This window comes from Medicago truncatula, chromosome 1 (genome assembly GCF_003473485.1).
Source record: "Medicago truncatula cultivar Jemalong A17 chromosome 1, MtrunA17r5.0-ANR, whole genome shotgun sequence".
Lineage (NCBI taxonomy): Eukaryota > Viridiplantae > Streptophyta > Magnoliopsida > Fabales > Fabaceae > Medicago > Medicago truncatula.
This window is the reverse complement of record NC_053042.1, coordinates 17,635,247-17,779,425: the sequence shown is the minus strand read 5'-3', so window position 1 is coordinate 17,779,425 and position 144,179 is coordinate 17,635,247. Positions and strand designations below refer to the sequence as shown.

At 33.0% G+C, this 144,179-nt stretch overlaps 12 protein-coding genes, 4 long non-coding RNA genes and 3 other non-coding genes across 26 annotated transcripts; 11 read left to right on the top strand and 8 right to left on the bottom strand.

Moving 5' to 3' along the window:
• Window positions 1-6,932: 6,932 nt before the first annotated feature.
• LOC25483037 (uncharacterized) lies at window positions 6,933-7,511 on the bottom strand. The gene is made up of 2 exons (XR_003010469.2): window positions 7,373-7,511; window positions 6,933-7,270 (listed from the first exon to the last, which is right to left on the bottom strand). It is a non-coding gene; the product is annotated as an uncharacterized lncRNA (long non-coding RNA).
• A 17,474-nt stretch (window positions 7,512-24,985) lies between these two features.
• Window positions 24,986-25,636, top strand: LOC25483035 (uncharacterized). The gene is made up of 2 exons (XR_003010471.2): window positions 24,986-25,219; window positions 25,322-25,636. It is a non-coding gene; the product is annotated as an uncharacterized lncRNA (long non-coding RNA).
• A 2,258-nt stretch (window positions 25,637-27,894) lies between these two features.
• Window positions 27,895-29,026, bottom strand: LOC112418536 (glutamic acid-rich protein-like). The gene is made up of 4 exons (XM_024774923.1): window positions 28,892-29,026; window positions 28,410-28,671; window positions 28,135-28,277; window positions 27,895-28,041 (listed from the first exon to the last, which is right to left on the bottom strand). The coding sequence occupies exons 1-4, from the start codon at window positions 29,024-29,026 to the stop codon at window positions 27,895-27,897; spliced, it is 687 nt and encodes a 228-aa protein (XP_024630691.1).
• Window positions 29,027-39,726: 10,700 nt separating this feature from the next.
• LOC25483033 (probable DNA double-strand break repair Rad50 ATPase) lies at window positions 39,727-41,738 on the top strand. Its single transcript, XM_013611677.3, has 2 exons — window positions 39,727-40,355; window positions 41,173-41,738. Exons 1-2 carry the CDS (start codon window positions 39,899-39,901, stop codon window positions 41,415-41,417), a joined length of 702 nt encoding a protein of 233 aa, XP_013467131.1. The 5' UTR covers window positions 39,727-39,898; the 3' UTR covers window positions 41,418-41,738.
• Window positions 41,739-61,268: 19,530 nt separating this feature from the next.
• On the top strand, window positions 61,269-62,308 carry LOC11421984 (late embryogenesis abundant protein 7). The gene is made up of 4 exons (XM_039833529.1): window positions 61,269-61,324; window positions 61,419-61,511; window positions 61,644-61,685; window positions 61,965-62,308. Exons 1-4 carry the CDS (start codon window positions 61,271-61,273, stop codon window positions 62,094-62,096), a joined length of 321 nt encoding a protein of 106 aa, XP_039689463.1. The 5' UTR covers window positions 61,269-61,270; the 3' UTR covers window positions 62,097-62,308.
• Window positions 62,309-67,290: 4,982 nt separating this feature from the next.
• LOC11420677 (putative disease resistance protein At3g14460) lies at window positions 67,291-70,899 on the bottom strand. The gene has a single exon (XM_003590160.2). The coding sequence runs from the start codon at window positions 70,897-70,899 to the stop codon at window positions 67,291-67,293; it is 3,609 nt and encodes a 1,202-aa protein (XP_003590208.1).
• A 1,683-nt stretch (window positions 70,900-72,582) lies between these two features.
• On the top strand, window positions 72,583-73,866 carry LOC11438263 (late embryogenesis abundant protein 1). Its single transcript, XM_039833506.1, has 3 exons — window positions 72,583-72,725; window positions 72,827-73,225; window positions 73,523-73,866. Exons 1-3 carry the CDS (start codon window positions 72,672-72,674, stop codon window positions 73,652-73,654), a joined length of 585 nt encoding a protein of 194 aa, XP_039689440.1. The 5' UTR covers window positions 72,583-72,671; the 3' UTR covers window positions 73,655-73,866.
• A 3,485-nt stretch (window positions 73,867-77,351) lies between these two features.
• Window positions 77,352-78,073, bottom strand: LOC112418707 (uncharacterized). The gene is made up of 3 exons (XR_003008733.2): window positions 77,766-78,073; window positions 77,610-77,677; window positions 77,352-77,497 (listed from the first exon to the last, which is right to left on the bottom strand). It is a non-coding gene; the product is annotated as an uncharacterized lncRNA (long non-coding RNA).
• A 411-nt stretch (window positions 78,074-78,484) lies between these two features.
• LOC11421212 (uncharacterized) lies at window positions 78,485-93,444 on the top strand. Of its 2 annotated transcripts, XM_003590158.4 has the most exons (18): window positions 78,487-79,026; window positions 79,669-79,727; window positions 80,069-80,150; window positions 80,371-80,438; window positions 80,848-80,917; window positions 81,888-81,969; window positions 82,184-82,248; window positions 82,686-83,696; window positions 83,842-83,904; window positions 83,993-84,039; window positions 85,351-85,396; window positions 85,496-85,575; window positions 86,275-86,388; window positions 88,409-88,490; window positions 89,784-89,909; window positions 91,333-91,413; window positions 91,888-92,013; window positions 92,781-93,444. In XM_003590158.4, exons 1-18 carry the CDS (start codon window positions 78,733-78,735, stop codon window positions 92,844-92,846), a joined length of 2,562 nt encoding a protein of 853 aa, XP_003590206.3. In that variant the 5' UTR covers window positions 78,487-78,732; the 3' UTR covers window positions 92,847-93,444. The 2 variants fall into 2 exon arrangements, with proteins under 2 accessions (XP_024631004.2, XP_003590206.3); XM_024775236.2 differs by lacking the exon at window positions 92,781-93,444 and having other exon boundaries at window positions 78,485-79,026; window positions 91,888-92,283.
• Window positions 90,155-90,226, top strand: TRNAC-GCA (transfer RNA cysteine (anticodon GCA)). The gene has a single exon. It is a non-coding gene; the product is annotated as a tRNA-Cys (tRNA).
• On the bottom strand, window positions 90,941-91,012 carry TRNAC-GCA (transfer RNA cysteine (anticodon GCA)). Its single transcript has one exon. It is a non-coding gene; the product is annotated as a tRNA-Cys (tRNA).
• A 5,924-nt stretch (window positions 93,445-99,368) lies between the features above and the next one.
• TRNAC-GCA (transfer RNA cysteine (anticodon GCA)) lies at window positions 99,369-99,440 on the bottom strand. The gene has a single exon. It is a non-coding gene; the product is annotated as a tRNA-Cys (tRNA).
• A 1,832-nt stretch (window positions 99,441-101,272) lies between these two features.
• LOC11421211 (thioredoxin-like protein YLS8) lies at window positions 101,273-103,806 on the top strand. The gene is made up of 3 exons (XM_003590156.4): window positions 101,273-101,416; window positions 102,223-102,375; window positions 103,255-103,806. Exons 2-3 carry the CDS (start codon window positions 102,256-102,258, stop codon window positions 103,561-103,563), a joined length of 429 nt encoding a protein of 142 aa, XP_003590204.1. The 5' UTR covers window positions 101,273-101,416; window positions 102,223-102,255; the 3' UTR covers window positions 103,564-103,806.
• Window positions 103,807-107,495: 3,689 nt separating this feature from the next.
• On the bottom strand, window positions 107,496-107,940 carry LOC11434473 (small acidic protein 1). Its single transcript, XM_024775226.2, has one exon. It carries the CDS (start codon window positions 107,874-107,876, stop codon window positions 107,634-107,636), a length of 243 nt encoding a protein of 80 aa, XP_024630994.1. The 5' UTR covers window positions 107,877-107,940; the 3' UTR covers window positions 107,496-107,633.
• A 1,848-nt stretch (window positions 107,941-109,788) lies between these two features.
• Window positions 109,789-117,550, top strand: LOC11434014 (pentatricopeptide repeat-containing protein At2g32630). Of its 2 annotated transcripts, XM_039834705.1 has the most exons (3): window positions 109,789-112,133; window positions 113,248-113,403; window positions 115,822-117,550. In XM_039834705.1, exon 1 carries the CDS (start codon window positions 110,026-110,028, stop codon window positions 111,898-111,900), a length of 1,875 nt encoding a protein of 624 aa, XP_039690639.1. In that variant the 5' UTR covers window positions 109,789-110,025; the 3' UTR covers window positions 111,901-112,133; window positions 113,248-113,403; window positions 115,822-117,550. The 2 variants fall into 2 exon arrangements, with proteins under 2 accessions (XP_039690639.1, XP_003590202.3); XM_003590154.4 differs by lacking the exon at window positions 115,822-117,550 and having other exon boundaries at window positions 113,248-115,625.
• Window positions 117,551-117,686: 136 nt separating this feature from the next.
• Window positions 117,687-121,871, top strand: LOC11420676 (cation/H(+) antiporter 15). Its single transcript, XM_024775217.2, has 2 exons — window positions 117,687-120,198; window positions 120,464-121,871. Exons 1-2 carry the CDS (start codon window positions 119,197-119,199, stop codon window positions 121,709-121,711), a joined length of 2,250 nt encoding a protein of 749 aa, XP_024630985.2. The 5' UTR covers window positions 117,687-119,196; the 3' UTR covers window positions 121,712-121,871.
• Window positions 121,872-123,133: 1,262 nt separating this feature from the next.
• On the top strand, window positions 123,134-124,488 carry LOC11434013 (embryonic abundant protein VF30.1). The gene is made up of 3 exons (XM_003590152.3): window positions 123,134-123,235; window positions 123,341-123,449; window positions 123,539-124,488. Exons 1-3 carry the CDS (start codon window positions 123,197-123,199, stop codon window positions 124,198-124,200), a joined length of 810 nt encoding a protein of 269 aa, XP_003590200.1. The 5' UTR covers window positions 123,134-123,196; the 3' UTR covers window positions 124,201-124,488.
• Window positions 124,489-126,548: 2,060 nt separating this feature from the next.
• LOC11430397 (pentatricopeptide repeat-containing protein At1g12300, mitochondrial) lies at window positions 126,549-132,155 on the bottom strand. Of its 6 annotated transcripts, none has more exons than XM_039834685.1 (6): window positions 130,403-132,155; window positions 130,066-130,162; window positions 128,925-129,095; window positions 127,747-128,868; window positions 127,452-127,521; window positions 126,549-127,062 (listed from the first exon to the last, which is right to left on the bottom strand). In XM_039834685.1, the coding sequence occupies exon 1, from the start codon at window positions 132,019-132,021 to the stop codon at window positions 130,411-130,413; it is 1,611 nt and encodes a 536-aa protein (XP_039690619.1). In that variant the 5' UTR covers window positions 132,022-132,155; the 3' UTR covers window positions 126,549-127,062; window positions 127,452-127,521; window positions 127,747-128,868; window positions 128,925-129,095; window positions 130,066-130,162; window positions 130,403-130,410. The 6 variants fall into 6 exon arrangements, with proteins under 6 accessions (XP_039690619.1, XP_039690623.1, XP_039690628.1 ...); XM_039834689.1 differs by having other exon boundaries at window positions 127,788-128,868; XM_039834694.1 differs by having other exon boundaries at window positions 127,788-127,860; window positions 128,942-129,095.
• A 2,372-nt stretch (window positions 132,156-134,527) lies between these two features.
• LOC112420471 (uncharacterized) lies at window positions 134,528-136,216 on the top strand. Its single transcript, XR_005645848.1, has 3 exons — window positions 134,528-134,760; window positions 135,627-135,815; window positions 135,920-136,216. It is a non-coding gene; the product is annotated as an uncharacterized lncRNA (long non-coding RNA).
• The last annotated feature ends 7,963 nt before the right edge of the window (window positions 136,217-144,179 follow it).

Genomic DNA, 144,179 nt, shown 5'->3' with positions numbered 1-144,179 from the left:
GGTTGAGCATCAGAAGCCTGCAGGGTTGTTGACACCGTTGGATGTACCGGAGTGGAAGTGGGACAGTATCTCTATGGATTTTGTAACGAGTTTACCGAACACTCCGAGAGGGCATGACGCTATTTGGGTAGTTGTCGATCGGTTGACGAAGTCGGCACATTTCATTCCTATTAATATTAGTTATCCGGTAGCGCAGTTAGCAGAGATTTACATTCACAGTGTGGTGAAGCTTCATGGTGTTCCGTCTAGCATTGTGTCGGATAGAGATCCGAGGTTCACTTCTAGGTTCTGGAAAAGTTTACAGGACGCCTTGGGTTCGAAATTGAAGTTGAGTTCGGCTTATCATCCTCAGACAGATGGTCAGTCGGAGAGGACAATTCAATCATTGGAAGATTTGTTGAGAGTGTGTGTGCTTGAGCAAGGTGGAGCTTGGGACAGTCACTTGCCTTTGATTGAGTTTACTTATAACAACAGCTATCACTCGAGTATTGGTATGGCACCGTTCGAAGCCTTGTATGGTCGGAGGTGTAGGACTCCTTTATGCTGGTTTGAGTCGGGTGAGAGTGTTGTGTTGGGACCGGATTTGGTACATGAGACTACTGAGAAAGTCAGGTTGATAAGAGAAAAGATGAAAGCTTCGCAGAGTCGACAGAAGAGTTACCATGACAAGCGAAGGAAGGATCTTGAGTTTCAGGAGGGTGATCATGTTTTTCTGAGGGTCACTCCTTTAACGGGTGTTGGTCGGGCTTTGAAGTCGAGGAAGTTGACTCCTAAGTTTATTGGTCCGTATCAGATTTCAGAGAGAGTTGGTACTGTGGCATATAGAGTTGGTTTGCCACCACATCTTTCGAACTTGCACGATGTGTTTCATGTTTCTCAGCTTCGGAAGTATGTTGCGGATCCTTCTCATGTGATTCCGAGGGATGATGATGTACAGGTTAGAGACAACCTGACAGTTGAGACTATGCCATTGAGGATTGATGACAGAAAGGTGAAGTCTTTGAGAGGTAAAGAGATTCCTCTTGTGAGAGTTGTTTGGGGTGGAGCGGCTGGTGAAAGTTTGACTTGGGAGCTGGAGAGTAGGATGCGGGAGTCGTATCCGGAGTTGTTTGCTTGAGGTAAGATTTCGAGGACGAAATTCTGTAATTTGGGGAGAGTTGTAACGCCCTAGTTATTTATTTAATTAATTTTATACTATGTGGAGTATATATATATATTTATATATGTTGGTTGGTGATTTATGTGGAGTATATGCATATATTTGTGTATATGTGATTTTTGGATGTTTTATGTGGTGTATTATTTTAGTATATGGTTTATTTAATAATAATTAAAATAAGTATGAAATATTAGTTATTTTGGAGTTAGGGGGTTATTTAATATTTATTAAAATTAATGGGGAGTTAATGGAAATATTAGGGAGTTAAGTTAGAGGGAAGTTGGGAAATAGATGTCAGAAGCAGTTTACGTGAAACCAAGCCAAGGGAGAGAAAACCAGGAACAAGAGAGGAGAACCAAGAGTTGATCATTGCTGTGCATTTCTTCTTCAATTTCTAAGGTAAGGGTGAGGTTTACTTCAATAGTATAGATTTTAAAGTCTGATTTGAGTTTAACAGGTTTTGAAGTGAAATTGAGGAATTGGGTTTTAATTGAATTTATGGTTTTTGGAGTAGATATTGCTGTTCTGAAGTTAGAATTTGGTTTTGGTTGCATAGAAACATTCATTTCTCATCTGTAAACTGATTTGGGGAGTGATTGGGAGGAAAATGGGATTTTTGGGAAAAACCAGTTTTCTGCCCGTACAGAAGTTCATCGCTCGCCTCGCGAGTAGCTGCGCTCGCCATGGCGAGTGAGCAACTTCATAGCTCGCCTCGCGAGCAGTCCAACTCGCCATGGCGAGTAAGCCCAGATAAAAGTTGATTTTTGAAAAGTTGTTATAAGATGTTTTGGGGATGGTTTAAGGTACCTAGATGATTTTAAAGATGAATGGTGGAAGTTTTAGGTTAAAAAGATGAATAGGGAACTTAGAATTGGAGTTTGAGTGAGGAAATGTCACTTTTTCCCGAGAGTACCTGATTTTCACTCGCCTCGAGTTCGCCTTGAACTCGCCATGGCGAGCTAGTGTTTTTGTGAACTCGCCATGGCGAGCAGATGTGCTCGCGAGGCGAGCTACTCAGTTCCTGAATGTTGATTTTCGTGCATGAACGGTAGTACCTTAATGTTGTTGTGTTGAGCATAGTTTCATGTAATTATGCATTATTGTGGTTGATTTGATTGCTGAATTGATGATTACTGATGATGAATGAAATGTATGCAAAGTAGTGAATCATTCATGTTGTTTAAGTGGAGTCACATGGAGTTGCATTGCATGGTCAGTTGTATGTAGATATACACAAGTAGGTCCATTGCATATGCATAAAACAGCGGTGAGGGCTTCGGTCCTGGAGTACTAGTTGCTCAACAGCGGTGAGGGCTTCGGTCCTGATGAATGCTTTAACCATTCAAAAGCGGTGAGGGCTCCGGTCCTGATTGGTACAACATTCATAATTGCATTTCATTAAGAAGTCTAAGATGGTGTCTTAGCAGTGGTCATGTCATTTGCATGAGTCTTGGTTGTTGTTCGGTTTTATCTGATGTTGATGTTGATGTTGAATATACATTTATTCATATATATTCATTGTGATCTTGATGTGTTGTTGATGTTATTGGTAATATGTACATTGTATACATACTTGCTAAATGGATTATTATGGTGATGTTGTTGTGGCTTGTGAATTAAATATTGATATTTACAAGATTAATATGTTTGAAGTAATAGGGTGTTAGATTCATTTGATGATTTTAATATCTATATTTATTGTTGTGAATCTCACCCCTTCTGCTTGAAAACGTTGCCCTTCCTATGGGTAACTTGCAAGTGATCCTGAGTAGTTGGTGGTGGCTCATTGTCGTGTCTAGGGCTCTGATACGTGGGATGGGAACATTTATATTATTTTATTGTTGTTTTCCTCCTATGTATCAATTTTTGGAACTTGTTGATGTGGCCCTTTCATTGGCTAACTTATTGTTGTTTAGGCTTAATGCCAAGATGTTGTTGGAGAATAAAACATTGTTGTTGTTATTGAAATGCAAACTTTCCGCTGCATAATTATTGAAGTTATGAATGATGTTGAATTAAATAGTTTTATTTTCTATTTAAGAATTTTGAATTTGCAATGTAGCATGCCCGTTTGTGGAATTACTCTGATGTTTATATGTTATTTTATTGCTTTGGGTAACGGGGTGTTACACTTCCTCCCTTCTCTTGGCTTTTTCTCCCTTTTTCCAAAAACTGATCGTACGTTCTGTTTTTCTAACTAGGTTTTCCCTATTTATATCTCTTCCATCTATCTTATCTTATTTCTCTTTCTCCCCCAAAACTCTCTAAAATTTCAAAACAACCCCTAAACTCAATATTTATTTTATTTTCAAATCTTATTTTATTAAACAATAAAATAAGTCACCACACCTCATAATTCACATAAAATCACATCAACTCATCTTAATCATATAAATCATCCAAATCATCTTAAATCATCATAAATCGCATATATCATATAAATATAATATAAACTCATCTAAATAAATTCTAGACTCGATTAAATAATTAAATAAATCGAAGCGGGCGTTACATACCAGCCCTACGCCTGGGAGCCTGAAATACACACTCCACATCCGCCTGTTGCCGATGCTCTCTCCTAATGGATGCGTGCATAACTAAGTTATCACCTCTTCTGTAACATGCATATTAGGGTAACACATAATCAACATAAAAGGCACAAAATAGAAAAAAAAAATAAGACCAGTAAAAATCGGATTTTACATTCCGAACTTCAACAATCTAGTTCGAAAATGTAATCCGACAACTTCAGTGCACAAGAAAGAAATTGGCCAAATTAACTTGCATGCATAAGGAATTCGAACTAACCTTCAATTCGGGGGAGAGAGAGAGAGAGAGAGAGATGGTTAAAAGTGAAACTATAAAATGGGAGGGGTGAACTTCCTTATATATACCGAAGAAGTTCAGATTACGTAATCCGGAATGTATTTCGTATTTTTCCGAATTATATAATCCGAATGGCATATTGATCATTTTTGCAGAGCGCGTGAGTATGGCATAGGGTGAGAAAAATAATACTCAAATTTTAATTTCTTTACTTTTGTTTTCTTTTATTCTCCAAAACCACATATAACAACCCATCCATCATCCTAATTTCTACACCCATACACCAATCCCAAAATTAATAAACATGATCAGATCTTCAAGCTACATCAAGAGATAAAGACAAAATCTAGATTTATATCAAGGATGTGAAGCAATCCAATCAATAAGGCATCCTTCTTCAAACAATCTTTTGAGCTTTTATTACTCATTCACTTTATTTACCTTTTCATGCTAAAACATTGAGGATAATGTCCAATTCAAATATGGAGTGGGGTACCTAATCTTGTTCTTCTTTAATCTATGTTTTCTTTTGTTTTTCTTACTTTGACTATTACAGTCAAGTTACTCATTTGCTTGAACATTTTGTTATAATATACTTGTAATTTTAATTCTTGTGTATGTGTGAATAGATGGTAAGTAAATTTTTATCTGATGAACCAACTCCATGCTTGAGAAGTTAGCCCTACAAATGTGAGATTTCGAGTCATTATATGTCCTTGAACAAAACCAAAAAAAAAAAAAATCAAAATATCTCCCTTTCTCCATGTTTCGAGTGAAATCTCTCATTGATTGATGTTCCTCTAGAATTTTACTTGTAACCTTTTTGAAGCTATTTTCTTGTGAAGCATGTATAATGAAAATGAAGCACTTTAAAGAGTGCTTTTTTTATTCATGTTTGCTTCCACAAGAGAAATAGTAGAAAAGTAGGTTTATTGTCAACCCTATAGCAGGACTTATTCGCTGATAAACAATTTAGTGAGACTCAATTACATTTTTCTAAAATGAGTGATTTTGTGAGGTGAGTGCCCATTTCTGTTGAGAATTTGTGACTTAGAGAGCCTAAGACTCTAACTTGAAACTTAAGTTGGTGGTCCCTTGATTTTTGACTTTGCCCTATGCTTACACATGCATTTGAATTTTGTTCTTATTAATTTTTATGTTTGCTTGTTCCTAATATTTCATACCGAAACAATTGCTTGAGGACAAACAATGTTTCATGCATGGGGCGTTTGATGACATTTTTTTATACGTATTTTATGCATAGAATTTCTATGGTACACTTACAATTTTGAGTGTACCAGTACTCTTGTTTCACAAAATATATAAATTAACGATCACTTTAATGAAATAAAAAGGTATTTGTCAATATTTATATTTTAGAAAACATCATTTCATAAGAAAAACAATCATTTCATTGTTTATAAGGATCATATTAAAAAATTTACATTTTCTCATAAAAAATAATCAATATTCATTGTTATGAGTAATAAAAATTCTTAAAAATTAAATTTTATTTCGTCGAAACTTTTGGTAAATAAAATTTAATTATCTTAGTTGTCAATGATAGAAAATAATTATTTTTCTTCAAAAAAACAACTCATTTATTATTAATTTTACGACTTGGTGTACCGATACACCCAAATTTATTGGATGTACCATAGAATTTGTCTTTAAGTAATTATTAGTTTTTATTATACTTTTAGAATTACTTTACTACTTTTTATCTATTTTCCAATAAATAGATATGGTCAAGAGATTTTGAAGAATTGATGAAGAAATAGTGGTAGACATGAATTTGATGAACTCTTTATGGCCAATGAATCAAATAATGGTAATGGAGTGCTTTTTCAATACATTGGATGTGGAAATTCATCGTAAAACTATTTAAATTCGCAACACTTGGCAGAAACTGTCACCATAACTCATGGAATTTGTAAAATCAAAAGGAGGCTAAAGTCATACTCCCTCTGTCGTTATATCTAAACACTTTTTTATTAGAGGTAAATGATACTTACATACAGAGACAGAGGGAGTAGTTGGTTACGTCCACCTGTGGCCAATCACTACGGTCATAGTCTACCATCAACACTAAAATTATATGTTTTACTTTGTCTATTTGAATGGTTTTGTAGAATTAGGTGTAGTTAAGTCTTGTGGCTAATGAATTTCACAAATTTAGAGTCTCTCTATCTTTGAATTGGTTAGTAATACTAGTATTTCTCATCATCACTTCATTGTAAAATCTTAGCATGATCTTGTATCTTGTTCTTTGCATTCAATAAGGTTTTAGTTTATTTACTTTTGTTTTTCTTTTATTTTTGCTCTAGGCCCATCACTATGATGAAACTAGGAGAAATTTTTGATACTCGCAAATCCCTATGCGAATGATCTTTTAATCACACGAGAAAATCGTGCACTTGCAGGCTTAATTATCACCTTACATCGAACGTTACATGCCCCTTATTGCTATTTTTTATATTAATTAATGTGACAAAAATGTTCATTTTACTACTGTTCCTTGGGTGATTTGAACTAAAAACATTGAGGTTACATAATTAAACTCTTACCACTAAGCTAGTACCTAATTTCTCTTTGTATTTTCATTTATTTGTTAAAAATTACAAATAAGTTTGTCTCACCAACACATACACAATTGTTTTGCAAGATTATTATAATTGTTTAAGTGAGTTATAATTTTTTTTTATGTATTTTAAAGGAGAGCAAAACATTGGAGGTTATTCAAAAAATAAAATGGAAGAGAAATGAAAATTGAAGTGCGATAAAAATCATAAGTGGAACAATTTATGACATAAATAAAAATTTATAGGAATATAGGTAACATAGAATATTTTTCAATCCCTCAAAAAAAAAAAAGAATATTTTTCAACTTAAATATTCAAGATATTATGAAGGCCTTGAATTGAAGGTCGCGGAGATTTATCCGAAATAAAGAGAGAAGAAAAAAATCTAAACATTATTCATTACATCCCTATTTCATAACTTTACAATCATATTATTTAGTACAAAATCACAATTATTTTTATGCTCCATGAAATTATAAAAGGAAGAAAATATAAATTATTGGGTTCCTACACAATTAATAAATAAAAACTTATGGAAATTTCTAGCAGAATCTTACGGGTACATTAACTCAAATACATTCACAATTACCTACCATTGTTTCCTCGATCATAACTGGCACAATCTTATTGCACCAATGTTTTTTAGGAGGCAAGCATATTTCCTGATCTTTACAATCAGAATTGTTTTGACATATAGAAAATGCTGTGATAAAAAAAAAATAGAATACAAGGATGTAACTAAAATGAGAAAAAATATTATGTAGGAAGGAACTAATAAATTTGAGTAAGATAGAAAATGGATTACCATTGGCGTTCATTGCAACAATAAATAGTGAAAGAAAGATAATCATAAGATAAATAAATTTGACAATTTCAGACATATTTTTTCCTCTTTAAATGTAAGAGATAGAATATATTTTTATCAATTTACAATATATAAAAATTATTTTTTACCTTACGTACATTAAATATTTTTCATATCTTATGAAGATGGTAACAACCTTCCTAAAATTAAAATCATTATTAAATGTCTCTTAAGTAAATCAATGTGTTGTTATTGTCCCTTTAGCCTACATAGTAAAGTGGTTATATAAAAATTTATAATTAAATTTCTCTTAAGTACATCAACACTATAAAAATACACTCTATTATAAAAATGCACTCTAACGTGTGTCTTAAAGATACTCTTTAAAGACTTTAAATAAATAAATTTGATTATATCAAGAAAAAAATACTATTACATTAATAAAAGTATTAAAATATGGTGTTAGAAAACTTTTTAGTTGTCAAAATAATTTTTGCCCAATTTAAGGCAGACCATAATGGGCTTTTTTGGGTTTACCTAGTTAGACAAAAAGTCGTATTAAAATTTGAAAATTGCTTTACTGACATTCATAACTTCACAATGACATATGAAAATTACATAAAAGCCTTCAGCGGTAGTTAACTGCCGTTGCGTTCTGTTATATGAACATAACAAACATAAAAGTTTCCAAAACTCCATTGTTGCGTTTTTGGATTTATCAGGTGCGTTTTTTAGCAAATATCAGCCATTCCGAGTCAATTTCAAGCAAAAAATCAAGTAAGTGTTTTGAATCCTATTACATTGATTTTTTGTTATTGAATTGTTAGATAATTTGTTTTGATTTCAAATAAGATTGACATATTGTTGTAAAATTGTTAGGAAATTATGGAATAATTTTTAGGATTAGTTTAGGTTTTGACGAATTATTGTAAAATTGTTACGACATGATGTAGGTTTTGATCGCCAATTTGTTTATATAGATATGTCTCAGAATGAGGAAGATGCTTGAATGTAGTGGCTTGTAATGCCTAGTTATTTTTTTGCTTTTTTTTTTTTTTTATGTTTTTTATATGTCGCGCGCATTTTGCTACATTTTCCTGGTGCTTTGAATAAAAATCGTGTTTTGACTAATTTCGATTAAAGTCGCGTTTTGAATAATTTCGATTAAAGTCGTTTTTTGAATAATTTCGATTAAAGTCGTGTTTAACTAATTAAATCTAACGTGAATTCGAATAATTAAAATTGCGTAATGAATAAATAAATTCGAAAAGTGAATAAATAAGATAATTATTGGATCATGCAAAACAACATGTATTATGCATAATCTACTATATATGTTATCACATTACATTACATTTGAAAATGTACCTTCCAACTACAATAATTGTCTAACCCCTGAATGAGGTAAATTCAAACTTGCTAAACAGCAGGACTCCAACATTCGTCTGACATTTCTATTTTTCCATTCGAAAGATTAAATTCTTGTTAGACTTCGTTTAAATAATGATATTCAAGTGTCAAAAGAATGAGGTGCATTCTTTGACACTTCAATACCTTCATTTAAACCAGCCTAACAAGAATTTAATCTTGTGAAAGGAACAATTGAAATGTCGGGCGAATGTTTGAGTCCTGCCGTTTAACAAGTTTGAATTACCTCATTCAAAGGAAGACAATTGTTGTAGTTGGAAGGTGCATTTCCATACCTAATGACGATCTTCTGGCGAAATTAAACTTTCGATGATATCTTCAGTTGATCTCATCAACGTTACACGTATATCGATCCACTGGAATATGGTGTGCTCCCAAAACATGTTCTTCACATTTTCGTCGTTCGCTAATTCCACCTAAGTGGATTATATTCTCCCCTCGTCGAGCGTTGGACGTTTATACCGAACATATTTCACCCTCTTTGCGTCTCTGGGGTTGACTCCTTGGTTGTATTCATTCAGTTGATCCTTGAGACCTCTTAACGTTACACCAAGGCACCGAACCTTCAGCCTCTGAGGTTCTCCGCCGTTGAAGTGTGCATGAACGTCGATCCACCCAGCCATTGTTTCAAATCTACACAATAAGAAATTAAAAATAATCAATGAAAAATTCATTCAAACATTTCATCAAACATTTGTAGTGGAAATTTTACATAAACCCTAAAAATCCTAAATAAACCCTAAAAAATTTATAAAATTCGAAAAAATATAAATTTAAGCAAATATAACTCCATTATAACAAGTATTCATAATATTTTTTTAATAGCATTTCAGATCTACAACATAACTATATTAAAAATAAATAAGTCAAACCCTAAAATTTTATAAATTTAAGCAATATAACTCCATTATAACAAGTATTCATAATATTTGTTGATAGCATTTCAGATCTACAACATAACTCTATTAAAAAAAATAAATCAAAAACTAAAAAATAAACTACAACGAAAATTATAAACATATAAACATATATACTAACTAAAAATTATGACAATAGCCTAAGTGATTACTTACTTGTGATTTAGTGGGAAATTTTTTGGATGATTTGGTAGAGTTTTTTTTAGAGAGAGAGTGAAAGAAAATTGAAATTTTGAGAGAGAGTGAGTGATGAAAGAGTGGCTGGATTCTGGCTACTGACTTGAATATGTTACGAACACAACGGTAGTTAACTACCGCTGAGGAAACCGACAGTTAACTTCTTCCGATTTGTAGAACGGTAGTTAACTATCACTGGAGATTTTAGGTAATTTTCATGTGTCAATATGACATTCTTGAAGTCAAGAGAAATATATATATATATATATATATATATATATATATATTTTTTTTTTTGTACAGAAACAAAATTAATTGGTATCATTACTCAAATGTTGTTCAATACATGGAGGATATAACTCAAAAATACGGTGACTAGCTCAAGAACATGCCGCCCTAGCTAAGGTATGAGCGACCATATTCGCTTGTCTCCTAATAAACTTCACCTTGAAGTTGGAATGTAAAGCTAAACTAGCAACAATACAAGAAACAATAGGCTGGAACTCCGAGTTACCACGACGAAGGGATGATAAGGCAATGACTAATGTGTTGGAACAAAATGTGTTTTACAATAAACCTTAATAGTTTTGATGATAACAAAGTATTAAAAATTGTCAATTGGATACGCTAATATTTGTTCAAAGTATACAGGACTGTAGACAAAATTTGATATCATAAATTGGTCCTGAAAGAACAAATAAAGAGCAAGAATATCAACAAAAAAGAGAAGCCTAAAGCATCTGAAGAAAACTGTGTCTGAAGTTATGAAGTGCTCCTGAAGACAAAGTGTCTTTGAAGTGATGACGTCATTAGAAGCAAAGTTCATCAGAAGCAAGTTCATCAGAAGCAAGTCTATCAGAAGCTGCATATCACCAGAAGCTACAGTTCATCAAAAGATGCAACCTGAAGTTTCAAATAGTTGTTTATTGGATTCAACCTCTTCTAAGAAAGCGAAAGACTAAAGGAAAGGTGGAAACAGTTCATTTGAAAGGCATTGGATGCTTGTCCTTCAAAGAGAGTTGACAAAGTACGAAGTGTACAACCACTACCTCCACTACTCTGTTTTTGTCTACGCTACAAGACAAGAAAAATAGCTCTGCCTGCAGAAATGTTCCTTCATGATAGGAATGGATTTGAACGTGATCCTTCATAGGACAACAACCAAATCAGGCAAAAGATCATTGGTGATTGATCAAGGTTTCACAACGACTCTATTGACGTGCTTAAAGATCTCAACGACTCTTTCACATCTCTATATAAAGGAGTGAAGACTTGAAGATCAAGAGACACGAGACAACAAGTAAAAAGCGCCCAAACTCTGCAAAATTTGTTTCACATAAATGCACTTAGAATTTCTGTGTTCATTTGATATATCTTAGAAATTCTTAAGTCTATAGAGTCTTTCATTTGCATTGTATTGTGAACACCACTGATTGTATATCAAGTGTTCAAACTCAAACAATTTTCTGTGTAATTCTATTTGAATAGAAGTCTCTTGCTTTAGTGCTTGAGCATAGGAAGTCTCTTGCTTTAGTGCTTGAGCAAGGAAGTCTCTTGCCTGCGTGCTTGAGCAATTTGAAGTCTCATACTAGGTGTAGTATTGAGCAGTTGTAATCAGTTGTGATTAAACTTAGTGAAACTCTCCTTGGAAGTGCAATGGGGACTCGACTACTTCCGGTTTGTGGAAGGAACCAGTATAATTGCATGTGTCTCTCTTTCTTCTCTCTTACTCTGTTTTACTCCGCTGCATATCCAATTTTAAACTGCACCTCAGAAGCAAGTCAATTGCCTCTGAAGTGTAATCACATCAGAAGTGTTTTCAAACAGCTTCTGAAGTGATCTCAGAAGAAGTTTTTATCTTGAGAAAAAGAAAACACAATTCAACCCCCCCTTCTTGTGTTTTTCTCACCTTCATAATGTAGCCGAATCAGACTCGAAAATGACCTTATCCCAACCTTGTTGTTCAGCAAACCGAATAGCTTCTAAAAGAGCCATTGCCTCCCCTTCAAGAACCGTCATATGTGAGTGTTGCCATCCCGTTTGCGTCTTCACGAATTGTCTACCGAATCGCAGACACAACAGCCAAAAGAAATGACAGACATGGACCGGTGCACTGCTGCACCAACATTACATTTCAACCATTGATTGTCCGATTTTTCCCAAACTGTATTGCGCTGCTGATCACTACTGTTTGCTGCCTGCACACGACGACTAAGCCTATGTTGTTGAGCATTATTCCAGTTCTGTCAGGCAACTAGTGCAGACCTCCCAATTATCATCGAAGATTGACGAGTGTCATTCCAAATAACGTCATTACGCGCAACCCATATATGCCACAAAAGAAGAGCTACTCTCCCGACCACATTCCCATCTTCATGCTGACACACATCAAAAACAAAACCTGCCAACGTGTGTGCAGCCTCAACGCGCTGCAGCAGAACCGTTGACAGACGTGCCCCGTACCAGCATTCACGCACCACATCACAGCCAACAAACGCGTGTCAGTCGTCTTCTGCACTCGTCACACACCAAGGATAGAAACCTTCACAGTTAACATGCCGATACTACAAATTTACACGTGTAGGAACGCATCTCCGACAAATACGCCATAACAAATTACGAGCCTTATGAGGTGCATTCACCTTCCAAAGTCGATTCCACTACCCGTCCACATGGAACCGTTGTGTCCTCAAGATTTCTGTCATAACCAATCTATATCCCGACTTCACAAAATATCTGCCATCTTGTTCTGCTGTCCAAAGAATCCTATCGCTTATGACTGAATCGAACAAAGGTGTCTCAAGGATAGCAGTAGTCGTATCAGCTGCAAAGAGAGAGGCAATCTTTACAGAATCCCAAGTATGTACTCCCACATTCACTAAATCATTAACATACATTTGATACACAACCTCACCTTGTGGAGATGGGACCCAATTGCCGTAGTCCCCTCGAATCCAAGGGATTTGCATCACTCGTATTTGAGTCCTACTGCCAACAGCCCATCTACAACCATGTAAAAACACTTGACGCGCATTCCAAATACTCCTCCAAGGGAAGCTCAGATTATAACCAATTTTAGCATCTAACAATGAAGTTCTAGGAAAATACTTTGCTTTGTAAATACGTGCTACCAATGAGTTCGGATTAGACAAGAAACGCCATCCCTGTTTGGAAAACATTACTAAGTTAAAAGCTTTGAAATTCCTGAAGCCCATCCCACCAAACTCCTTCGGGCATGCCACTCTTTCCCACGACATCCACTTGATTCCTCGACTATTACCGCCGCCACCCCACCAAAATGCATTAATCATTTTCTCAATGTCATATATGATTGAATTGGGTAAAACATAAATGTAGAAGAGAAATATTCTTAAAATTTAAGTTTATTTAATTTTGTTTTCTTATATTCTCCAAAACCACACATAACAATCCATCCTAATTTCTACACCCATACACACCAATCCCATAACTAATAACCATGATCGGATCTTCAAGGTACATTAAGAGATAAAGAGAAATTCTAGATTTATATCAAGGATGTGAAGCAATCCAATCAATAAGGCATCCTTCTTCAAACAATCTTTTGAGCTTTCATTACTCATTCGCTTTATTTTCTTTCTGTGCCTTTGTCTCTGTCTCTTTCCTAACCAATAATTCTCTCTCATCAAAATAATTTATTTTAATTATTCAATCATCACTCTCTTTCATCTAAAATACACTAAAGTCAACAAAGTCATCCAACACAAAGTGACTGAAAGTGCCAATTAAGGATAATGTCGAATTCAAATATGGGGTGGGGTACCTAATCTTGTTCTTCTTTAATCTATGTTTTCTTTTGTTTTTCTTACTCTATTCCAGTCAAATTACTCATTGCTTGAACATTTTGTTTTAATATACTTGTAAATTTAATTCTTGTCTGTGTGGATAGATGGTTAGTAAATTTGTATTTCATAGAGGACTCATTGGGCACTAGGAGATACATCACCCTTTGAGCGGGTTTTATACGGCGGTTTCCCAAGGACATGTTGTTGTCGCAATTTCTGTTTTTGCTTCTTGGACAAAACCGGAGTGAAAGGAACCCCCCGCTGCCCTTTGATAATATTCCTTGATACGATTCCACAACTTCATGTCATGCTGAATTTTCGGGTTACTATCATACATAACTGCATTCTGTGTGGAAAATATATTGCTTGCGGCTGCTGTACTGTCTACATTACCATCTGCCAACATATCAATAAGTACTGAAGTATGCACATGATCAATAGTGGCTGAAACCGCAGCAACAGAAGTGTTGACATTGCCTGCAGCCAATTGAGAATGTTGGATAGGGGAAACTGAATGGTCTTGTGGTTCGATATGATGTAACTGTAACAGCAAGGGACCCAACTCCCTATTAGAAGCGGAGTGAGTCAAAACAGCATTCTCTTGCACGTCATCGTGCGCTGTGGAAACAGGAACAGCAGCTACAGAATTCTCCATCATCACTTCATTGTAAACTCTTATCATGATCTTGTATCTTGTTCTTAGCATTTCAATAAGGTTTTAGTTTATTTACTTTTGTTTTTCTTTTATTTTTTCTCTAGGCCCATCACTATGATGATTCGGTAATTTTTTTCTTGTCCTGGAATTATGAAAAAGTAATCCAGTGATAAATTTTCCGTAATTATAATTCCTACTTTTTGTTTAGGAGTTTCCAAGAACATAATTCAGGTACCGTTTGGCCCGGCTTTTTTTCAGCTTTTCTACATTTTTAAGAAGAAGTTAGGGCAAACACAATATCAATAAAGTACCTTCGAAAAAAAGTACTTTTTTAGAAAGCATAAAATTGAATGGAATGAACTTTAACCAAAAGTTGTTGAATGCAACTTCAAAAAACTACTTCTCTGTAATTTATTTCACAAGCACTTCGCTTCAACTCACACAAGCAACCTTATCTTTTATTTTTTAATATTATATTTCAATTTTTTTTTTCTTCCATTTAATTTGTTTTTTCTTCCATTTAATTTTTTTTTGAACCGGTCCATATAATTTTTTTTAGAGGATCAATTTCATTTTATCATCTATTTTGAAGGAATTTTATTATCTTTTTATCACTTATATATTTAATTTTAATATCGTTTAATTATCACAACCTCACAAATATTTTTATTCATTCCTTCAAAAAAAAAAAAAATTATTCATGTTGTCGTTGAATGACACCAAATATTTTTATTCCCTTTCTTCAACCTTACAAATATACACACACAGACATTAGCGTTTAGATTAATATTTTATGTCTGTTTTTTTTGTTACGCTAATGTGTATAATTTTTTCAGTGTTGCGTAATGCATACAATTATTAATTTTATAAAACTTTAATTTTAATTAAAATTACTAGTATAGATGCCTAAAAAAATTATACTTATATATATTTTACACATTTATATTGTAACAAACTATGCATATCTTTTTCTTATTAAAAAAACTAAACATATATTTTTCAATGACACCAACAATGTAACAAATATAATATCATATAATATAAATTCTTATCTTTTTAAATGACACCAAAAATATGATATTCTTATAACAAAATTTGTTATACAATATAATTGGAAAAGAAAAAAAAAATTATTCTCTAGCTTAGCTCAGTTGATATAGACAATGTATAAATATATGCAAGGTCGCGGGTTCGAACCTCGGACACCACAAAAAAAAAAATCAAAGTTTTGTACAATATTTTACCAAACAACTTTTAACTTAAAAATAACTTTAGAATTAAAAAAAATAAAGAAACCAAACAACTTTACTTTTTTCCTTAAAGAGCTTTATTTTAACTTTGTTTTAAAGTAGCTTTTAGACTGAAAAAAAAGCCTGACCAAACGATACCTCAATCTATTGTTTTTAAGTTGAAATCTGGAAATGATTGTTTGAACGTGGCTAAACCAAGATGATAATTTATATAAGATCAAACAATCACATGGTCATAATCTTTTAAAACATATATAAAATTTATTTTTTGCCTTACGTACATTAAATAGTTTTCATATCTTATGAAAATGTTAACAACCTTTCTAAAACTAAAATTATTACTAAATATCTCTTAAGTAAATCAATGTGTTGTTATTGTCCCTTTAGCCTACATAGTAATGTGGTTATATAAACATTTATAATTAAATACCTTAACAACATCAAAGCTTTATGTTTGTCTTTTTAACATCCTTAGTATAAAGTTGACATAAAAAAACTTACAATCATAATAAATGATGACAAGTCATCTCACGTTATTCTTGGAATATTTTTTAGTCATTTTCAGTAGGTTTTTCATCCAAAATAGAGAAGTATTAGAGAAATTGTTTATGATTTCGGAACATTTTTAATGTTTTTTGTAACACCCTTAAACCCCACATATAAGATTTAATTAAAAATGCAATAATTAATCAAATACTCTAAGGTGTTACTCCTCGTTAATTTAATCCATACATAGTTTATCATGCAAATAATATGTCGCAACAAAAAAAAACTCAACAACATAGATTCAAATATCATATCTCAAGATACATCATCAAAATGAACACAAGGTTCCATCAACAATCCAATAATAACATAAAAACCCCAAACTATCCTAATCAGAGAACCACTAAACAAGACTCCAAAGGTAAGCGGTAAAAGGCGAGTAGGCTCTAAAGCCATCCTCAGAAAACTGACGACAACTCTATGTCCAACCCGCAACACGTAGTGTCAGATATATAATCAACATAGAGGAAATAGGAACGCATGTAAAGTATTAGGGTAAACAACAACGACATATACACATATTCTTCTTAAGAATACAATATTCACAACATCGACATATACACATTATTCTTAAAAAATGATTTAAAATAAGCACTTAAAAAATATTTTAACTAAATAAAATAAATTTCTTACAAAGGGCTTTAATAAAGATGAAAACTAAAGATATTACGCTAAAATAAATAACAAATGAAGTAAAAGAGGTGAAGGGGTGAGAGAAAAGACACAAAGTTTATCCTAGTTCGACCTAAAACAACAAGGTCTAGTCTAGTTCCTAAGGAAAATACCCTCGAGATTTTCACTGATCAAGCTTTTAATTAACATAAGCTAGCTAGTAACCTTTACAAATAACGAGCACTCTCCAAACAAAACAATCATTTGTAGAAGAGTCTCTAAACCTAAGAGATATCACCTTTCTTTAAACCTTGGGACCACCCCAAATACAAAAGAAATTACAACAATAAAATGATACAGCAAATGTGTAGATATAACATATTGAAGCACAAGAACTACATTATAAACTATGTAGTATAAAAGACCTCTCAAGAAAATATATTAGCAAGTGTAGAAATAATGAGAGTGAAAAAGAGTATGACAAATATTTTCTATGTCAAGGTGTATGTCAAAGTGTTTGTCAAATGCTTCTATCTATATACTTATATTAAAAGAAATATCCTTTGAATTTACCATTTTGCCCCTATTAGGGGCAATTTGGTAAATTAATTATTGGCTGAGTTTTTTTTTTTGAAGGTTGCTTATGAATTTCCATTTTTGCCCCTAACCAATTTTTTTAATTATTTTCTAATTTTTATATTTTTAATAACTTTTAATTATTTTCCAATTTTTATATTTTTAACTATTTTTCAATTTTTTCTCCCAAATTCAGTTGCTTCTACATTGCCGTTGTGGGAGATTAAGGTATCGTTTGACCCGACTTTTTTCAAACTTCTCTACATTTTTAAGGAGAATTTAGGGCAAACACAATATCAATTAAGTACTTACTAAAAAAAGAACATTTTTTGAACGCATAAAATTGAACGGAATGAGCTTTGACTAGAAGTTGTTGAATGTTACTTTAAAAAACTACTTCTCCACAATTTATTTCACAAACACCTCTTTTCAACTCACGCTTGGAACTTTTTCTTTATTTTTTAATATTATATTTCAATATCTTTTTCTTATTCAAAAAAACTAAACATATAGGTTTCCATGACACCAACAAATATAATATCATATAGTATAAATTCCAGCATTTATAATAGTAATTTTTTTAAGAAATCATCGGGCTTCTTCATGAGATTGTCAAGATAATTCCAATTGGGACTAGAACGAAATTGTGTACGAATATTGTGTTGAAAGATAAAAGGTATTATTTTCTTATTTGTCAGCATAAGATGATAGGATTTTGTATAAGTTTGATAATGACCTGAAAGATGTATTTCCTTATGCAGTGAGAATATAGTTGATGTAACACTATGGGAAAAATATTTCGTAGCTTTATCATTTACCATCTATTTACCTCGAGTTCTTTGCTTCCATTTTGTAGTCAATGGCAACCCAAATATATGTAACAATTGGTCAGGTTCGAGGCTGCTCATCAACCTACATTATCCGGTTGTTGAGAAGTTTAAGACTTAGTAAGTTTGCATTATGATTTCACAATACAGTGTTAGAGTAAATTATTATTTCACAATCTAATTTGATTTTTTTTACCATGTTTCTTGAATTGTTGTCGTGACCTTAACACTTCTCAAGCTTAGAGTCAAAGCATCAGTCAGAACTTAAGTCAGAGTTCGACTTCTTCTCGATGTACTTCGTACAACGATTTTTTCAATCTGTCTCAAGTAAGGCCAATTGTTGAATTTATAAACTTAGTCAAGGTCTGCTTTTTTTTTTTATGTACAAACATTCTTTGAATTTTTTACGCACAAATTAAAAATACATATTGCATTATTCTTTATTTCATGTGCATATTTGTGTTAGGATACATATTGCATCACCATTTGGAAAGCAACTAAATTCAATCTTAACCAATTTGGATAATATTACGAGAGTTTCACCAAATGTTCGAAGACATCATTGTCAAATGGTGCTAGCTATAGATGCACATGCGGGAGCGATGCTTAATTTCCATCTGTTTCAACAATGTTAATTGGTCAACGGGGTTCATATAATGCACATGAATGCATTTATCTAGCCTTTTTAGGAAGATAAATTAAAAGTCATGATACATTTTCTTTAGCTTAAAATCAGTTATGCTACCTTTATTTTATAAATTATATGTAACTATATTCGCATACGTCTTATCCATGTTAATATGCATTAGACTAATATTGTTGTTATTTCCCTGTTTAGCATTTCCCAAACGAGGTGTCAAGAACAATTCTAAAAGGAAAGCGCAAAACAATCACTCTCATTAGTTTCAATTGTTTTCATTCTAAAAATTATGTCAATTCCTAATCTCATAAACTGATTATATGATCTCTAAATCAGCTCATACATATTTTCTGATGAATCACAATGTTCCGTTGTTTTAACATCTTTTCTTTCGAAGAATTTTTTTTATGCCGTGATTATCTAAGGTTATTATTTTACCTTAGATAAACATTAAATGTAAAAGTCTGGAGGGAAAAATTAGGTTAAAATTAGAGCTGACATTTTGCATAAATTAAATCTAGGGTTAATATAGTAAAGTCACGCGAAAAAATACGTTAAATCTAGGGTTAATATTGCGTCACGGGTTAACATTTAGAAATAAGAGATGACATTTTGCATAAATTAAATCTAGGGTTAATTTAGTAAAGTCACACGAAAAAATTAGGTTAAATCTAGGGTTAATATTGCGTCTCGGGTTAACATTTAGAAATAAGAGATGTCATTTTGCATAAATTAAATCTAAGGTTAATATAATTTGTTTAGTAAATTTAAAGAGAAAAATTAGGAGCGATTTGTTTATTTTGATTTCCCTAACAATTAACGTTAACATTTTATTTAAATTAAACAGGATTAATTAAATAGGGTTAATACAGTAAAATTAAGCAAAGAAGTTAGGTTAAATCTAGGACAAAATTTTGAGTTCGGGTTAACTTTAAGAAATAAAATAGGTTAAGTATAGCAAGAGGGATTAACATTTATAAGTAAGAGATTAGGTTAAGTATAGCGAGACGGGTTAACGGTTATTCCTTTCCAAAAAAACAACATATAATTGGGAACATCATTTTATTTTACTTTAGATAAACATTAAATGCAAAAGTGTGGAGGGAAAAATTAGGTTAAAATTAGAGATGACATTTTGCATAAATTAAATCTAAGGTTAATATAGTAAAGTCACGCGAAAAAATATGTTAAATCTAAGGTTAATATTGCATCAAAGATTAACATTTAGAAATAAGAGATGACATTTTGCATAAATTAAATCTAGGGTAGGGATGGCAATTGGACCCAGACTCGATGGATACCCGCAAAAAATACCCACAATGGGTAGGGTAAAACCCCGCTTTCATGGATATGGGCACGGGTAGGGTAATTACCCGCAAATTTTAATGGGTATGGACACGGGTAAGGGTACTATACTACCCAGCCCCGCAACCCGCATGTACATATTTATATAATATAATAAATACTTTATTTATTTTTGGTGTACAATTATTTAATTTATTTAGCTATTTAAGTCTAAACCTAAACCTAAAATCTAAGCTATTTAAGTTTAAACCTAAATACTACGATTATTTGAATGTTTTTATTTTAATTTTTGAGGGATATTTTGGATGTTTTTTTATTTGGCTAAATACTACAATTCGTATTATTTTATTAGTTGATTTAAATAATTTTGGATCATAGTTTTATTTCAATTGTGATGTTTTTTATTGTCTTTTCATAGAGAAAGTGCGGGTAATGGGTGGGGGTATGAGCACTTAAGTGCCCATAGGGTATGGGGAAGGGCATTAAATTTGTTGCCCACGAGGGTACGGGTTCGGGTACGGACATTTTTTACAAATGAGGGTATGGGGATGGATACTATAGTACCCTATCCATTGGGTACCCATTGCCATCCCTAATCTAGGGTTAATATAGTAAAGTCACATGAAAAAATTAGGTTAAATCTAGGGTTAAATATTGCGTCACGGGTTAACATTTAAAAATAAGAGATAATATTTTGCATAAATTAAATCTAGGGTTAATATAATTTTTTTTAGTAAAATTAAGGAGATAAATTAGGAGCGATTTGTTTATTTTGATTTCCCTAACAATTAACGTTAACATTTTGATTAAATTAAATAGGGTTAATACTGTAAAATTAAGTAAAGAAGTTAGGTTAAATCTAGGGCAAAATTTTGCGTTCGGGTTAACTTTAAGGAATAAGAGATTACAATAGTTGTTATATTATTTTTTATGTAGTGTTTTAGGCTCTGTGTTGTAAAATTTTAGTTTACGCAGTTTTGATTTTCACAATGATAAAGGACAACAATTTTCCGTAATTTATAAGATTTCTCCTTCGGAATTAAATTTTTAAAAAATACGTTATTCGCACGGGTTTGTAACTAGTTTATAGTGAAAATTTGATTAAAGATCGTTTGAAAAAAGTTCAGCCAATATGCCCAATTAAAAGCAAATTACCGTTGCACTTCAATGCCCATAATAACATTGATTATATTGAAACAAAGTCAATTCCCATTTCAAAAACAAAGGCTGTGTGTCAACGGTTCATATACAATCTTCCTTTTAATATTTGGCATAATGGAATGTGTACCATAGAAAGATCACGTTGAAGATATTTGGCATAATGGTTAAATAGTTGAAAACAAGAAACATGCAATGCTAGAACATGCTGAACTATATTATTCTTAGTATGTGAAACCATAAAAAATAGTCGATATGGCCCAGATAAGAATAATACTAGTAATGGTCAAAGCATGCTAAAAATTATTTTTATGCTAAAAAGGTTATGCAATTTCCAAAATAAATTATAACTTTGATGCAAAAATAGTTTCATGTAAAATCCTTTTTAGATGAAAATCATTGTGAGTGTGTGATATATTTTAATGAGAGCTTTTTAACCACTTACAAAAAAGTGCTAATACAAATAAAACTCAAGACTTAAAAGCTTGAATCTTCTTTTCCGCTTTTTGCTTCTTTGTTCTTCTAGGACTTCTTTTGTCAATCATCAAAACCAATGTATTTCTTTCAAGGCATATATTCACAAGGAGGTGACATTACTAATACTGAGTAAAATTTGTTGAACCTAGGAAGTAACTAGTTAGTAATAAAGGAAACAATCGACTCCGGGGAATAAATCTAATATAACCATTCTCTTAAACCCTTAGTTAGGTAGACGCTGATAGGATTGTTTGTTTGTAGAACTACTAAGTGAGAGAGAGAGAGAGAGAGAGAGAGAGAGAGAGAGAGAGAGAGAGAGAGAGAGAGAGAGAGAGAGAGAGAGAGAGAGAGAGAGAGAGAGAGAGAGAGAGAGAGAGAGAGAGAGAGAGAGAGAGAGAGAGAGAGAGAGAGTGTGTGTGTGTAGCGTGTGTGCGCGCGCGCTATGAGTGTCCTAAGATTCATAGATAAGTAGATCTACAAGAACCTTGACCTTCATTCCCTTGGGAAATCTTGGAAAACCAACATAAAGTCTATTCTTTCAATTACCTTAGAGATGGTAAGACCCCACACGTAAGGATCACCGTGTGATCAACATGTGCAGTTTCCAACTTATTAGGTTAGTCACGTCCCAACAGCCTCATCACTTGTATAGTCTACCTAAGATAAATAAACGCGACATGATTGTTATTTAATATCCAACAATATAAATAGAGGGGATTCGAAGAATCCTAACCGCATCTTACTTTTATGCAACCAAAAACAGGTAAATTTGCTATGTTGCCAGCAGATAAAAATTGCAACTCTCTAACCCTTATCTTTTATTATATCGTCAACCTAAAAATAAGTAACGAGAATTATTTGGACGAAACGACAATCTTTATGGATATGATACTCAACTTATCACTTTATTACTTGGTAAACGATTTGGTACACTTGCCTAATCCGCACATCAGTACCACGTAAATGTATATTGTTTATAAATTTCTATTCAAATATTTAAAATCAATGATAACACAACCTTATGAAGTAGCCATAGCCTAATAATCACATCAAATCAAACAAAAATTTACCTCTAGTAAGTTCCACTTTCGAACATGAAAGGTTATACAATAAAGGAATTTTATAAAATTAAAATGAATTTTTACGATTGTTAAGTTTTTTTAAGTCACCTCTTTACTAAGGATGTTAAAAAGACAAACACGTCATTTTGATGTACTTAAAAGAGACTTAATTATAAGTTTTTATTTTACAACTTTACTATGTGTGCTAAAGAGACAGATACAACATAGTGATTTACTTAAGAGACATTTGGTAATGATTAAATTTAGGAAGGTTGTTAACATCTCCATAAGATACGAAAACTATTTAATGTACGTGAGGCAAATAATAAATTTATAAACCGTAAATTTATAAAACTATATTCTATCTCACGAGTCCAAAAACGATAAAATATGATTAAAATTAACCAATTTGTTTGGGAGCTAGTGGCAAGGAGCTCATTTCAAGGACGTATTTGGGGAATACCGGGTTCGATTCTCAGGGAGAACAACGCTTGACCAATGCGCATGCCTTTACGCATGAGCCCGATTAGTTGTTCATCTTTAGTGGGTCAGAAACCGCTACGAAAGCAAAAAAAAATATGATTGAAATTGTCAAGTTTGTTTATGGCATTATTATTTTTGTTTCACTATTTATTGATTCAATGAACGTTGATGGAAATATCCATTTTTTATCTTTCTCAAATTTTCTTAATTCCTTTCTACATAATGTTTTATCTCACTTTAGTTACATCATTTTATTCTATTTTTTATTGAAGCAGTAATTCTATGTCAAGTAAATTTTGATTACCAATAGGATATGTGTTCCCCTCCTAAAAAACCTTGGTGCGATATGTGAATGTGAATGTATTTGTCTGAATGTTCCCGCAATTATATGAATTTTTTGAAGTTGACGATTTTTGAGTAATTATTTTATCAATAAATAAGACTTAATTAAAAAAATCATATCATTTTAAAATGACTAATAAGTGTACATAATTTATTGACCGTTGTTTTTCATCTTTGCATCCAACCAAAGGCCACACGTAAAGGAATTTGTAATAATTGAGGTTGAATAAAAAAATATCATTAAAGCGAATGACATTAAAAAACTAAATTTTACAATAAAAAAATTAGAAAAATGACATCTAAGTACTAACAAAACAATTCATCATAATGGTGGGCTTAAAAAGGGAGCATACACTAAGTTGTATCATCATAATAGACTAAAAGCAATCTTATAAGTTAGATTAACACCACATCTTCAGTTAAAATGTCTAATAAGTAAGTATTTTGTCAATTCAGTATAACACATTGACAATTTTTCATTGTGAAATCCTACGAAAGATTTTATTTTTTATAGGCAAAGAGATAGGTGAGACATCAAGTTGTGTCTGAGAGACAGATACCCCACCATCCTATGTCGCCTACTCATAATATATTAAATCCCATCAAAGATCAAAAGTGATGTAATTTCAAATAATAGATGCTACATAAAAAATTAGCGTCAAAACAAATGGCATCCAAAAACTAAAATTTGAGATTAAATAATTTTTAAACAAATGATATAAATATAAAAAAAATAAAAATAAAAAAAAAACTCATCATAATATTGTGACTGCAGGGGAGCATAAATTGAGTTGGATAATCGCTTTAGGTTAAGATCAACCATAATTTAAGTATGTCAAATTTTAGCCAATTATTGGTACAAGAATCCATACTAGTACCAGAGAAATTGATATTGTTTATATCAATGATAACACTAACTTATGTAGTAGCCATAGCCTAATAATCACATCAAATCTAACAAAAATTTACCTCATTAGTAAGTTCCACTATTTTTTTTTTGGTCAAGTCATAAGTTCCATTTTCTATCATGAAAGGTTATAGAATAAAGGAAATTTATAAAATTAGAATGAATTTTGAGGATTGTTAAAAAAAAATTATGTCACCTCCTTACTGAGGGTGTTTAAAAGACAAACATGACATTTTGATGTCCTTAAGAGAGACTTAATTATAAGATTTTATGTTACTATACTATTATGATTGTAAGTTTTTTTATGTCACCTCTTTACTAAGGGTGTTAAAAAGACAAACATGATCCTTTGATGTACTTAAAAGAGATTTAATTGTAAGTTTTTATGTAACCACTTTACTATGTAGGCTAAAGGGCACATTGATTTACTTAAGAGATATTTAGTAATGATTATAATTTTAGGAAGATTGTTAACATCTTCATAAGATATGAAAACTATCTAATGTACGTAAGGCAAAAAATAAGTTTCATAAATCATAAATTTATAAAAACATATTCTATCTCTTACATCGAAAGAGGAGAAAATATGACTGAAATTGTCAAATTTGTTAATCTTATGATTATTTTGCTTTCAGTATTTATTGTTGCAATGAACGTTGATGGTAATACATTTTCTATCTTACTCAAATTTTATTAGTTCCTTCCTACATAATATTTTTTCTCATTTTAGTTACATATTTTTATTCTATTTTTTTTTATCACAGCATTTGAAATATGTGGAAGCAATTCAGATTGTCTATGGGAAAAATGCTTGCCTCCTAATAAACATTGGTGCAATATGATTGAGACGATTATGTTCGAGGGATTTGCGATGGGCAAATGTGAATGCATTTGAGTGAATGTGCCTATAATATTCTGTTAGAAATTTCCATAAGTTCTCATTTATAAGATTATGGTAGGCAAATTTCCAATAATTTGTATTTACTTCCCTTTCTAATTTCATGGATCCGGAATAATTTGTATTTTATTTCTGGTCTGTTGCTATTTCATCAGTTAAAATACAAGTTTTATTTTTCTCAGACTTGTCTCTAGTTTATTTTGGTTTGTTCAATGCTTGCAGATTTATTCATATCAATTTCTTTTGCGATTTGGTTTTGAAATTCTAGCACATTAGTTTTAAGATGTTTTATGCGATGTTCCAACACCAGACACACAAAAACAAATGTTGAGTTTAATGTTTAAACATCATACTTAACTAACATAAAATACGTAAATGTAGAGACAAGAAAATAAAAGTCATAGGAGAATTGTTAACCCAGTTCGGTGACAAACACACCTACTCTGGGGGCTACCAAGCCTGGAAGGAAATCCACCAGTGTAGTCCTTATTCTAATTTCTCAGCAAACTCCTCGTTTACAACTCTACACCTAGGACCTACCCGTCTTGACTTCAACCTAGGAACTCATAGATCTGAGATCCCATCTCACTTCCCTCAATCAATCACAACCCCTGTGATTTATCAGATCTCAACTCAATATGGTGAAGTTACCTTCAAACAATAACCTACCTTCGTGCTTCAAAGCTTAGGAATAGCTACAACTTACAACTCAATAAATGAGTCCTATACTTGCATCAAGGTGATACAAGAAGGCTTACAATTAACAAACACTAAAACTCAGTCCTTATCATGTATCAAAGCGATACAAGAAAAAGGCTCACAAAGAACAACGACTCAAAAACCTAAAAACTCTATTCTAGAATGACGGCCTGAGTACTTGATTAGGTCTTGAAGTCTTGAATATATACTGAAGCAACACAAGCTATAATAGTCTTGTTGGACTCCAGAACATTATAGATCCTTCAGCTGATCCAGATAACAAAATAGAAACAAATATAGCATCTCCTAAAAAGTACAAACATCTTTAGGAACCGCCAAACATATCCAAAGATTTGCTAAAAATATTGTGTATATTTTAGGAACAAATCTTCCAGTAGATCCTGGACAAAAACGCGTTACTTGGCCAACAAGAAATAAGGCGTGGAAACCTTAATAAGATAAAGCGCATGTACAGCTAAGCACAAACACAAGGCACACTGATCCGTGCCAAGATGTTGGAACATCATATCCAACATCGTACAAGATACCATGATGTTGGAACAACATATCCAACATGAATATTTGTTTTAGCAAAAATGAGGCCAATACTTCAAATACTCAACAATCTTCTCCTTTGGCAAATTTTTGCTAAAACAAACTAAAGACATAAAAAAAGTAGAGAGATATCAAACATCCATTTATTCAATCATCTTGAGCACACATCTTATGAAGAAAAAGCAGCACATAAAAAGGAATATCTAAAGAGATACCACAAATACACTTCTTCAAATCATCATAAACACAACCATGAAGAACAGTAGAACATTTTCCAAAAACTACTTCTAGAACATTCTTTCAATGAAAAGTAGTAGAAAACAATATTTCTGAAGAGAATTTAGAGATATGTAGAAATTTTTTAGAGATACCACACATAGGTCTTCTGTCACACAACTTAATCAACCATACTAGAAGAAAATATGATACTACTCATAAAAACCATTTCCAAATTTTCAGAAAAGCTTTACCAGGAACATGGTTGACAGGAGAAATGAGGTACCACTAAAGAAAATTAGAGGCAAGCAGTAGTGGATTGAAAAAAAATTTGCCTCACAGAAAACAATATTCAGCAAGGGAAAAATAAATTCCCTTACACACATGCAACTGGATGTTCCAACATCAAATACCACATCCTACCACACAACTTGAGCACACCTAAGCACACTTCATAGTATCACTCCCCCTCAACATAACAACCTATGAGTGAATAGTAACACAGGACAAATATCTTTCTACTACTCCCCCTTAACATGTGCATGCATACTAATAAAGAAAGGAAAACTTTAAAATCATACCAAACGCAGGAAAACTTACTTCAAGCACCATAGGTAGACAGATGAGATGTTTGAACATCAACAGGGACATCAGATAACATACACCCAAAAGAAAACATGCAAAATAAATGCATAAACAAACATAAACAGGAAGGCATACATAAACATTTACTTCCCCTTTTTAGCTACAAAATATGCCAAAATAGAGAATACCAGAAGCATAGAAATCCTCAGAAGAACATAAATTTGCAGAATACTCATAAAGTGCCAAAAGAACCAAAAAGAGAAGAATATCAGGATTAGAGACCATAGGCACACTTGATGCTCAAATTATCCAGGGCGTAGCCCAAAAAGAAGAAGAAAAAAAAGAGAAAAACCACAGGTTAGAACAAGAAAAATGTCCAAGGAATCAAACAGCATCAGGGCTACTATCAGAGGCTTCCTCTTCATTCTTATTGTCAGCATCTTCTGTTTCTTCTTCTTCCTCACTACCAGCATCCTCTGCTTCTTCTTCCTCATTACCTTCCTGCTCATCCGCATCATCTTCTAGGGCCAGCTACCTATGATAGATAAAATTCCACCTTTGCGCATTTTCATGAGGGTGAAAAGATTCCTTCTCAATAGGCACATTTGTAACAGTCTGCACTACCTTCTTCCTAACAGACTTCTTTGATGTAGATGAGATGATGTTTAGAACATCCTCCTCAACACTATACTCAGATTCACTAGAAAAGATACCTTTCCTCTTCCTTGACCTTCCAGCAGTAGTCTTTACCTTCACCTTGCTCCAGCCTTTCTATGGTCCTACACCAGCAGTCTTTGTCCTAGTCTTGGGACTTTCCATCGCATAGGGGATCTTAGAAATATTTGGAAAAACTCTCTTGGGGGTTCTAGTCACAGAGGAAACAACTTTTCATTTCTTACCTCTTAACCTCTTGGCAACACTTTCACCATATCTTTCGCCCATAGGAACATCATCAGAGTCAATGTCGTCATCATTCACCACATCCTCCTTATCCTTCTCAACATAGGGGTCTTCTTCAGGATCAGTTTCAACTTCAGTCTGTTTGTCTTCATCTGCAGGAGAGTTCTCAATAGTATCATCATAAGGGAATTCTTTTTCAGAAGCAGTTTTAAAGCCTGATTCATCTTCAACAAGGGTTCCAGAGTCATCACCCTGTTTGTCCTATTGTCCAAGGATGTTCCAACATCCGGCCCAACATTCTTTCAATCATCATCTTTCTTAGGAGATAGTTGAACAGAGTCATCAACCGTTTTCTCAACACCAGTTTCAGGGTCATCCACATACATGTGCTTAGTACTCTCAATAGCGGCATTTAAGTCTTCTAACCTTAGTTTTTTACCATATTCAATATCTACAGTAGTTAGGGTTGCATCAGGGTTACCTTTTTCAATGTTAGAAGCAGGAATAAAGAGGCAATCTTGGGGGTTGCTTCAGCAACTACATTCTTGTGATCCTTCTCAAAGGTGCCAACATCCGACAGAGCAAATTCGGTCACCGAGCTATCCAATTTGGCCATCGAAATTGACTGCATCCTTCAATTTCTTCAATTTTGAGTCACTTTCACAACACTTTTGAACCTCATATCACTAAATCTCTCTAATCAGCCCATAATTCCCAGAAATTGATTACAAGCTTATCTCAAAAGATTACAACATTGACCTCTCTCATTTGTTCCAAAATTGATTCTATCTCTGATACTAATTTGTTTCTCATTGCCTATTATTTCATTTTGCTCGAAGAACTCGACTTCATTAACCCCACAACGTTCAAATTTGACATAAACCACATGACTCTTTCATTGGTACTTCCTAAACTCCTCAAGGTTGATCTCTCTCACAACTACTTTATCTTTGAGAAATCACTTTTTGACTTGTTCAAGAATTGCAATCTTCTTGATGAGTGTTACATCATTAGCCATTATTGCGCATCCATCATAGGCATTTCTTATGCTCTTGGAGAGAGATCAACATTGAGGTCTTCATCATATTCAAAATCCAAAATGAGACTCTGAAACCCCACTCACTTCATATTCCATTGACTTGTTGTTTTTGATTATCTTTTATGAATTGCTCTCCTCTATTGCAAAGGAGGGTTTTCCTTTCAGGAGACTTGTCCTTCAATATTCCACTGGCTACAGTTATGCTGGAACTTTTTCTTTGTTATCCAAGTGCCAACGTATCCAACATTAGGATCTTCAAACTGCTGGTTTTCTGAGTGATCAACATTTTGTGGAGTTGTCTTCATTTCTTACTGATTGGTGTCTATACAAATCAATGTTTCATGCTCACAAACTCGACCTTGTTTGTTATATGCAAGTGTCGACGATCAAACACTCTGTATGTTTCAAAGAGGTGTTTTAGGCTACTGCAACATGACTTGTGACATTGTTAAGATGTCATGGGGAAGGGAGTGAGGCAAGTAGTAGAAAAATTCATACAACTGAGAGATAAATTTGTAGGATTGTAAAGTAGCTGTTGATGTTGTCGACCGAATAGTATTTATAAGACCGTCACTGAGAAAGATAACGGATCCACCTTTTTTTTTTTTGAATCATGTATGCCTTGTTCGCTAAACTATGTGAAAGTGATCTATTGTAGTTTAAACTCTGAAAAGAAAGTAAGATGCTTGTGTGTTTACAAGTTACACTCTGCATTATTGTTGCTTCGGTAATTGTGTGTGCGGTTGCTTAAGTAATTTATTGTGTATAGTAAGATTTTTATATATTGCACAATGTACGATTATTAATCCTTTCAAAATTCAAAATAGAATTTAGTACTTGCATATAGGATCAATTCAAGGTTGCTAATAGACTTTATCATTTTATTTCTATGCGAAAAAATAATTGGTGGTGGAGGTGGTCTCCTTCTTCCTTTCACCCTTATGTTCTTGATATTTTTGTTTACCATGATATCGGTACAAAGTTTACACCACATAATGACTAGTCTCCGTCGGCCAACTTATGGGACACACAAGGTGGATTCTCCCCTCCCAGCCTTTCCATACACATGAGTTGGAAATCGAACCCTATCAACATGCTTAAGGAGTTCAAGTTTTGCATGTATGATTAGTTCATCATCTAATCATTGTATATAACATTTGAATCTGAACCCAAAAATGCCACTGGGGATGAATAAAAATCGTACTCATGAGTATCTGCGGATAAAACCCTAGTTTATCTCCATACAAATCTATTAGAACGTGGAGGTGAAATAAACCTTGCACGTGTTTCATATGAAATCAACTAAAAATTGAGGTAAACGCAACTTGGTTCCAACACTCGGGATCCCTTAATGATTTGAGATGTTGAGCTTGGACTTGAGTTGCTAGAGAGAGGAGATGAAAGAAGAGACAGATTAAAGAAGGAAGAGATGAAAATGATGGATTAAGAATGGGAGAGATGATGCTGATTAAAGTCAAAGAATGACTAATTTGATGGATTGGGAAATAGTTTAGGGATTATTTAATATATTTATATAGTTTAGAGACTAAATCAATGAAATATTTATATAGTTTAGGGACCAAATTAGAGAAAGAGTAATAGTTTGGGGACAAAATTCTCAATATATTCCTTCTGCAACAAGTTGGTACTTGAACATCATGAAACTATGAGGATATATATGAGGATAATTTTTACCTATATACATAATGAAAAGCACCAAGTGTTCTACACTTATCTGATATTGCTTCAGCTCCTAATTTCTCAAAGCATCAGGGGCATTATTTCCTGCATGAAACCATCATCACAAAACACAACACAATCCTGCAAGAAATTTTCTAAAATTACTATAATAACTTCATTCAATCAATTTATAAACTAATAGGCTTTAATTTACTGTCATAATGAATGAAAACAATTCGAAAACTCAACTAAGTTAGTTTTATTCATTTAATGTCATACAGAAAAGTTGGAAGTGTTTGTAAATGAGGAAATAGTCATAGTGTTCATAGCTTACATATTATTTCATTCTTGGAGCACAATCAATTAAAACCAACTAAATTTAGCATTTGAACTTCATAATTTGAAGAAATAAATAAAATTGTACACAGTGCCCAAGAAATTACTTGCCTTAGAACATCTTCTTTGAATTTAATAACTTCCCTAATTATTTGCCATAAAAGTGTGTATGACAAAAGCACCGGGCTAAATTGACACCCCCATTGTGGAATGATATTTTTTTTTTTTTTGGTCAAATAGCCTAGTGGCTAGAAATTCACTTTTAAAGTGAATAAGTGGGGTGTCCGGGGTTCGAACCCCGGCCCCTGCATATAATAATGCATTGTCCCTGCCAACTGAGCTATACTCACGGGGACATTGTGGAGTGATATTTATTGGTGCTTATAAGGAAGGGTGCATGTATAAGCACCTCCTCTCTCTTCATTTTATGTCTGAATTTCAATTAATATTTTCCAATGAAATAAATGAGTGTTTTAGAAATGTAATAATATAGAGTTATTAGTGGGACCTATTAATAAATTTTGTTGTGGTGCTGTGTTGGAGGAATTGAGTGATTATTAGGTATTGATATTAAAAAATTATAAAATAAATGATGTGTACATGTGGGACCCACTTAAGCTTCCAAATAGGGGAGCTACCTCCACTGTGTATGGTCTAAATCAGGAAGTTAGTCCAGTAATCAATAAGTCTCAGTGAGTTATTGCCTTTAAGAGGAGCCATTTAATTTGAAAAATTCTTTCTATGTTATTTTCTGTTTCCTTGTTAATTATCTGTTTCCCGTAAGTATAGCTCAATTGGTAACTATCATGGTTGATTTGTGCAGGGGCCGAGGTTTGAACCCTAACATCATTTCTCCATACATAATGTGTGTGAATCTAACTACTAGACTACTTGACAAAAAAAGCAAAAAAACAAAAAAACAAAGCAAAAGTTGAGCAGATTTGCTATTTAAAATATAAATAAAAACAGATATTTTTTTTCTCTTGCCAAACATCTTGACCGGACCCACTAATTTTTAAAAGACACTTATAATACATTTTTGGGAACTGTTCCAAGTCAAAAAAAACTCCTAAATTGGTTGAGCAATGGGCTTAAAATGAGGGGTCACGCGAGCTTAAAATGGGCTTAAAGACCAAGCAAAAACTAAGTCATTCATCTGACAAATATTCTAAAGACTTTTGACCTTAAGCACTGTGCATTTTCGGCCCTGTTCCTAAAATTCTATTCCAAAGGTTGATAATCTAGCTTGAATAAAATAATATCGTATCTATCAAGAGAAGTGAGTAGTTTATCATTTGGATCCAATTCTATCATAAGTTTGCATTGCATTTTCAAACCCTCTTAATATTTGCATCCAATGGTTTAAGGTTATTTTGAACTTATGAAAAATAGCTTATGTAAATAAATAAGTTTTTATTTTAATTTATAAACTCTCAGTAGAGAAAATCGTATTTTCATAAACTGTTTTCCGTAAACAACTTTAAAAACTTATAAATAATAGATAAAAACTTATTTATTTGCATAAGTTGTTTTATATAAACTCTAAAATAAGCTAATCCAAACGGACCCTAAGTTGTATGGAAAGAATATTCATACTGAAAAACTGAATTGGAATAAATGAAAGCTTTGAAGAAAGAAATTGTGGATGAAACAAAGTGAGTGTTGAAATGTTGGTAAGCAAAGGGAATGTGTAATGAAAACAAAAAACACTATGGAACTTTTTCTCAAAAAAACTGAATTGAGAAGAAAAAAATATGCATTAATAAGATTGTAATTTTCTTTCAAAAAGTAGATTTTCAATAAGTTTTTGATCCTTAATAAAATTAGCAAAGATAGTTTTGTAAACAAAAATTAGCAAAATTAGTTTTCCATTCCCATAAGAAAAACGACATGGTTGCATCCCATTAACACACAATTTTAATTCTTGCTAAATTCAATTTATTTAATCCACTCTATTGCATGTTTGAATCGATTTTTCTGAAGATGTGTCTATAATATTATAAAATTATTCTTCCATAAAAAATAAGTTCAAAATTTAAATTTTAGGTAAGAATTTTTACTATTTCTATCTTGATCTTTGTGTGTTTAAAAATTTTCATATATTTAATGCATATTATGTTAAAAATTAATTAATTTTTTGTAAAAAGTGCATTTTGTAATGTTTTAATCTTACTTTGAAAAAAATCATTCAAAAATTTAAAATGCTAATTATATATTGGGACAGTGGTAGCTACTATTTTGACGTCATAGTAGTAGATAGTTTATCTATTGGATAAGGTTTTGAATGCAACGAAAGTTCATGAGGAACGTGCTATCATTGCAGAACGTATGAAAGGTTGATCGTTGCAACATTTATTTTTTTAGAAAAAAAATAAACGATATTCACTCATTTAAATTGATAGAGTACATCGATATAATATAAATTTAAATTCTCTAAAAACAAAACGGATGAATTTGTGAACAAACTCACAACATCCGTTAATAGCATAAAACGACAAAGTACATATGCCTATAAATATGACTAATATGACTATATTCAAGTACATATGTCTACAATGACAACGCCAAAGTCATTGTCATTGATCGAATCTGCACTTACTCAAAGCTAATCTTTCAACCTTAATCAAATAAACACTGCACTAAGACGGGAAATCAAAAACACATCGCACACATACGGGAAATCAAAACAAAGAGAGTCGTGCAGAGACGACGAAATCACAAAAACAAAGAAAGAAAACAGAAAAGATGTGAAATCACTTATTCCTTTATGATAGAAGAAAAAACAACTCGGATGGGTGATTTTTGGTCAAAATTGACCCTAAATCATCCATCTGACAAGAAGAAGAAGAAGAATAAGAAGAAAGTGGTGACAGCTAAGGTTTGAGAAGGAGATAAGAGAAAGAAAATTTTGGATCGTTGCAACATGTCTGTGTTATATATTGCACATGGAATATAAATTGTTATAGGGAGTGTTTATGTTTCTATCTGGATTTCAAGTGTGCGTGTTAGCTCTATGGTTACATGCATGTGCATGAGAGTCTCTGTTTATATTGATATTGCAATTGATTTGTTATTGAGTAAACAACTACTTTGGTCCATGTTTTTGTAAGTGATTTTCGAATCAGTCCCTAACTATTAATATTTCAAAATAATCTCTGTCTTTGTCAAAAATCTCTCAATTAAGTCTCTCATCATGTGAAAAAACATAAAAACATGAGTTTAATTGAGAAACTTTAACAAAGACATAAACTATTTTGTAATATTATCGAAAGTTTTTCAATTATATGACGTTGCTATGCTGCCCCTTATTGCTGTTGCATATGTTCAACATAGTTTCTTTGGTGATAGCGAAGGATCTCTTTGGTCTTTGGTTTGCGCTTTTTCCAGGATTTTAATTTGTAAAATTGTATCTCTAGCATGGATTTTCAATGTTATTTTCTTCTTGGGGGGCAATTTCGTTGTTTCTGGTTTGACCAGGGATAAATTTGGCCTCATTTTTTTTAGTTTCTTTGTTGTAATAAGGTTCAGGCCTTCTTCTCATTTTGCAATTAATTTATTAGGCTTTAATAAAAAAAATGTGGTTTAGATTTTATTCACTGCGTTCCGAACATATACATGTATATATGAATGAGTTGTGGATTTGATAAAATGACATTAATATTCATTCCTAGGACACATGTGATAAGAGCACCCCGACTCCAAAACCTAACTCTTCTCTGGTTCCCAACTTGTGACCACTAATGCACCCACACTCTAATAACCATCTTCATCAAACGCCACCACAACTTGAATGGAAGAACCACCATTGCCCCCTTGTTTGAACAATCCTTCTTGAAGTGATCGGGCTTTTGACAAAGAAAGCATCGTAACTTTTATTTCTCAAATCCCTTGTACTTAGACTTGGACCTCGACCTCCCCTTGCCTTTTTCTCTACGCTCACTCCTTCCCCTTGCAACATTCAAACCGTCACCACCTTAATCAATTTTCAAGTCCTTGAACTTTATCAATTCATTGGTTCTCAAAGTCGCTTGGACCTCCTCCAAAGTAATGGTGCGCTCCTTTCCATAAAGGATGGTATCCTTGAAATTCTCAAAAGACTTTGGAAATGAACATAGTAGCAACAAATCCTTAACCTTATATTCCATATTAACTGCAATGTTGGCCAAATCATCAAGAATTTTGTTAAATTCCATCAATTGCTCCATGATTGATTTAGACTCTACCATCTTGAATGAGTAGAGTTGTTGTTTCAAGAGTTGCCTATCAACCAACGATTTCGTCATGTACAATGACTCCAATTTAGCCCACATTGATGATGCGGTAGCTTCCCTCACGACATCCCTTAAAACCTTATATTCGATACATAAAACAACGATACTTTTTTCCTTGTCTATCATCTCACGCTTCTCCACTTGTGTCAAATTTGTCAGCATCGCCGCTTCACCCTTCAATGCTTCTACACACTTTTGTTGTTTCAAAACTGCTTGCATTTTAACCTTCCATAACCCGAAATCATTACTTTCGATTAAATTCTCGATGTCCCACATTGAACCCATGATACCAATTTTACCAATTTACGACTTCACCCCATGGTGGGCGCCAATTGTTGTGAATTCGGACAAGAAACCACACCAATGAAACAAAGATGTGTGGAGCAAAGGAAGTAGTAATCAATGAGTAAAAGTAGCCTCAAGCAACAACAACAAAGTAATCCTAAGACTTAGTGTAGAACAACACCATAAGCATAATCAAAGCCATAAAGATAAGCAATGAAAGAAATGAACAAAAACATAAAAGATTATTAACCCAGTTCGGTCTAATATGACCTACTCTGGGGAAAGAGGAGCTCTCCAATCCACTAAGATGAACGTGGTACAAATGTGCTACAAGAAATTAGCATAAGAGCCCACAAAGAACAAAACCTAATTTCTACCCATTTTTTAAGTCACCCACACTCTTAATGAATCTTAAGAGAAAACACAAAAGAAAACTTTTAATGTTTCTCAACTCAAGAGAACCTCACTACAAAGACACTCAACCCTAAATGTACCTCCTTTGTATTCTCATGTTTCCCTCTCTAAGCCACACTCAATAAATTGAAGAATGAAGCCTTAAATAGTGTTCAGGATCGAACACGCAACATCGTGCCACGTTTTCATACATCGTGCCACGATGGAGAAGGTAATAGTACGTATAATATATAGTATACCTTATCGGTTTGAATCGTGACATATTCCTCCTGCATCTTACCATGATTTTTCCAAGGGCAACCTAAACCTGAATCATCCAATCGTGCCACGTTACTCTACAAATTTGCCATGATTTTTCCGGTGCTTCAACATTCAATTCTTGAGTCAATTTTCAATACAGACACACACGTATTCCAAGTTTTCTGATTTAGAAATTCGTAAACTTCTTGAATGAGCTAGATTTCAATAGCTTTTTGTATAAGACTTAAAACCACAACGGCCAATTTGCTAGCTTATCACTTATTCGATGAATATATTTATTGGAAGAAAAAAAATACAAAGAAACTATGTTAAATTGATTTACCGGCCAATTTGAATTGAAAGGTTTTTTCTTATAAATTTCAATTTATCTTTTTTTTTTAATCTTACACCCATAAGTTTACATTTTCAGGGCATATTCTTCATCTTCATTTGGTCAAAAAAGCCAACATGGTTACATCAAATACGGATAAGGACAAAGGATAGTAATTGTAACAATTAAATGCAATACCAAATAGGATGAAGTGAAACACAAACCAATTTATTGAAATTGGTCCTTCAAGGGAATACAAAACTGCAAGGCCATAATAACAAGAATGCTTCAAGTCCTTTTCAACTAGGGAATCCAAAGGTGGCAAGCACAAACAATTATTAATGATTTTTGTACAAGCATGATATTATATGTCGTGTATTGAGAAATATATATATATATATACAAAGATCATGCATTGAAATTTTGTTTTAATGCAACCAAAAGACAATTAATACATGCAAATATATAAAGTACCAGCATGGCTAATGCTATAGTTTTGAGAATATAGTTGTCTCACACTCTGAATATGCTTCCCATGACTATACCCTTGTTGTAGGCCTAATATAGCTACCATCATCTATCTAGTTATGTATGGATGAATAGAAGTTTCATTATAATAGTTATGCATTACACATGTAGACAACTTGACAGTTGTTCCAATGTTTATTTTCATAGTATAAATAATTATTAATTAATGTGTCTTTTCTCCTAAAAAAAAGGTGGGGTGTAAGTGTTACTCATGTGACTTATGGGGCAAAAGTTTATTCCATTATTCATGAAAATAATTTATTATTCCTTATTATTAACCATGGGAAATTTTACTATTAATTAAAAACCTATAAGCATAGGTGAGTTTTTCTTACTCAATTTGATTGAAATTGACATGGGGTTTGCACAAATTGTCATTTAGTTGGTACATTTTTTTTCCTCTTCCTTGAAAATTAATTGCACAAATTGTCACTTAGCAAGTGCAATTATTATTTTTCCTGCTTTCTTGACACTGAATTTGTGATTTATAATAAAGTATGATTTTTTTAAATAAACACTAAAAAAACTTCACGAGCATTATAGTTATATATGTACTATCTATATGTGTCAATTGAGGTTACTGTGCAGGGATGCTTTGTACAATTATGCATTATTTCATGAGAAAACTAGGTGTCGTCAAATAATTGGAGTCATGACAAATCTACCCCACGCTCCAAAGAAATATTTGCATGTGAATTTGTGAATTCTCCTTTGTATTTGCAGCCATAACATGCAGTGTCCTACTCATCTCTATGTCTAGTGTAAAATCGTGCTTCAATCCAACAATGAGCCATACAATTAAAAGAAAAAAAAATTCTCTTAAAATAGAGGTCACTTTTAATTTAAGATTACTAGTTTTTGAATTGTACTTGAATTAGTATATATCACAAATATCTCAATATCATTCGTTTTACTTTACATTTACGATAATAGTTCATATTTATTATGTGACGAATATATGCAAAATTGAATCAAAGAAAATTGATATATTTGAGTTAAATTTTAAATAAAATAGATCAATAATAAGGTTAATTTAGTAAAATTATTGTTCTCATTCCATCATTTATAACATTTTTTAATGTGTTAAATGAACAAACATATGAAAAGATGCTTTTCTACCAAGTGTCAAATCTAACTCTTTTTATTCCGTTCTATTTTTTTGGAAATGTTAACTAGTGTCGTGAGACACTCGCTAAACAATCAAAAGTGTCTTTTTTTTAATTTAAGATTTTCTCTTTTGGTTTTCTTAATCAGTGCATCCAGAGTCCTGATTAGCATGATCTTTAATTTTTTGTTGATAGATGAAATGACAATAGTACTCCCAACGTCCCGTATTAACTGAGTCATTTGCTCATTTCACAGATATTAAGAAAAAATGTATAAATTAAATGAAGGAGAGGGAAAAATGGTTTTAAGTGTTTTTGTTAAGTATTGGTGCATTCTCCATTATCATAAATACAAAGTGAAATATATTGAATTGAGAGTGATAAAAGTAGTATTAATTAGAGTTATAATGAAAAAATAGTAATTAATATTGTATTGAAAAGTGAAATAACTCAGTTATTTTGAGACACTTTATTTTTGCAAATTACGCAGTTATTATAAGACGGAGGAAGTAATTAAAAATTTACATTTACAAGTGAAGGAGCCGAAGTTTGAACCCCAATCATTACGTTCTGCCTAACAATTTAAATATTTTTATTGATTAAGTTAAGACTTGTAGACACTTTCTTCCTTTATAGATGGCGTTATAAAGTTTCTTACATATGTCAATATATATGAAGACTATCAATATATATTTTATTTTTGATATAATTATTTAATATTTTCCTATAATTGATAGTCACATACATTCTCTGGTCACAATTATAAGTAAAAATCAACATTTTAGATTATTTCATTAAATGATATATTTGGTTTATTTTAAAGATCACGTACATCATTAAGTAAATAAATGTAAAATGTAAATTTTTGCTTATAACAGTGACCGGAGGGTGCAACTTCTTTATTTCATCTATGTAATAAATAACTAACAATAATATCGAAGCAAAACAATAACTAATGTTATAGTCTTAGGCAAATAAGACAACTAAGGGAATAGTAGTGAGTGTGTGGTGTGTTATTTATTTCCTACCCTTATTGAACTTTCACCCCCTTCCATTATTGAATTTATTGAAGTATAAGTACAACTATAACCCTTATCTGACTTCATAAAATAGCCCAAAATTCTTGGTGCTTTTTCTATTAATGTCAGGAGCCTAACCTGTACATAACTCCATATTTAACCCTCTTCATTATTATCATCTTTTCATCTCTCACTATAAGAACAAACCACAACACTTGTCACAAGGGACCAAGTCAAAGATGGGGGGATGTGTTAGTGTTAGTGTTAAGAAGAAAAATGAGAAAAAGTATCCACAAAATTATGTAATGAATTTGAAAGAGAAAGTGAGACTTCTACAAGAAGAAATAAAGGAGATAATGTGTGATAGGGAGAAAGAGAGTAGGAACTATGAGAGGGAGATAATGGTGTTTGCTTTTAAGGAGGCAGATTGGAAACAAGAGATGAAGAGGTTGAAAGAAGAGGTGAAGGAGTTGAGGGAAGTGGTGGAAGAGAAGGAAGAGAAGATAAGGGAGATGGAAGAGGTTGGAATGGTTGAGAAAAATTGTGAGAAAGAGTGGGAATTAATGGGAACTAAGCTTTTGGTTCAAGAGATGAAGGAGGAAAGAGCAAGGAGAGATGAAGCTGTTGAGAAGTGGAAACAACTTTATCTTGCAATTAAGAATGAGTTGGATGATCTCATCCAAAGAACATATGATGGTAAGTTAATCATAATTTGTTATTAATGTCTTAAGACATAGTTTGAATTGAGTTATTTTAGCTTATTTATGAGCATGTTTGAGAGAGTTTATAAAAACAAATTATAATGTGTATAATCTATCTATTTTTATCTTATAAGTTGAATTAAGCTATTTTAGCTTATTTATGAGCATGATTGAGAGAGTTTATAAAAAACAAACTATAATGTGTATAATCTATTTTTATCTTGTAAGTTTTCTAAAATAGCCTATAAAAACAGTTTATAGTTTTTGCCAAAAGAATTTTATTTAATTTTTTTTTTAGAAATAGCTTATAAAATAATGATTATATAATAATTGTTTAATTAAGATTTTTATCCAAACAATTAGTGTTTGTATTTTTTTGTGATTTGCATTAGTCTTTGTATGCTATTAATGTCCTTTGAAAAGTAGTGTGTGGCAGATGGGGTTCAATCCCATCATAGTACATTTCAAAACTAGTCAATTCAGTGCATGTTTGGATGAACGTCTTCAAATCACGTTTTGTTTAAAATCACGGTAAAATCTACTTTTAACGTGGAAGTTATAATTTTCAGCTTTTTAAAATTACGGCAGATTTACATCGTAAAGTGTGTAGATGTGTTTTTGCTTCATCAAACGCCACTCCGAACAGACACTCATATGTAACAATAATTTGGTGAATTATTTTTAGGAAAATGTCTTCTTGAGAAATATTCATACTACTAAGATATATAATTAGGTGAGGTTGTTAGAAACAAATGCATGAATGTTATGTTTGAACTATTTGAGCTTATTTGCTTTTGGAAATATACTCATAGGAGATGGTTTGTATTGGAAAGCTGAGGAAAATGACATCCAAATTGAAAATCTGAAGAGGGAATTGCAAGAGAAAGAAGAAAGCATAAAAGCTTTAAAAGCTCAATTAGGTTCAGTGGAGAAAGAAAGGTACAAACAAGAAAGGGAATTTGACTTGTTAAGGCAAAGCTTGAGGATCATGAATGGCAAGAAGAATCCAATTCAAACTAAAGAGAAGAAGAAGTTGAAAATCAAATTGGGAAAATAAAATGCAAACATTGGTACATAATTGCTTAGATTTCACATCTAAAATCGAACAATTTGGTTGAATAGGTATTATTATTGTATTTTACAAGAAAAAGTGTGAAACCACTTACTTATTTTAATTCCTTGTAGTTTTTTTTACACCTTTTTAAAATAAGTAAGGCATACTATAAAAAAGTCCTTTTCTTGGACCTTGAAAAGAACACAAAATATGAAGGAAGATTAGCAATTTTTCCTTGTGGACTGGCTTATGTAGTTACTGAATATCCCATGTCCAATGAGTAGTGAATGAAAAAGAATATGGTTTTATTATATAGATTTAAAATACGGTCTATTTCTAAAGTATTTTTGCTCTAATATTTGTGTTTCATGCATTTATTTTCAAAGGCAAAAGGGTGGGGTTGCTACTTAGCCAATAATGGTTTGGTTCCCTAGGATTGCGCCCTTTCACACAAACGAATATAGTTAATAGTATGCTACCATACCAATGCGAATGAATATTATTTCATTTATCTACCAAAGACAATTAGAGTAAAAAATGACCCCTTAATAACTCAAAGGGTTTGAGAAAGAGGATTAAATATATAGCAGATAGAAACCACTCTGACAATTTGTATTTGGACATTACTTTTTCCATCCTATCAGTTTCTCATATGCCCTATTCAGATTCTAAAATCTGAAATATTTAAATGTGTTTTGGAGGTTTTTATAGAGAGTTTATTTCGTTCGGGTTCTATAATCTGAACTGCATAGGACACACAAGAAATTCATAGGATTACAAAAGAAGCAGTCAACTTGATATGGGCAAGGGTGATGCTAGATGTGGTGGCCCAGAGGAGCAACATGGCCTAGTAAGTTGGGAAGGCCCAAATTGATCATCATCAAACAAAGGAAATCGCTCTTTTAAACTTTTAAAATTGCTCTTACGCATCTGAAAATGACTTTAATACTCAAACCACATGTAACTACTATGCACTCATGAACTAAAAATATTAAAGAGTGAATGACAGTAAACTAATGATGGAGGTATTGAAGCTAATTTTGGGTGCGTGAGAGCAATTTCAGAAGTTTAAAGAGCAATACTCTCAAACAGAGGCGGTGGAATGACCGTACTACCATTAAGTAATAATAACTCATTAATTCAATAAGATTGATGACTCATTAGTTTGTTTCTTTAGCGGTGGTCGGATTTCACCCAAGACCTTGCTTATATTATGTATTGTTCATACCAACTGAGTTAAGCTTACGAGGATATTCGTTTTGATTTTGTCGGTAAGGATTTGGTTGATCCAAAAAGATCGTAGAATACTTTTGCTATTTAAGATATTGTACCCCCATTATGAGATCTATCAATGAAATTGCAATCATTCCTTTATCGGTACTTCCTTAGGAGGCTTTTCTAACATATATATAGAGTACACACTACCAAAACCATTTGATCGGACACTTAGTGTATTATTTGCTTTAGGTGACTCCAAACTCGAAATCTTACTTACAACCTTAGTATCAAACACTTATTGAGCTGTGTGGCACTAAGGACAAGTGTATCTGTCACACAATACATTATTTACATATTCTTAACAAATATAATAATTTATTCATGAACCATGATTAGGGGAGAGAGAGAGACTTTTTTCAAATGTATTTATGATATTCTTGACTTATACTTTCCTAAAAAAAAAAAGATATTTTTTTTTGAGGGGGTAGGGAGAGTTAGTGAAGAGAGAAAGAGAAGAGACATGAATGATTCATTTATATTGCCCTTGTACTCTTGTCCTTCCATCCTCAACTTTGATCCATCTCTTTGTCTATCATTGTATTCATATTTTACACCACTGACATCCATACCAAATTTGAAGGTACACACCGGATCAAGATAACTAAAAATCATAGATATGGATAATCTTTTCAATGTGGGTTTGTTGTTTTATTCAATATTGATGAATACTCTCAATCTAAAATTTGTTTTTATTTATTTAATCATTATTTTTAGAGTTAAATATGTTTTTGGTCCCTATAAATATGTCAACTTTTCGTTTTAGTCCCTCTAAAATTTTCTTTCAACTTTTAGTCCCTATAAAGTTTTCAATCACTACTTTTGGTCCCTATTTTTAATTTAATTTTTGTATTTTTTAATGAAATTGTGCAGAAATGTGTCAAATATTCTAAAAACAATTCCTAAAAAAAATTAATTTTTTTTAACAAAACACAAATTAAATATGAATTTTTAACCATAAACAATATAAAAATTCATATTAAATTCATGTTTTGTTAAAAAATTCTTAATTTTTGTTGGAGTCATTCTTATCATATTTTGAATTTTTCTGGAAAATTTTATTAAATAATATGAATTCTACATATGAGTTTACTTTAAAAGAGGGACCAAAAGTGAAGATTGAAAACTTTATAGGGACTAAAAGTTGAAGGAAAATTTTAGAGGGACTAAAACGAAAAGTTGATATATTTATAAGGACCAAAAACATATTTAACCCTTATTTTTAATATAATATATTTTAGTAGTTACTGGGTCATTAATATAATATGTTAATTTCATTGTAACAAACATGTTATATTATATATAATTGAAAAATATTCATTCATTTAAATTAATAGATACAAGAAATACAACCACATATTCAACGTCGCTAAAAACATAAATCGTGAATCTGTGAACAAACGCACAACATCACTAATAATATATATCAGCAAAATACATACATACATACATATATATATACATACATATGTATGTCTTATAATCTGCAAAGTTGATACTCAAATCATTGATCAAATATATAATTGACTGAAGTCGATATTCCAATAGAAACCAAATGAACATCGGAGCAAGACGAAAAATCAAAGCAACATCACATAAGATGACGACAACACAATGTTGCACTTAGATGACGAAATCATAGAAAAAAAACCTAAACCTATGTCAAAATCATTTATTTATTTAGATTTAAATAGGGGAGAAAAGATGAAAAGAGGCGATTTAATGTCAAAAATTGACTCAAAAACTACCCTTTCTAGAAGAAACATAGAAGATAGAAATTAGAGTCTGCTTGTTGGAGGTCCTTTTCTACATGACCAAACAAGATAAAAAAAGCTAAAAACTACTTCTTTCACCCATGTCTTGGCTCTTTCTCTTATACTATCAAACAATACATCAAAACTAATATATTTATGACATCTTCATCTTTCAAATGTATCGTTAATATCATCAAAATAATATTATAGGCCAAGCAAAAAAAACTAAATTAAGAGGAAATATATACAATTATAGATCACTTTTTAAAAATTGTACACTCTCTTTTGTAAGTCGTCACCTAAAATCTAGTTTCTCATCCTTCATCCATCAAAAAGGGATGGTTTATGATCAATTTTGACCCCCAAATCACCCCTCTAAATCATTTTTTCTCCTTCTCTTTTAAATAAGTGATTTTAACATTTATTTAGTTTTTCTTTTTGATTTGGTCATCTTAGTGCGAAGTTGTATTGTGATACAATTTTAGCAAGTGAATTAAACTATATCAATGTAATAAAATTTATAAGTTCGTCTCCATAGAGATTGTTTCAACTTTTACTCGGAAGTTATAAGGAAATAGAGTTTACATATTACATTGGTCAAAAGCTTAGAACAAATTCATCCAAGACTTAATCAATGAAAACTTAACTACTCAAGGCTAATGCACAAATAACTAGATTAAAAGAAAACAGCATTACATGAGTTTTGAACTGATTATGTGTTAAATAGCAAGCCACCACAAAATATGTAATCCTCAACTCCAAATGTGTCTTCAATCTCCTTGAAAAATCTGACCCTTGCTTAAGAAACATGCTTGAATTTTATAGATTTTAATTCTGTAACGTAAAAATCGTGCCCCAATGTCAAGAAATTATGGTCTGATTTTCATTAACTTCAACATTAATCCAAACACTCCTTAAAATCGTGGCCATATTTACTTGCCAAAAATTACCTCAAAATCGTGACCTAATTTGTTGCTTCCCTCGATTCCCTGTCTTCAGTCTTTTCCATCCTCTTAACTACTCTAAATCATCTGAACTCTACTGAAAATGCATAAAAACTAACTAAAAAACATGATATGACAACATGTTATCATATTGTCTATTGTCTTTGTACAATGTTGGTTGTCTTTCTCGTCTTGTTTAGGTGTTTGTACAATGTAGATTCGAAGACATAATATTTCGTAGACTTGAATATAGTCATATTCGAGGCTTAAATACTTTGTTGTTTTATGCTATTAACATAAATATTATGCGTTTGTTTGCAGATTTATCTTTTTTTGTTTTTAGCGAATTTATATGTATCAATGTACCATTTTTTTTAAAGAAATTGTACCATAACTTCACTCAAATAAATACAATTTGATCATAATAAAAGGACACTAGTTAACAATATTCAAGCCAAAAAAAAAAAAAAAACAAGATTCAAGCCTATATAACACGTGGTATATACTATATATATATATATATTTTTTTTTAAGGAACGTGGTATATACTATATAGTATTCATGCAAGCGTATTAATGGAAAACAAAAATTGCGGCACCTCCGTGTTTCTTTGCATTGCAACAAAGCGAAGAAAATAAAAAATAGTGGGCCCCTGTTTTTCTTTTTTTTATCTCTCTTCAATGTGTCTTCGGTAGTCCAAACGAATGAAGTTTGCACTCTTTCTGACATTTCTCTCTTTGATGTCCCCCTTTCCTCTTTATTTCTTCTGTCCAAACCAAATGTTTACCGTAAATGATGGAGCTCCATCCACCTACCCTTTTATAAAAGTGGGATGTTTGGTTGTCTATGATGCTAAGCTTTAGTGTCATCAATGACATTTTATTTCTTGACAAAAAGAGCAATGTAGTTTTGTTGCAAGATAACAATGGAAGTTAAGTCTAACCAAATGAGTTAGACTCTCGCAGTGTTGTAAGTTAAGTTAAAATTAATTTGGACCTTGTGATGCACTTAATGCTAAAACGTGATGTATGTATCTTGGTTTGGATATGATTTGGCGAGAACGCATTTTGCATTTATTGTAGAAAGTGATTTTAATTTTTGATTAACATGATTGCAGATAACTACAAGTTCAATTTCGTCATACATGGATGGTAATTGATGTGTTGATTGGTTGATTAACTTTAACCTTTCTCTAGATTCTTTGAATTGTATTAGATTGGAGAATCAACCTTGTGTTACATGGACTTCTTTTTTATGACATCTCTGAAACTTCCATGCTTAAAAATGTTCGACTAATTTCTTAGTTTTCCGTTGTGTCTTTGACCCTCTTATGTACCCAACAAAAAAATTATCTCAAATACAAGGTGAAAAATGTGTATCAAAGATATTAAATTTTTTAAAAGTAGTACTTTTAAACTAGGGGGAGAAAGAGTGATCTAGCGCTCAAGATCGATATTAGTAAAGCATATGACAAGGTTGATTAGGCTTTCCTCCAATGTATGATGTTACAACTCGGTTTTCATGAAAAATGGGTTAATTGGATAATGATGTGGTGAGTTCTATTAAGTATTAACTATTATGTTTTGGTGAACTTGTATAGAGTTGGAACCGTTTATCCGGGAAAAGGCCTCCGTCAAGGCGATCCTCTTTCGCCTTATCTTTTCATCGTAGTGGCTGAAGGATTATCAACATTTATTAACTATTTTATGGCCCGTGGTGATATCCACGGTGTTAAAATTTGCAGATGAGCCCCGGTGGTGTCTCACCTCCTTTTTGCATATGACTGTTTTATTTTTTGTAGGGCCAATGGTCAAGAGGCAAATCAGTTGTTGAATATATTGTGTGTTTATTAGGATGTGTCTGGACAAGAAATCAATCTTGCTAAATGCGAGGTTTTAGTTAGCAGGAAAATATGACAAGCTGGGCAAGTAGATCTAGCTAGTATTTTGGGAGTTAGACATGCTTTAGGGACAGGTAAATATTTAGGTATGTCATCCATGATTTGGAAGAAGTAAAAAGGCTACTTTTTCTTTTATCAAAGACAAGGTATGTCATCCATGCTTTAGTGTTATCATGGATATTTGTGCATCAGCCGATAGTTTAGTGGTGAGTAAAATGGTTATGGTCATATGGAGTCTTTGGTACAATCAAAATAATATTATTTGGAATAACAAGAGATCAACACCTTCTCAAGTCGATATGATGGCTAATTCTTTATGGGATGATTGGTGGCTAGCAAATTGTATTAGCGAGAACTCATCAGACAACCGTAGTGATAATTCTATTCAAAGTTGGGTGAAACCTCCAGAGGGTTGGTTGAAGTGCAATGTTGATGAAAGTTTTCATCTCAATTAAGGAGTGTCTTCTTTGGGTGCTTGTATTCGTGATGAGAGGGTAGTTTTTGTTTGACCTCATACAACATTGCAGGAACCGACGTTGCAAGTGATGGAAGGTGAAGCAATGGCTTTCCTGGGAGCCATCAAATGGGTTCTTAGTTCGGGATTTCAGTATGTCATTTTTGAGGCTGATTCAAAGATTCTATCAGATGCTATTTTTCAGAAGAAAGAAGACATTTATGAATTTGGATCCATCGTTACCGAAATTAATTGGTTGTTATCTCCTAATTCAAACTTTTTGGTTAAATTTATTCGACGACAAGCGAATATGGTTGTTCATTCCCTTGCAAGGCCGGCCATTCCTTGTGCTAGTCTCCAATTTGTTGATTTCCTACCTTTTTGTATTAATGATCTTGTTATTAATGAAATGAGTAGATTTGATTGTTGTAAAAAAAAAACTATACTATGCCCAAGTACATATTATACAAACAACAATTTCTAAATCCGTCAATTAAACTCCATTTTGATTTTAGACCCAAGTATATTTGTCACTAGCGAGGCCCATCTATCATAGTAATTATATGATTGTTATTTAGGAAACTAGTGATTGCTCTAAAACATCCACCAAACAACAATTAAATGTCATTCGGTACTTTTAAGATCGATTGAGATATTTTTTAAATGGGAAATGCTAACCGGTGCCCCCGGGCACTGGTTAAGGATATGAAAAAGGAAATTATATAGTAGTTAATGCATTGAAATTGTGTAATTAATTCATAATAAAGTCAAAAACAGTTTCCTTTTATGATAATACTTCCCTTTTATGGTACTTAACCAATGCCCCGGAGGCACCGGTTAGCAGGACCCTTTTTAAATTAGTTCATCCGATTAAAAAAAAAGGTGTGGGACGACAGTTAATTATCTTTCGGCTTTTCCTAGTTGCCTAAAAGTGTTTGGTTTTCATTGCTAATATCATAAAGAGGGAGAAAAAAAAAAGAATTAACTACATCTCCTTCAATAATATGAAGTATGATTGCAACCACTTAGTCTAAAGTGATTTCAAAGGTAAAATTAGTAAACCCTCATTCGGGTCTATAAAAGTGGTACTCACTATTAGACCTATCCTGGATCAATTTAATGAATAAAAAACTTTTTCATTGTTTGAATTGTAAGTCAAATGCATCCAAAACGTTAATTTGATGTTAAAGGTGCTCATGTATTTGTTACACTTGTCCCTTCAGCTGATGTATTGGCCTTCTACGCTGACATTGGACTAAATTGTTTGGTGTCAATGTAGGCGAGGGACCAAAATTACCACAATTATTTACGGCCTTCTTCTTCTCCAACACCTCCAATTCTATTATCTTCTCCAACACTACTCATAAATTCATCTTCTCCGTCACCTTGCCCATAAATTATCATATTCATATTCAAAACTCAAAATTGATTTACCCAAGGTAATAAAAATCGGACCGGACCAGCCGGTTGAACCGGGAACTGGACCTATGTCGGGTCCGTTTGACCATAAAAACCGTTCTACAACAAAAACGGGGAGTGAACTGGAAAACCAATGAAAACTGGTAAAACCTGGAAAAACTGGTTTCACACGGTGAACCATATCCCTTTTTCTTTTCCTAAAATGAAGTCGTCTCTGAGCCTTTGGTCATGTTTTTGCTTCTTATTAATCTGTGTTTTCTTTGAGAGGAGTGGGAGAAGAGTTGGTCTGCATAGATTCAAATGAAAAAGGAGACTTATGCAAACATATTTCGGTTTTTTTTTTGTGTAAAAACACATTTCGATTTTGTTAATTACGGAGTATTATAAAATGAATTAAAGAGCATTGATGACTGAATTGAATTGATAAGAAGAGCACTGATGACTAAATGAAAAAGAAGATTTTGCTTTACCAAGAAAGGAATATGGAAGGATTGAGGTATGTATGTAAAAACGGGCGGCCCGGCCGGGCCAAGGGCTTTTAAGGGCCGGGCTAAAAAGCCGGTTTGAATATGGGTTGGAAAAATAGAGCCCGAGCCCGGCCCTTTACGGGCTCCTGGGCTAACGGGCCAGCCCAGGCCCGTTTTTTTCCTTCATTTTTTTCCATTATTTAAGGACTGAAAACATAATAATATAAATGTACACAAAATTTATAGTGAACAAAAGATAAATTAAGTTTGGTCCAAGAGAATAACAATTATCCATACTAACATAGTAACATTAACATAATTGTACACTAAAAAAGTATATTTATTAAATTCATTTGTTAATCAGTATAGTTACTATATATAATTTTTCTAGGGAACATCATAGTCCCTATATTGTCTTGCAAGATCCACATATATAATATAATTAATTAATTAGCCAACACATGTAAAAATAAATTAAAAAAAGAAAGAAAGATAAAGGGTACTAAACTTAGTTGACAGTGAGGAAAGGAAATCACAATGCAACCATAAGCAAAAGGTAGGGTTTCAAAAGTGGGGAATAAAAGCATAACATTTTTAACATCATAGGAGAACAAGAGTTAAGAAACAATGATGAAACACGACCACTTTGATTTTTGTTTTTCCTTCATTTTAATTAGAAGTAACAAAATTTCGGTCAAAAAAAATAAAAATTAGAAGTAACAAAACAAATGAACATAATTATATACAATTTTTAAAAGAGAGAATGACTTAAATACCAAATGAACATAATTACGTGGGTTGTCCGTCCAGTCCAGTGTAAAAAAATACTTTTTTTTTTTTTTGCGGGCTGCCCTTAGCCTGAACGAGCTAGCCCTAACGGGCTTCGGGCTTTTTCGGACCAGCCTAAAAAGCCCTGAAAAAACTTGAGCTGCTATTTATCGGTCCAGGCCCTACATTTTATTCGGGCTCTTACGGCCGGCCCATTTTGACAGCTCTAGATTGAGGTTACTGCATAAGGAATATTACGGTGGAAATATAGAGGAATATTTACTACAATAAATTATTTACTTACTAGGAAGTTGGTCTACTATGTATTTTGAAAAAAACCGTATCTTTCTCATTCAATAACAATAATTATGTAAAATTGTGCCAAATTTATACTACCTTTAATTTTAAAATGTGCCAAAATTTTAATAAATTATCAAAATATACTAAAAAAAATTAAATATAACAAAAACGGTTGAACCCCGGTCTAACCCCAATCTGATCCTTAAACCTTAAATCCATACCAACACCGGTTTAATGTCCGATCCGATTTTAATTACCTTGAATTTACCGTCGTTATCTTCATCTTCATCATAAAGTCAAAATCCATAATGCAACAATCGAAAACCATAGTCAACATAAAAAAATCCTAAATTTTCTCAAATTTCCATAACCAAATAGAAGAAAGATTTAGAAATCGCATAAAATTGACCACAAAATAAAGTGTAAATCGATTATGGGGGCAAATAGCAACAAAATTTCACCTTTCTTATGGATTCTAATACTTGAGAGTAAAGCACTACTAAGTCATTTCCACCAACAACGACAACAATACTCTATTTGTTATTACACCTTAAAGATAATCAATCATTAGATCCGCAACCATTATGATGATGATGATGACGACGACCCTTTGAATCTTAATTTTTATTTGGTCTTTTAAAAGATTGCATTGATGTTTTAAGCCAAATAGGTACCTGAATTTAACTAAAAGGTATCAAACTTCTTATGGCGTTTGATAGAGTTCCTTTGCCACCTCCGTGGATCAAAGAAGATAGAGGGAATTGATCTATGAACGTGTCATACAGTGAGTAACAAAGAAGATAGAGGGAATTGATCTATGAACGTGTCATACAGTGAGTGTCACTTCCATGTTAAGACTCTTTAACTCTACTAAATTTTTGTAGTTTCACCTTCTTCAGTTTCTCATCTCCAACATGTTCCTTTTGCAGATTGTCCCAAACTTCCTTTGATAAAGCAACATAAAAAATAGTTCAAAGATGATTGGAATCAAGCACGAATGTATCAAGAAAAGAGCTTTATAATCTTTCTTTGCAACCTTCTTATATGCAACTCTCTGCGCATCAGTTAGATTATTTGGCAATGCCGCTACACCAAAATTCACCACTTCTGACACATCTTGAAAAACAAAAAGAACCTTTATCTGCTTGACCCATCAATCATAATTTGTTCCACCTTCAAGCAGTGTAGGATACCTTTGAATTTCACCATGAGTTACCTTTGATTTCAACTAAAAGCTTTGGATAATGGATGTTGGAGAAGAAAGTGTAAATGAGATAGAGTCATTTGTTTGATCAAATACTATATTGATTATTCATTTTATAATGAAATTTGATACAACCGTTGCTTTATACTAGTGTCTTGTATTCATTGTATTCACGGAATCAACCAATTGATCCTCGACTTTCTTTTGGAGGCATTTCCTCATTGCTTTTTTTTCTTCTTCTCTGTTTGCTCCTCGAACTTGGACATTTTCTTAGTTAAACCTTTTGATGTATTCTGAAAGAGAGGATAATTCTTTCCTTGGGTGATAGCCTGCAAGGTCAAAACTGTCTTAGGTTTCCATCTTGATGTAGTCAAGTGGACAGTGAAATGTCTGTAACGTTCCTCCCAAGAGTCGATGGACACTGTCTCAAAATTTGGTACCACGACATGGATCTGATCGTTTTCGTAGCATGGTGGAGAAGAGTTTACATATAAGAAATCCTTAAACATTGTGACAGTCGATGATGGCTATGATGTTCTCTATGTGCTAGTAGTTAGGATCCATTGTTTCATCGTAGGGATCCATATGTGATGGCTTCTCCAGGCTTGTAGGGATCCGAGCTTCTTGGACCCTCATCATAGAAGGGACTCTAAGGACTTGATCGTCCTCGTCCCAGGATAATGATCTCGAGTGACAAGGTCTTCCTCTTATCAGGGGCCATGGTTGCAGAAACCTTCTCAATTTCTTGACTTGAAAGTGTCATGGGGACCTTGATCTCTCATGTGTGAAACTTATCCTCATTTTGTAGGATTACGATATTATGGAGTGCTCACAACGGTGACCTATTTCTACTTCCTCTTGTTGCTCTTTAACTCATCGCAAAGAATTTTTTTTCTCGTCAATGGCCTTGTTCTAGTGAAGCAAGGTCCCAATGATATTGTTAAGCATATATTACGTTGTAGGAACGATGGGTTTTGTAGTTACAAGATATGTGGGCTCATAGATGGATAGTTCTTGTGTTGGGGGTGATTACTATATGAGGATGCGGGTGATTTCCACTCTAGGTGTTTCAACCATAGATGGGGAGGCAGTGCCATCGTCTCGATGTTCAACGCGGTGGACTTCGCTCCTAATTTGGTTTTGTGCACTAGTAGCCATTCTAGAAGTTTGAAAGTGTTTGATTTTTTTTAATAGTTTCAATCTTTTGGAAAGAAATTATGGGGAGAACTAGTTCTGCACAGACGGCGCCACTGATCTAACTTGATTAGGTGAAATGAGTCCAATGCGGTGAGCTGGTAGTAAACTGGAAGCTGGAACGACGGGGAAGGACTGTACATGCAGCCACTCCAACGCTCAAGTTGGTATTTGAGAAAGAAATAAGGGTTAAGGAAGGATAAATTGTACATTTGAAGGAATGTTTAAGTCCTTTCATATAGTGAAGGAAATGTCTTTCATATGATCATAAGACGTCATTGGTCAATGTTTACAGATGGTGGGATCTGTAATCGTCGAGCATTATGATTTGAAGTAGATGGTGGGATCTGTAATCGTCGAGCATTATGATTTGAAGTCTATGAGGACGTTACGATTATGCATTGAATCAGACATTTCCTAGCCATTGCGAGCGCGCTTCCCTTGTTAGGTGAGGGTGATAATAATGTTGTTGGGCACAAATGGATTTGGCCTAATTTTGGATTAGGAGTAAGGCCCTAGAGCTGTCCAAAATAAAGGTATATTCACTTCCGCTAGATCCAAGCTTCACTTGTAATCTAACAAAACTTTCTATTATTGCATAAATATGTTATTCTCTACTTGGTCCATTATTCTGTGCAACACTGTTGTTTCCCTTTTACTTTATTGCCTCTATTTGTCATGAAAGGTTAAAAACAATTTGAAAGGATGGTAAAATAAACACTTCCTTTAGTAAGATATAATGGTTAACTAAGTAAGCAAAACGAATATACACAACCCATCAATATATTCTAGAGCCATTTAATTATGATTCTAATTTTAGAAAGGATTTCTTGCAACTCTGTGTTTGATTTGCAAAAAAGTAAGTATTGGACAGAACAGTATAAGATAGAACAGTACAATACAAGGCAGAACAACATAGGACAAATTTTTTATGGCGTTGAGTAATTTGTTGTTTTATACGATTTTTGGGGGACAAAATATTATTTTGGTATTTTAGATAATTTGTACATGAGACAAAAAGTTGTGCTGTGATTTGGTGAGGGACAAAAATATGAGTTTTTGTCCTGTCCCTTGACTCCAGTTTGTCCTGTACCTGAAACAGTTTTACAAATTAAACACTGGACAACTAGAGTTGTTTTGTCTTGTCCTTCATTTTTTAGCAAATCAAACGCACGTTTTTTTTTTTTTTTTTTTTTATATATATAAAGAGATAAATAATTTTATGTTTCTAACTTGCATAGGAGAAAAAATATGGCCAAAATTATAAAGATTGTTTATGTTATGATTGTCTTCTTTTTCATATTTCTTTCTGTAACCAACTCCAGCGGTAAACAATTTTACTAGCCCTTTTAATTTTTTCTTATTTATTTTATACATAATATTTCATCTCTTTTAGTAACATCTCTTTACTTTTATTTTTTTTATTTAACAGCATTTTCTGGATGTATGAATGACTCTGATTGTCCAGACCTTTTTTGTCTCCCTCCTCTTGATATGAAATGCCACGAGCTTGTTTGTAAATGTCGTTAACATGTAAATTTAAGACCTTATGACTTCTCTTATGCCATCTACTCATAATATATTAAACCCCACCAAAGATCAAAAGTGATGTAATTTCAAATAATAGATATTGAATAATTGATAGTATTGTTTAGATCAATGATAACACTAATTTATGTTGTAGTCATAGCCTAATAATCACATTAAATCTAACAAAATTTTACCTCTTTAGTAAGTTCCACTTTTTGTTGATGTTTTGGTCATGTCATAAGTTCCACTTTATATCATGAAAGGTTATAGAATAAAGGAAATTTATAAAATTAGAATGAATTTTGAGGATTGTTAATTTTTTTTTATGACACCTCTTTACTAAGGGTGTTTAAAAGACAAACATGACACTTTGATGTACTTAGAGAGATTTAATTATAAGCTTTTATGTTACCACTTTATTATGATTGTAAGTTTTTTTGTCACCTCGTTACTAATGTTGTTAAAAATACAAACATGGCCCTTTGATGTACTTAAGAGGTATTTAATTATAAGTTTTTATGTAACCACTTTACTATGTAGGCTAAATTGACAAACACATTAAATTGATTTACTTAAGAGAGATTTAGTAATGATTTTAATTTTAGGAAGGTTGTTAACATCTTCATAAGATATGAAGGCTATTTAATGTACGTAAGGCAAAAAATAAGTTTTATAAATCGTAAATCGATGAAAACATAGTCTATCTCTTACATCCAAAGAGAAAAAAATATGACTGAAATTGTCAAGTTTATTTATCTTATGATTATCTTCCTTTCACTATTTATTGTTGCAATGAACGTCGATGGTTTTACATTTTCTATCTTATGTCAAGTCAATTCAGATTGTCTAGGGGAAATATGCTTGCCTCCTAAAACACATTGGTGCAATAAGATTCTGCTAGAAATTTACATAAGTTGTCATTTAGTAACTATGCTAGAACCCAATAATTTGTATTTACTTCCCTTTCTAATTTCATGGACTCGGAATAATTTGTATATTATTTTGGGTCTGTCGCTATTTTCTAGAACGAACTCACTGGTACTCTCGTGGAGATGACTTTCTTGGTGGATTCGCTGGTTGTTGTTACTAAGGTTATGTTTTGAAACCTCGTTGTCAATGTATTGTTTCTGATTTTTTTAGATTTGATTTTCTTCGTGTGGGGAACAATGGGCTCGAAAGGCTGTCGGTACTCACTCTGGTTTGTTGTGGGGGTTGTTAGTTCTTGAATCTATGTGTGTTGGCGGTTGGTTTGTACACCATTCATCAGTTATAGTACAAGTTTGATTTTACTCAGACTTGTCTCTGGTTTAATTTGGTTGGTTCAATGCTTGCAACCTTAATCCAGGTATTATAAAATTTTTTGGTTGGTCAAGAGATTTTATCTTAGCATTCAGAACAGGTCTTCAGCTCAGCTCAGCTCAGGTATGGATAAGACTACATGGCTTATAACAAGAATCTTGGAAGCCTAAGATATTGTTTAAATTGCAAATAGTGTGGGGACACCAATTTGTACAGATTATGCTTCCTCAAAACCAATGATTGAAAGAACTTTTGGTCACTATGCTCGAGTACTTTTTGATATGGATGTCTCCAAAGAGTTACGGTACAAGGTTTTAGTGGAAAAAATGATTTTTCTTTCTTTGTGGAAATTGAGTATGAAAATGTGCTAGATTATTGTTATTATTGTAATTGGGCACAATGATGACAACTGTAAGAACTATATGAGGAATGAGAAGCATACTGAACCAGAAGAAACAAAGAAGTCTCATAAAGAACCAAGAATGGAGTATAGGAAGAAACATGGCACACATGTTGAAAATCCAAGTATTGTTAAAGATGCAGCAGAATTAGAAGTAGAAACAGATGGAGTTGTTGCCAATGAAAGTTCTCAGGACAGAGACTTTGTAGATGCTACACAGTTTTATGAAGAATCTAATGAAGAGGTTGATGATTTAGAGGCTAATTCTGAACAAATTGTACATCAAGAAAATGAGACTGTTGATATGGTTTCCGAAGATATGGTTGTTGTAGTATGACTCAAAATTTGATGGATGGAGAATATTGTTGCTAAAAATATAAAAGATTTGTTTCAAATATATTTTGAGTTGAAAATATATTTATGGACAATAAATATATTTTTGTACCGTATGAAAAACGATTTGATGCAAATATATTTTGCAAGGGAATATTATATTTTTTATGCAAATATTCTTTCACTGAAGGAGAAAAAAAAAACGTATCTTCAGGGTGATATTCGTTCCAAATTTATGAGTTATACTTTTACTATAAATATAGACCTTGAACCAGAGTAAACCTGAAGATACAGGGGGCTAAAACAAGGGTTTAGAATGGCAACAACAAAACTGGGGTTTGTATAGAGTTTGTCTCTATGGAACAAACACTAGGGTTTGAGGGTTGATTCACCTTGGGAAACACTATTAGGATTGAGTCTCTTGGTTACGGGAAGAGATTGGGACTTTGGGTAGAATTAGGCGGGAGACTTATTCTTGTAACTCATTGATATCTCTTTTGTAACGTTACTCATCATATAGTGAAACGGAGGGCTGCTCTCTCCCCCAGACTAGGTCAATTTGGACCGAACTGGGTCAACAAATTCTTTTGTGTTCTCTCTTCTCTTCTTTTCTCTCGCTGTTTTCTACTTTCTGGCTTATGATTATAATTGTTCTATTCACTTTGTTATGGCTGCTTGACTATCCCTTACTCCACACATCAAGTTTGTTATTGGTGTGAGTTTTTCATCGAATTCACCAATAACAAACTTGATGTGTGGAGCAAGGAATAATCAAGCAACCAAAACAAAGTGTATGAAACAATTATAAACACAAGCCAAAAGTAGAAAACAGTGAGAGAGAGAGAGAGAGAGAAAGGAAGAGAGAACACAAGAATTTGTTGACCTAGTTCGGTCCAAATTGACCTAGTCATGGGGAGAGACCAGCCTTCCGTTTCACTATAATGATGAATAACCTTACAAAAGAGATATCAATGGGTTACAAGAATAAGTCTCCCGCCTAATTTTACCCAAAGTTCCAATCTCTTCCCATATTCAAGAGACTCAATCCTAATAGTGTTTCCCAAGGTGAATCAACCCTCAAACCCTAGTGTTTGTTGCCAAGAGACAAACTCTATAAAAATCAGTTTTGTTGTGGCCTTTCTGAACCCTTGTTTTAGCCCTCTCTATCTCAAGGTTTACTCTAATACAAAGTCTATATTTATAATAAAAGAATCCTCAATAAAACTGGAACAAATTTAGGCACGAAAGTACGTTTCTGTTTTAATTTCTGCTGTCAAAATTGGCCACCGAACTCCATAAACCGGTCACCGATTTTTGCCGAACCAACAGACAAAAAACCAGAGCATAAAATCGGCCACCGAGCCCTGAAAATCGGTCACCGATTTTCTACTTCCAGAATTCCAATTTCTTCAATTTTGAGGCACTTTCACAACACATAGATTAGATCTAAAGATTTTTTTCATTGAATGTCAGAGAAAATCTTTTACCTAATTATTGTGTTGTTGCTCTACTCTTATTGACCCTTTAGTACTAGATAAAGATGACCAACAAATAGCCATTTCTTTTTCCCTTAACAACCAAACCTTCAACATGTCTGCTATTTATGCTTCTACAAGTAATCTCAGAAAGAGAGAATTATGGAGTAAGCTTGATTCATCAAAAATCCAATACAATGTTCCTTGGTGTTTCATAGATGACTTTAATACAAATTTAGGAGCACATGAGCACAGTGGAAGATTCACACATGCTAGACCTCCAATGGACTGACAGCAGTGGACTTATTCATCTTCCAACTAGAGTTTATTGTGAGGAATAAATCAGATCATTATCCATTGCTTTTTGAGTTCAAAATTGACATAAACCATTTTTCTTCAAATTTTAAGTTTCTTAAAATGTGGACTCTCCATGAAGGCTTGAAAGAGTTTATTGTGGATTGCTGGAACATAAATGTGTTAGGCTGCCCTATGCATGGTAATTTCCACATCAATGTATTGAAAAAGGACTCCATTAATATTATTGGACTAATTCCTTCGCCGAAAAGACTTCATCAAATGGTTGTCTACCACTATTTCTTCATCAATTCTCGACGATCTCTTGACCATATCTATTTATTGGAAATTGAATAAATAAAAGTAATAAAAACTAATAATTATTTAAATAAAATAAATGCATAAATAATTAAATACATATAAAAATATTTTATCAAACGCCCCGTGCATGAAACGTTGTTTGTCATCAAGCAATTACTTCGGTAGGAAATATTAGGAATAAGCAAACATAAAATATATTAAGAACAAAATTCAAATCTAGGGATAATCAACTTAAGTTTCAAGTTAGAGTCTTTGGCTCTCTAAGTCACAAGTTCTCAAAAAAATGGGAATCACCTCACAAAATCACTCATTTCAGAAGAAGGTGATTGAGTCTCACTAATTTGTTTATGAGAGAATAAGTTCTGTTTTAGGCCGGACCTTAGGGTGTGCAAACCGCTCAATGGAACGGGGTCTCCCCAAGGTATGGGGTGGTTTGAGGTTCCTACCGCATATATACGCTACATTGTATTTATCTTTAAAAAAATATAAATAGAACATTGTTCTTTTAAAAAAAATACGTTTATTTTTTTATCACAGCCTTTCTTCACTTACAGAACCGAACCTCCGGATTTGTAGGAACGGGCCCTGATCAATCCTAATCATTGGTTTCTTTGTGCTAAAACTCTTAAAATGTATTCATATCCTTTGAAGGTCATCATATTTCTTTGAAAATGTATTAATATACCCCCACTGGAGCTGGGTGTTTTTTGTGTTTTTTCTTTTCACAATTCACAAGTAGCTAATTTGTAAACTAAATAGTAGTAGTAAAAATGGAAGTTCAGAAATAAATTCTCTTTGAAAATGGTTCTTAAAGCCGTTATTATGTTAAGTCCAACAAATGGTTTTAAAAGCCTACATTATGCTGTTTTTTTAGTGTTGCTCTTTTGACACCATTGTTTCTTAGAAACACATAGAAATAACAAAAAATACATCAGCGGTAATTAACTATTGTTGGCTTTAAAGCAGAAAACCAGCGGTAGTTAACTACCACTGAGTTTTTTGATCATTTCCATTTGTTTCTAAGAAACAATATATGTCAAAACAGCAATTTCCATTTTTTTTACGGGAAAGCCCACATTTCTTTTTTAAGGAAGAAATTCATTGCAATTCATTAGCTAAAATGTGTCACATACATGAGGGTACATCATCAATAATATGGGGGCTAGGATTAGATAGGGCTGCTTGAGCTAACTCGTGAGCTACCCTATTTGCTTGCCTCCTGTTGAACTCGACATGAGAGTTCTGAAATCTATCCAATAACAACTGTTTACAAGCACTAATAATGCATCCAAACTCGCTACTGTCATCTATACTAGAATTGACACAATCAACAACTTTTTTGCAATCAAGTGCAAAATCGACATTGTCAAACTGTTGATTAGAGATCCAATCCAAAGTTGTGTGTAATCCAACGACCTCTCCTACATCTATATCACAAAGAGGGGCAAACCATTTTGTTCTTGTAAGAACAAAAGCACCATCATCATCCCTAAGACACATGCCCAGACCAACCCTATTAAGAGAAGCGGAAAATGATGCATCAATGTTGCATTTATACCTGCCATGTGTCGGTTTCTTCAAGTTATCTTCTTCTTGTCTTGTAATTCGCACATGTGGTATGGTGGTTTGAGTGCTTATGCGAGACCTAATAGCTTGGGTTGCTCGCCATTCCTCTAGTAGGTGAGTTGCGTGTTAAAACATCTGCGAGTTGGTTTCATTCTGTTAATGCCACAGTTTCATGTTCCGACTCTTCCAAAGACTCCACATAATTGTGGTCATAAGTTCACATTGCCCTCAAGAAAGATCTTGAACAGCTTTAGGACACATTTTGTTATCTCTTCTTTTAGACATATTTTAATTTTGTTTTGTGGTAGTGTTATTTTGAAAGTTTAATTAAATTAAATAGATCTTCGAATTTTAATTATAATATTTTAGTTAGTATTGGTCGCTCCATTAACATTTTAGTCAAGATTCACCATTGATTGTAAGTGTAAACAGCTGTATACTTTGTGGTATGTAAATTAGTAACGGTATGTTTTTCATCTAATATTTGGGTGGATAAATTTGATAGATGAAGGTATTATATGTTATATTCAAAACAAACCATTAGAAAAGAAAAAGTACAAGGTTATTATATATATGTGAATATATATCACATGTTTTTAGCCACTAAAAAAAATATCACTTGTTGAGGTAGATAATTTTTCAACAAAATCTTATTCATAAAAAAGGGATTTAATTAGCTATGATGATTGCTTGGAGGTACGTGATTCTCTCTTGTTAGAGGCTTACATGCATTCTCTCGTCCAAATGCCCATTTCAAATGCAGAAACATACGCCTATCACTAACTGACCTCTATGGATCCTATCTTTATGCATTACGTTTCACATTTTAATGCAAACCAAAACACTATATATATACATTGTGAATAAGTTCAATAAGCATAACACAAACTTGTAATATCTATTTCTTCCTTATAATTCTATAATCTTTTCAATTCCCTCTAATCATCAACATCATCATCATGTCAAGTGCTCAGCAAAACTTCAACCAAGGCCAATCCCACGGCCAGACTCAGGTAAAAGCACAAAATTGTTCACATTTCTGTGAATTTATACTACACATTTATATCATGTTAATTTGTAATATATTTTTTTTTTTATTATGGCTAGGCTAAGGCTGAGGAATGGATTCAATCCACAAAGGATTCAGCCTCTGCAGCCTCGGACAGGGCACATTCAGCAGCTAACACAGCTGGGCAGACTGCAAAGGATTCGGCCTCAGCAGCCTCAGACGGGGCTCATTCAGCTTCTAACACAACCGGGCAGACTGCAAGGGATTCAGCCTCTGCAGCCGCCGACAGGGCTAATGCTGCTGCTAACACAACAGGCCAAGAGTCTGAGAGAAACAAGGAGGAAGCTGCTGGTTTTCTCCAACAGGTTGCTAGCTAATATATATAATAAGAAGATACAAAAATATTGATCACGGAATTTACAACACTCACACACAGTACATTAATCACTTGCGTTAAATCCCGATGAGTCATATAATATGAAATTAGCCCTTGATTTTGACACTAATTAGTGTTTTATTTTCTCTCTAACTTTTTAGTCAATTCAACTTATATCATATTCATACATAAAGGTCTAGACTCTATATTAAAGGACTTTTCTTTTATTGATGTGTCATATTGTTAAAAGTTTATCTTCTTATTGCAGACTGGAGAGCAGGTGAAAAACATGGCTCAAGGTGCTGTTGAGAGTGTGAAGCACACCCTTGGCATGGACAATAGCAGCAACGCCAACGCCGCCAACACCAACGCCGCCAACACCACCACCGCCAACAAGTAAACTTGGACATCTTGATTCATTTGTGAATGTTGTCCTGCTATACCTCCATTCAAATGGAAGGATAATAATGTATTCATTTATTTTTCTTTTTAGATAGTATAGCTTTTTCCTAGTTGTTAGGGATTAGCATACTACTACTTATGTCATGATTATTGTGCTTTTTGCTAATAAAGAAAGCCATATCATTTATAATAAAACTTATATTCTCTCTATTTTTCTATCTTGCTTTAAAGCTTAATACACAGTTGTCTGGCCTATTGATAAATTTTTCAACAAGCATCTAATCAAATTAAATCTTATATATCACAATTAATCATTGTTTTTATCATTTTTATAAGCTTCATTTACAATCTCCAACTAAAAAGTGACACCTTGAGAAATTGAGTTGTGTGACACTCTAATATTGCCTTCAATGGAACATTGGTAATTCATATGAAGACTTCACTAAGTACTAGTGTTGTGAATTCGATGAAAAATCGCACCAATAACAAATTTGATGTGTGGAGTAAGGAATAATCAAACAACCAAAACAAAGTGTATGGAATAGTTATAAACACAAGCCAAAAGTAGAAAATAGCGAGAGAGAAAAGAAGAGAGAACACAAAAGAATTTGTTGACCCAGTTCGGTCCAAATTGACCTAGTCTAGGGAGAGAGCAGCCCTCCGTTTTACTATAATGATGAGTAACTTAACAAAAGAGATATCAATAAGTTACAAGAATAAGTCTTCCGCCTAATTCTACCCAAAGTCCCAATCTGTTCCCGTAACCAAGAGACTCAATCCTGTTTCCCAAGGTGAATCAACCTTCCAACCCTAGTGTTTGTTGCCAAGAGACAAACTCTAAACAAACCCTAGTTTTGTTGTTGCCTTTCTAAACCCTTGTTTCAGCCCCCTCTATCTCAAGGTTTACTATGATACAAAACCTATATTTATAGTAAAAAAATCCCTCATAAATTGGAACAAAATCAGGTCTAAAAATACGTTTTATTTTTATGACTCTGCGCAAAAATCGCACTCCGATTTTGCCAGATCGTGCTCCGATTTTTTACGAATGGAAACTGTCAATTCTGGTCCAAAAAATTGTGCTTCGATTTCTCAAATCGTGCTCCGATATTGATAGCTTCAGCAAACTTCAATTTCTCCGATTTTGAGTCACTTTCACAACAACCAGCAACACCAACACCACCAACAAGAAGTAAACTAGGAGATCTTGATTCATTTGTTAATGGTGTCCTGCTATACCTCCATTCAAATGGAAGAATAATAAAATATTCGTTTATTTTTCTTAGTATTGCTTTTTCCTGGATGTTAGGGATTAGCAACTAGGAAAGCTCTTGCTTTTCTCTATGGAACTCCTTGTTTTAAGCTCGTCTATTGACTCAATTTTCCCATAAACATTAGAAATGCTATGAGTTTGCTCGTCATTGCTCGCCTAGTAAAATGTCTTGTACTTACGATTAGCTAGGCAACTATATAAAGCTTCTCGCTTTTCAGTGACTAATAGGTCTCACGATTAAAATATGAAAGAAAGTAGACAAAAGTTGTCCCACTATCTCGAATTCTTGTGATTCTTACTTTTTTTCAATTTCTTTTTATTTATTTTTTAAATACACATATTAAAATATATATTAGTTGACCTATTTAATTGATTCAAATAGTCTTGAATCGTATCACTCTGAATCGATTCAAAACAGTTTGAATCGTATCATGAAAACTCTCTGACTTGTGTTGAATCGATTCATAAAAGTTTGAATCGATTCAACCTTCATCCTGGGTCTTCTGAATTAATTCAAATATGGTCTGATATGTATCAATCTTCATTGAATCAATTCAAATATGGTCTGATATGTATCAATCTTCATAGTTCTTCTGGCTTGTCTTTTAGCTGTCTGAATTGATTCAAGCATTTAGTGAATCGATTCACTATGTTGTTTTTGGATGAAATATTGCACTTACCACCTTTTTCTATATATAGTCACTTCCTCATAACACCCAAAATATTGAATAATTTGCATTTATTCTCTCTAGAGTCTCCAAACCTCATTGTTCATACATTCTTGAAGATTAAACACTTTTTCTTATAATCACTTTGATCTTTGAGCCATAGAGTGCTATAGGGATTGTAAATTGGTTCATTCAAGGAAATTGATTGGGTAATCAATGTGCTAAAGTGAAAAAAATAATCTCATTCCACCTCCAAAGGTGTTGGGGGTTCTTTCTAAAGTTCTTGTGTTCAAGGGGATCCAATTGTCGGACGGAGCATCGAAGAGTTCGAGTGAAGAACTTCAAGGGTTGCACGGGTGATTGAGGATTCGAAGACATCAAGAAGCACCAATTTCAAAGGTTATTTGAAGATTGGGGGAGTGATTGCATAGGAATTGAAGAACTAGGGTAGTTTCAAGGAATTCTTGTAAACACATTTTAATCAAACATTATCATTCTATTGGAAGTCCTTGGTGGAGACGTTTTCCATCAAGAAGAGTTGACGTAGCCCGAAGCGAGGACGAAAGGGCGAACTACTATAAATCTCGGTGTCTTCTCTCTTCTCTATCCTCTTTAATTTTGATTAATTATGTATTTGATCGCTTGATAAATTTCTAGTGTAGAGATTGAGTGTGATTTAGGTTTAAACCATTAAACTTGAATTTTTTTTTTCTTTGAATTGGCTTTATCTTACTTTACTTTAGATCACACTTAGTTTCAATCTATTGTCAATTTATCAAACACTTACACAATTGTGCTCATTTGTATAATTGATTGATTGCTCTTAGGTTTGGTTTGAGATTGTACTTGTTTTGTAACTTGTGTGAAATTACTTAGAATCTCTCGATTTCAAAGTGAATCTTATTATTTGTGCATAGTCTTAATAAGTTTGTCATAGCCATTGAACCTTGCATAAATCCAATAAGTCGTATATCGCTTTCGCTACAAACCTGATAAAAAATTTAAAACGCTATTCACCTCCCTCTAGCACATATTACCTTGCCTTATCGACCAACAATATACAATCAGAGGTGTGAACTACACTATGCAGAAAGGACTCTAAAACTTAAAATTTCAAAGATTAAAACTTTGATAAGAAATTCTTAAGTGTTGTATGGGCTTTTTGATTTAACAAAGTAAGGGAACAGTTAAAATAGCAGAGTCATATTGGTTGTTCTTCAAGTCTTCAACTTCTTATATAGGCAAGGATTTGAGAGACGTTGGAGAAGAGTGTCAGCGCATTAAGAGTCGTTGAGAATCTTCAAATCAAGGGCGTTGGTCTTTGCCTGATATATTAGACATTCAAAATTCCTTTTTTGAAACTAGAATTATTCTTTCATTTTCTTTGTCCTTAAAGTTCCTTGTTTGTTTCTACACATGGTCAGAAGAAGACAAATTGTACTATCAGACTTTGATAGAGACAACTACATAAGAAGACAAATCTGACGTGGTGTCTGGGTCCCTCAAGATCTTTTGTACTTCAGAGTCTGATGATCCTTAGAGTCTGATGAAGATCTTCATCTTCTGATTAGCATCCTTTCTTCCGATCCAAGGCGTTGACTTCTGGTTGACCTTTCTTCATATTTTTTACCACAATCTTGAACTTCTCTTGTGCTTTTGATGCTCTTATACATGTTCAGACCTTGTTAAATTTTAATCTACGGTCCTGCAAAATTAAACAGATATTAGCATAATACTTTGTTATCGTCAAAACCTTAAAAGAATTGTACAAACCGATTTTGTTCCAACACGCAGCATAGTTAACATCACATATAGGTATAGCAAATTGTTTACTTGACAAAAATCCATATGGTGACAATAAATTACTAATTTATTGCTTATTATTTGTTAATGTTTGATAATTTGTAATCAAATATATATCCATTCTCATTTCTCCAACGATTTTATGGCTACTACTCAGTTAGAATATTGTATTTATTGTTTATATTTTATAGAAATGCTTGTATGTATGCCTTCTTTGGCAAGTAGTCAGTCACTTGTGACTACTAGTCCATCATCAATTATACTGTTTTTATTGTTCATATTTCAAACATTTAGACGAGGCACACATAACCTTTTTGCATTTGCAAGTTTTCTACAGATTTCTCATAACAATGGAACTGTGTATATAAATTCACATATGCTGGCCATTTCTTCATTCTGTTTTTTCATCCACATAACAATGATCTTTACAGGTCCAAGCAAATAGTTCAAACTTCAATGTATTTTTGAAATCAATGAAAAAATGGTTTTGCATTGTATGCTCCTTTTCTGAATGTGTGAAATAAAGAACGAATGTGCCATGGCTACCGTCAAGGATCTCTCTATGAAGGCCACGATATCCCCAAACATCATCAATATTTGTGGAGAAAACCATTGGATGAATCTACCTATGTACAGTTGAGCAAATACAAATCTAACATAAAAATAAATACAGATATCGAGTCGAGATTGAAGGTGTTTATTTTTTAGTAGAACAAAGCATTAAACCATATGCAAATAAGATTGAAACATATACAGAGATTGAGAAGTGGAACAGGCCTCCAATTAGACATAATGACAGAAAACTCAAATTCACAGAGATCGGAAAGTTTGTTGGCGTTCATGAGCAATCCAATTCAGCTGCAACCAACAAGCACATACAGTTGAAGAACTCTGCTGAAAGGTGGCAAGTAGAAAAAGAAGAATAAATATCCTTATTGGCACAATCAGAGATGACAAAGATTAGTTCTATGTTTAAAACATGAGTTTGTGATTTAATATATGTTCATGTTAAGTCAAAACAATTAGATAAACACAAATGTTGAAATGCAAAAATGATATTTACCATACTAATAGATTAGAGAAGAACCTAAACCACGTTACAAAAGTTTGATACAGTCAATGAATTACACCAACTCATTAAAATATATATGAAGTTATATAGATAAAAAGAGCACCTAACATATTTTGAGTCAATTGATATCTGTCCTTTTCATCTGTTCGTCATCAGTAAAACATTTACTGGACTTGGTTGCAGAACGGGAATGCGAATTTGGCTTCTCACAACAAGATTGGGCAGAAGCAGGCATGAAACAGAATATCACTCTATAACTAAAAAAGAGTGTAAGTGCATTTTGATGTTACTGTTAAAATTAACAGTACTAACTGATGATGACATAATAAGAAAGAAACAAAAAATAGGTGTTTCAGTGACTCACCATATAGGAAACTCATGTGATCAAATTATCATCGATAATTATGGAGGGAATGTGAGCAATCTTACGCCACTCTTTTCCTCGCTTCCTCCGCAAACTTTCTTTGAGCATTGGGCAGCGAGTCATATTTAGTACCAAAAGAGAGGAAGGCAAACCTCTTTCTGGTAACAACTTCAGTTTGGGGGCGTTAACAATCTCAAGGTTTTGGAGAGAAGTGAGATGTTGAAGCCACTTCTCATCAATGCTTGTATTATTAAGACCACCTATGCATAGTGTAACAAGCGATGCAGGTAGCAGTGGCACCATCAGCGTGTTCACCGTATTATTTCCATTAATTCGCAACACTGAAAGACAGGTGAGATGTTCCCAAGTATTCTGCAAAATAGCTCCAACATGGCCAACAGTCAGTTCCCACAAACTGAAAGGCAAATCATCTATGACAAATGATTGAAGATTTGGTAGATCATCAATTTCCATTTCTTGAAGGTTAGTTAGACTAATCATTGATTCTGGAAGTGAAGGGAGCTTCTGACATTTCCACACCGCAAAATAAATGAGGTTTGGAGTGTGCAATCCACCTGGGGGAAATGAATCTAGTTCATTACAATCCCATATTTTGATGCTTCTAAGAAATGAGAGACTATTTTGCGACCCGTCTTCTGCAATTAATATTGATTTCAGATTTTTACAAACCTCAATAAACAGACTCTTGAGGACAGGGAGAGCACCCAAGGTAAATGATATCATTGAATTACAGTTATAAGATATTCTCAATTCCTCGAGCAATGTGTAACTGTGAAGATAATCATGAAGGAATTCCAAATTCTCACAATTACTAATTTTGAGAAATTTCAAGGTTTTTGGTAAACCATCTGTTGGGAAAGACGTCAGAAATGGAAAGTCGTATATGGTCAACTGTAGAAGAGAATAGAGAGGGAGCATCAGTTGGCTGATTACATGAGAGAACGGAATTATAGTTATGAAATTGCTATTATCATCTGAATGTCTTGACTCCACCAGCAAAGGATATCCTCTTAACTCAAGTTCAGTTAAGGAAGGAAGTTTGTCAGGTATGTCTCCTCTCAGTTTCGGGCACTTGCTTAGTAACAAACTTTTTAGACTAGGAAAATTTGTAGTTGTACCTCCAATCATGTTCCACTCCTCCCATTCTGGCATATCCTCAAAGTGTAGAGTCTCCAAGGAGGGAAATGGTTGAAAAGAAGGAGGGTTATCACTTCCGTAGAACTCTGTACCAACACTCTTTATTGAAAGCATCGAATCAATAATGAGTTCTTTCAAATTACCCAATTTTCCAAGGGATGGAAGCCATATACACTTATCACAATTCGAGATCCTTAAATACACCATGTTGCCAAATAAAAAATCACCCAACCAATTTGGAATGCTGAATCCACCATAGCCTTTGATGATGAGACTTTTCAAATTTGTTGAGGGTCTCAAATTTTCAAGTACAACCCTTTGAACTTGTGAATCTGAAAAAGTACTACCACAATCCCATTCTAAAGCTAACTTGTCTATCCGTTCTTTCATCTTCAAATTGGCTTGAAAAGCTTCAGAGGGGTCAGTAACATTTTGTAGTTGTGAGATGGAAAGTTTTCCATGTAGGTGGGTAAATTTTCCTAGCTCGGCAAAGTTCAATCCATCATTACGTTTACTGACGACAAAGTTAGACAAAGTGTGGAGATTTTCTAATTTGGATATTTGTATTGGCATCCCCCTCAATGCAGTGTCACTAATTTCAAGGCAGCACAGATTGACCAATTCTCCTATGTGGTCTGGCAATTCAATGAGCCTTGTACAACCTGCCAAGAACTGCAGATTGTAAAGCTTGCATGTTTCAGAAGGCAACCTTCCAATCTTAGTGTGAGAAACATTTAAGTACCGCAGGAAAAACAATTTTCCAATAGACTTCGGAACCTTAATGATACTCTTGTAGTTTGACAAAGACAACGCACGTAATTGTTTCATTGTCGGCAGCAAGTCATTTACTACCTTGTTTGATAACAAACAAAAAGGCCGTTGTTTTTGTAATGGAAATGCTAGAAAGGTACGTAGACCTTTTACTCTATACAATTTATCAAATTTTTTAAAAGAGTCATATGGTCCTCTATTGTATGATAAATTATCTATCCTTGCATGTAAGTTCTGTCCGTCCAACCAGGTACAATATGAAGATGAAACCATTGTAGCCAAATCATGGAGGAGGCTATGCATTTCAAAGTTTGCTTCCTCATTGCCAATAGATCGTCGATGTATCAACGATCTTGACACTAGTTCATCAAAGTATTCTTCTCCGACTTTTTCCTGATCTGCGGACGATTCTACCAACCCTTCTGCAATCCACAATTGAACTACCGCATTTTTTTCTAAGATGGATTTCTTCGGAAAAATTGAACAATATTCAAAGCACCGTTTTAAAGGATCCAGAAGATAACAGTAGCTCAATTGTAGAGCAGGTAGAATATCATAATGTACCAATTCCCAAATTTTATGTATTAGGAAATTATTCAAGTAATCCGGCTGGGACAATTTGATGCAAAGAAAATCTGCAAGTGCTACTGCAGCTAATGGTAATCCATAACATTTTATTGCCATTTTCCTACCTACTTCTTCTAGATTGGATCGTTGCTGGTTGTTACATGTTCTAAATGCATGTCTGGCAACTAAAGACCAACAATCTTCGCTTTCTAGAGGTCTCAAATAGTGGACATAAAAAAAGGTTTGCATGGATTTTGGAACTCTTTCATCTCGTGTTGTGATAATGATCATGCTTCCTGTTTTCATAGCATTTAAGATATCCATAAGTAATGTCCAATTGACAGATCTTGCATCCAAAACATCATCCAATACTAACAAAAAATTTGGATAAACGGTATTCAAGTTATCACTATTGACTGTTTGAGAAGTAACAGATTCAAGAATGGTTTCCAAAACCCTGAAATCATCATAATGTTTAGAGAAAACCCTGAAATCATCATGATGTTTTGAGATAAACCTTTTTAACTCAAATTTCTCCATAACTTCGCGATCATTGTAAAGTAGTTTGGCAAGGGCTGTTTTACCAATCCCTCCCATACCCACAATGGAAATAACTCTTATTTGACTATCATCAAAATCACTAAACAACAAAAGATGGTTAAGTTTGTTCATATCATTCTCTCTTCCATAAATACAAGATTCATCATCTAAATTAGAAACACGTACACATCCTGAACTCAAGCCTTTTAGTTCTTTAATTAAATTAATGACCATCCTATTTAAGCGTTCAAAATGAGAAGAAAAATTATTCATAACCTGAGAAGTAGGTGTTAGTGTTTCATTCGCTGCATCCACTTTGCAACGCAATGCCTCAGTGTTGATTTCGTCAAATAATATGTCAACATGAAAAACAGCATCACTCAGCATATTCAACCATACATTGACACTAACAGCATCATCGTTAACTACAACTTCAAAACTGAGCAGTTCTGTCTTGAGATTTTCCAAGAGCGAAACATCAAGCTTCGTCCTCCTGTAGTTGTCCACGAACTCACTAGAAACAATCTTGTTTAACATGACTTTGACGCAAGTTGAGAGGAGTGTTTCTAACACAATACCTTCCATTACTTGCTTTGTTTGTTTGTAAAAATAAGAAGAAGAGCTTAAGAAATCACAACAAATACAAGTCTCCATTTCCCTGGTCAAGTTGTTATTGATTTATTGTGAAAAAGACAGACGCGTAGCGTAGGTAGGCGTGGGCTATCAATGCTCCTTGAACAATGTTAAAATATAAACAAGACTTTTATAAACAAATATTGTGATACTCCCTTCGACGGTTCGACCCCATCTCGTTTTAAGCCTTGTTTGGTAAGACCAAAAAACTAGCTGATAGTTTATACCAGATAACTTATAAGCTCGTCTCACAAAAGAATCAAGTTAATACTATCTTACATATTCGGAGGCAATAATGCAGGAAGTCTAAAACATCATTTGAAGAACCATTAACAGCAACTTGAATAAAGATATATCATCTACTCTCTTCATTATCAATTTATAAGCAAATTTTGATTTTGTAGGTTCATTCAATTAATGATATATATGATTTGTATTATAGACCATATACATCATTAATTGAATGAACTTAAAAAGTTAAAATTTGCTTATAATTAACAACGGAGAAAGTATCATGATAGTGACATTTTTTTTATTATCTTGAGGCATTGCCTTGATCACGCTAACATATTATCATTGCCTTGATAATATCAAAATATTTATGATAATAGAAATAGTTTAATTTGAAAGAAATAAATAATTACAAAATAATTGTAAAAAAGAAGGAGCAGCATATACGTTATTTGTTCTAGACGGTCTAGAAGCCCACAAAGCAAAGCTCGTTAAGTCAAAGCCTAAAAACTAGGGAGAACACAGCGATGGAGCACACGAAGTCCTGTGCGAACCAATGCACAGGAGCATTCCCTGACACCGTCTCAACCGTCCAGATCATCAACAACGGCCTTCTAAGATGGCGCCACATCTCACAGAGACCGTTAAGCGTCCTCTATGTCTAGGTAAGGGTGACTCAGTGTCACCCTCAAGGTACACTTCAGTTTTCTTCACTTTTGAATATGACCACCTCCTTAGATACCGACTTGAGCATTGGAGTGTTAACGTATCTACATACACATTTCTCCTTTTGAATATTGAATTGTGTTAAAATGTTAGAATTGAGGTCTATAAATAAGACCATCCATGTACTCATTAATTAATCTTTTTCAATACAATTCAATATGAATTCTAAGGGTTTTTTCTCTATGTTTCTTCTTATGAATCATACTTCTCCTATGAAGCTAATCTTCATTTCTTCGATCCTATTATTTATGTTACTTGTCCATTTTGTATACACTGGACGTTCGGACTAGGTCGGCACCCCAAACAACTTTCATCCTATACCATTTACATATATATTATTAAAACGAGAAAAATATGTATCAGAGGGGGGGCAAACCAAACCAAGAGGGGGTAAAAAACATTAATGTCACGTATTTTTAGCCAAAGAAAAAAAAATCACTTGTGCTAGATAATTTTTCAACAAAATATTACTGGCCATTAATTAGCTGGTGATTAAGAATAAGTAATACTTGGATGTGAGTGATTCTCTCTTGTTAGATGCTTACAGGTATTCTCTCATACAAAAGTCCATTTCATAAGCAGAAAAATACGCCCACCAGTGACTAACTATACGGATCCTATCTTTATGCGTTACGTTTTACATTTTAATGCAAATCAAAACACTATATATACATTGTAAACAAGTTCAATAAGCATAACACAAACTTGTAATATCTATCTATTTCTTCCTTATAATTCTATAACCCTTTCAATTCCCACTAATCATCATGTCAAGTGCTCAACAAAACTTCAACCAAGCCCAATCCCACGGCCAGACTCAGGTGAAAGCACAAAATTGTTAAATTATATTTTAATTTTGTGAATTTTTACTACACATATATATCATGTTAACTTGTAACATTTTTTTTTTTATTATGGCTAGCCTAAGGCTGATGAATGGATTCAATCCACAAAGGATTCAGCCATTGCAGCTGTAGAGAGGGCTCATGCAGCTTCTACTGACAGGGCTCATGAAGCTTCTGACGCAACAGGGCAGAATGCCGCTGCAGCCTCAGCCCGGGTTCATTCAGCTGCTGACGCAACAGGGCAGAATGCCTCTGCAGCCTCAGCCAGGGTTCATTCAGCTTCTGACCCAACTGGGCAGACTGCAAAGGATTCGGCCTCTGCAGCCTCAGACAGGGCTCATTCAGCTGCTAACCCAACTGGGCAGACTGCAAGGGATTCAGCCTCTGCAGCCGCTGACAGGGCTCATGCTGCTGCTAACACAACAGGCCAGGAGGCTGAAAGAAACAAGGAGGAATCTGCTGGTTTTCTCCAACAGGTTGATAGTTAATATATATAATAAGAAAAAAAATTGATCGCAGAATTTAGAATTAGAACACTCACACACAGCACACTATTCGCTCGCGCTAGATCCCGATGGGTTATATAAATGAAATTAGTCTTTAATTCTGACACTAAATGTGATGAATTTTAAATGTTTTATCTAACTTTCATGTTAATACAATTTATATCACATTTATACATAAAGGTCTAGATTTATAGACTTTTTGTTGATTGTGTTAAATTTTGAATTTGGAATGTGTCATTGTAAAAAGTATATCTTCTTATATTGCAGACTGGAGAGCAAATGAAGAACATGGCTCAAGGTGCTGTTGAGAGTGTGAAGCACACCCTTGGCATGGACAATAGCAGCAACGCCAACGCCGCCAACACCAACGCCGCCAACACCACCGCCGCCAACAAGTAAACTTGGACATCTTGATTCATTTGTGAATGTTGTCCTGCTATACCTCCATTCAAATGGAAGGATAATAATGTATTCATTTATTTTTCTTTTTAGATAGTATAGCTTTTTCCTAGTTGTTAGGGATTAGCATACTACTACTTATGTCATGATTATTGTGCTTTTTGCTAATAAAGAAAGCCATATCATTTATAATAAAACTTATATTCTCTCTATTTTTTCTATCTTGCTTTAAAGCTTAATACACAGTTGTCTGGCCTATTGATAGATTTTTCAACAAGCATCTAATCAAATTAAATCTTATATATCACAAACAGCAATTTTCTGCAGAGTTTAGAATGTGAGGTTGGAGGATTAGTGGGCCTTTCGTCTATGTAAAGTGTACTATCTAAGCCTTTTGTCTTTGCGAGTTTAGGGCACTTGCTTTTTAAGTACCTCAAAATTGTTTATCTTGTTGAAAATAGCCGGTTGGGAGTTATGAACCGATATTTTATACACAAAAATAGTCGATCGAAAGTTAAGATTCGATTGTGAGCGAATTTAAAATGCCTAAAGAGCAATTGTCTGAGTTTAGAATGTGAGGTTTGAGGAATAGTTGTCCTTTAATTGAAAGTGTATGATTACAACGACTAATTTAATCTATTACACAAAATATTCTTTACTTTAATTATTATCAAGACTTTTAAGATAATGCTTGTACATATATTTTTTGTTTCACATGTGAGAAAGTGCATTCTGGCATTTAACATGTTTTTATACTATTTGTATTTGATAATTTAGGCTTCCTAGCACTAGAGATTGTTGATCTTCTAAAAAGAGTTTTAAGTACATATATGTTGTGTTTAAGGGGATTAATTTTGCCACCTAAATGAGTTAGCGGCACAACTTTTTGTCCGATTGTCTTTCATTTCTCTGTAGAAAAAAAATCTGTTGGAAGTAACTCTATTGAAGGTGTGTTTGACAGCAAATGTGGATACCTCTCCAACATGAGATCCAAACATTGGTTCATCACATTGTGGAGTCTATCTCGAAAACTTTGTTGGTTTTTACAAAAAAGAGGGTAACAAGCAATATGCTGAAAACACTTAAATTTTTAATAAGGACGATTTTATTATTTAAAAATAAATTTGAGGATAATTATGTCAATGTAATTAAAATTGCATCAACTCGTATCTCTTTCCTTTCCCTCCCCTCCAAAAAAACTCCAATTTGAGGGGAAGCAATAAATAAGCTTACGAGGGATTTTGCTCACCTTCCTCTCCCTCTCATCCTCTTCTAAAAATTGAGCCAAACACAAAAAAGTTAAAATATTTCCTCCCCTTCAAAACCCGCGAACCAAACAAACCCTAAAAGAGATTATTTTTAATTTGACGTGTTTAGTTCAAATTTTAGAAGGGGAGAGTAGGGGAGCAAAATCCCTTAAAGTCCCATTTTTTGTTTTCCTGAAAATTGGTGTTTTTTGGCTCAGAATGGAGGAGATCTCTTTAAAAACTTATTGCATTACCAAAAGTATCTTTAGATGAATTTAAAATCTCAGTATTATCCTTGTAACAATTTTTTTTCATTATTAAGTTATATTATCCTTGTAACAATTTTTATTATCTTTAGGTTATATTATCTTTGTAACAACTTTTATTATTATATTATCTATCACTCTTATTTGTTACTAGTAAAAACAAACATTTTTGTATATTTAATTAAGTTTAAGGGTAAAACAGTAATTTAATTTTAAAACTCCTCCTCCTCTTGTGAATCAAACTCATTTATAATTAAAATCTCTCGTCCCCTCCCCTCTTTTGAACCAAATATAATAGATTAACAATTTATCTCTTTCAATAATTGAAAAATAACTTTTTGTAATTGTTGTATGTATTTTTAAGAGGTAATTGTCGCATTTTTTTTAAGAGTTAATTGTTGTCCTTTTTTTTTTTGGTAAACCAAAAATATCGCACAATTACAAAGCAATCGATTTAATGAGTTGATCCATCTGATCATCTTAACAAATACTTCCTCCGTTTCAAAATACATGTCCAAGTCAACTACTTCACATATGCCAATGCATAATTTTGACTGTTAATATCTTTAATTTTCTAAAGTAAAAAATTATAAAAATTTAATATTTTGAAAATATTTGTCGAGACAAATCAAACAACATCTTACATGCTAATATTTGTATTTATATATTAATTAAAAAGTATAGTCAAAGTAAGTCAAGTGAATAGTGCACATTGCAAAAATTGGACATGTATTTTAAAACGGAGGGAGTATTTTTTTCGCATGTATAGTCATAAAATGAGTTTTAGACTAAATGGTTAATCGTTCTTAGTCTCTATAACTTGTGTCACCCTAATTATTGTGCTTTTGTCCAAGAAAATTGCTATTTCAAGCGAAACGTTATCTCGTGAATACATCGCAAGTGTGTATTCCACACAGTCCCTTTTATTGACTTTCTTCTTTTCCAATTGACTTACTATAAATTGTGAAAAATTCTAAATTTTCATTGGTTCCTTTTTAATTCGTAATGCTTTTGTGATGGTTTTGTTCGCTTTATATAGCAATGTTAATTGTCCAATGGATATGATATAAATGGAATAAATATTTTTACATAATCAAAACACTACTAAGTGGTTGAATTAAGGTTAATAAATTTCATTTAAAGTCAAATCCATTGAAAGTAACTTTGTGTAATCTTTGAATGAAACGCGTCTTTATCTAACACTAATTCTTTCTTTAGTTACAATAATATAGACCATGTACATGATCTATCCGATGAATCTAATAAATATAGATTTTTATTTATAATAGTAATTAAAGATTAATTAAAATAAATAAATAAATAAAATGTGCATCAGCATCACTGAAATGAAAAATTGACTGACTTTGAATACATTAACCAGCACCATGTCACCGTCCATTGACATAAACCCGAACAAATTCCAGAACCAACCACCATTTCCCATACATAAACCTTCCACACCCGTACACGTAAAACTAGGGGTGGGCATGGTTCGGTTAACCTAAAAAACCGAACCGAACCGAACCGAAATTTTAAAATGGTTCGGAAAACCGAACCGAACCGTTTCATGTATGCAACTAACCGAACCGAACCAAAGTTATGGTTCGGTTAACCGTTTTCTTACCTATGAACCGAACTGAACCGAACCAAAACCAATATTTTGAACCAAACGTATTTTTTTTTTCCTTTTGTGAATTTAATTGTTTTTTTTTTATCCAAAATGCAAAATATTTTTTTATTTACTTTTTTTTTTAAGAATATAATTTTTTTATTAATATTATTAAGAAATAAAAATTACAGTAAGAAATTATCGATTAATTTTTGAAAGATATGAAGTAATAATAATATAGATTAAATTAATGTAATATATAAGATTAAACACGGTAAAAAATATATGTATTAATATTTACTTTCACGGTTCGGTTTAGATTGTTTCGGATTTGAAAAAAATGATCCGATCCGATCCAAGTCAAAAAAATCAACATAAGAGCACATAAATCACAAGAGCACATCTTTTGTTAAATTTCAAAAAATTCAATAGAAGTATATCTTTTGTACAGTTGACATCAACATAAGAGCACATAAATCATAAGAGCTTAATGCTTAAGTAACAATAAAGAAAACTTCCAAAGAGTCAACATCATACTTGCATAAGTTAATAGAGTCAACATCCTTCCAAAGAAAACTATTACAATAACAAGACAAAATAAAGCTAAATGTTTATAATAGCAGACATCTTCTCTCAACAAGTAGTTAATAACTTCAACTTTGAAGTCCAAATTGATCTCTGACTTTATGAATTATGTTTGATCATTCATATGGTATGGGCCCTGCAAAACAAAAAGACATGAAATGAAGTGAATTGGCTTAGAAAGGGATTCAAGACATTTGACAGTAACTAATACTGTATATTAACCAAACATATTTATCTCAAGTGTTTACCTTTATGATTCAAGTGGATGCTTTTCAATTTATATCATCTAAGTGGACTGATTCTTGAGATGTTATCTCTACAAAAAAAATATATATAAATTAACCAATGTTGAAAATAAGAATCAAAATGCACAGGAGTAATAATATAAATACGAGTAAATTTACGTTTCTCCAATCTATGGATCTCATCAAGGTCCTCTTCAGAAAACAAGTGGATGGCCTTTCCTTTCAACCAGTCTTGCGTGCAAACAAGCGCTTCCACCATTTTGGGTGTTAGACAAGTTCGATAATCACTAACAACCCTTCCACCAGTGCTGAATGCCGACTCTGAAGCTACTGTAGATGCAGGAATAGCTAACACCTCTCGAGCTATGCTTGCCAAAATAGGATATCTAGTTAAGTTGGCTTTCCACCAACCTAAGATGTCAAAATCATTTTCTTTCTTGTAAGGCACTCGAGCTTCTTTTAGATATTCTTCAATTTCATCTTTAGAATCAGAAACATGTCCGGTTTCTTGACTGTAGTGGCACCAAATATCATCATCATCATTCTCATTCCTGGTTTCTAGTAGACTAGATTGAGAGTAATCTGCACCACCATATTGAATTAAGGTTAATAAATTTCATTTAAAGTCAAATCCATTGAAAGTAACTTTGTGTAATCTTTGAATGAAACGCGTCTTTATCTAACACTAATTCTTTCTTTAGTTACAATAATATAGACCATGTACATGATCTATCCGATGAATCTAATAAATATAGATTTTTATTTATAATAGTAATTAAAGATTAATTAAAATAAATAAATAAATAAAATGTGCATCAGCATCACTGAAATGAAAAATTGACTGACTTTGAATACATTAACCAGCACCATGTCACCGTCCATTGACATAAACCCGAACAAATTCCAGAACCAACCACCATTTCCCATACATAAACCTTCCACACCCGTACACGTAAAACCCACTATCATCAAATCAATTTACCCCTTCTTTTCCTCCAAATTACACTAATTGCCACTGCCTTCCTTCCTTCTTCTTCTTCTTCTTCTTCTTCTTCTTCTTCTTCTTCTTCTTCTTCTTCTTCTTTCTACTTCTACTTTCTTCTATTCACACACGTGTCACACACACATGATGAACTCTCTTCAATTCCGTTACTCTCCAAACTCCACGCGCCCTCAATTTTCTCGCACTTTCCCGCCTCAATATAATTTTCCAGCAAATTTTCTGTTTCTATCTTTACCAACAAGATTCAACGGAAGAAGAAGAAGAAGAAAGCAAGGTTTCTCAATTTGCTGTTCCTCGAAAACTGATTCTCAGATTGAAAAGAGTTCTAATGAGAAAAACGATGAACGTCCTCCGTTTGATATCAACCTTGCTGTTATTCTTGCTGGTTTCGCCTTTGAAGCTTACACTACTCCTCCTGTATGTTCTCTTCTTCTGCTTTTTTGTTTGCTTATTATAGATTAGTGAAATGAAGCTTATTATTTCTATATTAGTGATTTTAATAGTAATTATGATTGACGTAAGTAGTTTTAGTTTTTAATGATATGTCAATTCGGGGTATATATTGATTAATTTTGAGTTTATTAGGCATGCACTGACAGTGTAAACTAGTTATACACTGTCATTCAATAAGAAACTGTTTTTGGGATTTGATGGAATACAGATGCTTATTGGATGTCGATGTAAAACTATTTTACACTGTCGCTGCGTCATACAATAATAAACTAAGTCTAGTTGCGAATTAAACTATTTCTAGAGATCAAACTCGAATACCAATCGAGTTCGTAGGAGGGTATTAACACTTGCGTCCAAATTAGTGCTCGTTTGGTTTAGCGGTGGTTTCTGTAGAATCACAGTGAATTTTCACGTTTACACAAAAGCTTGCTTTTGTAGCTTTAGAATTTCCACGTCAAGCTTGCCCCGGGATGTGATATTTGCATTGCAAAAGCTAATCCAAACACGTACTAAGAAATGTGACATTGGGACTATAATTTTTTTTCTGTGATGTATATGCACTCCTTTTAATCCTTTTATTTTACTTCCCATTATAACATGTTTCAGGAAAACTTGGGTAGGCGTGAAGTCGATGCTGCTGGTACCAAGACAATCTATCTTTCTGAGTAAGTGCCAGTTTCCCTTCACTGTTGCCCTTGGAGCTGTTATCTTTGTCATTGTATTTTAATTTAAATTATTTGAATGCAATTTTGATAGAACCCAATGACTGCAGTTGATCTATGTAGTTTGACTTCATCTAGATGGATGAAGAACTTGCTATATTTAGCGTTCGTTTGTATTAGGGATGAGTTCGGCAAAATCACAATGACATCCTGATTTTGTTGAATCTTGGAAGTGTAGCTTCTTCCAAATCACAGTGGCTCACCGTGATTTTGCCATTCTCACTGCAAATCTAACCACACACACATAATATGCATGCATGACAAGATTTTTTTAATATATGCAGGGAATTTTTTCGTGAAATTTATGATGGGCAAATCTTCATAAAGTTGAAAAAAGGATCCAGATTCCCCGCCATGGATCCATGGGTTGGTTGTCTTTGCATAAATTTATTTACTTTACTGGATAGTTCTGTAATGTAGTTAGATTTTTATTTTTTTTTGACTAAAAACTGTAATGTAGTTAGATGAAGTGCACTTCGTGTTACTTTAGCCATACAACTGAGTTATTTTCCCTTTCCATTTTTAGCTAATCAGCACAACTACTTGGCTTTCCTTTTATTTCTGTTGTTTTTTACATTCATTGCAGGGAACAAGTGATCCTTATGTGGTCGTACAGATGGGTTCTCAGACTGCTAAAAGCAATATCAAATGGGGGTGAGCTCTTATATATTTTTTTTCATTTTACTTATTCCAAACCAGGTAATGGTTAAAATGAATTTTAATGGTTCTAAATAGTTTACGGTCATCGTCACTGCAACATTTTTACAGTTTGACTGTTATGGTTTTTCTTTATAAAACCGCAGACTATCCTTGCATTTGCAAGCAATTTATAGTTTGACGTATTATGAAGTTTCATTTTATTTTAAATGTGTATTAGATAAGTCGAAATAAGAATGATTTTATTCGGACTACTGTTTTGAATTTTGTAAAAGCCTGTGAAAAAATATCTTCAGTTTCTGCAGTAATTTTATTGCAGCAGCGGTATAAAGTGTTTTAAATTATTAATTTACTATTGTAACTGTAAGTACATTTGGTTCATTTATGTAAAATTATTTGATGGCAGGACAAAAGAGCCAACATGGAATGAGGAGTTCACTTTTAATTTTAAGCGGTCGGTGATGAAACCTCTACAGGTTAAGAAGCATGATCTCTCTCTCTCTCTCTCATCTGTGCACCCATACACACACATTGGCATGTCCACACTTATGAGAATCCTTTCGGTACATAAAAAATTATAGATGCATGGGAACCTTTTAAATACACGTGGAAGTGATATTGGAATTTGCATGATGTGATACATGGAAAAATGTATTTTGAGCTGGTCAAGGTTTGTTGTTTGAAAATAGTGATCATTCCTAAGTGATTGGTTATTGAGATGATGATTGGACTGGATTCACTATTATTGACAATCTACTTCAAGGTAGTGTTTTCTTGTAAGGTTTTATGTCATTTTGTACCTAGATTTAGTGCTTTGGCTGAGTATTTTTCTATTGAACTAGTCACATGTGAGCTTATCTAGATAAAGCTACTAATTCATGAGTCAATATTTACTGAGGTATCTCAAATGAAGTTGATTTGCAATGATTTGGCTACTCTTCATATTGCCTCTAAACCGGTTTTTCTTGAGAGAACCTAACATATTGAAGTGGATTGTCACCTCATTAGGGAAATAGTTATATCTAGTTGTATTGTCACTAGTTACATTAGTTCTAGTGACCATCTAGCCGATATTCCCAATACATCTCTCAGGGCCCTCAGATGGAGTTTATTTGTAACAAGCTTGGTATAATCTATGTTCTCCACCCTGAGGGGGAGTGTTAGAGTTCTTGATACTGGGCCCCATATGCACTTTTGTGTATATGATGCATAGCTTAGTATAAATAACCTTGTAATCATTCATTTAGTATAAAGAATAACACGAATGATTTCACAAGCAATAATCGAAGGAGCATTTTTCCTTATGGAACACCTGTACTGAGGTATATCATCTGGATTCAGAAAATATGTGCAAAAAATGAAATAAAAAATCTGACGGTAAAATTAGAGAACAAAAAATATTAAATGTTAAATGTTAAATTTCTAACAATTGGCAGTATATATTAGGTTGCAGCTTGGGATGCAAACCTTGTAACCCCTCACAAACGCATGGGGAATGCAGTCGTTGATTTGGAATGGCTTTGTGATGGTGAGGACTTGAAAATCTTGCAAGATATCGAAAGATTCTTGTGTTGTTTAAAATTTCATCAAGTTGAATTATGCTCTAGAGAGCATAGTTAATATGTCCAAAGAAGTGTTATAGAATCTACCTATGATTTTATTCAGTAAGAGAACATAAAGTTAAGATATCATATTAAACTTTTGACCACATTTCTTTTGACCATATAATGTTTTTGTTGTAGGAGATACGCATGAAATACTGGTGGAGTTGGAAGGAATGGGTGGTGGTGGAGAGGTTTGGCTGGAGGTATGTTTCTTTCAATGGAAAAGAATAAAAACAAATCAACAGTACAAGCTCTTAATATGGGGAAAAAATTGCTGGCATATGTATTTTGATGAAAAGCATGATGTACTATGCCATTTGTTCTTCATGTACATTTAGTGGACAAAATTATGTCTCTCTATTCACATAGTTAGAACTTCACATGCGTATCCTTTGCATTAAACTGTTTTCTCTGAAAAGGTCTTGATAATTATTAATTAATAAATTCTCCAAGGGCTACTGTAAAATGATGTTTGTTTGTTATTCAGTTGACTTTTCTTGAGATTAGCTATTCACTTTATCATTGACAGTGGCGACTAATTATGCTTAATTTGGTGTCGATTTGCTTATGTGAGTAATACAAGGTTTCCTTTAAATGAGTATTAAGTAGTTGACTTGTGTAAAATAATTTTGAATTGTAGGTCAAATATAAGACCTTTGAAGAAATTGATGATGAAAAAAAGTGGTGGAGGATACCTTTTGTTTCTGACTTTTTAAAGAATACTGGTTTTGATTCTGCACTCAGAAAGGTTACTGGTTCTGATACAGTACAAGTCAGCCAATTTGTAGAATATGCATTCGGGCAGTTAAAGTCATTTAACAATGAGAAGGTCCGGATGTCTGATACTGATAATGCTAAATATGATATTGAAAGCTCTGGGAAATCAAATAATGATACTGGTGGTTCAGAAGCCTCTAATGAAGCTTCTAGTGAACAAAGAAACATGGAAGAGTTTCGTTCATGTGATAGTGAAACTGAAAATGGACACGCTTTGGAAGCATCACCACAAGCTAGTGAGGAAGAGTTGTCAAATCAACGTTTTTGGAAGAATTTTTCTAAAGTTGTCAATGCTAACGTTGTTCAAAAATTGGGTCTCTCTGTTCCTGAGAAATTAAAGTGGGATGGACTGGAGTTCCTAAACAAAATTGGTTCGCAATCACAAGATGTTGCAGAAGATATTTATATTGAATCTGGTCTTGCGATACCTGAAGGCACAGATATATCAGACAATAAAACAAGTGGTCAACCTTCCATTGCTGCAATTCAGTCTTCACTTCCAGAGGTAAAAAAGGCAACAGAGACTTTGATGAAGCAAACTGAATCAATTTTAGGAGGTTTAATGCTTTTGACCGCAACAGTTTCCAAAATGAAAGATGAAAGGCGTTCTTCTGAAGAGAGGAAAACCAAAGAAGATTCTACCGAAGGAGTAGGCAGTGACATTCAATATTCTGCTAGTGAAAAGTCTCCTACCCCAGAAAATGGATCATTGTTGGAGGATAAAAAAACTGAAGAGATGAAAGCACTTTTTTCAACTGCTGAAAGTGCCATGGAAGCTTGGACAATGCTGGCCACTTCACTAGGTCATCCAAGTTTCATCAAGTCTGAGTTCGAAAAGATATGTTTCGTAGATAATGCATCAACTGACACACAGGTGTTTTGTTACCTCCCTATCAATGAGTTTACTTACCTCTTATGAATTTGACAATTGTTGATGTATCATACCAAATTCTTTGTTTTACTGCCAACATATTTTTCCATGCACTGCTTTCTATTTTCTTAACCATTAGAACTTTCAGGTTGCAATTTGGCGTGATTCTGCGCGAAGAAGGTTAGTGATTGCATTTCGGGGAACAGAACAGGTAGTTTATATTCTTCTTGTTCTTTTAGTCATAGTACTGTTCTGTCATCTGGTTTGTCTCTAAAGATACATATGCTTGTATTTTTCAGACGCAATGGAAGGACTTTGTAACGGATCTAATGCTTGTTCCAGCCGGGTAACATTCATTTCTAACCTAGTTGTGACTTGTTTGGTGGTTTATTTTTTATATTTATTGTTGTAGTATCTTTCCACTGTGATATATTTTTTAAATCTTGTGAGATACCGGACTTGTATGATATTTGACTGGTGTATTCAGATTATACTGCTTGATTTTTGTATGATATATTTGATGTCATGCTACTCAACAAAATGGGGTTGCTAAAAGAAAGAACTGACACTTGTAGAAACAGCTCTGATACCATGTAATTTCTGTGAATTTAGTGACATGTAAAATATGCCTTGTGTAAGTAGTTGCTAATGAGATTGGAATTAGCAACTACTCACACAAGGCATATTTTTCATGTAATTAATTACACAGAAATTACAACTGTAAAACAAAATAACCGTAAAAAAGTCAGAAGGGAATTTATTTTAAAAAGGAATGAGGAAAAACATTAAATGCGGACAACAGCGAGACATTTTACTTTGTTCGTCTATTGAAAAAGCTTATCATCATTGTGAATAGGAGCTGTGTTTATAAATGTTACTCCATCCGTCCCTTATTACAAGAATCTCTAACAAATTGTAGGGATATTCAGAAAAGTAGTTGTATCAATAAATTTGTAGAGAATGTGTACTTTTCCATATTCCCCTACAATTAATGATATCATAAGAGACATAAAGCAATTTTACGTTTCCCAATTGTAAATTAAATAGAAGTATTTTTGTAAAGAAATTATTATTTTTTTAAAGAAGCTAAATTAGCCCACCCAAATTGGCACCGGGGGAGAATCAAACATGAGACCTTGAGGAGGAGCACACTCCAAGGTCCCAAGCTACCACCACAAGCCCAACCCAAGTGGGAGTAGAAACACGGGACCTTGTAAAGAAATTATTAATGCATGTGGAAGTTTGTACGGGGTCTTTGATTAAAGGGACAAAGAAATATGAAAAAAAGGGTCTAATAATTAAAAAAGTGGGAGTAAATTTGAGCTAATCTCCTTAAAACTATAAAGTATTCTGGAAACTCTTTTGGAATAAAAGGGGAACCAAGAAAAGAAATATCAACACAAAGGAAAGGAAAAGACTCCCCATAGACAATTCTAGCCATGGGAGCATCGATGTTTTTATATTCTGTTCTGATTTCTCACTTTCTCTTTCTTCCAACTTAGTATATGGTTGGTAGGCTATGCCATCTAAGGGGCCCTTATAAATGATCCTCTGGTGCTGCTCAAAATCATAACTAATTTAGGGATTAATTTATAAAAAAAAAATTATTTCATTGTATTATTTTATTCCATAACTAACTTTGCTACGATTTCCATAGGCTGAATCCTGAAAGGATAGGTGGAGATTTCAAGCAAGAGGTTCAAGTATGTTAGTTGCTGGCAGGTTTTTGGTTTCAGTAGATATCCAAAAGACTACAACCACAAAAATTTCTTCGTTTATTGACGGTGCTGAGATCTTTGCAGGTTCACAGTGGCTTTCTCGGTGCATATGATTCAGTAAGGACAAGGATCATTTCTCTGATTCGACTTGCAATTGGTTATGTGTAAGTTGTACTTCTGAAGAAATTTTATTGCACCAAACACTGCCTTCAAAACATGTATGTCTTAGAATATTGTTTTCGGTAAATGTAAAAACATTTTTCTTGCGAAGTTTATGCTTTTAGTTTTAATCATTTGTTTTTCTTTTTGTGAATCATGTAACAAATTGTTTCAGCAGTGGAAAAATGTTATTATGATATATTCAACAGTCAAAGACTGTAGAGTGTATAGTAAAACCTTTTCCTTGAATCAAGGAATAATTGGATGGGAAATACATATAATAAAGGAAGGTCTTAATAGAATAGAATAAAATAAAACAAAATTCAAGAAATCTTAATATCCCTTGATTGTCCAACAGCCATGAACCAACTAACTCAAGTTTGAGTTGGTTTTAATATTTCTCTTGAAAGCCCTTTCTTGCAAAAGTTCTTTCAGCATGAAATGTGGTATGTGGACAATACTCTAGCCTATTTTTACATTATGAAATAAATATTTTACATTATTTTTCTCATGGCAGTATTTCCAATGACTATTGATCATATTCATTTTGATATAACTACCAATTGTCTTACCTCATACTCCAATAAGCATTGCCAATGCCTAATGATCATATTCATTTGGTTTTTACATGTCACTTCATTAATTTTGCTCTGCAAAATTTTATTTCATACTGACAAACTGAAGGTATACTGTTTTTGTACCAGAGATGATCATTCTGAGTTCATCCACAAATGGCATATTTATGTTACTGGTCATAGTTTGGGTGGTGCATTGGCTACCTTGCTTGCTCTTGAACTTTCATCAAATCAATTAGCTAAGTAAGTTTATTATTATCACCTAGTTGAATTTCTCCTGTTTATTGTCTTTCTACCGTCTCTCTTGATAAAATTTCAATATTATTTGTTTAGTGCTATATCATCCAAGATCCTATATAAGATAATGCTATTATATGTTCAGTAATGCTTGGGATGATATAGGATGGAAATCAGTAGTTTTTTACAGAAATACTCTTGATTTAAAATATAATACATTTACATAAATTTATTATGTTTTACTTACTTTTAGAGAAATAAAAGTTCATTTCCCTAAATAAAAGTCATGACCACTGTGTGGTTTGAATTTTAAAAGAAGCAAGCCTACACACAATGATTAACAAAGTTCAATAGAATTTTAATTTTAACACCTATTTATCCTGCCGTCCAGGCCATGTAACGAATATCGAGGCCTAACTCATCCCTACAAAACCGGCTTGTACGGTGAGGAGTGCCTCCTCTTTATAAACTCTTCTCAAGAATCCTATCTATCCGATGTGGGACTAAATCCCACCCGAGTGTTGGCCGCTAACACACCCCCTCACGCTTTAGCCCAGCCCAATGGGCCTGAAGCGTGGAGATGCAAGCAAGAATCCTATCTATCCGATGTGGGACTAAATCCCACCCGAGTGTTGGCCGCTAACACACCCCCTCACGCTTTAGCCCAGCCCAATGGGCCTGAAGCGTGGAGATGCAAGCCCAACGATGGACCCGATAGGCTCTGATACCACTGTTAGGTCACGAGGGGAGCTCGGGGGACCGTCCACATCGAGGCTAGAGCAACCTGCATAAGCGAGAGAGACACCACACTCTTACCCACAATGATTAACAAAGTTCAATAGAATTTTAATTTTAACACCTATTTATCCTCCTCTTTATAAACTCTTCTCAAGAATCCTATCTATCCGATGTGGGACTAAATCCCACCCGAGTGTTGGCCGCTAACACACCCCCTCACGCTTTAGCCCAGCCCAATGGGCCTGAAGCGTGGAGATGCAAGCCCAACGATGGACCCGATAGGCTCTGATGCCACTGTTAGGTCACGAGGGGAGCTCGGGCGACCGTCCACATCGAGGCTAGAGCAACCTGCATAAGCGAGAGAGACACCACACTCTTACCCAAAACCTTAAGGCAATGGGTTTATGGGTCCTCTTACTTATAAAGTGTTCAACCTTTACTCTTTTATCCGATGTGGGACATATAACTCACACTTGTACACAACAAGGGGGTGAACCTCGATGTGAGACAAAACTTACACTTGTAGAAGAGTTCTATTTAGAAAAGAGGGATAAATACATAAGAGTTCTGTTTCTAATCACACAGTGCTGACAATGCGACAGTGTTTTTACTATGAGGAGTGGTGATGGATCTGATAATAAATTTTTGGGGCCCACTGCTCAGAGTGATTTACTCAAGATTCATCATCATATATAATTCCATCTGTTTTGACGTAAAATGACAATAAATCTAGCACTCTCGCATTAACGTCAAATCATCATGATGGAGTCAGCTGAAATTTCAGCTATTTCTATTTTAATATAAAAAAATGAACATTCGGTTGCACCTTCTTCTCAATACATCAATGATCGGATCAGACCACAAATATTCTCAGATATTTCTTTTTAAATATAAGTGAGCACATAGTGTATAAGAAATTCATCTTCAGTCTTATTACATGGTTCTTTCTTTATTATCTTCATTGCTTGAAATGTCCTTTTTGCAGCAGGTGATGGAACTGAAAAAGTTAAAATAAAATGAATTAATTGATCAATCAAGTTCTATATTTGACTTCTCTGTTTTGGTTAAAGATTTTGAATTGAATATTTTGAAACTATACGATTTTAATCTTAATAATTATCCTTGTTGACATGCATTAATTGTTTTTGTTTTTATGTTTAATTGTTTTCAAGAAGTACAAGACTAAAAAATTAATTTAACCAACTATATATTCATTGTTCATGCCATATGATATATACATGGTAAAAACTGTATACAATATTGATTTATTGATTGATTTTTCGAACAGGCGGGGAGCGATTTCTTTTACTATGTATAATTTTGGTTCTCCTAGGGTTGGTAACAAAAGATTTGCAGAGGTTTACAATGAGGTCAGAAAATGTTATATAAGTATTTTGTTAACGTTGTTTTTGTCGCCTTGTTACATGCTAGTATATTGAATAAAATGTCCTTAATGTCTTTCATTGGACTAGAGTAGTATAGTTGTCATGGAATTTGGAAATTATGAAACTTCCAAATGAGTGCATAATAGTCTTCTTATGCACAAGATACCTTTGGCTTTGATAATTGAGCCACTGGATGTTACAAATGTCTTATGATTCATTATGGTACTTGAGTAATAGTAGACGAGTCATATGTGGATGATCATCCTCTACTCGAGTTAATAGCAAATTAGTAAAGATCCAGTAAGATGAAGGCATCAGATCTTAATAAGAGATGGAATTTGTATCAGTAAATAAGAGATGTTATTTGTATCAGGAATAATAGATGTAGTGCTTAAACCATACTCTGATTTTGAGTGTGTGTAAGCAACAAGTATAAATCCTAGTTATCAACAGTAATATATAGCCCCTAAATAGGAGATACTAACACTAAATATCAGACACTTTCGAACAACTATGACAGAAAGAAGACTGGGATCCGTATTTAACCTCTAGCATCTAAAATTGAGAAACAAGTTGTCTCAATTTTTTTATCCCCCTTTTTCCATAATATAAAGCACTTTCTCATTATGGTGTAGTTCTTATAAGTAATATTCTTTAATTATGGCCACACCCATGATCTGTAATTGGGCACTTCATCTACCTTTGTTGCAGCAGTGCAACACCTTTAGTTTTCTGAGTTTAGGAGAGTAAATTTAGTCCCACATTTTCTAGATATCTAGCCTTTGTTGTGTTTATAACATTTAGACAGCTCTTACCTTACAAGACTATGAGCGAATTCTAAAGACTATGAGTAATTGATCATCTTTGAAAATCCCCTTTGGGAACATAAACTCACACTCTCTCTGAGGTTGATTCGTGAGCATGTTCGAACTATAAGTCATGAGGTAAAATGCTTCAAATAAGTGCAAATCATGCTAAGTCATTCATTCCTTTGGGATTTTAGCTAAAGGCAATTGATGTCTTCATAGTACGGCTGACAACAGACATTTCAGAGAATGTTCAATTAGACCCGGAAAAAACAAGAGATTCTTTAAATTGTTATGAAATGTTATAAACATCACTACCAAAGCTCAAAATGAATGATGGTGCATGTTGCGAAAAGTCACTGCAAACTCTAGAATATTTTATTTAGAGGCTTTTTTTTAGGTAAAAGTAGAGTTGTTTTTTCTCTGTTTATGTTTGTGAAACAGTTTAACAGTTTTGCTCCTATATTTGCAGAAAGTTAAAGATAGCTGGCGAATTGTGAATCACAGGGATATCATACCTACAATACCCCGGTTAATGGGTTATTGTCATGTCAATCAACCTTTATTTCTTGCTGCGGGAGTTTCAACAAATTCCTTAGTAAGTTTTAATATAATGGTTCAAACACACCTTGTTTTTGAGGCAGTGCTTCAAACAAACCTAAAATATAAAAGTATACTCTGCAGTGCGTCATATGCTTTTTGGCAGGTATTTTTTGATAATTTTAATGAGGCCAATTAATTTGACAACCTGGTATGTAGGCAAAATGATTGAAAAAGTTTTTCCTATTTTGGCAAAAAGGTTTACCGTAAGTTGATTGGGTAAGAATTTAGAATACCAACATTGGGTCCATAGCTCAGTGGTAGAGCATTTGACTGCAGATCAAGAGGTCACCGGTTCGATACCGGTTGGGCCCTTTTTGAAATTCATTTTTTGGAAGTTGTCATATTAGTCATTAAATAGAAATCCCTTTGTAAATGCTCTTTGAACCAGAAGGTCTTCCTGCCTTGGACTAGGGTGACATCCCCGCACCCTAAATTTCTTGTATAGAAAAAAAAAATGTCATTAAGGTGTGTTTGATCTGCTAAAAAATTGAGAACATGACAGGACAACTCCAGTTGTACGGTATTTGATTTGTAAAACTGTTTTTAGGACAGGATAAGTTGAAGTCAAGAGACAGGACAAAAACATAAATTTTTGTCCCCACTAAACCACAACAAAACTTTTTGTCCCTCGTACAAGTTATATAAAATAAAATGCAAGTACAGCAAATCAAATGCACCCTAAAAATGGTTTTCTTTTCCTTTTTTTTCAAAAACTAAGTGTTTATTTTTTTGATAAAAAACTGATTTTTAAGAAGGGCCCAACCGGTGACCTCTTGATCTGCAGTCAAATGCTCTACCACTGAGCTATGGACCCACTGTTGTTATTCTTATCCAATCAACTACTGTAAACATACGACCTACCTTTCCTTGTAAAATAAATTGATTTCTTCTGGTAGTTAAAAGTGGATTTTTTTTAATATTTTAAAAATAAAATAAAAAAGTGGATTTTTTTTCTTCTTTTTTTTCGAAAACAAAGTTTTTTGTAAAATAAATGGTTATTTTTTGATAAAAAATTGATTTTCAAAAAGGGCCCAACCGGGTTCGAACCGGTGACCTCTTGATCTGCAGTCAAATGCTCTACCACTGAGCTATGGACCCACTGTTAATGTTCTTATCCTATCAATCTACTATAAATGTTTTTGCTGAAATTTCCTTCTTTGGTTTATTTACAACCTAACCTTTCCTCGTAAAATAATTTGAATTTTTTCATGATTAATTTCTTGCCTTCTATGATGGTATTCTTTATGTTCTTTTCATCATGCGATTTTAGGTGGCACTGTGCATAAAAAGTTGTATAATTAGTTTACACTATATGACAGTTGTGTTTGATATAAACGAGACTAATTTCATCAGTCTTAGTTAGATTGGACATTTCTGGTTCTTCAATCTTACTGATATATCAAATGCATGTTATCCAGGAAAATAAAGATATTTTGGGAGATGGTTATGAAGGTGATGTTCTTGGGGAATCCACACCAGATGTCATAGTCAACGAATTTGTATGTTTCTTCTCTATTTTTCTTTACACTTTCCTGTTCATATGCGCTCGCGCACGCACACACACACAAATCTATGCATTATAAATTTATAATTTTACGTGCATATAACATGTTACAGTAGCATATTACAAATAGATATTGACAAAAAATTGTGAAAAAATATTTTTTAATTAAACAGGTTTGAAAAGATTGTTATAACTAAATTAGTTTTTCAAAGTAAAGATTAAAGTTCCCTGAAAAAGTAGTTTTTATGATTTTGCCTCAATGATTTTAGTGTAGCATTTGGCACCCACACCTCGGAACAATAACTCCTGGTTCTGCCGCTATAATCACATTTGGGGTCAAACATGATAGACATTCACTATATATGCACAATTTCTTTTTTTAATGGTTATATTGACAAATTCTTCTTTTTAAGATTTTTTTAGTTATATTTCTTATATGTTTCACCATTCACAACTTTGATCTATCCAGATGAAGGGTGAAATGGAACTTATTGAGAAGTTGTTACAGACTGAAATCAATATATTCCGCTCAATCAGAGATGGAAGTGCTTACATGCAGCATATGGAGGATTTCTATTACATCACGTTACTAGAGGTATATGGTACACTCACTTAAAAAAAAAAACTTCAGGATTACTTGTGTGGTTCTTACATTCTGTTATTATATTCTTACTTGGCTTTACTGGTAGCTTAGTTTACTTGGGAAGAACTCTTTGTCAATAGGGAAGAGAGACATGAACGAAAGAAAATTGTTCAATTTTTTCATAAAGAGGTGTTGATAATAGGAATCTTTTAAGAAAAATGAAATATAGGAATCAAAAAGGGTGCAATTTATTGGGTTAATTTTGAAATTAAAAAATCTAATTTCTCGAGAACTCACAATTTTTATTTGAAAAATATTAGAATATAAGAATGTATTTATAATTTCTTTGATATTATTATATTAGAGAATCTTAATTTACTTTTTATAATGCTAGAATTAGTTTTTATATTTGTCATCATTTGTTTTCTAAATTTCCTATTTTTTTATGATATAGTCTATCTCTATAAGTAGGGGTTAGTGTTCAGTCTTTTCTATCAAACTAATGTCAAGCCGGTTTACTGAGATGAAGTTAAGTTGAATCCAAATTCTAAGATTGTATCGTGGTCTATCCAAGATTGATATTGACGGGTTATAATTAAAGACCAAATTGATATCGACGGTTTAGAGGATCAAATTAATGTCACTTGTATCTGAAGGGTGCTTTGGCAAGCTTTACTCCTATTTTAGTGATATGATTATACAATTACCAATTCCCCCTTATAATTACTTCAGTTTTTGTTGTTAATTTATGACACTGCTTAATGATTAAATTATTTCAGAATGTAAGATCAAATTACCAAGTTGCCTCAAGGTCAGAACAAGATGTAAATAACAGCTTATACTGAGCCAACAAGGTCTGGTGGCTGCAAGGCCAGACAGATGAGGTCCATGTACAAATAGAAGTACGTTACATACAAACTGGAAGAAGATACGGATAAAATGCACATAATATTTACTGGTATGGTAGGATATACTCATTGTGATTGAGAAGAATATTTGTTCTCATTTTTTGTATGATCAAAACAGGATTGAGTCTAGCAGATTGGGTTAGTCTCAAAATATTACAACCAAAGTCAAATCTCCACTGAGACTGAGAGGTGTCCATATGTAGTGTCACACTGTTATGAATAAGTGAAATTCACATGGGTCTCGTTAATAGGCATGAGATCTACATGAATTAGTGGAACTCATGGATTTCACCTTATTTTAGAGAGCGGGTTGAAAATTAGGTTGGCATGATAACAAATTAAATCTGAGCATCATCTCAGTGTATTTCTGGTTTCCATTCTAGAACCAGTGCAATATGTTGTTGATTTTCTAATTTCATTCTTTGTTCCAAATAATCTGTTCAGAGTAGTTTTCCGTAACTTGTAAGGGAAATAACAACTTGGCATGGTTTAATAAATTGTCTTTTGAAACTTAACTTTCAGTTGAATTAAAGAACTCTACATGTATTGGCAACAAGGAAAATGACAACGTTGTAATATTTTCAGTATACATAACTTTGCGGAAAGGATGGGCAGAGTGGCTGATCTAGATAGCAAGTGGAAAATATTTAACAAATTTATAGTTCTAACATTACAGTCATTTTTGCACAACCATTGTTTAATTTTCAGCGTTGTCGTATAATTTTATAACTTGGCACTATTAGTTTGGATGATACGTATGTTTTTTCCTTCAAGAAAGGAAAGCATGATACGTATGTTAATTGTCATATTACACCTCATTCTACAGGTTTATGTTACACCTCGTGAAACAGTAAAAATATTGTTTCATAACCAATTTTTTCTCCCGTTTGATTAGATTTTCTACAATATCTTATTATGGTCCACTCATACCAAATCTAACCACCAACTCCATGTCTCTTTTCTCTCTTCCAACAACGCAATACAATTACAATCTTTCTATACATTTTCTCTTAACCAAGTGGTTCATTGTTAACAAAAGCGCAATCCAAAAATAAAAATTTTGGGATAAAAATGGTGCAATTTCTTGTTACCGCACGGGTCATACCACGTAAAAGTTAATCAAATCAATCGCAATAATGTAAAACAGATTTAGTTAATAGAAGTTTTATAGCAATTTAAAAATATGTTCCCTCCTAAGACAACAATAGCAGCAAAATGAAATGGTAGCATATATAACAAAAAGTTTTGAACATTAACCATCAAAATACATTACGAAAGACTTCGTGATAAACAACATTTGAGGTCGTATCAGTACTCTCTTCATCTCCATCAATGATTAGTATTTTCAAACCCTGTCTTGAAGTGACCCTGGAAATTGCAACGTACAACTGACCATGCGAGAACACAGGACTCGGCGAATAAATTCCAACATTTTAAAGTGATTTCCCTTGACTCTTGTTGATTGTCATGGCAAATGAAACAGATATTGGAAATTGTCTTTTTTGGAATTTGAAAGGAATTTTAACATCAGACGGTTAAAGAGATAACCTAGGTATGAAAACTTTTTCGCTGATGTTACTTCCAGATATAACCTTAGCTTCAAGCACAAATTTTCTCATTCTGGAACCTTGTTCCATTGCATAATCCCAACTTTAGATCAATATTTCTCTAAAGCATAATTGGAACTCCAATCTTCAATCTTATCTTGTGATGGGGAAGTCCTGAAGCATTTATTGTGTTGAGAAATTCTGGAGTGTGGACATCATCAACAGCATCAAAATTCCCATTCTGTGTAAGTGGAGTATCATAGCTCAAATATGTCTTCTCTTCACCGGGCATCAACATGTAATCGTTGATCTGATCCACTATTGAGTTTGTTGGAGCAAGTAGTGCTTTCTCCTGAAAATATGATATATCAGTCAAACCATCTAACAGGTTCGGATAAGTGCTATCAACAATGGATTGAACATGATTGCTGAAATGGGGTGAAAATGTTGGCCATCTTTGCAGTTGAAAAAAATAGTTATTTTCGCTTAAAGAACAGAATAGATGTATTCTCACAACTAAGTGGTATTTAAATAGGTAATTGGCAAATTGAATTTGAAAGTTTTAAATGTCGATGACCATAGTCATCTATTGGTACTAATTATTATTCATTATAGCCATAAAATCAATTATTGCAAATTGATTCGTAATGCTATGCGACCTGAAATGTCGACTATTTATTGCAAATTTCGACTATTTAAATCTTCGTGAATGCTTTCAATAGGTAGTAATTGGCAGAGCAATTAGTGCATACTGCATAAAAGCAATTAAAAGCAATTCTTATTCGAATATATGACCCAAAAGTATGGTAGAAAATTGGTGCATATTGAAAAATTAAATGTATTTTTCCAAGAATGCCCTTTACTGAAGTATAGTAGATATGGACATGTCAAAAGTGATGATGGGCCATGCGAATCAATAAATAACTTGCATGAGGAAGATGAAGTTTTTTAGTTAATTATTAGCATGTATAGAATTTTCTTTACAACATATCTCCTTAATTTGTTCGGATCATGTCAACATAATTGATTGCATTTTTACAACCATAAGCTGAAATGTCATCTAATATAACTTAAGCTGATAATGACAGTACTCTTATATTGCACAATGACACTACTTGATGGAGTCTTTATAACTCATATTATTGTAGTCTATCAATCATAAATTAGATTGTAATTCAAAAGGAGAGCACATTAAACTGGGAAGACAATAACATAAATTTTATTAAAACAAAAAAGATAATTCGTAAACATCAAAATGGATTCAACTACATAAACCCTAAAAAATGAACTCCATCAAATCAAAATGGATCCAACTACATAAACCCTAAAAACTGAACTCCATCAATTATCCCAAACTGTCCAGCACCGGTAAACACCATTACAATAGTTCCACCCAAATGGACATCACAAAAGTCGTGTATGACATTGAACCTAGTAGTTAAAAACACACTACCACGTATCCTTTCAACTATAACCTCAAACTGGTTGTTGTTAGGGTCGATAAAAGTGGCGTAATCACCTAGTGATGCACCAAAATCAGAGACAAAGGTTTTTGGCAACATAAGTGCACCCTGATAAACATATACTGCCGACATTAGTAAGTGAAAATGCTAATCAAACAAACTTTTAATTTGAATTGTCGCATCTATAAAAAGACATTATTAGTAATCCTGCGCTCACATCTGTTACACGAAACTCAAGTCGAAGAGTTCTATATTGAACTCGCGATCTGTTAACAAACTTGTCCAAATCAGTTATAGGATTTGGATCTAATGGAGCTGAAAAAGATCAAAGATTCAAATAAATTAGTGCAAGTTGAAAAATATAAACGAAACAAAAAATAAGAGATCAAGAAAGAAGATGAAACATGGTTAGATTTTTTTTGTGTTATTTGTACCCTTCAAGCAGTGCATAGCTAAGAGAGTTAATGGATCACTTTCCATTGGTAAGTCTAAACTGTCTTGGTCTAAAAATGATGTTAGGAGAGGATAATGGGTATGCAATCGTTAAGAGTTTATGTACATAAAAATGATGGTAGGAGATGGTAATCGTTAAGAGTTATGGTGATTTGATTAGCATTAACTACGTTTTCAATGGCCATTATGACGTTTTCAATGAATTTTAATCAACGGCTGAGATTAGATACGTGCTTAGGAGGGAAAAAAGCTAGTGATTAGGGCAAACATGCTGAGGTCACATAAGTGCTGAGAAGGACAACAATGATGAAGAAGCAAATGTTGAGGTTCACTCTGATGGAGGTAATAATCAGTGGCGGAGCCCTTCATGGGCTGGGGTGGGCCACGGCCCACCCGGAAAAATTAAAAAATCAACGATTATAGGTCTAATTTGCGAGATTTTATGCAATTTTATATCGGTTTTATGTTTTGGTTGATCCAAATTCCTGCAAAGTGGTGTAGTGGCCCACCCGAAAATTTAAATAATTCAATTATAGGTCTATTTTGTGAGATTTTATACAATTTTACGTCGGTTTTAGGTTTCGGTTGATCCAAATTTCCGCAAATTGGTGTAGTGGTCCACCCGAAAAATTTAAATAATTCAATTATAGGTCTAATTTGTGAGACTTTAAACAATTTTTCAATAGTTAATTTTAGTGGCCCACCCTAATATTTTTTTCTGGCTCCGCCACTGGTAATAATAGTAATGGAGAAACAAATGAGATTAATGGTGGTAACACTAGTAATGGAGAAACATATGAGATTACTCATTCAGATTCTAGCAATGAGGAATCTGACAATCATAGGAAGAAGACCTCATGTGTGGAGTAAAGACTAAGTTATTGGCAGAGAAGCAGAAGAAAATTGCAAAACCTAGCCTTTTTCAGTAAGAGTGAGGGTCCGGTTATTGGCACAAAGCTAGACTTGTAGCTAAAGGATACTCTCGACATCACATAATTTACTATAATGAGGTGTTCGATCCGGTAGCAAGATGGGATACCATTAGGACTATACTTGTTATTGTAGCTAGTAATGACTGAAAAGTTTATCAGCTAGATGTGAAGAATGTATACGTAGATCAACCTCTTAGCTATCAGAATAAAGAGAAGAAGAAATTGTATAAGCTGATGAAAGCTCAGTATGGTCTAAGGAAAGCTCAAAGGGCATGGTATAGTAAGATAGATTCTTTTTTTGTTAACGGAAATTTGACAAATGTCCTCAATATAAGAAATGATGAAGTGATGTTTGAGAATTCTAAAAACTCAATGAAAAACAAGTTTGTTATGAAGGATTTAGAAAAAATAAGATACTTCCTTGGTGTGGAAGTTAAGAAACTTGAATACGGAACATTCATTCCCCAGCTGAAATTTGCTAATGAAATATTAACTAGGTTTGGCATGGAGAACATTAACAAAGTATGCAATCTTATAGTCCCTAGGAACAAGCTATTAAGAGATGAAGGTGGAAAAGTAGTTGATTCTACCAAATATAGAGGTTACTTGTTTTACAAGTAACACAGTTAGATGAACTTCATTTCTATTCAGCTTCTATATAAGGCATTGTATCAATAAAAATTCATGTTCACCTCACAAGTTGAACAATAAATTTGAGTGTAAAAATCAATTTTAGAATCAAAAGTTCCAAATACTTGCTTCTAATAATAAAATCAATTATGAAGGAATATTCAATTCTAGTCAAAGTAACCAAACATGTCAAAATCAATTTTTCACATTTTTTTTTGTGGTGTCCAGGGTTCGAACCCTGGACCTTGCATATATTATGCATTGTCCTTACCAACTGAGCTAAGCTCACGGGACAATTTTTCGCATTCTAAAATCAATTTTGATTACTTCAAAAGTGAAACGAAATTAACATACACTAATAAGGCGATGCTCACTTTTTGTGGATAAACAATGATTTTCATCATTGAATGTGTAAACTACTATTGCTAAAGTTTTTGAATGTATCAAAATTATAAACATTTTTTTTTTAGGGATGAAAATTATAAACATATCCACAAATATCTCCTTTTTATATTAAATCTCAAACATGTTTTCAACTAGACAATTTAGTAATGAAATGTGATTTTTGTTGATCAATTTAGGTCATAACTAACAAATTAGGTCTATGTAAAAAAACACTATGTTTTGATCTCAAAGGTCAAGAAAAGATGTTTAGATTGAAAAAATATATATTTTATGGGTTGAAGCAAAAACCTCGAGGTTGGAATTAGAGAATAGACAATTTTCTTATTCAATCAGGCTTTCATCAAAAGCACATCAAAACATAGGGCATATGTTAAGGATTCAAATAAGAAAGAATTTATGATACTATGCTTGTATTTGAAAACATGATGCTTGAATTTCAAATCTTATCCTATTTTCTAGTAATAGAATTTAGGAACACAAGAAAAGGAATATTCCAACATGAAAATAAGTATGTTAAAGATGTGTTGAATAAATTCAACATGAATAATGATGAATCAATCGCAATGCAGTTGTACCATCAACTGAAATTGGAGCTAAGCATGGTAGATATGCTAATGAAAAACTAATTTATGCAACTCTATAAAACATGTCATATAGAATCACTAGGATATTTGTGTAACACAAAGCCAGATCTACGTCAAAGTGCATGGTTGGTTAGTCGTGGAGCAAACAAGATACGTTAAAGATATAATATAAATTTTTATCTTTTTGAATGATACGAACAGATTCTTATTCAAAAATAATATATATAGATATAGATAATGTGTTATTTCTGGATACAATTACGGTAGGAAAAAAAAGATTACTAACAGTAATACAATTATGAATATTTTTTTTTATAAAAAATCACTTGATTATAACTAATAATAAGAAGAAGAAATACTAATTATAAGCAAGATGATCAACCAAGGGGCCTAGACGTTTAAGTGATTACTCTTTTATAAGAGAAACAATAAAAAAAAAGGAGGGAGGGCCCAACCGGGTTCGAACCGGTGACCTCTTGATCTGCAGTCAAATGCTCTACCACTGAGCTATGGACCCCATGTTGTATTAGTAGTCAATTAAACGCTAATTCACCCTATATTGTAAACATTTGTGCCTAAATTTCTTTCCTTGTTAAAATATTTCCAAATAATGTAGGAATTCATGAGATAGATAATTTATTTATTTTTCAGAACACTTAACATTTGCTACTACTTTTGCATATAGCAACAAATAATGAAATTCAATTTACCTATAGTTGATGATGGCACATCCTAGTAGTCCATAAATAACATTTGATCCTTCATCCTTATTTCGAAATGATTCTTAACTCCTATGACTTCTAACTTGATAGCTCCATATATATAAGAGGTAAAAGGATTCTTAGCTTGATAGCTCCACTTGAGTCAATTTTCTTCAAGTCGACTTCTAACTCCTTTGACAAATTAAATAATTTATAAATTCTATGACATCGTTATTGACAACAACTTTTACACTTGGTTTGTGACGAAATTACATTCGCCGTCCTTTAACTTAATTTTAGATAATGATTTTGTTGTCTATCTTTTCTTTATGTCACGTTTGTCCTTTTAATCAATTTTAATATAGATTTTTAAGATTTAAATCTAGAATTTTATTTCGAAATGAGTTCTTAATGTTCAAATTTATGATGCTTTATTCGTGTTTTCATATGAATTTTAGATTTGATGCTTAAAAATTCATATGCAGACGGATCAAAAAGACAAAAATGACATAAAAAAATATAAAGGAAAAATTGCAATCTGAAATTAAATTAAGGGACGACAAGTGTAATTTTACCCTTATTTTATTTATTATGTATTTTATAATTCATAAAAAAATTAGAGGAAATAATAATGTCTCAGTCCAAGCAAAAATAATCTCTAAGATTGTTCAAAGAGCACTTACAAAATATTTAAATTTCTCTCCCTCTAATAGCACTAACTTAGCTCAAATCTAGAATCTCTAGACCCAATGTATAATTTTTTACCACTAAATCAAACTCAATAAAATCCACTTGTTTTCTTTCTTTCGAGTAAGACAAATGCCACACATATGTTATATGGGTCATTTAGTTTCAACCGGTGAATGTTTTGATCCAATTTAGACCAGTTAAATAACCTAACATTACAGATTGTCTTCCGATCAAAGCATATTGTACACTCTATAAACCAACAACACGCTAGCAACCTCTTTTCCTCATTTAATTTACAAATTTATTATATTTTTCCTATTTAACAAATCCCCAACACTTGACTTGAATGTTCATTAAAACTTAAGAGAAAACTCAATATTCAAATCCATGAACTTAAACTTAGAGACAACTTTTTTCCGTCCATTAACTTACAACCAATTTACAGATCCAAAGTGAAGTCATGAATCTCTTGTGTCTCTACCCTCCCTTGTAGACTCCTTCAACTCCACATCCCCTAATCGATGTTACATCAAAGGGAGTAATTTACCCATCTTTTTATCAAGGCAACCAAAAATAACTTAAACTAAACTATATCATAAATCAAACGAAATATATATCAAGTCAATTCATTTGATTAACAAATTAATTTTTCAAACCAAATTCAATGAATTAGTTATCGAGTTGATTAAGATTATTAATAATTTTGTTTTTTGTCAAGTAGTCTAGCGGCCAGAGAATTCATCCTAAAGGTGAATAAGTCGGGTGTCCGTGATTCGAATCTCAACCCCTCCATATAATATGCATTATCCCTAACCAAGTGACCTAAACTGACTGGGACACAAATTATTAATAATTTAATATCCCATTTTATGCAATAAAAAAAAAACGTAAAATTCCATTTAAAATTGATTGGACCAATTTATCTATCAATTATTTTGATCGAATGGTTGTTATCTGTCCTCTTATTTTAGATCAATCTCTACCATTCACTACCCAGAATACTAAAAGGAATTGAATCAAACTTTATTTTATTATACTTTTCTTTTCTTTTCAATCTCTACGACTACAATCTGCGTTTTTCGTTTCAGCACCATCAATCATTGTAAGTACTCCACTTCTATTTTTTTTCGACTAATCCATAAAGCCTTAATTTTTATCCAAACCCTACTTTTCCTCTTCAAATCAAATCCAAAATTGACAATTGTTAAGATGAATTGATGCCTTTGATGTTGTTTAATTTCATTATTTGGCTCAGTTTTTTTTGTATCTATAGCAAAAAACCTCAATTTTAATTGAAACCCTAATTTTCATTTTTCAATTTTGTTGCTACTGTTTGATGTTGTTTTAAACCTTGTTTGTTATGTTGGTTATTAGCTTTTCAATGGTATAGGATTTGAATTTCATGATTCTGTTTAGATTTAGTTGATATTTATGAGATTTTGTTGTGTTTAGAAATGATTTTAGAATTTCCTTGAAGTTTTGTTGTTAAATTCGGGTTGATTTTGTACCCTAGGTTTTGGTATGAATTTGTGGGAATTGAGAGTGTTTAATTGTATGTTGAAGGAGATTATCAAATTAATGTTAGAAATCATGTTATGTTATTGAGAATAGAATTAAATTGAAGTGTTTGATGGAATAGTTTGTAAATTAATATTCTTAAAAGTGTATTATGAGTTTTTTATATTGGTAATTAAAGTCATAATATTCAGTCCTCGTGAGCTTAGCTCAGTTGGTATGGACAATGCTAATACATGCAAGGTCTGCGGTTTGAACCCCGACCACCACCAAAAAAAAAAAGTCATAATATTCAATGATAGATTTGCTTATCCGCTACACTAATTTGTTGTTCTTGAATGTTGAGACTGGAGACCCTAATTAAGAAAAGTGATTTTGTGTTGTTTGGAACAGAAAGTAGAGGGGAGATAACGAAGAGCAAGAAAGATGTCGTACCTGTTGCCTCACTTGCATTCAGGGTGGGCTGTGGATCAGGCTATCCTAGCTGAGGAAGAGCGTCTTGTTGTCATCCGTTTTGGTCATGATTGGGATGAGACCTGCATGCAGGTAACTACTCTATTCTATTCTTTATTCATTCATTCACTATAACACAAAATATTATCCAAGGTCGTTAGCTTAATTATCATTCAACTATACATGAATATGTCAAGGTTTTATATTTCAATTTATTGATAGTACTATTTGCTAGTTGCACTCTCAATGTATTGATAACAACCTACCAAAAAGTACTTTTGATTATATAAATTTTGAGAAAAATATTACGTTTTCAGCAACAAACTAGTTACGACTTAATGGTAAAAACACCATTCAACTTATATAATGTTATGAGTAAAAATAAGTTGAAATTAGTTCAACAGTTTATACAGCACGATTCTTTCTCGAACAAAAAGATTATGAAACAGGAAACAGTCAATTATGGAGATAAGAGAGATATATAGTGATGAATTAGGTAGGAGTAGATTGATCACAAGGTACAAAATTGTTTCTTGCTAATTTGTGTAATTGATTTCATAACAAGTATTTTCCAAATTACTTTCTGCATCTCAACTTTATCTGAAGCTCCTTGATTAGCTTCTCTGTAAACACAACCGAATCTATTTAGTTATAGGAATTTTTTTTGCAAGTGTGAAGTCATAAAGCTAATTCAAATTGAGTTGTAGTTTTGAAGATGTATTTTCTACTACTTTGTGATTACAGTAACAGTCACACTTTTACGATTTATCTGTAATTTTTCACAATTTCATGGATGTGATGTGATGAAACCACAAACACCACCACAGTTTTAAAGCCTGGATTGATATTATCATATCATTCATAGTGTTTGTTTCTGTCAACATCATCATATGCCAATTCCTGATTTTAAGTTAACATAGGCTGGTACTCCCGTTTGATGTGGTGTTCTATTTTGTTTTGTTATGTGTCAAGATGGATGAGGTGCTGTCATCGGTTGCAGAGACAATAAAGAACTTTGCTGTGATATACCTTGTGGACATCACAGAGGTGCCTGATTTCAACACTATGTATGAGCTGTACGACCCTTCGACAGTCATGTTCTTCTTTAGGAACAAGCACATCATGATAGATCTTGGAACTGGAAACAACAACAAAATCAATTGGGCTATGAAGGACAAACAGGAGTTCATTGACATCATTGAAACTGTCTACAGAGGTGCAAGGAAGGGACGTGGTCTCGTCATTGCTCCCAAAGATTACTCAACCAAGTATCGTTACTAGAATATATATCGATCTCTATTAGGATGTGTAATTTGAACTCTGTATTTTCATTCTCATCCAAAACCTACCTCATTTGGTTCACTCTTGATCAAGTGTGAAACTGTCACTCAAATATTATCAACCAACGTTGTCTGTCATCTTAATATAGACTTGGCTTCTCTGAAAGAGAATTTACATTTTATGCTATCAGAATCCATTATCTGGATCGTTTAAAATGAATAAAAAATGGCCATTCCATCTAAATACCATTTTTTTCCCTCTCATTTTGGGTTAATATGAGATGCAATCTATCTTTTAATCCTTTATTAAAGTGTGTAGCTGTCACTAAACTAGTACATACTTGTCTCTGTCATCTTAAAACTGTAATTGTTATGTATGCTGTGTGTATGACCTTGACTGCACCCAATTTTCTTGACTACACCACACCACCTTTTTTCTTAAACTGTAACTATTATCCAGTAAATCATATTTTAGTCCTGAGAAAACCTGATAGATCCAATTTAAACACTAAGAAAAATAAGAGCAATTTTCACCCGAAGAAAAAAAATTTAGGGAACTTGATTCCTACATGAACCATCATCAGAGGACAGAGAGAGACATGTCATGGTTTATTTTTGTCACCTGAAATAATATTTAATTTTTTTTTTATCCCTACAAAAAGAAAATGTTCCAAAATAATTTTTTTCGAGACATGGTTTATTTTTGTACTTTTTCTTTATCATTCAAAAAACTATCATATACTAAAGTTGTTTTTATTTTTCTTCGTTACTAAATTGACCCTCCCAACTTTTCTTATGAAATAAAATTAAAGTTTGAATAAAAATGAAAATAAAAAATAGGAGGTATTGACTACCTCAATATTTTTAGCTGTGATTTTGCTTTTTGTTTGATTTAAACCAAGTACATCATGGTTGAAGAACCGACTTCTGAGCAAGAAGAATTCCAAAAAACCAGTGTTGTAATGTACTACAAAACAATTGTATTCAACCATAGCCTTTATTTCACACTTGATCAAGAGTAAACCGAAAGAGGTAGGTTTCGGACGACAATGAAAACTAGTTTTGGTCACTCTTGATCAAGTGTATAATTAAATCTAGTTTTGGTAATTCGCAATAGACAATGTTGGTCTTCTTGTTCTTGTTCTAGTTTTTTAGTGATAATGAATCACGTTTTTAAACATCGCTAACCATAATTTGTCAAATGTTTAGAAATAAATTATACCGGTTGCACTAGACTTGTGAGAAGCCATGTATTTGAACTCTTGTTGAATTTGCTGTCAAGTGGGCAAACTCTTGTTGTATTTGAGACTCTTGTGAAGCCATGTGTTTGTTTTCTCACTCAGGTAGTCGAAGAGACATGAGTTAGCTCAAGTTAAATCTTTTACAGCAACAAATTTTGGGCACACATTGTATTTGAACAATTCAATATCAGGAAATTTTATACAAGACCTCAACTCTTTATTGAGCCACAAATATCAATCAGGAAAACTTTTCGGTTTAAATGACGAAAACACAGAAACTCGTTGCCAGAACAAGCAACCAAACGAGGCAAGTCAGACTGCACCAGTAGACAATGCTGAATCATAGACACCATTTCAAAACCACCAGAAATTCAAGTTTCATTTTTATTTTATTTTATCAAGATAACATAAAACTTCACCTTAGATTATCACTACACCTCCGCACCATTAAAAGCCATCACAACTACATCTTTGACCATATCAAACAACACAATTATATAGATACCAGAAAGAAGGGTGGGAAAAAGTGTGCTTCTAAGGTGAATATCTAAATAAATTGACTTGTAAGTAAAGCAATGTTCCATGAGAAATGAAGAGACCAGATCTGACAGCAATTGTTCTTTTGAGAAATCAAAGATTCACTTGATTGCTAGATCAACCTCAAGCAAACATTTTAATTTTGCATAATTTTACATAGAGTAGAAGATGTTTCCTTCATGAACAAAGACTAGCTTTTCAACATATAGACAACACACCACCGTATTTCTCTATTTACAGCTACAGCAAACATTGCCATACAAAATATATATGAAGTGTATACAATTTAGTCCTAAAAGAATATTCCGGTGCTGCTTTGGTTAATAAAAGTTTCCATTGGTATCCAAAAGTTTTTATAACTAGCTATAGTGAGCAACAATATGTTCAAATATGAATTTCCTGCAGTTGGAAAACCACTCGTTTGCAGCAGTCAAACATCTCAGACCGTCCGATGAAGATAAATAGATTCAAAATACACAGTTGCAATGTGAACCACTAATCAAGCAGCCTAAAATGTATAATCGCGGCAAATGTATTTCCTGCAAGATTTTCCAACTAGAAGACATTGTTGTCAAATAGCAGCTATCGAATGACAGAATTTACACAAATCGCTACTATTCCATAATACACTATATAGTGCAAAGCGTTGTCAAAAAAAGGTTATAACAACTTAAGCGGATTTTGAACATTAAGCTGCAATTCAAGACACTTCCAACATGTTCACACCAGTTAACAATTGTGATCTTGGGAAATCAAAGATGCATGTACTATATCTCGCTAGAGCAATGACATACAAGCATTGTAACTTTGCTAAATATCTCAGTAGTGCAAAGCATTCATCAATAGTATATATGTATGACTGTGCTTGCAGCTATAGGCGCTTCTTTCCTGAAACAAGACTACTTTCCACCAAAAAACAACGAGAAAGTCAATTTACAGCTATGGCAGACATTTTCACACAAAATATATATGATAAGGAACTATACGATTTATTCCATTAAGATGATTCTGGGGCTGCTTACACCAGTCTTATTAACTGATCCCATTTTTAGAAAGGCATCGCCACAATTTATTACCTCTTAAAAAGTGTACGACCTTTTGAAAAATGACCCAATCAATCATGAAACACATTAAACAGTGTGTTCAAAAGCCTATGCTGCTAGCATTCCAATTGTTATGTTGTTAACTAGTTGAATAACACTTCTTTAACTGTCAATAATATGTTCAAATATGAATTTCCTGCAGTTGGAAAATCACATATTTGTTCCAGTCATACTTCTCAGATAACCCAATCAAGATAAAACAGCTCCCACATTTCAATGTGATCAATTGATTCGATATACACAGTTGAATTGTGAGTCATTGGTAACAACAAAACAACAACCAAGCTTTATCCCACTAATTGGGTTGGCACCAAGGATCAAACATAGTGCTCTATCATATACCATATTTCTATCTAACTCATTAATTTCTAGATCTTTCTTTGTAGTTTAATTTCTCGCATAGCTTTTCTAGGTCTTCCTGTACCATCAGTAACTTAACTACTCTCCTTACTACAAAATCTACAGGGATTCTCTCTACATGCACAAACCACCTAAGCCAAGTTTCCACAATCTTTTCTACTATAGAAGCTACCCCAAATCTCTCTCTAATGTTATCCTATCATGTGTAGTCTTACCACACATCCAACGCAACATTGATCAAACAACCTAAAATGTATAATTGTGGCTAATGCACTTTCCAACTAGAAGAAGTGTTGTCAAATAGCAGCTATGTTGTAGTATAATTCAACAAAGTAACGATTATTCCGTGATCCACGTATATAAAGTGTTGTCAAATAATTACTATAGCTGCGTTATAGCATCGTAACTAAGCGGAATTTGAACAAACCGCTATTTTCTTCTATGTGACAACAGTTTTAAAGGGAATCCCAATCTAAACATGTTTACCCGTTCAAAAAACAATTTGTTTAGACTGAATAATTCAAGAACCCGAGCAACACAAGTAAATTCATTCAAGAGTATGATTTCAAAAACATAAAGATACAACAAAAAAAAACCTAAGAAATCACCAAAACCTAATAAAATCATCAGCAATCACAATTATAAATTCATAATCATAATCAATCACATATAAAAACACAAAACACATTAAATCACAAAATTCAAAACAAGAAATAAATCCGATTAATCATCAAAGATCCATCATCATATTAACAGAAAAATCCAAAAAAAAACAAAGTACTAAATCAAATTCAGCTTCATCTTTTCTAATCAATATGAAAAAAACCTAACTAGTTGATATCAGCATCATCGAAATCATCTTGGAAGGAATTGAAGAAATCAGCATCAGCGACTTTGCTTTCATTGACGGAAATACCTTCGGATAAGATATCGAAATTGTCGACGTCGTCAACATCCATAGCCATGGTTGTTATCTGATCCTCCATCTCCTCTCCGAACAAATCCATTGTTCTCATTCTTCGATTATCTTTTTCTCTCCTTCGTAAATCGAATTGGTACTTTAGGTCGTTCATCGTTTATCGATTAGGGTTTTATATAATCGATATGACGATTGAATAATAATGGCTTTGCTAATATAATTATACGATGTCGTTTTTTATAGGCACTTCACCGGTGAATTACTAATTTAATAATTAATTAATTAAATAACTTAATTTGGAATAAGCTGGCCCAAACTAGTCCAAGTCTGATCTGTAAAATAAAATTAAGTCTAAAACTAATTTCTGAACCGACCTTTTGGAAGCATGATAAATTACTAGCCTATTTAGAACTTTAGTTTAAAAATAAGGTACAATCACACTAATGTATCGAATTTTATAATTTTGCAACTAACGTGTTTAGACAAGGTAGTATTAGAATGGGTGATCTCCTAATCTTTTGTGTTGCACCTCTTTAAATATTGTCGGAAAAAAAAACTCTATTACACAAATAATGTATTTAAATAAGTAATAAAGTATATTTTCTTAATTAAACTCATTTTTTGTATTTAACATGGTACTTTAAAGAATTTCACTATATATAATATCATTTTAATTCTATTTTTTTTAAGTAAATAGTCAATTTTCCCTTTGAAATTAACAAAACTTCAATTACCCCTTGAAATTTTACAACGTTAGTCAATTTATCCCCTCCGTCAAATTTTTCTGTTAGTGAACATGACGTTTTGCAAATACCCCCTAAAGGTTTGCACTTATGTGCAAAATGCCCCCCAAACTTAAAAATTTATATTATTTTTTTCTTAAAAACAAACAATTAATAGTTAAATATTAAAACTAACTATTAATTTTGGAATTTGAGAAAACCACATGCATATATACATCAAAATAGGCTCTAAAATGGGGAAAAATATGTATTTTTAAAGTGACAATAATGGGATGATTTGTGGATTAATATTGGGGGTTGTGTAGTTTAAATGGTTTGAGCAAATTGTTGAAGGAGTTGGAGGAGTTAAAAGACTAAGATCGATGGTGAAGGAGAAAATATAAATTTAAATCTGATTATTAATTTGTTTATAAACCTCTAAAAATAATAATTTGTCTATTAGAAATAATCATTATTATCACTTTAAAAATACACATTTTTCCCTATTTTGATGTATATATGTATGTAGTTTTTCCAAACTCCAAAATTAATAGTTATCTTTAATATTTAACTATTAATTGTTTGTTTTCAAGAAAAAAATAATATAAATTTTTAAGTTTGGGGGGCATTTTGCACATAAGTGCAAAACTTCAGGGGGTATTTGCAAAACGTCATGTTCACTAACAGAAAAATTTGACAAATTTGACGGAGGGGGTAAATTGACTAACGTTGTGAAATTTCAAGGGGGTAATTGAACTTTTGTTAATTTCATGGGGGTAATTGATGAAACTTACAATTTTAGGGGGGAAATTGACTATTTACTTTTTTTTTTTTTATATCAAGTAACTTGGTGGTTGAGACTGACAGATTTTAAATATGGAAAAGTGAGGAGCTTGAGGTTCCAACCCAGACCCTACATAAAATTGTTTTCGCAACTACCAACTAAACTGTACTTACAAGAACTAAACTGTACTTACAAGACATTTAAATATAATTTATAATAATCTAGATACCCGTAAAGCATGAAATTGTTAAGATTAAATTGAAAAATTTACAAATTTAATATGTTACTATCACTTTAAAATTTATAACTTAATTTTCTTTATTATTATCTAGATTATTATTAATTTGGTTATATTTTTTATAAATGTATAAATATAATTTTTATTTTTTAATGATCACAAGTATAAATGAATAGTATTTAGACATATATATTAAATTTTTTAATAGTAAAAAAAAAATGATAACAAAATAATTTAGTACCAAAAAAAAACTTTTTTCCATATGTATGATTAAATTTTGAAGAAATACTATTCAAAATGCCTCCAAAATATTCTAATAACACCCCCTCCTAAAGAACACACAACCATACTGCGCAGCTAAAAAGAAGTGAGAACTGTTTGTTGTTCTTCTTCTTCATCGGTAGATTGATTCAGTTCTTAATACTCAACACGCGCTGTATCTTACAAGTTCTGTTTTATTCAGTTCTTCTGCATCTTACCAAATAACCATAAAAAAAAAGGTTCGTTTAACACTCTCTTTCTTAATTTTTTCTTTGAATTTCATTTATTAAACAAAACAATGAGTTCTCACAAGATCCTTTTGAGTGTTTTCAACAAAACTGTTTCCTTTCCTTCAAAACAACACCAACCAAATGAAATTGTTCATAAAATTACTCAAATCCTCGTTAATTATTCCAAAACCAGTAATAATCCTGATCTTCATTCAATTATCTCCTGCATCACTCCCCATGTTACTTATCGTGTTCTCTCTCAACCTATTCTCCAACCTCACTCTTGCCTAGCCTTTTTCCATTTCCTCAAAACCCAACATTCCAACATTTCACTTAAACCTGACCTCAAGGCTCATTTGATTCTCATTTCTCGACTTTTCGAAGCTCGGAAATTTGCTACCATGAAGAGTATTTTAAATGGTTTGGTTACTGATTCAGATATTGAATGCCCCGTTTCGAGTATTGTTGATTTGGTTGATGAATTTGAGTCACATTTTGTTGAGAAGTTTTGTGATATGTTGTTTAGGGTTTGTTCTGATAATAGGTTGTTTGATGAGACGATTAGGGTTTATGATTATGTGGAGGAAAAAGGGTTGGTGATAGAGGAGAGATCTTGTTTTGTGCTTTTGCTTGCTTTGAAGAGATGTGGCGAGGTTGATTTTTGTGTTAGGTTTTTCCATCGGATGGTTGAGTCGAATAAATTTGAAATTAGGGTTCAGTCTTTGACGCTTGTGATTGATGTGTTGTGTCGGAGAGGAGAGGTTGAGAAAGCTAAGGAGTTGATGGATGAGATGGTGGGGAAAGGTATTGTGAAACCGAATGTGTTTACTTACAATACACTGTTGAATGCGTATGTTGGGAGAAAGGATCGAAAGGGAGTTGATGAGATATTGAAGTTGATGGAGAAGGAACAAGTTGTTTTTAGTGTGGCTACTTATAGTATTTTGATTCAGTGGTATTCGAGTTCTGGTGATATTGAGGAAGCTGAGAAGATATTCGAGGAAATGCGTGAAAAAAATATAGAAATGGATGTTTATGTTTATTCGTCGATGATAAGTTGGAGTTGTAGGTTAGGAAATATGAAACGGGCTTTTGCTTTGTTTGACGAGATGAGTCAGAGAGACATTGTTCCTAATGCGCATACGTATGGTGCCTTGATTGGTGGAGTGTGCAAGGCAGGTCAAATGGAAGCTGCTGAAATCTTGTTGTTAGAGATGCAAAGTAAGGGAGTTGACCTAAATCTAGTGATATTTAACACAACGATGGATGGTTACTGCAGACGAGGAAAGATGGATGAAGCTTTGAGGCTGCAAGCGATCATGGAAAAAAAAGGAATCAACGCAGATGTGTTTACATACAACATTCTTGCAAATGGGCTATGTAAATTGCACAGGTATGATGAAGCAAAGTGTATTTTAAATTCAATGGTAGAGAAAGGTGTTAAACCAAATGTTGTGACTTTTACTATGTTTATCGAGATATACTGCAAGGAAGGAAACCTTGCTGAAGCTGAGAGGTTATTTAGGGATATGGAGAAAAAGGGAGAAGTGCCAAACATTATTACATATAACACTCTGATCGATGCGTATTGCAAGAAAGAAAAAGTGAAGCAAGCACATAAGATAAAATCTGAAATGATAAACAAGGGGTTATTGCCAGATTTATATACATACTCATCACTAATACATGGGGAATGTATTGTTGGCAGGGTAGATGAGGCACTTAAACTTTTCAATGAAATGAGGTTAAAGGGTATAACCAGAAATGTTGCGACATATACATCAATGATATCAGGTTTATCCAAAGAGGGGAGAGCGGATGAAGCTTTTAAGCTGTATGATGAGATGATGAAAATCGGCCTTATACCTGATGATAGAGTTTTCACTTCACTTGTTGGCAGTTTTCACAAACCCCTCACTCATGCTGGTCTAGAGCAAACATGAATAGGAGAAACAAAATTATATACTTCTGGTAGCTTAGTAGGGTTGAATTTTTGTCTGTCAAATGCACGCGGGAAGGAAGGAAAGAAAATGGTGGGTAATAGTGTGAGAGAATGATGATTTTCTCCTTGAAGTTCAAGCTAGAAGACCTGTGTTGAGGGGAAAATTGATCTATAACAGTACCCAATTAGAGCTTGGAAATGAGGAAAATGTGCAAATATTCTGGCCTTGGTAAGGTAATGTACAAACATTTTCTTTTTCTTCTTGTAATTTCTTGCATATTATCACTTGATAAGGCCATTCTTTGTTGGCATTCAATTCTTCATATTTTCATTGCATGTAACCGAAGTTATATATAACTGTAACCATAAAATAATTTTGAATTTTTAGTGTTAATACTTTTGAATCTGTATGATATATTTTTGTATATACTATATAAAATATCTTTTGAGTAGTGATACTTGATTAGCTCTTGGAATCTACAGTATCATTTATAGTAAGTTTATGATGTGCATGTTGTCATGCCATGTTTTGATTAAGTTCAGTGATGTAGCCTACCAGAAGATTCCTTTTGAAAAGTCATGAACAGTTCCAGCATTCCATAGAAATTCTTTTAATGAAAGGATATCAGTAGTGAAGCCTACTTCAATCATTTTTTATTTATTTTGAGTAAAACTTCAATAATTAATTGTGAGAACAATGGATAGTTTGCTTTGAGTCTGCATCAAACATACCCTAGCATAAGTGATTACTTTATTTTTACTAGAGCATCAGAGGATGCTATATTATTACACAATGTAATGTTTACAAGCAAAAGATACCCCCGTTGCATATATTTCATCAAATTTGAAGCCTTCACCGTGTGTCGTAGGGCCTGTTTGGATTGACTTATTTGAACTTATCTTCTTATTTAAACACTTGTGAGATTGTTTGGTAGTGCTTATGAAAATACCTTATGACATGTTCATGAGTTGTTTTTAACTTATTACCGTAAGCTCTCCAGGATAGCTTATGAAAACAACTTATTGCTTATATGAAAACAATTTGACTTTATTTTCACTTTTGTTCTAGAAATAACTTATACATAAGCACTTATATGAAAACGTTTATGATATCAGTATTTAATCAAGTTGCTTATCCAAATAGTGCCAAATCCTCCGGAATTTGTTATTAAGTATTTATATTTCTTGATTTTCTTTTTGAAATTATGTTTATGATAGAACATTATGGCGTAATTTGATCCATGTAGCCGACCCCATTTAGTGGGAAAAGTCTTGGTTAGTGTTGTTGATTTTCTTTTTGAAATTCTATATTTGTTATAAATCCTCTGGATTTTCTGAACATCTGCAGCATCCAGAAGGCGTCAGATTCAGACTCAGTTCTGCGAAGGGCTGAATAGCTATGCGACTATGGGAGCTCAGTGAAGGTTTTGTTGACTAAGCATTGCTGATATTGAAGGAAAACTGTTGTACATGGCCATTGATTTCTGCTGAACATGATGGACAGGTTTCATTTTTACCTCGCAATTGGTTTCCACCCACTTGCATATGTCAGAGTGTTTGTTTTAAATATCAGTTGCAAAAACTATATATTATAATAGATTCTACATCACAATATTTCTATTTGTCATGCCACCTTTTTTTTACTGAGATTTGACCTTTAAAGGAATTCATGCTTGATCTTTTTTCATCTATTAACTATTCCTTTGAATTATCGGTGAAATATGTTTAGACGCACTAAGTGCAGTCGGCTGAAAATTGTATTGTGCAAGGAAGGCGACCCGTGTTTGAGACTTTGTATAAAGGGAAAATTATCAAAAGGGAGTGGTAATAACACTGGTTCGCAAGGGAGAAGGGGAATGAATCATGGGTGGTTATGGCCCGAGGTGACTCAAAGGAGTATTATGTTGTTTAATTTACAGGCTGTTTACTTGTGTTGCTCGGGTTCTTGAATTATTCTGTCTAAACAAATTGTTGTTTGAATAGGTAAACATGTTTAGACTGGGATTCCCTTTCAAAGTGTTGTTAGTCATACATAGAAGAAAATAGAGGTTTGCTCAAATTCCACCTTTATAGCGTAGCTATAGTCATTATTTGACAACACTTTATTCTAAATAGTGTATCACAGAATAATAGCTACTTTGTCGAATTCTGCTACGACATAGTTGCTATTTGATAACACTGTCTTCTAGTTGGAAAGTCTCGCATTGGCCACAATTATACATTTTGGGTTGTGTGGTCAATGTTGCGTTGGATGTGTTAAAACTACACACGATAGGATAACATTAGAGAGAGATTTGGGGTAGCATCTATAGTAGAAAAGATTGTGGAAACTTGGCTTAGGTGGTTTGTGCACATAAAGAGAATACCTGTATATTTTGTACTGAGGAGAGGAAGACCTAGAAAAACTATGCGAGAAATTAAACTACAAAGAAAGATCTAGAAATTAATGAGTTAGATAGAAATATGGTATATGATAGAGCACTATGTTTGATCCATGCTGCCAACCCAATTAGTGGGATAAAGCTTGGTTGTTGTTTTGTTGTTGACCAACGACGCACAATTCAACTGTGTATATCGAATCAATTTTTCACATTGAAATGTGTGAGCTGTTTAATCTTGATTGGATTATCTGAGATGTATGACTGCAACAAATAAGTGATTTTCCAACTGCTGGGAATTCATATTTGAACATATTATTGGTATTATTGACATTTAGGGAGTGTTATTCAACTAGTTAGCAAGAAGTGATAAATTGTGGTGATGCCTTTCTAAAAATGGGATCGATCAATAAGACTGGTGTAAGCAGTGCCAGAATCATCTTAAAGGACTAAATTGTATAGTTTCTTCTCATCGTATAAATTTGTATGAAAATGTCTTCTATAGCTGTAAATTGATTTTTAAAGAGAGCTATAGGTTGTTGTTTTTTGGGTGAAAAGTAGTCTTGTTTCAAGAAGGAAGGACCTATAGCTGCAAGCACTGTCATACATTATATTTGTACTGATGAATGCTTTGCACTGCTGAGTAATTTAGCAAAGTTACAATGCTTGTATGTCGTTGCTCTAGCGAGATATAGTACATGCATCTTTGATTTACCAAGATCATAATTGCTAACTGGTGTGAACACTTAGGAAGTGTTGCGAATTGCAGCTTAATGTTCAAAATCTGCTTAAGGTGTTGTAGCTGTTATAGCCTTTATTTGACCAGACTTTGCACTATATAGTGTACTATGGAATAGTAGCGATTTGTTTAAATTCTATAGCTGCTATTTGACAACAATGTCTTCTAGTTAGAAAATCTTGCAAGAAATACATTTGCCGCGGATATACATTTTAGGCTGCTTGATTAGTGGTTCACATTGTAAGTTGCAACTGTCTATTTTGAATCGATTTATCTTCATCAGACGGTCTGAGATGTTTGACTGCGGCAAACAGGTGATTTTCCAACTGCAGGAAATTCATATTTGAACATATTGTTGGTATGGCAGTCTCAGAAGTGTTATTCAACTAGTTGTGTATTTTCAGTCACATATGTTCATCCAACAAGCTGTTGGTTCGTCTTGATACTGTTAAGACCACTTTCAACTTGCAATGGATCTTTCATGTGTTCGTTATAAAACATACTCACTCCAATCTTGATTATAAACAAAAATAATAAATTTCAAACTCAATATGATATAGTAAAGTGTTTGTACCAAAAAGACACAGTTAAGTGCAATTCTTTTAACTTGAGATGTACTTTAGGAATGACTTCATTAATTAGAATGAAAATAGTGAGATCATGGCCCCCAATCCCCCCCCATTAGGGACATCTATTGTTTTTTATATAAAGATATTTCCACGGCTTTGTCTCTTTGGATCAACTATCAGACTAATTCTCGAGTCTAGGACGTCTAATTTTTTATTTTTTTATTTTTTATCTTTAGGGTTGAGCTACCTCACAAATGAACGGCTCTAGGAATTGAACCTAGGTTCTTTTTCTAAAGAGACTCATGTTGGCCAACACTCCTAACACCATGTTGGTAAGGAGTAACTTTTTTACTCATAAATTATAATGTGAATGTTAATTGTTTTTTAAGCAGAATGTTAGTTGTTATCTGTAGGATAAAAGATAGAGGTGGTTTGGGGGTTAGGATGTTGAAGGAGTTTAATTTAGCGTTAATTGGCAAATGGTGTTGGAGGGTTTTGGATGAGAGGGGGAGTTTTTAGTATCGGGTGCTTAGTGCTAGATACGGGGAGGAACAAGGTAGGTTATGTTTTGTGGGCGGAAGAGGTTCGGTTTGGTGGCAACAATTGAATAGTGTAGTTGAGGGTGCGTTGAGATTCTAACTACAGTTTCCATGTAGGTTGGTGTGGAGGACCGGCGGGTTTGGAAGTTTCATTCTTTGAATTGCTATACGGTGAGCAGTGCTTACCACAGTTTGACCGATGACGTTGGACTTCATTCCGTTGATAATAGTTCAATTGTGACTAGTCATTTTGAGTGGTTAAAAGCTGTTCCGTTAAAAATAAATTTGTTTGCTTGGTGTTGCGTTGCGTTTGTTTCTTAATCGAATACCAACAAAAAATAATTTACTTCGGAGGAGGGTGCTATCTCTTAATGATCAAATTTGGTCTGGAGGTTGTGGTTTAAATGAGGATAGGGATCATTATTTGGGTGCATGTGACTTAAATATGGTAATATTTGGAAGGAGGTTTCTTTCTGGCTAGGTTTTTCAACAGTGGCTCAACTACATCTTTTGGATCATTTTATTCAGTTTGCAAGTTTAGGCGGCTTCTCAAAACATGCACGTCTGGCTTTTAACATTATATGGCTATATGTTACGTGAGTTATTTGGAACGAGAGGAATAGACACATATTCCAGCATAAGAACAAATATATTAATTCTTTATGTGAAAAAGTTAAGCTAAATGCTTTCTGGTGGTTAAAATCGACATATGCTATGTTGATTTTGACTACACTTATTGGAGGCTTAATCCTCTTCGTTGCCTTAAGGTTGTAAATTAATGTTCCCTTGTGCTTGCCGTGTGTTCTTGTTTTTGTTATTTGTATAACTTTGTAACCTTTTAATGTCTTCTCTTGCACTTGTGCGGGAAGACTTTTTGGTAATATAATTCATTTTAGCCCGTCAAAAAAATATAAATCATTGTGTATTGTGTTGGTTAGGTAAGAGAATAATATTTTTATTTTTTTTGGTAATAGAGAATAAATATTTGAGTCAAAGTGTAAAATTAAAGATTCAGGTGTGCAAAACTGAAAAAAGTATAGGATAATATAATTTTTTGGGGGGTGTAGAAATGCATACCCTCACCTCAACAATCAACATAGATCCATCCTGTATGTATAGTGTATACTGCACATGTCTTCTCTGTTTTTTTTTTTTAATACCAAATTTGATTCTAGATACGAGTTTTAAACGATTTTTTATGGTAAATATGCTTGAGAATTAATAATGTATTGAACATACATGATTTCTTTTTTTTTTTTTTTTGAGGTAAAAACATACATGATTTTTTTTTTTGACTCAACATACATGATTTCTGAATCTGAGTTAATTTGTGAAAGTAATTGGAGTCTTAAAAATTTAGTCATAAGAGTCATTATGTAAAATTATACGTTAAGTTGTACCAAAAAAAAAAATACGTTAAGTAGGTGGTAATAATAATAATTATTATTATTATTTAAAAAAATAATAATATTGATCCCTCTCAAAAAAAAAAAAAATAATATGATAATAAATCCATACGTTTAGATATTTCCTTTTTTTTTTTTGACAGAAACATTTAGATATTTCCTATCAATCAAAAATACTTGAATTCTTTAAATAGAAAAATTACACACTTGAATACCGCAGGAGTCTATAATATTTAAAAGGTAATGTCATCGATCAGTTAATTAGTTTCATCAATTTGAATTTGTTTCCTTAAAAAAGAAATCATTTTGAATTTGTTTTAGATAACTGCTCATTAGTTGTTAAATGTCTTAATATCGCAGGAGTCCATAATATTTAAAGGATAACTACTCATTAGTTTTTAAATATATTACAAAAAATTAATATAAAACAGATATATAACCATATCTCAACAAAGAACGTGAAAATTACAGCATTACTGGTAACAAACAATGTAAACTGAATTTGCCAGCTCAAATATCCATAATAACTTGTATGTCATTCAGGCAAAGAATCATTATCATTATTATTTAAATGAAAGATGAAGAAAATGAATTAGCATAAGAAAATATTGACATAGAAATGGCTACATGTTATAATGTAACTCTTAGTGCTTCAAACAATATCTGGATGACTGATGATGTTATGATAAAACGTGTTCCTCTTTTGTGTCTCCAAATTGCTTATAATCTTTTGGTTTCTCGTTTTCTCTTCTTCATCCTCAAGCCTCTTCATGTGCCTCTCATTGTTGCACAAATGTTGGTAAGCATATTCATAATTTGAATCATCAATATACATGACATTTATCTTTTTCTGTATATACATATTTACAAGTTTTAATAAAATTTATTTGTTTTTTTTTTAATATAAAGAATGTGTTGTCAATTCGAGTTGGCACGAGTAATTAAAAAACTCATTTAGAGACTTTAGTTTCTTAAGAGTGAGCGTTTGAATCTGCCTGAAGTTGTTAAAATCTCTTTAGGTGCTCAATCCTTTTCGAAGAGAAAATTAGAAACATTATATTGATGTGAGCGAACTGTAATCAGATCCATTGACTAAGGTTTTGGTAGTGAATTTTATAGATAGGAAGAAAAAAAATGCTATACACTAAAGTTGGCATCTAGGTTCTCTGACGTAGATTAATGATGGGCGAAGTTAATTGGTCAATGTTTTGTACCCAAAACATTGTATCTAAAAAATGTCCTCCTCGAGGAGATTTCTTGGCATCTAGGGTTTATTCAGGAGCTACAACCGTGCGAAACTGTTTGCAGTTTTGGCGTGTATAATAATCCCATGGGATTCTTGCTAGTTTCAACCCCTGCATGTCATCGGTAATGTCAGAATATTTATTTGTATTAAATTATTTGTCATTTTATTTATTACTTTTATTTTTCGAATGTTACCCTTATTTATTAAAGTACTTGCAAGTATATGGCTGACAAATAATACATGAAGTGCAAAGATATTCTAGTCTCAACATAATAGTTTCCATTGAAAATTGGCTTAAGTAATCATATTCTTAAGAAGCGTGCCCATCTCAAATGAGACACATAACATGAGACACAAGGAGTAATTAGTCACAAGGAATTTCAACATTAAGAAATACAAGAATTTCTGAACTTTTCTTTTATGCAGACTGGTTTTTCTGTTAGTCGAAGTCTCTTGGGATATTTCGAGGGGGTAATTACCTTGTTTTACAATCCACGTGGAATCCTAGCTGTTGAAACCATTTCAAACTTGGGAATTATGTACTATGTTTTCCTAAGTGGTTTAGAGATGAATTCAGACACCATCTTAAGATCAAGAAAGAAAGGCACTAGCATGGCAATTGCTGGCATTGTGACATCAATGTTATTTGGTGTTGGATTTCTTACTCTGCAACAAAAACTTCTAGATAAAAAAGAAAAAACTCATATTAAAGCTTATCTATTTTGGTGTTTAACACTTTCTGTCACAGGCTTCCCCGTCCTTGCTAGAATTCTTGCTAAGCTTAAGCTTTTGTATACAAAGCTTGGAAAGGATACATTAACAGCAGCTATGTTAACTGATGCATATGGTTGGGTTTTGTTTACATTGTTGATTCCTGCTGCTAATAATTGGGGAGAAGGTTATTATCTCTCAGTAATCACTACCTTTTTGTTCATAGCTTTTTGTTTTACTGTGGTGAGACCTATCCTTACTCCAATCATTGAAAACCGAACAAATAAGAACATGTGGCGCAAGTCACATATGTTGGACGTATTTATAGGATTGTTTATTTTTTCGTATATTACGGATTTTCTTGGTACGCATCCTATTGTCGGAGCTTTTGTGTTCGGATTGATTTTGCCTCATGGAAAGTTTGCTGATATGGTTATGGAAATGTCAGATGACTTTGTTACTGGTATTCTGTGTCCTGTTTACTTTTCTGGATTTGGTTTTAAACTCGACTTGCCAGTACTTTGGAACACACCAAATTCAGTTTTAATGATGCTTATTATGGTTTCGTTATGCATACCAAAAGTTTTGAGCTCTTTGATTGTCACTTTCTTCTTCGGTATGCCTGCTCGAGATGGCCTTTCCATTGGTTTGCTTCTCAACACCAAGGGCGTCATGGCCGTCATACTACAAAATGTTGCTTGGGACAAACGGGTAATTTTTTTAACTACCAGCTTTCTATTTTGCAACAATTGTTTTTCATATTTTGTCTTGTGGTTTAGAAGTCACGAGTTCAAATCCTGAAAGAGAAAACATCTTTGTTTGTAGGGGTAAGATTATATACATCTACCCTCTCCAGACACAAGATGATGGGAGCCTAGTGCACTAGGTCGCCCTTATCTCTCTAGTGATGCATAATTTAAATTAAATGTGCATTTGAATTGTAACTATGTTCGATTTTTTTTTTTTTACTTTGCAGTTTTTGGATCCATGTTCTTTCATGGTTATGACGCTTGCTATTATATTGATGACAGTGATAGTCTCTCCCTTAATAAATGCCATATACAAACCAAAATTCCGATTCATGCAATCGCAATTAAGAACCGTGCAAAAGCTGAGGTTTGATATGGAGCTTCGAGTCGTCGCTTGTGTCCACAATGCTAAACATGCCACTAACATGATCCATGTCCTTGAAGCCACAAATGCTACCAGAATTTCACCGGTACATGTCTCTGCAGTTCACCTTCTTGAACTCACTAGACATGGCACTGCTATTCTTGTTTCCCAGATGGCTGATTTAAACAACATAGCAGGCGCAGAAACAACCAACTATGGCCCAAAAGCAGAGTTTGAGATCATAACTACTGCATTTAAAGAATTTGTAGAACAATACAATGCTGTTAGGTTTGACACATCAAGTGTTGTCTCATCCTATACAACAATCCATGAGGACATCTACAACGTAGCCGAAGAGAAACGCGCAAGCCTAATTCTCCTTCCCTTTCACAAAGAGTACTCAACGGTAGGAGGTTCTCCAGAAATAAGCCGCAATGAACATTGTGAGATAAACGAAAATGTTCTTCAACACGCACCTTGTTCTGTAGGGATCTTTGTGGACCGCGGACTAGGATCGTTGTTAAAAACAAAAATGCGCATTATAACCCTCTTCATTGGAGGACCTGATGACCGTGAAGCCTTGTCTATCGCATGGAGAATGGCAGGGCATTCAGGAACACAATTACATGTTGTGAGGATCCATTTGTTAGGTAAGGCTGCAGAAGAAAAGGTATTGAAAAAGAAAATAAGCAAGTCTCCTCATGGAATGTTGTCGACTGTTATGGACGGTGTGATGCAGAAAGAGTTGGATGAAGAGTATATATTTTCCTTCAGGCACAAGGCAGTGAATAATAATGATTCAATTGTTTACTCAGAAAAAGAAGTGCATTCGGCTACCGGCGAAGAGATTCCAATACTTCTTAATGAGATTGATAAACCTGGATATGATTTGTACATTGTTGGACAAGGCAGTGGTAAGAACACGACGATCTTTTCGAAGTTGTTGGAGTGGTGTGACCATCCTGAACTTGGTGTTATAGGTGACATATTAGCTTCAACTAGCTTTGGTACACACTCTTCTGTGCTTATTGTGCAGCAGTATATGGTTGGGAGAAAACGTGTTGTTTATAAATGTCATGATGAATTGAAAAATAGTCCTGAAGTATTGTAAATGATAGATCAATTAATAGTAATTGTTGGGAAGATTTCTTTTACTAGATTTTTATTTTTGACAAGATATAGTACTAGATTGGATATCACGGATTGATGAATATCATGTATATTGTAACAATTTATGTTCATTTTTGTAAATTTGAAGTATTTAGACTCCATCTTGTTGTTTTTTTGTCTAGAACTTTAGGTTATATTGATTTGGATTAATCTATCTAAGTCGAACGATCAAGATATAATATGATCCTCGGAGTCGTTGAAACTGAATCGGGAGTCTTGAAGGTGGGAATGATAAAGACTTCACAATTTAAGATAGAATGTCTTTTATTTGGGGAGGCAGAGAAGGCTGCACTACGATTGATAAGTCGTGGGAACGCCACAAATGGCTATGGACCATTATGTGGTTTAATATGTCAACAATAGATTAAATAAGTTTTCCGTCCATATTTTCTAAAAAAAGTCTTTGTAAAATTTTCAAATTTCGTTGAGTTTTTCTAAAAAAATTCGTCAAGTTTTAGACCCAAAATATTTTCCGTCACGACTTTTGGTCGTTGCTTTATTAAATATATTCATGTGTATCTTTCAAAATTTTAAATTGTTTTTTGTAGTTATGTTTAGTACATTATAGAAATCTCTCTTTGTTGTCCCTATGAACATAACTCAGTTGGTAAGGACATTGCAAATTTTTGGATCGAAGATAGAAACAACATTTCGTAACCAACTCAGTTTTTGTAATAGTTAAATCATACAAATATTAATTGAACATAACCCTTATATTACAGAGGTTCAAGCTAAAAACTATATATTATATTATAGGTATTGAAACAAAACCAGGACCAAAAAGAACTACAACAATTTACCACTTCGACGTTAAAAACTGAAGGATCAAATGAAATTTTGAAAATACAAATCTTACAAAACCAAAAAATGTTCAAGGCTAAATAATTAACTATAGCATGTTTTACTATTTCAATGATTCTTTTCTTCCTTAACTAAAGCTCAACTCTTAATTAACTATGTAAACTCAATCACATGATTTATTTGTAAACAAAATTGTATTTAGTGCAAAACAAGGTTTAAAAATGCTGTGCACAAAGCTTTATTGATCCCTCTACTCTAGGAGAATCATTATGAATGGCACCACAAGCTTTGGAGATTAATTGCATGAACGCCATTTGTACAATATGTGCAGCTTGTTGGAGACAACAATGGTACCATTTATGCAGACAATACAAACTTTGTAAAAGTAGGTAGCTATGCATGGATGCCATGTGCACAAAACAAGGTAAAGCTTTGACACCCTCTTGGAAACAACCTCAAAGTTTGGAGATGATAATGTAGTTGTGCTGCATGGACGACAAGTGCAGAACAAGCTTTGCATGCAAGTGTAACTATTTGTGTATTTACTCTATATAATGGGAGTTTTGTAACACTCTCATACACACCTAACAAAGCTTCCATAGTTATCACTTCCTCATAGCCAGCCATGGAGTTTGCACATCTCTCAGTTTTAGCTCTTTTCTGTGTAAGTTAACATATTTTCTACTATGCCAGCTTGATCAAAATATATGCATGGTTTTCATTTTAAACCTAATATTAATAGTATATATTATGTTAACATGTTTTATAGTTGGCTTTTGTGGGAATTAGTGCCACAACACTGTCTTCAGAAGATTATTGGCAAACTATTTGGCCAAACACTCCTCTGCCTAAGGCTTTCTCTGACCTATTGCTACCTTGTGAGTAATATGAATTGTATATTTTGCTGCCTCCTAATAATAAGACTGTGTCATGATTTAGGAATTAATTGTTTTTTTGGATTTGGCAGATGGCAAAACAAATAATCTACCTATCAAAACCGAAGAATTGAACCAATACTCGACACTTTTTTTCGAACATGACCTCTACCCTGGAAAGAAAATGATCTTAGGTAACAATAATTCTCTTAGAAATACAGTACGACCATTCGGAAAACCAAGACAAGGTATCACAGATTCCATATGGCTGGCAAACAAAGAGAGACAAAGTCTTGACGACTTTTGTAACAGTCCAACTGCGACAGGAGAACGCAAACATTGTGTATCATCCTTGGAATCGATGGTTGAACATGTCATTTCACATTTTGGAACGTCAAAGATTAAGGCGATTTCAAGTACCTTTGGCGTAAACCAGGACCAATATGTGGTGGAGGAAGTGAAAAAAGTTGGAGACAATGCAGTGATGTGTCATAGATTGAATTTCGAAAAAGTTGTATTCAATTGCCACCAAGTGCAAGCAACAACTGCTTATGTGGTATCATTGGTAGCCCCCGATGGAGGTAAAGCTAAGGCCTTAACTGTTTGCCACCATGACACAAGAGGCATGAATGCTGAGTTGCTTTATGAAGCTCTAAAAGTCGAACCTGGTACCATCCCAATTTGCCATTTCATTGGCAATAAGGCTGCTGCATGGGTTCCCAATCATTCTGAGGACCATCCTTGTGTCATCTAGATGCTAACTGGTTATGTACATCATTTCTCGTTCAATAATGTCACGCAAAAACCATGCTTGAAAGTAGAGGATTTTCACCTTCATGGAATCCTCCTGTTCAAGTTGAACTTGTTTTAAAATTATAAATATGTATGTATGGAGAAATGTAATGTGCAACTATCTGATTTCATGTTTTTTAAATAAAACTTGTTGGTGTACCTTTGTATGTGTTGATTTTATGGTGTCCTGTGCTCAGTACACTTATGTATGTTTGAAATTGATAATGACAAAAAAACAAATGTTGATTGATGTAACATTTATTTATGTTTGCTTTTAAAGTATAGCTTTTTTTTACCAGGCCTTTTAAAGACTAGCTTGCTGCCGGACATGCTTGTTACGATTTAAATTACATATGACCACAAATTCATATGTTGTTTCATTTTGTCAACTTCAAGCAGCTCACATAAGACAATGCAGTGATGTGTTAACTTCATATATTGTGTTTTTTTTAATCAGCATATATATTGATAACGATCCCGGCACAAGAAGTGCTAAAACGGGACAACAAGAATTACAAACTCGGAGTTTAACAGCACAGTTGTGCTAGCACAAGCAAAGCCGCAAAACAGCAGAAACAAAGAGGAAACCACCCAGCAGAAAAAACACCTAATAAACCCACAGGACCTCCTAAAACTGATCAACCACTTCCTGTCACATGTGAGGCGCAAAAAACAGCAGCACACAGGCCGGAAACAGCCGCACACATGAGGCGCAAAACAGTAAAAAAGTGGACAGCAGCCATCAGAAAAAACAGGTACAGCAGCACCCCAAAACACCCTCTCAAAACTATCTCCGAAGGCACTCCCTTGGGTTCCAACACCACTCGTAAAAGAGGCAAGAAGCAATCTTCAACCTACTCAACGCCCAAAACCAAAGAGACATGCTTGATTTCCTCCACCACTTTATATGTTGTGTGAATCTGCTCGGGAACGTATATAAAATGGCTATTAGTGCCACTTGAATTAATAAAATAAAAAATATGAGGAACAAATTCACAACTTCTAATTGCCTGCTTGTAAATAACCATCCTTTTTGTATGGTTTATCCTTATAGGAAGTGTCATACGAAGCAATGGGATGAAATTTCAGACATTTCAATTTTTCATATCAACTGAAGCAGATGCTCACTTACTGTCTAAGAGGAGTTTATGTTGCATGTAGATTTTTGAGATGCAACGTTAAGGATCTTGTATTTCTCTTTGCATATTGGGAATCATAAGTTTAATATTAGTGTTAGCTCAAGGAATGTGAGATTTTGTGATCATAGATATGTAGTTCCTACAGTTAAGGAATTCATGCAAAGACGCATCTTCTGTAACATTGTTTAGATATCAAAACAAACTGGCTTGGTTACAAAAAAATGACAGAATACAACAAAAATCGGATTCAAATATATACCTTGGAATCTCATTTATTGGAGTATAACAAAAGTTACAAATATCTCACAATTTGTAACATTACATGGAGCAAGATAAGCCAAGTATTTCACTTATGTTATGATGAACAACTCCATCTATATTATTTATGAGAAAAAGAAAATTACAAGAAAAGACACAGCAAAACAACACCACATAGCAGCATCCTTAAATATAAGTAAAGCAAGGGAAGGGCAAGCCTCCTCCAACAATGTCCTGGAAGCAGCAGTTGCAAGACATGATTGAAGAGCATCTCAGTTTCACCATATTAACAATCACTTTTGAGTCAAATTATAGACGGAAACACCTCTGCAACAGATTGTACAAGTCCGTCTATCGTGAAGGAAGAGGTCTGGTGAATGTTAAATAGGTATGAGTCCCGCTCCTTAAGAAACATGATATCAACTTGACAACAATCATCAGGAAATCTTCAAACGTTGTCAAACAAACAACTATGAAAACACTACAAAATCAACTAAGAAAACACAAACAACAACAATCTCAGATAACCCAATTCAGAAAACGCAACAAAATCACATTACAATATAATAGAGACTCACAAAGGCATAGAAGAATCGATTTCAGATTTGAAGAGGAAGAATCGAATCGTCGTCGGAATTTGAATCAATAGGAAGTAAGAACAGAAGAATCGATTTCAGATTTGAAGAGGAAGAATCGAATCGCTGACAATTGCTACATAGGTTCACAACGAATTTCAGATTTCAAGAGAAATTTGGAGAAGAAATTAGGGTTCAGTTTTTAATTTGGGGAAGAAATTAGGGTTGAGTTTTATTTGGGGAAGAAATAAGCTATTCACTATCTAGCTTTTAATTTTTTTAATTGTTTGTTTTTTTTGTTTTAATTTGTTATTTGTTTATTCAAATGATCCATTGGATAAAAAATAAACAATAAAAAGTGATCCATTGGATCTTTAAAATCAATTGGATGGACTAGATCCATCCATATTGTTTAATGGATGGATTGGATACAATCCATTAAAAATAAAAAATGTTTTATGGATGGATTGGATGGATTTTATAGTGGATGGATCGGATGGATATGGATTTCATGGATCTAATTGCCACCCCTAATATCAAGTTTTAACCAAATTAGAGCTATATTCCAAGAGTTTTGCTTTCAAGATCTGAATCATCTTCTTGCAAACTAGCTTCAGCTGAATTACTGTCCACAAAGTAGCATCCACTCAACTCTTTAACTTGTGTAAATTTTATGGTGTGGACTGTTTTGTGACAAAAAATAATGCAGCTTGTCAATCCTTTTTTCTTTGGAAATGACATATAATACATCAAATCTTTGCCCGCTCCCCTGGCTCCTTTTTTCTTCTCTTTCAAATAAATCAGTTCCAAGTATATTTTTCATGACGTATTTACCAAGTAAACCAACAGATACTGCATAAAAAAATACGACACAAACTAATCAATTTCAATCATATGCTTCAGATACAAAGAAGACTAACAAAGAAACTTAATCATATTTAATATCATGATTCATGACAGAATTCTAAAAAGCATCCCTAAATACACCCACTGCACAAAGTTTCTATGCCGAAGAGAATACATAACTTTTGATGGCAATTATGATTCAAATTGTGTGTTTTGATCTAGATTCCTACTATAAAAATTTCTAATGAGGTCCTTAGATGATACATATATACTTTTACAAACAGAGAGCATACGTATGTCAAGGAGAACAATACCAATGAGAATCTATAGCATAGGCATTAGCTAATCAAGTTTAGTACCGAGAATACTAAAAAGAAATAGAGATATAGACTTACTTCCTCATTGAAGCATATACAATTTTGACTCATGGTGATGCATATGGTGGATGCTTCATCTTCCCAGGTCCTGCCAATTTTTATTGGTCGAAGCATAAAAACATAGAATATCATTACAGTATAATCATTAACTGATATGAAAAACGAAGAAACAAAAAAGCAAAATAACGAATATGTTTTTTTTTTCGAACAGCAAAATTTATTTGGCACAAATGCACTGTCACAAGACGAAACAGGGAGGCACAAGAACAGGAATACAACACTGCTTATAAAGGAGGAAAAATCAGCCCCTTACAGTGAATGAAACCACACCAAGGGGACCAGCCAAACACCTACCAAAACCCAAAAACTTGCAGAACAGCCCCTATAACAACCACCACACACGCCCAAACCACTAGCCCACTGCAACCTGGAAATCCAAACCAGAAAACGAAGGTTATCTACCAAAACAATCACCCAGAAACCAACTCCATTCATAGAACATACAAGGAGAACAATCTAGCCCATTCAAGCCCCACTTCCAAGATAAGACTTCAACTTCCTCAACGATCAAATTCACCTCAAAATCCTTATTCTTAAAAATCTTCCTATTAAGCGTATTCCAAATTACCCAAATTGAAGTATGCCAAATTAGCCAAAATCCTTTTTTTGACAATTTATAACGAGCTCCGGCTAATAAACATTCTAATTGGATGAAAGAATTAGGGGGGACTAAAAACTCAACTCCCAACCAACTCCAAATCTTTCCCCACACTTGAGATATCACTTGACAATGGAGGAAAAGATGGATTGTAGACTCCTCCACATTCCCACAAAACACGCACCCTCTTGAAGCATCCGGAGGTATAGCCTTTCGCTTCCAAAGATTCACTCTAGTTGGAATTCTATCAAATAACGAATATGATGTGATGATCGTTCTAAGATAAACTGCAACTTAACATTGTTAACCAAAATAGGCAAGGCATCCTAAAAACGATTATTAGGCAGATGTAATATGCCACTGTAATCCATAGTGTTCATATTGATTACTTGCAAGACTAAGTATACTCCCTTACAGGACTCTCCCAGTCATCAAATTCCCACCCACCAACAACTAGTACACACATCAAATTTGGACAAACTCAAACAATAGAAATTGTCAAAACCATTGCTGACTATTATCCACACCTCTACTTTAATACATTATCAAGCTCCTTACAGACTCGGCATTGAAATAGAAACAAAAGAACCATCAGTGAGATGAGACAACACGAACCACCCAGGATGTAAATGAATCAACAATAAGAGGTATTAAAATAGTGGCTTCCACCCTTTTTCCTAAACATATTATATAATAAGGATTGGTATGAATTTATTCCAGTGCTAAACACATCAAGAAATTCAAGTGTAATGGATCAAGTGTACATAGTCTTTGATACTTAAAAAACTATAATTTTTGTAGCATTTACATTTCAGAACTACAGCAATAATTACATTAAGAAATTACAAACCTGTAAAAGGGAGGGAGTAACTGTTTTTTTTCTACTTTATTAGATGCTTCTATATGATGCCTTTGGAACTCTTAAGATGAAGCAATGTAGGTGGTTGAGCTTCAGGAACAGTAACTAGCAAAATGGTATCAATACGCTAGGCGAAGTCAATAATCTACAATACAAAGGTCAAAATAACATTAGAATAGGAATAGGAGCTCTTTTCTTCCAAAAAAAAACATAGAATGAAAAAGAAAGATATATAGGTCAAAATTCTTCCAAAAAAAACATAAAATCAAAATTTTAAATAAATTGAAACTAATTATCAATTTTGCTATTTCCCCCCTTCTAGGCTCTGCATGAAGAACTCAGTCCTCCTATCTCAGAAACCTCTTAACATCTAATGCTCTCCTCTTTCTTCATCAACTACGAATGCTGCTAGGATTGAGGATTGTCTATGACTAATCTATTACCAAAGTATCTATATTCATGAGCTACTGATGTTCTGGCAGATTTATCCTAAAGAACAGCAAGGCAGGTAGCAGAATAAGTTATCCAAATTACAATTAGAAGATAAAATAAGTAAACTCACAACTACAAGTAAAACATGATTTAAAACGTTTTCATTATCATTAATCATAAGTGTTGTAACATGCATAATGTGTTCAAACTTAAGTTAAACTTCTTTTAACTCAGCATCTAGTCATTCCCTAAGGTATATACTTCGAGGGTGGAATTCTTCTTTTAACTCAGCATCTTAGTCATTCACAAATCGTAAAAGAGATCATTCAACATAATGGCAACTATCAAACTCATTCTTTTAGGACATGCAATGTGTTGCATTATTTAGCCTCCAAAGGCAAAACTATCAAGATACATTGCATCACTTTTAGATCACATGTTATCATATGCCAATTATGTTGAATCTGGCATAAATAACTAGTTATTTGAGATTGGAAAATAATCAATCATATACAAACAAGTGCTTTTTAAGTCTAGGTGCAGTTTCATATTTCCTCCTATCTTGATTCTCATGGAATGAAACGATTGAAACCCCTTCTAGAGTTAAAATCCTATTATATAAAAAATTTATGGAGGGTCAATCTTATACAAACTTATGGAGGATGTCCAAAAGAAAAACGCACCATATGAGGAATTCCAGCTTGCCAAAATTGATCTTTTGCAGATAAACTCATCATACTGATCACAGGTATCTCCATTATCCTTGTAGTCGACACAATCCTAGAAAGATATAAAATAAACTGTTAAATACCACAAAAAATACAACACTCTTACCGAAGGTAACTCATAATCAACTAACACCAGGACAATAACTTCAAAGATGTTTTACAAAAAAAATTAATCATAGGAACCCCTCTGGATATTATTTTTCATAAAATCATAGTAGCCCACCTTCACATACATTTGCTCCATATAAAATAGGTTAACATAACGCAATAAACTATAAAACATCTCACTTACTTTGACAATTATAGTAGACGTCGAGCAATCATTTCACGAAGAAGTTTCTCAGCCTTGTCATTCATGTCTTTTTCAAAGAAAGCATTAATAATTGTTTCATAAGCTATAGCATCAGGAACACAGCCTTTGTCTTCCATTTTTGACAGCAAGGTCAATGCTTCATCAAACAAGCTCTCTTTACAAAGCCCATTGATCATAATACTATATGTTACAACATCTACATTATGGCCTTTCATCAAAAGATCCTGAAAAACCTTCTGAGCATCTGTAAGTCTACCATCTTTGCAAAGTCCATCAACAAGTATATTGTATGTATACATATTTGCCTGAATACCTTGATCTTTAATTTTCTTTAGTAATGCAATTGCCTTATCAACTTGATGGCTTTTGCACAAAGCATCTATCAAAGAAGTGTAAGTTATTACATTAGGTGGTTGACCTCTATCATGCATCTCATCAACATACTTCAAAGCACTATTGATTCTACCTGATTTGCACAAACCATCAATAAGAGAACTATAAGCTACTACATCAGGAATCACATTTTCGTTACGCATCCCTTCAAAGAGATCCATAGCTTCATCCAACATTTTCATTTTAGATAATCCACTAATCATGACACTATAGCTATGAACATCACAAGTCACTCCCATTTGAGCCATAATGTTAAATACATTCTTGGCCTTCCCCGCTTCCTTAACTAAAAAATATCCATCCATCAAAGCATTATAAGTAAAAACATCCGGTCCCACACCTTCTTTCATCATCACTGCAACCAAACTTTTCGCTTCTCTCATCTTTCCTTCCTTACATAAACCATCAACCAATGTATTAAACGTACAAACATTAGGGTTTACGTTTTTCAACACCATTTCATTTAACAATCCAAACGCTTTATCCAATTGACCCACAATGCAAAACCCATATATCAAACTCGTGTAAGTAACAACATTAGGAAAAACCCTCTTCTCAAACATTTCACAATATAAATCAAACGCATCCCTCACAAGTTTATCTTTACATAAACCATCAATAATAGTATTATACATTACAACATCCGGCCTACAAATCTCTCCTTCAATCTTTCTAAGCAACCGTAGGGCCGGTCCTGTTTGTCCTATTTTACACAACCCATTTATCAACGTCCCGTAGCTAACATGATCCAACTTAATTCCCTGAGAAACTAATCTATCATGAAAATTTAACGATTCTTTAACTTGGCCGTTAAGACATAGTCCTCTTATAAGGGTAGTGTAGGTAATTATATCAGGTTGATAACCCAATTTGAGAATCTTGGCGAATACTGAAAAGGCAGAGTTGATTTGACGGAGGTGGCAATAGGAATTGATGAGTATGTTTAAAGTGATATAGTTGGATTGAATTCCGTGTAATTCCATACGTTGAAAAAGATGAATGACGATTGGATAGTGTTTTGTTTTGACGAGAGAACCTAAGATCTTGCCGAATTTGATGATTGGTGGAGGAGGACGCATTCGAAGCATGCGGTTGAAGGAATCAATGGCGTCATTGAGATTTGGCAGAGAATGAAAATGAGTGTGAGAGAGTAATAGCGTTGAGTTTGGTATTATAGAATGAAATCTGAATCTAAGAATAACCATTGTAGGTATGAAGAAAATGAAGAAGAAGAAGAAGAAGAGATGAAGAAAATGTACCTCGTTCGCAATATTGAAAATTGTGATTGCGATTGTGATTCACTGCCAAATCAACGGTGCAGAGATTGTTTCAAATGTGAGACTTTTTTTTTTTTTTTTTTTGTAAATAATGTGATACGAGTCTCTTCTATCTTAAGTAATGTCTTGGGTTCGAATAGGCATGCACCAATGTTATAATTCTTAGGGAGAGGTTGCCGGTCCCACAAAGCTCAATGGATTAATCTATATAGTTGCGCGTGCGGAGGATACCCTATTTACACCAAAACATTATCAAAATACTATGATTTTGCTGTTAGGTAGTTAGTTATCAGTGATGGTTTTCTTGTAGCTTCAACACGGTAACTATGCCCGAGGCACATTGATGATGGATGATGAGGTTCTTATCTCTGGTGTTTGGTTTTTATTTCTTTTATGTTTGTTTCTACGGTTAAAGTTGAGTTTTCCTTGATTTTGTTATTGATGGGTAATTTTATTTTTTTAGGCTTTTGAAAAAGAAAAAAAAATAGTTCCTGCAGATAGGGTCTGTTTGACTTTTGGTCTTTGAAAAAAATAATAATAAAATTCTTGCAAAATTTTATGTCTTTTAAAAAAGTCTCTACCCTATTAAACAACAGAGGTTGCATCATTTTGGTCACGTGGTAGTTTCTGACTTTTCAACTTTTGCCACCTATAAAAAAACAGTTTTTGAATTTAGTAATTCATTTTTATATATTTTTGAAATTTAAAATAATTAAAAAACAATATGTTTGAGTTATAAAAGAAGAAAAGGAGGGAAAATTAGATTAGGGTTTCATTTTCCCCCTTTTCATCTTCTTCTCCATCGATTCCCCTATGCATTACTCAAATGTCAATTCTTTTTACAAGAACTTATTATGGTACCGTTTGGCCAGACTTTTTTCGGTGTAAAAGCTACTTTAAAACAAAGTTAAAATAAAGCCCTTTAAGAAAAAGGCTAAAGCTGTTTGGTTTCTTTATTTTTTTTCAGTTCTAAAGTTATTTTTAAGCTAAAAGCTGTTTGGCAAAATATTGTACAAAACTTTGATTTTATTATTTTTTTGGTGGTGTCTGGGATTCGAACCCGGGACCTTGCATATATTTATGCATTATCTATAAATTAAAAAAACTTTGAATTCATTACGAATTAACATAATAAATAAATAAATGTTTAAAATATTTTTTTTAAGGAAAAAAATGTTTAAAATATAAAAGATATATGGTGTGTATGTATAAAGAGAATAATTTGTTTTTTCTTTTTCAATTATACTATATAATAAATTTTGTTATAAGAATACCATATTTTTGGTGTTATTTAAAAAGATAAGAATTTATATTATATGATATTATATTTGTTACATTGTTGGTGTCATTGAAAAAGATATGTTTAGTTTTTTTAATAAGAAAAAGATATGCGTAGTTTGTTACAATATAAATGTGTAAAATATATATTAAGTATAATTTTTTTAGGCATCTATACTTGTACTTTTAATTACAATCAAAATTTTATAAAAATAAGTATACGCATTACGCAACACTGAAAAAATTATACGCATTAGCATAACAAAAAAACAAACATAAAATATTACTCTAAACGCTAATGTGTGAGTATATTTGTGAGGTTGAAGAAAGCGAATAAAAATATTTGGTGTCATTCAATGACATCATGAATAAAAATATTTACGAGGTTGTGATAAGTCAAAGATATTTAAATTAAATATATAAGGGATAAAAAGATAATAAAATTTCTTCCAAAATAGATAATAAAATTAAACGGACCTTCCTTCAAAAAAAAAATATCGACCGGTTCAAAAAAATAAAATAAAATAAAATGGAAGAAAAAAGCAAATTAAAATATAATATTAAAAAATAAAAGAAAAGGTTGACATCGTGAGTGGAATGGAGGTGCTTGTGAAATAAACTGCGGAGAAATAGGTTTTTGAAGTAGCATTCAATATAATAACTTTTGGTTAAAGCTAATTCCATTCAATTTGATGCATTCTAAAAAAAGTACTTTTTTTCGAAGGTACTTTATTGATATTGTGTTTGGCCTAGCTTCTCCTTAAAAATGTAGAAAAGCTAAAAGAAAGCCGGGCCAAACGGTACCTATGTCTCTTTTGGGTTAGCTCTCTCTCTGCTGACTTATCATTCTCTGCAGGCTTCTCCTGTTCAGGCTTCTCAATCAGAGATGAAAAACATTTTGTTTTAGTTTATTGAAGAAAATCAAGAATGGAAAAGGTTTGTGTGTGATCTCCATAACTCAATGATAGAACGTTATAAGGTTTGTCAGAAAACTTCGTTAAATGTCTGTCAACTGTATATTTTTTTGACTTATACTATGTGTAGGGTCTGGCTTCAATTTCTGACAATGATGTGAAAGAATACTTGGACAACTTTAAAAAGCACAAGAAGTTATTTTATTGGGAGGATGTTCAGACGAAAAGGCCATAAAAATGGCTTTTGGTGAGGAGGAGAAGGGCATGGAAAAAAAAGAGAAATGCTATACATGATTTTAAGATAATAATGTTTACAAGTATTATTGGTAACACCACTTTACACACACTTATAGACCATATATTACTTGCATGTATGATCAAAACTAAGATAGTCATTGAAAAGTCTCATCCATGAAGAATACCTGCTAAATGTCCAAGCTCATGACACTGTTGCCATAAAATGGTTATACACTTTGTAAGTATGGCAATTATCTTTTTATGTATCATTCTTAACTTATGGAATAAATTAGAATACTCAGAAGATAATTACAAACATTTTACTAAGTTATGATTTAAGGTTTGTATGAAGCAATGCATGAAAATATATTGAAAACCCATTTTTGAACTATAGCAACCGGTTGCACACTAAGGTGAAATCGGTTGCAAGTGCCTTGTTTAAAATAAAATAAAAAACATGTTTTGAAGTAGTGCAACCGGTTGTAGCATCTAGTGAAAATGGTTGCAGACATGTAAAATTTAAAAAATATGTACGTTGCAAGGTGCAACCGTTTGCACCTCATATAGAAACCTGTTGCAACGTGTAGAAATTCATTTTTATGAAAAGACACCATTTCAAACCTGCTTCTATTCATTGGAAACCCTTTTTCAAAGATTGTATTACTTTATAAACATTGTTTTAGTCTCTATAAAAACCAATAAGATTAGAATATTTTCACATAACAATCAGAACAGTTTTTAAACTCTCAATTGTGTAATTCAATATCACTTGCACTTGCAATAAAATTTCTAGGGGAAGATAACTCGTCTCCGCATCTATAAAATCACTCTAAAAAAACATGTAAGATTTATCACTTGCACTTGTTTATATATCAAAGTACAATCATATTTATTTACATTACGGTTGTGTTTCGTTTTTTTTTCCTTTTATTATTATATTTTCTTTCAAAATGCACATGGACTCCAAACCCAACAGAAAGCTTTGAAATAGATTGAAGAATCAACATTAAAGAAAGGTTAATAATGATTTGTTTATTGTTTTCTTATAACATTAACATGAAATGATACTCTATTGAAAAGTTTTAAACTTTTGCGGTTGAAAAGAGAATTGATGAAATTCTCCTACACAAAACAAATCATAAACCAATGAAGGATTCAAATATTGTGCTAGTGAAAGAGAAGAAAAATATTGTCTGGAATGATATCCTTGAGGATGCAGAAGAGGCTCGTGGGGAGCTCTCTGATAAATGCACACTAATAATTGTTGATAGCGATTATGATAACCATTTTGTTGTAAGTTGTTTAAAATACTGATAAAAATATTTTTGTGTAGATATTTTACATTTGAGTTTTGGAATTAAAAATAAAATATCATTTTTATTTATTTATTTATGCAGAAGAGTGACCTATCACTAATTGGCAAACAGTTTTAGAGTGTGTACCCATTGAGAGGAAGATTCTCAATCCGTGGGAAAGTAGCAGCAAAAATATCATGGACAACAAAATAATTAATGATATCATAAAAATTCTTGGAATAACAAAAGACAAGGTGTACAATTCGACTAATTAGTTGAGATACAGTCATGTAGTAATCATGGCTCATGTGGTGAATTACTTAAATATTACAGTTCCATGTATGTATTTGTTTTATTCCCCCATACTATAATCCCAAACTATTTCTTTCAGGACATCGATGGATCACATATAAAATGATTACTTGTTTATTTATTTCATTCATCATGTTTGTCATTGCTCAAATGTCTATTCTTTTTACAATAATTTATAACGCCTCTCTTTTGGATTATCACTCACTCTCTCTCTGCTGACTTATCATTCTCTGCAAGCTTTTCAATCAAAGATGAAAGGCTTAATTGATCCGCCGGTTCCTTAATTTATTTCTTTTATTCAATTTGGTCTCATAAGTCTTAACTCTCTCAAACAAGTCCCTTAACTTATTTTTTTATTAAATTTGGTCCAATTTTGATCATTTTAATCCTCTAAAAAAAAAGACCGTTGGATTACGGAGTGTATGATCAACATCTAATTTATTTACTTTCTTCTTCATCTTCCATCATCTTCATCTTCATTCATCCTTCATTATCTTCATAAAATAAAATAAAAAAAACCCAACTTAAATTCAACATCAAACTCCTTGATCGAACCCCAAAATCATCCTCTCATCACTCCATCACTATCATAAACAACAACACCTAATATCATCACACACATAAATCTTCAACCAACAACAACACATAACCCAAATTCGAAAACAATTATGAATCAACATCATGAACTGCAATCTTCATATAACCCAGATTCGAAAACAAAATCCCTAATATTTAACCGTGACAATAAAACTCAAGGTGATTATGAGTATCATTTCCAGTGAACAATTGAAGTAATCGGACACACACATGTTGTGCCTTCTTGTACATAAAACAATTCCTATTTGTCTGAACAAAATCTTCAATTGGAAAAATAAATCACGTTCACCCCTCTTTCTTCTTCCTCCATTTTCCCAATTCCCTCCACAACCCCTGGTAAGTACCCATCACTTCTTATTCCTTAATTTCTCCAAAATACATTCTCATGTTTTTATTATTATTGTTGTTTCTTTTATCTTAATTTTTTCAAACTGTGTTGTTGTGTGTCAGTTTCAAGAGTGCACGTTGGTCTACCCACAAACTCGTTGAAGGTCTTCGAATCTCGATACCCTTTGTTATGAATCTGAGGAAAAATGCAATTTTTATTGAATCGGCTGCTGCTGAATCCAATGATGCAGATAGGTCTAAAAGTGAAACCAAGAAAGAGGGTGATGCTATTTCTGTAGAGAAGCAATTGATGAAGCAATTGAAATTTTGTTGTTGTTGAGACCCAAATTTGAAAAAAGCAATTGGATACTTACCAGGAGTTTTGCAATTGAAATTAAAGGAGAAAGAATTGGGGACGAAGTTTAATTGTTGATTTTGTTGAATGAAGGCTAAATTTTGTATGTTGAAATTTTGAACCTGTGACACTTTTTTTATTGTTTTGAAAAGAATGGATTTTTCTTCTTTTGATTTTGGGATGGTTAAGGTGGAGAGATTGATTTTGGGTTTGAGTTGATGTCGATGAAGGAGGGTGTTGATGATGATAGATGAAGATGACAATGATGGTGATGTAGTGATTAAATAGTAGGTTAAAAAAAAAAAATTTGCTAGGTTTTATTGATGAACATCGATGAAGGATGAATGTAGATGAAGATGAGGGAAGAAGAAGAAGAAAGTAAATAAATTAGGTATCGGTGATACATTATAAAATCTGATAGACCTCCGTAATCCAACGGTCTCTTTTTTTAGGAGATTAAAATTATCAAAATTGGACCAAATTGAATCAAAGAAATAAGTTAAGGGACGTGTTTGAGAAAGTTGAGACTTATGGGACCAAATTGAATAAAAGAAATAAGTTAAGGAACCGGCAGGTTAATTAAGCCAAGATGAAAAATATTTTTTTAGTCTATTGAAGAAATTCAAGAATGGAAAAGGTTTGTAAGTGATCTTCATACCCGAAGATAGAACATTAATAAGGTTTGTCAGAAAAATTCGTTAAACAACAAATAAGGTTCATATCCATTTCAAACCTTATTTGTTGCAACTTGTTTATATATTTATACTAAAGTCTCGCAACTTGTTTATATATCAAAGTACAATCATATTTATACACATTATGGTTGTGTTTCGTTGTTTTTTTCTTCTTTTATGATTATATTTTCTTTCAAAATGCACATGGACTACAAACATAACTCATTCATGAGAAACTTTATGGAACAAATATGCATGCTCCGAAGACTATATGATCCAGGTATAATCAGTCCGCCACTAAGATTGTGATCCCAAACACTACAAAAAGGTTTGAAATAGATTGAAGAATCAACATTAAAGAAAGGTTAATAATGATTTGTTTATTGTTTTCTTATCAAATTAACAAAAAAAGATATTTTACTGAAATTTTTTAAACTTCTGCAGTTGGAACCATGACCCTGACATGGTTGCTTTGTGTGGAAAGATGACATGTTGCCTAAGAGAAGACGGTACAATTCTAGTTATGAACCCAAGATTCAATGAAAAAAATGAACCGCACCTTTCTTTCCACGTTGGAAAAACTCTTCTCTTAACTTCGTGTTGAAGATGCACACCAAGTTGCAGAACAAAACATATTTCATGTGCCTAAAGTTTTGACTGAAGATGAGTTGGAAGAAATCCCTAAAGAGTTTTGTCCAATAGTAGCTGAAGAAGATGTGTTGAATTTGTATTATGCATGGAGAATCGGTGCAACCACGGATGTTCATGCAAATCCTCAACATGCTCTTGATGGGTTTCCAAAATGAGTTCAAATTCTTATTCGTTTAGTGACATATTGTTGAAAACAGTGGAAGACTGTTAAAAACAGTGGAAGTGGTGGCGGAGATGTATTCACATCACTTATGCATGAGGCCCCCTATATATATCAGCCCCAAGTGGATGTGACCTCGACACGTTTGGTCGTCGGGGAATAATTTTGGCCGCATACAATTATGACTTCAATTTTTAACCATTCAGGCTAGAAGTAAATTTCCTGGTCTGAATGTCTGGTTAAAAAACAGAGGGAAGGTTGAAGGTGGTACCTCCTTCTTCAAGCTGGAAAACATATATAGTGGTTAACAGGAATGCATGAGGTGATTGTTGATGACAGAGCAATCAATGCTCTCAATGTAGCAAAAAACTAGGATCGTAGTTTATGGGGTCTCTCCTCAACGCTTTATGTCCAAATAGCTCCAGATGTTGTGTTGGAGCCATTGAAGTGCTTTATTGGTTCATCAATATGTGTTCATTACCCTCTTATACGTGTAGCAGACTATGTTCAGCAGCAGGTTGCTGCCGACATCAATGATGATGAATAAATGAAGATGAAACTTGAAGTCTACTATATACTACCAAACATTATAAAACATATTTTTGTTTAATTTTTTGTGGTGTATATAAGACATGAATTTAGTATTAGTATTGCATAAAAAAAGAAAAAGAATTGTTGAAATTCTCCTACACAAATAAAATTATAAACCAATGAAGAAGAGGCTGGATTGATATCCTTGAGGATGCAGAAGAGGCTGGTGGGGGAGCTCTTTGATCAATATCCACTAATAATTGTAGATAACGATTATACCAACCATTTTACAATAAGTTGCTTAAAATACTCATAAAAATATTTTTTTTTGGATATTTTACATTTGAGTTTTGGAAACAGTTTTATGTTGTATACCCCCATTGAGAGGAAGATTCTCAATCTGCAGGGAAGTAGCAGCAAAAATGTCATGGACAACAAAATAATTAATGATATCATAGAAATTCTTGGAACAACAAAAGACAAGGTATACAATTCCACTGATGAGTTTAGATACGGTATGTAGTAATCATGACTCATGTGGTGAGTTACTTAAATATTACAGCTATGAATGTATGTGTTTTTTTTTAGGGTTAATAGGCTTTTACCCCCCTGCCATTTGGGGGCTTTTTGGTATACCCCCCTGTCAAAAAAAAACTTGTAGATTCCCCCTTGCCATTAGAAGATTCTTTGGTTTACACCCCCAAACCATCTGACTAGATTAATGTGATGATGTGGCACGCTGATGTGTTATTTTTTTAGTTTTGATTTTTTTTTTTAAAATTCCACGTGGCATACACATAATAATTTTTTTTTATAAATGATACTAAAGATGTGAAATACCTAAAATACCCCTAATGTTAATTAAAAAATCCCAATTTTTTTTAACAAAATTCTTTTTCAATTTTGTTTATTCCATTTAAATTTCTTTTAATGAAAAAACACTTAATTTAAATAACTAAAAACATAAAAAAAAAAAAATAATAATCATCTTCTTTTCTCTCCTCTCTCTCCACCGTTCCATTCTCTTACTCCCTCATTCTTCTTCTCTTACTCACTCCTTTGCCACCCTTCTTCTTACAAAATTATTCTTCTTCAAATCAAAAACATTCATCTTCTTAGAAACCTCTTATTCTCCCGCTTTTCCTTCCCAAATTCTCATCTCCTCTTCTCTTTTCCAGCAACAAACACAACATCAACCCAACATCAATAACAACCCACAACAACAACAAGCAGAAACAGTGACTCTCACAAACATTTTCAAACCAAGAATTTTTTTTCACATCGATCTCCTCAATTTTCTTCAACAACGCATAACAGCACAGCACAACAGTCAGCCAACAACAACAACATCAAAATACCAGAATTTCATAAAAAACATTAAATCCATCGACTTTCCAGAATCCCTATTTTTGAGCAAGAACAAAATTCCAGAATCCCTATTTTTTAGTAAGAACAAAATTCCAGAATTCCTCTTTCTTCACCTCAAATCCATCGATTTTCCCTCTTTCACAAATAGGGTTAGATTCAACAAGAGGGAAAATTAGGGATTCAATGAAAAAGAGATGGGGGACGAGATAATAGAAGAGAAGAACATAGAGAAGAAAAGAGATGGGGGTGAGAGAATATAGGAGAAGAGAAGAGAAGATCAGAGAGAAGAAAAGAGATGGGGGTGAGAGAAGAGAAGAGAAAAATGAGAAGGGAGATACGATGGATGGGAGGAGAAGAGAGAGAGGGGAGTTAAAAAAAAATCTTATATTTTTAAGCTTTTTTAATTGTAAATAATAAATAAAAAAGTAAAATAAGTGACATGTAATAAAAAAAATTAAATAATCATACACTCAAAACTCCACATAAGCAAAAAAGGCTGACTCAGCGTGCCACATATGCTCAAGTGTCCAGTCATATATCATCAGGGTTCAAAACCAAAGAATCTTCTAATGGCAAGGGGGAATCTACAAGTTTTTTTTTGACAGGGGGGTATACCAAAAGACCCCCAAATGGCAGGGGGGTAAAAGCCTATTAACCCTTTTTTTTATTCCCTCATACTATAATACCAAACTACTTTTTTCAGACATCGGTGGATCGCATAAAAAAGCATTACTTTCTAATAAGGTTTGTGAGAAAACTTCATTAAACAACACTTAAACAACAATTAAGGTATGTATCCATTTCAAAAATAACAATAATAAAACTAGTTTAAAGTTCCTAGTGGAAGATAACTCGTCTCCGCATTCTTAAACATAATAAATAATTCAAAACAACAATTAAAGAACAATAAAATCCTTATTTCAAAATAGATGACGAAAACTCATAGTGATTTATGAAGATCGTGAAACAAGCATCAACCATAAATCTTACACATCTTCTTGTGTACCTAAAATATTGGTGTAAGGGATCAGTTTCCATAACCACAACAACACAAAACTAAACAAAGAATTAAAAATCAGAAAATATATATATACCGTTCTTCTGCAAAAGTTAGATTAAATAAAAACAGTTACCAAATTTTCTTAACAATGAAGAATAGTGTAAAGAAACAGGTCGAAGACAAAAAGTTTTACCTTTCATTGGATTATATAACCTTAAATTCTAAATCGATAGGCAGTGCAATTACTTAAAATGAAAATTGAAAACATTATTCGTTATTACTCCCAAAAGAAAAGTATTACTCATAACATAAAGTTGCAACTTGTTTATATATCTATACTAAAAAGAACTGATATTTCCTCCTCTTCGCAAGATCAATTATTTTGTTTACCATCGAAATTTCATCATAGATTTCTCTTATCGGAAAAATATTGATTGACATGAAGAAATAATCGATTAAATAACTTTCTTCAACCTTAATGCAAGATGCTTCAAAATGATTTTATACATGCTCCTTATCAAACATACATGTCTATAATCATTGAACTCTCAGGGTGATTCACTTTCAATATTAAGAAAGAAATGCTACAATTATCGAAAATGAATCATCCCAAGAGTTAGGTCAAATGTCGTGATCAAAATTTCAATATTTACTCATCCATTTATGTGGGTGTTAGTTTCCAATGACTATTTTCATTTCATCTATTTATATACTAAACCAAAAAATCAAAACTCGAGAATAAGATTTGTCTACAAAATTTTGTAAAAAGAATTTTTTTTGGCTTTATGATAGTTTTGTACGACACTATACAAGAAGTTTTTGACAATAAGATATGACAATTGTTCCTTTGTGAAAGAAAAACACGCAAATAAAAAAAAGGCAATTATTTTATATATGGGGTTTGCTACAATAGACCCACTCATTTTTATGAAGGTCTATTTTAGCAAGTAGCACCTTTTCATTTGGACCAAAAAACCCATGTTTTTGTTTTTTGGGAAAACTAAAACTCATGGGTACAAATGTAATTGTCATTTTTTCTTTTCTTTTTTAATTTATTTCTACGAGAACTGAATGTTTTCTCTCTTCGTTATCTTCTCTATGCCGCTATCCCTCTTCCCTCATCGCTTGCCATGATTAACGTTGCAGGTGCTACTCACTGATCAAAAATAATTTTCTTCCTTTCTCCATGCGTCATCACATCTAAAAAAAACTCAGAAATGCATCATAGCTTTAGAAAATTTCATATGATTTTCACTGTCATATGCTTCCTATTAGTATTCGAACTTTGATGTGAGCATGTAAAAATTATGAACATGGTTTGGCATTATACCACAACGGTGAGATGTTGTTCTTGGGATTTATGTTTGGTGTTTTGGCTTGGCTTTCATGGGTCAATTTTTTCCCAATCTAACGGTCGTGATGCAAATCACATATTTGTGTTACCAATCATTTAATTTAATTAGGTGTTTTTTATAAAGAAATTTAATTAGGTTCAAAGGCAATACAAGGAGTATGTATGTAGTATTCAAAAAGAGGGATAACAATGGAGAAGAGAATGAAGAAAGAGAACGAGGGAAGAGAATGAAGAAAGACACTGAAGGACCTTTAGAGTTCTCGTAAAAATAAATTAAAAAAGAAAAGAAAAAATGACAATTACATTTGTACCCATGAGTTTTAGTTTTCCCAGAAAACAAAAACATGGGTCTTTTGGTCCAAACGAAAAGGTGCTACTTGCTAAAATAGACCTTCATAAAAATGAGTGGGTCTATTGTAGCAAACCCCTTTATATTATATATATATATATATATATATATATATATATATATATATATATATATATATAGAGGAGGGATATTTTGACTCCAAGAGTAAGTTTATAGACTTACTCCAAATCTCCACCTTTCATCTTATTTTAATCTAATGGTTTAAATGTGAGTTTTAATTGTTAATCATGTGACCATCTTTTTGGATCTCATTTTTAGAAATATTTTCTCCATTTAATCTCCCTTTTTAATTAATGTAATAAATACCTCCCCAATTTTTTCTTTTCTTTTTGGCGCATCTTTGCCAATTCAAAAAGTGTTTTTTAATCTTTTTCTCCAACATTAGAGCAAGATTGCAGTTTGAAATATAAATTAAAATGTAAGCTTTCCACTCTCACCTCTTGAACCTATGGATGAGAAGATTTTTTTTATTGAAATCTAAATCAAAAAGGAAAAAAATGGGATTGAGAGCCATCATGTAGAATTGAGGTTGGAGTGAAACGGAGAGCCATCACTCTATATCCTATTTTGATTTATATGATTATCCAATCAAAGAAATTGGGTGTATACAAAATCCATTGGGTGAGTTAGAGTACAAAGCATTAGGAGGAAATTTTGTTGTTT

Bases quoted from the DNA above. Each gene is read 5' to 3' on its own strand.
- LOC11421984 (XM_039833529.1), top strand. From the start codon at position 61,271: ATGTCAAGTGCTCAGCAAAACTTCAACCAAGGCCAATCCCACGGCCAG. The intron at 61,512-61,643 runs GCAAAGGATTCG...ACAGGCCAAGAG, and splicing joins CTAACACAGCTGGGCAGACT to TCTGAGAGAAACAAGGAGGA. The intron at 61,686-61,964 runs GTTGCTAGCTAA...TTCTTATTGCAG, and splicing joins CTGCTGGTTTTCTCCAACAG to ACTGGAGAGCAGGTGAAAAA.
- LOC11434014 (XM_039834705.1), top strand. From the start codon at position 110,026: ATGAGTTCTCACAAGATCCTTTTGAGTGTTTTCAACAAAACTGTTTCC.
- LOC11430397 (XM_039834678.1), bottom strand. From the start codon at position 132,021: ATGGTTATTCTTAGATTCAGATTTCATTCTATAATACCAAACTCAACG.
- LOC11420676 (XM_024775217.2), top strand. From the start codon at position 119,197: ATGCAGACTGGTTTTTCTGTTAGTCGAAGTCTCTTGGGATATTTCGAG. The intron at 120,199-120,463 runs GTAATTTTTTTA...TTTACTTTGCAG, and splicing joins ATGTTGCTTGGGACAAACGG to TTTTTGGATCCATGTTCTTT.
- LOC11421211 (XM_003590156.4), top strand. From the start codon at position 102,256: ATGTCGTACCTGTTGCCTCACTTGCATTCAGGGTGGGCTGTGGATCAG. The intron at 102,376-103,254 runs GTAACTACTCTA...TTATGTGTCAAG, and splicing joins GGGATGAGACCTGCATGCAG to ATGGATGAGGTGCTGTCATC.
- LOC11434013 (XM_003590152.3), top strand. From the start codon at position 123,197: ATGGAGTTTGCACATCTCTCAGTTTTAGCTCTTTTCTGT. The intron at 123,236-123,340 runs GTAAGTTAACAT...CATGTTTTATAG, and splicing joins CAGTTTTAGCTCTTTTCTGT to TTGGCTTTTGTGGGAATTAG. The intron at 123,450-123,538 runs GTGAGTAATATG...TGGATTTGGCAG, and splicing joins CTCTGACCTATTGCTACCTT to ATGGCAAAACAAATAATCTA.
- LOC25483033 (XM_013611677.3), top strand. From the start codon at position 39,899: ATGGGGGGATGTGTTAGTGTTAGTGTTAAGAAGAAAAATGAGAAAAAG. The intron at 40,356-41,172 runs GTAAGTTAATCA...ATATACTCATAG, and splicing joins CATCCAAAGAACATATGATG to GAGATGGTTTGTATTGGAAA.
- LOC11434473 (XM_024775226.2), bottom strand. From the start codon at position 107,876: ATGAACGACCTAAAGTACCAATTCGATTTACGAAGGAGAGAAAAAGAT.
- LOC11421212 (XM_003590158.4), top strand. From the start codon at position 78,733: ATGATGAACTCTCTTCAATTCCGTTACTCTCCAAACTCCACGCGCCCT. The intron at 80,151-80,370 runs GTTGGTTGTCTT...CATTCATTGCAG, and splicing joins TCCCCGCCATGGATCCATGG to GGAACAAGTGATCCTTATGT. The intron at 81,970-82,183 runs GTGAGGACTTGA...TTTTTGTTGTAG, and splicing joins TTTGGAATGGCTTTGTGATG to GAGATACGCATGAAATACTG.
- LOC11438263 (XM_039833506.1), top strand. From the start codon at position 72,672: ATGTCAAGTGCTCAACAAAACTTCAACCAAGCCCAATCCCACGGCCAG. The intron at 72,726-72,826 runs GTGAAAGCACAA...TATTATGGCTAG, and splicing joins AATCCCACGGCCAGACTCAG to CCTAAGGCTGATGAATGGAT. The intron at 73,226-73,522 runs GTTGATAGTTAA...CTTATATTGCAG, and splicing joins CTGCTGGTTTTCTCCAACAG to ACTGGAGAGCAAATGAAGAA.
- LOC11420677 (XM_003590160.2), bottom strand. From the start codon at position 70,899: ATGGAAGGTATTGTGTTAGAAACACTCCTCTCAACTTGCGTCAAAGTC.
- LOC112418536 (XM_024774923.1), bottom strand. From the start codon at position 29,026: ATGGCCAAATTGGATAGCTCGGTGACCGAATTTGCTCTGTCGGATGTT. The intron at 28,672-28,891 runs GTAACCCTGATG...CTTGGACAATAG, and splicing joins TGCTTCTAACATTGAAAAAG to GACAAACAGGGTGATGACTC. The intron at 28,278-28,409 runs GTAAGAAATGAA...GACCATAGAAAG, and splicing joins TGTTGCCAAGAGGTTAAGAG to GCTGGAGCAAGGTGAAGGTA.